The sequence below is a fragment of the Haliotis rufescens genome, unplaced genomic scaffold (genome assembly GCF_023055435.1).
Source record: "Haliotis rufescens isolate VD_foot unplaced genomic scaffold, xgHalRufe1.0.p SCAF_11, whole genome shotgun sequence".
NCBI lineage: Eukaryota > Metazoa > Mollusca > Gastropoda > Lepetellida > Haliotidae > Haliotis > Haliotis rufescens.
This window is the reverse complement of record NW_025963791.1, coordinates 10,894,439-11,038,617: the sequence shown is the minus strand read 5'-3', so window position 1 is coordinate 11,038,617 and position 144,179 is coordinate 10,894,439. Positions and strand designations below refer to the sequence as shown.

At 38.9% G+C, this 144,179-nt stretch overlaps 2 protein-coding genes across 4 annotated transcripts; one reads left to right on the top strand and one right to left on the bottom strand.

The window, feature by feature from the left end:
• Window positions 1–26,968: 26,968 nt before the first annotated feature.
• Window positions 26,969–122,397, top strand: LOC124141177 (rhomboid-related protein 2-like). Its single transcript, XM_046509111.2, has 9 exons — window positions 26,969–27,420; window positions 48,379–48,402; window positions 84,771–84,935; window positions 98,665–98,898; window positions 101,357–101,499; window positions 105,694–105,806; window positions 108,227–108,327; window positions 118,166–118,220; window positions 119,516–122,397. Exons 1-9 carry the CDS (start codon window positions 27,292–27,294, stop codon window positions 119,746–119,748), a joined length of 1,197 nt encoding a protein of 398 aa, XP_046365067.1. The 5' UTR covers window positions 26,969–27,291; the 3' UTR covers window positions 119,749–122,397.
• Window positions 122,398–128,383: 5,986 nt separating this feature from the next.
• LOC124141202 (protein jagged-1-like) lies at window positions 128,384–140,187 on the bottom strand. 3 transcript variants are annotated; one of them, XR_006862020.2, is made up of 11 exons: window positions 139,374–140,186; window positions 138,829–138,967; window positions 137,950–138,119; window positions 137,232–137,349; window positions 135,452–135,609; window positions 133,182–133,315; window positions 131,949–132,071; window positions 131,520–131,678; window positions 130,630–130,759; window positions 128,964–129,140; window positions 128,384–128,781 (listed from the first exon to the last, which is right to left on the bottom strand). XR_006862020.2 is itself a non-coding variant. In XM_048392902.1 (11 exons), the coding sequence occupies exons 3-11, from the start codon at window positions 138,883–138,885 to the stop codon at window positions 129,050–129,052; spliced, it is 1,140 nt and encodes a 379-aa protein (XP_048248859.1). In that variant the 5' UTR covers window positions 138,886–138,967; window positions 139,374–139,840; window positions 140,031–140,187; the 3' UTR covers window positions 128,384–129,049. The 3 variants fall into 3 exon arrangements, 2 of the variants coding, with proteins under 2 accessions (XP_048248859.1, XP_046365094.2); XM_048392902.1 differs by having other exon boundaries at window positions 128,384–129,140; window positions 139,374–139,840; window positions 140,031–140,187; XM_046509138.2 differs by having other exon boundaries at window positions 128,384–129,140; window positions 139,374–140,187.
• Window positions 140,188–144,179: the final 3,992 nt, after the last annotated feature.

The window sequence follows — 144,179 nt, the reverse complement described above, 5'->3', positions numbered from 1 at the left end:
GGGAAGGAAGGTCTAGATTTTCTTTCTTTCTTTTTTAAAAAGATTCTATTTATGGCCATTACTGATTCTTTTTATTCAAAATTTAATTCAGTTTGGTCCATGTGTAGCGAGTGGTGGGTCTCAAGATATATGTTTTTCTTGTTGCGATATTGTAAATTTTGACATTTAATTCACCTTTCACCTTGCTCCTACATTCTCTCAAATGCATTTACTAACACTGTGAACATGATGAAGCAAAGATCTGAGGACATCCCATTACAGGTCACGTCAGAACGACCCTTCATCCAACCAATCTCAGCGTCGCTTATCAGATCAGGAAAGTGACAGTCAGAATGTGTTTTCTAATCATGCAAACTCAAAATGGTTTCCAAACAACAGGCTGTACGACTGATTTCGTCAAAATCGTTGTCTCTCTCTCTCTCGCTTCAATGGGATAAACATTTGAATGGAAGAGACTTTGCATAGCCTGTGTGAAGTTCTGCCATACAATATCAGCCATCTATCAGACATTCCAGAATGTTCTTTCGTTAAGTTTTCAAATTTTGAATTGAGAAAAAATGTGTTTCAAAGTGTAGTTTGGAATGGAAGTCGCCAGTTTTAAACTTGTGCCATGTAGCTTGAGAAAGCTGCTTTCTGATTGGCTAATGTAGAGTTCTTGTTAGTCATTTCATTGGTTGGTCTAAGTTATCGTGACCAGTATGTGCTCAGATTTTTGTTTAGCAGTACTTAGCGAGAACTAAGATTGCAGAAACCACTGGACCAATGAAGCTGAAACTTCACATGTTTACCCCACTTCCCATGCCAAGCTGTTGCTGAGTAAATAACCCAGTCACTTCCTTACCGAGGCGACCCGTGAAGATCCGGGGTAGAATAGATCTGCAGCAACCCATGCTTGCCGTAAAACGCGACTATGCTCGCTGACTTGGTTGATGCATGCCAATTGCGTGGATCGATACTCATGATGTCAATCATAGACCTTTCCTAGTCTCTCATACTGACCTGTCATTGTCTCTCATACAGACCTGTCCTTGTCTCTCATACAGACCTATCTCAGTCTCTCATACAGTTTTGTCCTAGTCTCTCATACTGACCTGTCCTTGTCTCTCATACAGGCTTGTCTTTGTATCTCATACTGGCTTGTCCTTGTCTCTCATACAGGCTTGTCTTTGTCTCTGAGATATAGGCAATATCATACATAAAACTCACAAGTCCATGGTAATTTGTCAAGTCTAGATTTCTTCAGTTTCAAGTGGAAATGAAGCGATTCTGGTTGCTTCTCTTTATTATATATTAAAAGACAACTTTCCAAACCAGAAACATGATATTATTTCTTGTTCAGAGACTAAATGTTAGTCTAGGCTTGTCCACAAAACAAAGAATATAGGGGTTGGCCTGAATGGGTAATTTTTCAGTTGGAAAAAGTCCAGTTGGAACGCATTTCGCAACATGCAGCAGTAAAGGAATGACAACAGAGTGACATTTGTGTTTCCTTTTTTCCTCTGCGGGATTGCATCTGTAACACATTTATCAACTCAGCGCTGTTATGCTTAGGGGTTTCCGAAACCTTTTGTAATAATATTTCCTGTTTTTAACAATATCTGTCCAAAAAATACATAATACACATCTTTTCCTGACAGCAAAAAGCTATGATAGAAAAACAGGAAATTGATTTAGTTATTTTAATCATAGGAAGTATTTTTCAATTCACAAAAGCATTTTTTCCTGTATGCACAATTTAACAAGGCCGACCATGACACCAGTGGCACCCTGCAATGACGCCAGTGTATAATTACTGTCTCTGCACATCATTAGTGGAGTTAAACCGTCATCAATTATTTACCAACGTACCAGCCTTACCCTGCACGAGTATTGTGAATTCTGCCGATTCACGATGTGCAGCCCAGTCAAGCACAGCAAGTAGGGGTGTGTGGAACTAATTGTCTAAGTCAAGTATAGGCAAGATGTCTGGCCAACTCCCTGAAGGCGTACTTGGTTCAGATTAAGCCAACAAAAGAAGTAATCACAAGTGAAAATTATGATCATCAACGAAAGTAGCAACCTAGAAACTGAAACAATGATTTTTGAATTAACTTCAACCAGTAATTGTAGGTTCAGATGGAGAATCACCACGTCCCCCATCCATCTACTCTACAGCTGCTGGTTTGCTTGACTGCTGCACCGCCTCCGTGGTCTAGTGGTAAAGCGTCCGCCCGGAGAACAGAAGGTCCAAAGTTGATCCCCGGCCATGTCATACCAAAAAAGATGGTTCTAAGTCTCTGTTCAGGCCCCAAACACATAATATACCGTATTCGACGTAATAAGCGCCACGCTCTAATAAGCGCCCACGGAGATATTTGTTAATATATTGGCTAGTGAACAATCCCAAGTAGCACCCCTTCCGATTGAGCAATTAACACAAGACTTATTTATTTGTGTATAATACACACTCGTGTGTTATATGCACCCTTAATTATGGGCAATTAAATTCTGGAAAAATATATCTGTCGTATAGAAACATTTCAGGCTGTCAGCATAAACCACGAAATTTATCTTTCAACTCTGTTTTTTTCCACCAAAATACCATTCTAATAAGAGCCCCCTATTTCTAATTTTGAGAGCGCCCAGGGCGCTTATTACGTCGAATACAGTAATGCCCAAAAGGACAGATCTGTCATTTCCTGAAGCAACTATACCATGCCCATAGGGCTGGGATAACTCGGGTAACCGGGTTGGGTAGTTTCTGAGTAGGACCCGGGTACCCACAGGACTAACCAGACCTGCCGTTAGTCACGTGATATATTGTTTAATGAAGTTCATGGCTGCACTACAATGTTCACATTTCTTTCTGACTAAGCTCCCATTCCTTTGACTTTTATATGTTTGAATAAAGAAAAGCTTCAGTCAAATTTAGTGTATGCATGACCAGATCGCTCTATATGTGCATCTAAGTGCAATTTGCAAGGGCTATGGGCAACTAGTGCCAATCAGACATTTTGTACCCATCTCTTGATACTTACAGTTGGTAGGGTCAGGTAATAGGGGGCTGGGTACCCGGGTAGTAAATTTGGACTCGTCCCAGCCCTACATGCCAAGTTGTTAACAGTATTTCTAACAACATCTGCGAAATGAGATGTATTTAACTGACCGCATGACCAGAGGATGAAACAGGAGAATTCATCTACTGTAAATCATGAAATTAATGTGTCTCCAAAAGAATGCGGCCGCTGGCCCTTGCCAAAAATGAGACTCAATATGAATGCGACATGCCCCTCCTCTCAAGCATCAGTGGATTTATATCCAAAGAAAATGTCCTCTGTCAGGTTTACAGGAGAATCCTCCCCTTAATCCAACCTTACATTAATCCAATCACACACCAAATAGCATTGGTACTGCTTATTGGCGCCGGGTAGAGTACAACAATACATGAGCGCTGGCTTGTGTCGGCCTTAGACGCAGTCGCAAAGAACAAAGATATCAAAAATGTCTTAATGTTGATATCAATGCGATGTTTGATAATGCGAGCAAATACCACTCACATTTTTTGCATTTAATTCATGCTTGCGTTCATTTCAAGATTAACAGTGTATTTCAGAAGTCTTCAGGGAACGGTTAACAGAAGCTTAACATCTGACTGGTTATAGTCAAAGATGGCCTTGATCCTTGCACGATAAACAGAATAACCTGACCCTGTTTTATATGACCACATGAATGGTTGTTTTATATGCATGAGTGTCCGTAGGAATATTCTGATGATCTTAATCGTGTGGTTTTTTTTACCTTATAGTGATTGTGTACCAATTAATTTTTAACTAATGTATGTTTAGCTGTCTCTGAATACGCTCGAATAGCCTCAAGAGCTTTTATTTTAAGGGTTCACCAAATGTGGTATCAAAGTGTTTTGTGAACACACATTTCCCAAGGCTCTTGACAGTGATTATTGCATCCTTCTAGGAATGTTACAACTGCCAGGCACTGTTTTAAAGTTCTCATACAGACTGGCTCCTTGTGGCTCCATGAAATCATTATGATGCATATATACTACTCAAAATAAGTGAAAGAACATCCAATTCTGTCATGGCATCACACATTAACTATGGTAATATGAAAGAATCAGGAGTTCCTTAGCTTCTTTTGAGCAGTATAAAGACATATATGTAGATGTAAACAGTTTAGAATATGTTATACACGCTGATTGATTTATGAAATGGGATTCGTATCCAAAATATGTTTGTGAATTTTCTCTGCATATGAATGCTTTTCTTGACAAATATAAGAGTGAGTGAGGTTTATATTACGCCGCTTTAAGCAATATTCCAGCAATATCACGGTGGAGGACACCAGAAATGGACTTCACTCATACTCTGTGGAGACTCAAACCCAGATCTTTGGTGTGATGAGCGAACGCTTTTCACAAGTCTTCCCCACTGGTCTTAACAAATAGTAGAAACAGAACGGCATCGTGACAAAATATATTGTATTCATCATGTATTATGTTTGGAAAATATTTGTCAGAACATCTTAAATTTTGTTGGTTTTCTCTGCTTGCTTTCTTTCTTCTGACCAGCATGTTCAGTTGTCATGGAAACATATGACATCTTCCATTGTTTATGACATAGCATTCCCTTGACATCATGTGTGTCAGGTAGAACAAGTAGAAAGAGAAATCATCAATGAATCTTTACAATGTATTTACAGTGTGAAAAATCATGTACATCTGTTTTCAGATTTGTGGTTGTTCTTGAGTATTAATGGACAAAATCGTTATTTTACATTTGTACCTCACTGGCTAAAACAAACGCCTCCATGGTCTAGTGGATAGAGAGGCTGCCAAGATAGCATAAGTTTGGTGGTTTGATCCTTGATCAAAAGCTGTTAAAAGATGGAACTCTTTGTTTCCCTACCTGGAACTCGCCATTAAGGCGTTAAAACAAAGACTGGTTGACTTGAGTCAACATACTGTGTCTCTCACCTCACCTCACCTCACCTCATCTCACCTCACCTCACCTCACCTCACCTTAACTCCTGGCTAACACTGTCAGTTCTAATATATCACTCAATAACACCTCCAGTTGAGAAAACACATGTCTATCTCCTATTTGATTTATGAGCTGTATGAGTATATTGCGCACCCATGTATAATGCGCACCCCCCTCTAGCGGATTCAATATTTTTTTTGAAAAAAAAGAAAGGTATTTTTAGCATATCACCCTGTTGGGTTTCCCTTTTGTTTAGTGTCTTATTTCATTATTTTTCCACAGTACAAGGAAATATATGTCTTATCAGTGTTTGTGAAATAGATAACCCATGTCAAGAGGAACTCAGGAAAAGTTCAAATTACCATATGTGAAGAAGTTTCTTTAACACCTGTATCCCTAAAATGCACATGAAAAATAAGATTTTTTATGTCAGAATTTTTACAAAAAATTATGGAATATTTTTAATCAATATTGTTTACATACTTAACTTTTTATCATCCATGTAATTAGGACCATGATGTTTTGATCTGGAGTCTGACCTCCTGGCACTTACACATGTACATGGACCCAACCTTTGATCTCGGAGTATGTAAAACGCACATGTGTAAAAACATGCCAGATATATTTAATGCTTTGTGACTTTGTGAACTTCTGATGTCTTTTCTTGTCATTGTGACAGTGGAGTTCTCTTGGAAAAAAATGCCAGAGGGACTTTGAAATGAGTCGTAATTTTAGCCTTGTCATCATGTTTGCAAAACAAGTTTTACATGCGTTGCAACATCAGGGAATTGTAAGGGACTAAAAACACAATTTGATTTTCTGGCAAGTCATTTAATTTGGTAGTGTCTGTTTTTTCCTTCCTCCACTGAGAGATGTTGCCTTTGTAGATCTTCTCAGAACAGTTGAACAAACAGTGTGCTTAGCTTACATGTGGCATTAGTGATGTTGTTTGTCTTAATTTATTATTTCTTCATTTTACGCTCTAATTTAGAAGATTCTGCTGATCGAATACTCAACAGCGTCGGAGCAAATCTAAAAACAGTTCGAGTTTCTGAACATTGTAATTGAGAAAGATTATTGTAGATTTTCCGTAGCACTCTGCTTTTTCAAGTACAATGTTCCCTCGCTATTGCGCCCTTAATATAGTGCAATCTCAGTTGTAGCACTCTGTAACGCATGGCTCCCAAAATTTACTTACATTTTTTATAAACTCAAGTTTTACACTAACACGATGTTTTTCCCCCATCTCAAAAATCATCTGATCACTGTGAGCACTGGAAATAACAGTCAAGAAATATGAACTGAAATACGCAATTTAATCCCATTATTATACTATCTGGTTAAAAAAGGGTTCATTGTATATCTGAACTTATGTTTGTAATCAATTTTATGCATTTTATTCAAAATTTCATTCAATATTTTTTACATTTATTTCTGCGAAATCGTGTGAAGTGACCGCACGACTCACTGTCATTTGCGGAAACAACAGTCAGATTACCACTACTGATGCCTTGAAACAAACTTAAGTACAGAAAATGGATGCACAAATACTATGCTTTGACTCGTTAAAAGGCATATTTGTGACAATTTGACTTTAATATGTCAATGTTATGTTTTCGAAAACATGTATATACATATAGCGCGGGAAGTCCCTACGGTGGCTATAGCAATCACCTGTACCAAAGTGCTACGCTTAGGGTTCTTATCATTTTAAGCATATATAGTAAAAGCTGCAACTAAAATAACATGAAATTGGAATATATTATTCCTGATAAAATAAAAACAGATTAACTTTTTCATAAATGTTTATATATAATAAAAACAAACTACTTTGGTGAGATTGATGAAATTACATCCCAAGCCGTGGATATTTGGAACTTTTATCCGCTCATTTTGATTCGATCATTGTGACTACTCATTGATCTTGGAAGACACTCTGATGAGATTCTCCACATGACAGGTTGTCAGTGACACTTTTGGCTGCTGAGCCAAGGCCATCCTCGACATGAACCTACATTGTATAAACATTGTTTATTGATGAGAACAGCTCACCAGACATGCGAGCGAGGTGTATGAAAAGTTAATCCTGATTAGGAAGCGTCAGTGACAGTATGAAGTGGTCCTTTGTCACACAGTTTCAGGAGTCAGAAAGGACCGGATGAGACACATTTAACTTGGTGATAAACCCGTGAAGATCCGGGCTAGAATTGTTCTTCAGCAACCCCCGCTTGCTGTAAAAGGTGACTATGCTTGTCGTAAGAGGCGACTAACGGCATTGGGTGGTCAGGCTTGCTAACTTGGTTGATGCATGTCATCATATCGGAATTGCGTAGATCGATGCTCATGATGTCAATCACTAGATTGTCTGGTCCAGACTCGATTATTTACAGAATGCCGTCATTAACAGAGTGCAGCATTAACAACAAACAAACAAACAAAACTTGGTGTTAAATTAATGCTGTGAATTAAGGAACATATTTTTGGTCTGGTATTGACAGAGATCTGGAAGCAGGGGGTCCTGTGTACAGCGCACAGGTCACAAATCAGGTGAAGTTAAACAACGCTGGTCGCAGGGAGTAGCTGGATGGGTGATTGTATTCAGCAGTATGAGTCTTGAGACTTCCTGGGGCTTTGGTCCTGTCCAACACTGAAGCTCATGCAGTCCATGTGGCGTCCCCCTCAGACAAGTGACTTTTGTTCAAAATATGACTCTGTTCACCCAGAAGAGAATGGGTAACTGGAAGGGTGAGATGAGACTGTTAACCTTCATAAGCCCCTCACAGTCAGCGTGGGTTGTATTCTCCTCAGGGAGCTGAGAATTAAAATCGAGTACACACGATACATTGACAGGGTAATAATAATGTATAAGCACCTGTGTGCAGCCAGCTGGAAGTTGACGCCATACAAATAGATTATCATTGTTGTTGTTATTATTATTTTAGATTTAGATGAACCCAGTTTAGACTAAAAGTTTTGGGTTTCAAAATCCCATTACAATCTTTTTAACCAATTAGTATGAGGAACACACACATTTCACTTTACAATCTTTAAAAAAAACTAAAAAATTCTGTGAAATATTTGGCAAGCCATTACGTTATGAAGGAAATTTAAGGAGGCTTAAGTAATTAATCAATCTTTTTGTAGTTTAAAAGATTAGGTGATGTTTTGCAAGCTTACACAATCTGTCGTCAAATTATGATTAATTGCTGTATCACTGATGCAAGTGGTTTCAAGACTTAATTGAGAAGTGAAAGATGTATTATCTTTAGATAGTCTTTATGGGATTATAGCTCTTCTTTCCTTTTATGATTACAGAACACAAGAAGAATATCCATAATGTTGATATCACATTTTGAAAATAATTGTGAATGTTATTTGAACCGTAGTGATTGGGGGAGTTATCACAAAACTAAATGAGGACGAACTGAAGATGTCTTGTCATTTTTACACTGTCAGGATATATAACAGACCACAAAACATTGACCACAAAGATAAGCCAGGCAGACTTGCTTTATTGTTTGACAGATTTGCAGAAAAATCAATAATTTAAAAATGTTTAAAAATGTTGCTTAATTAAAATAATACTTCACAACAATATTATCTTTGGGTCTTTGTCACAAGTTATAGATGGTAATTCACATTTTACGACTGTAACAAATCTCGAAATTTTGAAATCAGTGCATAGTTTTTTTTATCTTCTTGCCAATTTAGATATTTGGTTGGAGTCTTTTTTTGAATGTTGAAGCTTTGCTATATGATACTGCGATGTTGTTGTGCTGGATGTATATAATAACGTAACTAGTTATGAAAGATAATCAAGTAATAAAAAAGTTACAGAACAATAATTATCTTTAATGTCAATTATATAATGTATGCTATTTCTCATGTCACTATCAATACATTGTAATTTGTATATGTATCATGTTCGGGAGAGGCATTCAGATAAGCAATTTGCTTGTTTGCCAATGCCTCCAATTTATGGAAATAAATATGTTTATATTAAATATGAATGGGTTTCACTAAAGATTAGGTGGCCACAATGGCTGCATTGTTTATACCTCGCAGGTTTGTAATGCTACGTTCCTCCATCCCTTATACAGCAACTTTGCTATGTAGGCGCTAGTTTTAACCAATGAATCAAGCCACAGCCAGAGTCCGGCTTGGGAAACTGACCAATGAGCACTCAGGTTTAGATCGCACACATGGCAATGTTAGTCGCCTGACTTTGTGTGCAACGTGTGCTCTAGCCTTGTAGTATCTGCTGCTTCAGTGTTTGGCAATGGTAGGGTTTGCACAATCCATGCACAGAGTAGCACCGTGCTACCTGTAGTGCAGGACTGGTGTCATCTATAATAGGCTATTTATATTGTGCATATTTCCACACCATTCAAGGGCATGCTATTATTACCCTGGTGACTGGATCAGTGTGTACTCAAGAATCATTCTCAGCTCCCTGGGGAGTATAAAACCCTAGAAGGTTAACAACCACATTACCATCTCATCCTACCAGGTACCCATTCACTGCTGGGTGAACAGAAGCACATTTCACACAAAGTCACTTGCCCAAGGAGACACCACATGTGGTACATGTGCTTCAGTGTGGGGCAGGACCGAAGCCCTAGAAACTCTCAAAGGCCAGGCTGCTGAAATGGGGTCACCCATCCAAGGACTCTACGCAACCGACCTTGCTTTACTTGACCTGATTTTGTGACCTGTGCGCTGTGCACAGGACCATGTGCCAGGATCTCTGATTTTCTCTGATCCATTCATATAATTGTCACCACTATTTTGCCATTTAATTCCACTGGAATTTGCTTCTTTGGGTAACAATACTGGTTAATATGTCGCATTGACGATGTATATATATTTTTTTACTTCCTTGAGTTATACAGGGTCTAATTTTTAATTACGTGACTAAAAATAGACAGACTCACAGATATCACTGCATTTCGGTTTAATAAAATCGCGCGTGATGGAGGAATGTACTGATGATGCAGTGGCTGCTTAGAGGAGGAAGGACTGTAAAGCAGGACCACCATCTTGGTCTGGCTGTTTTGGTGTGTCATCGTACTCCTTCCGTGCTCACATTATCATCTGTATGGCATCGTTCTGCTGTAGCAGGGTATGGAGTCACACATGACTTCCTTACTTTGTCACCTTGCTGGTGAGGTTAACCCCTTTGGTCAAGTTTACAAGTCATGCAACCTCAGGTGAAAAGGTTCGTAGTCAAATCCAAGCATACTTGGATGTTTAATAACAGCGACATCGGATCGTTTGGGATGAACATGTTCAAATTATATCGGTCCTAGCAAAATATTAATCCTTTGGCCAATTTTGGTAAATTCTGCAACCAAGTTTTGATAATTCTGCACAAAATTCTGCAAACTTTCGGGAATTTTTGCACCTGTTTTACTTGTGACACTCAATTTATGATAATCCACAGCTAGAATAGCCTATTAAAGTAAATCTGGAGATGACCAGTATAACCATATGGACATGCACTTTCGGTAGGCAATACTACAAAAGACAACAGAATTAAAGATGCATTTACATGCTTAAAACCAGCTTTCGACTCACGTTTTAAGGGTATAGATATTTAGAGACTAGATATTTTTATGAGGTTAAAATCATGAATACTTTTCATAAAAAACTCCTTGCAACAATGTAGTTTTTGTGGCAGACAATTACTTTTCAAAAGTCTGACATTCCCCCCCACCTGCCCTGCAGAATATCAAAAAGTCAATGCCTTATCTATTGGCAATTTAGTCAAAAAAAAGATATCATTTGAAACTAAATCACCAGTACACAATGACAGTCAAATGTTTACAAATAAAGTTACTGTTTGCATATGAACAATGAAACTCCAAATACAACTCTCACATATCATATTAATAGTGAAAAAATGATGTCATATAACACAATGTGTATCAAAGAATTTCAGTGTGCACAATAGGACACCAAATGTTAAAGGACAACATTCATTATGAAGAATGGCAGATGGCACTGCCTTTTGTACAAGACTCAGTTAATCAGCTTATTCCACTGTGTGTATGATACAAACATTCAATACGCAACCCAACCCTGAGGTGCACAAGTATTCAAACCAGCAGATCTCATTTCTGTATCTCAGAACTGAACTTAAATGAAAGTTCCAAATGTAACTAAATAAGACTACATCATTATATTGTTGTGGATATTATATTTTTCTGAGGGCCATGATATCTACACCCTTAAGGGAGTACCATCATATGAATATTTGTGCTCTGTGTAGGTTTTCATTTACACAAATTGTCATTTCCAAATGGAAATGGTGCGGAATTGAATCTGAATCGTTTGAAAAGCTGAGGTCTGATTGGCTCCAGAACTCACACATCCTTCATTTAGAGTGGCTGATCAAAATTTGCTCATGGCTTACATGATGTGACCTATTTGTTATGATCTTTATATAGAGTAAACGTTGTATTGGAGTAAATGATCTGATCGTTAGGACTCTTATCACAAACCATTCTACATATCAAAAATCTAAATTGGAAAACAGGTAGGTTTTTTCACTGTAGGTTTATTATTCATGCTCCCATGTCTCTCAAATTCTGACTCCAGTTCTGAATGCAGCTCCATGCGACTATTGAAATCTAAGGAAGTTAATTTAATATAAAATGTCAACAGCAGAGAACAACCAGCTTCGATTTGTGACAAAACAGACACCACTGGGCTTCAAAGGGAAAATAGCTGTAAAAATTCCATGAATGGATTACCGAAAACCAGCAAAGCTACTGGGAACACCCACCACTAACAACCTGCACAAAAATGTATGTGTTTGTTTCCTGACACTGCATGTCAGCACCCCTGATGTACTTTGAAGCACTCCTGCAGCACTTATGAAGCACTCTGGAAGCACTCCTGACACTTTCCTGAATCACACCTGAATCACACCTGAAGTGCTTCTGAAGCACTCCTGTAACACTCCTGAAGCACTCCTGAAGGCTCCTGAAGCACTCCTGAAACGCTCCTGAAGCACACCTGAAGCACTCCTGAAGCACTCCTGAAACGCTCCTGTGGCACTCCTGAAGTGCTCCTGAAGCACTCCTGGAGTACTCCTGAAGCACTCCTGGAACATTCCCAAAGCACTCCTGAAACACTCCTGAAGCTCACCTGAAGCACTCCTGAAACACTCCTGAAATGCTCCTGAAGCACTCCTGAAGCACTCCTGAAACGCCCCTGAAGCACTCCTGAAACACTGTTGCTAAACCAATGCCTACACAAATATACAAAAACTAAACTCTTTATAAGCAATATAAATTAGGATGAAGATGTATGCAGATTTACTGACTGGAACTGGTGCCATTTGGATGAATTAAAATCTCATTTATATATCAGTATGTACCGATTCTGCATGCTTAAGAATGTTTCAGGCCATAGAGTCAGTGCTGGGCTCTGTCATACAGATCATGTGATGCATAAGTATTCATTTTCATCTTTGTACATCTATCTGTTTGTGAAGTGGTTTATAAAGAGCACACTCATTATAAAGGAAACAAGCTTTGTGTTTACTGCTGTAGCTAGTTTGGGTTGCTGTGGTTCATTTGCTGTGGTTGTCATGGGCAGGGTTTCTGTAAGTTGTGATCACAGACAGGGTTTCTGTCAGTTGCTGTGATCACAGACAGGGTTTCTGTCAGTTGCTGTGATCACAGACAGGGTTTCTGTCAGTTGCTGTGATCACAGACAGGGTTTCTGTAGGTTGCTGTGATCACAGACAGGGTTTCTGTCAGTTGCTGTGATCACAGACAGGGTTTCTGTAGGTTGCTGTGATCACAGACAGGGTTTCTGTCAGTTGCTGTGATCACGGACAGGGTTTCTGTCAGTTGCTGTGATCACAGACAGGGTTTCTGTCAGTTGCTGTGATCATGGGCAGGGTTTCTGTAAGTTGTTATGATCACGGACAGGGTTTCTGTAAGTTGCTGTGATCATGGACAGGGTTTCTGTAAGTTGCTATGATCATGGACAGGGTTTCTGTCAGTTGCTGTGATCACAGACAGGGTTTCTGTAGGTTGCTGTGATCACAGACAGGGTTTCTGTCAGTTGCTGTGATCACAGACAGGGTTTCTGTCAGTTGCTGTGATCACAGACAGGGTTTCTGTCAGTTGCTTTGATCATGGGCAGGGTTTTTGTAAGTTGTGATCACAGATAGGGTTTCTGTAAGATGCTGTGATCACAGACAGGGTTTCCCTCAAGTTGTGATCACAGGCAGGGTTTCTGTAAGTTGTGATCACAGACAGGGTTTATGTAAGTTGCTATAATCAAAGACAGGGTTTCTGTAAATTGTGATCACAGACAAGGTTTCTGTTAGTTGCTGTAATCACAGGTAGGGTTTTTGTAAGTTGCTGAGGTCACAGACAGTGTTTGTGTAAGTTGCTATGAACACGGATAGGGTTTCTGTAAGTTGCTATGATCACCGACAAGGTTTTCTGTAAGTTGCTATGATCCCGGACAGGGATTCTGTAAGTTGCTGTGACCACGGACAGGGTTTCTGTAAGTTGCTGTGATCATGGACAGGGTTTCTGTAAGTTGCTGTGATCACAGACAGGGTTTCTGTCAGTTGCTGTGATCATGGGCAGGGTTTCTGTAAGTTGTTATGATCACGGACAGGGTTTCTGTAAGTTGCTGTGATCATGGACAGGGTTTCTGTAAGTTGCTATGATCACGGACAGGGTTTCTGTCAGTTGCTGTGATCACAGACAGGGTTTCTGTAGGTTGCTGTGATCACAGACAGGGTTTCTGTCAGTTGCTGTGATCACAGACAGGGTTTCTGTCAGTTGCTGTGATCACAGACAGGGTTTCTGTCAGTTGCTGTGATCATGGGCAGGGTTTCTGTAAGTTGTGATCACAGACAGGGTTTCTGTAAGTTGCTGTGATCACAGACAGGGTTTCCCTCAAGTTGTGATCACAGGCAGGGTTTCTGTAAGTTGTGATCACAGACAGGGTTTATGTAAGTTGCTATAATCAAAGACAGGGTTTCTGTAAGTTGTGATCACAGACAAGGTTTCTGTTAGTTGCTGTAATCACAGGTAGGGTTTTTGTAATTTGCTGAGGTCACAGACAGTGTTTGTGTAAGTTGCTATGAACACGGATAGGGTTTCTGTAAGTTGCTATGATCACCGACAAGGTTTTCTGTAAGTTGCTATGATCCCGGACAGGGATTCTGTAAGTTGCTGTGATCATGGACAGGGTTTCTGTAAGTTGCTGTGATCACAGACAGGGTTTCTGTAAGTTGCTTTGATCACGGACAGGGTTTCTGTAAGTTCCTGTGATCATGGACAGGGTTTCTGTAAGTTGCTGTGATCATGGACAGTGTTTCTGTAAGTTGCTATGATCACGGACAGGGTTTCTGTAAGTTGCTTTGATCACGGACAGGGTTTCTGTCAGTTGCTGTGATCATGGACAGGGTTTCTGTAAGTTGCTATGATCATGGACAGGGTTTCTGTAAGTTGCTTTGATCACGGACAGGGTTTCTGTAAGTTGCTGTGATCATGGACAGGGTTTCTGTAAGTTGCTGTGATCATGGACAGGGTTTCTGTAAGTTGCTTTGATCACGGACAGGGTTTCTGTAAGTTGTTATGATCACGGACAGGGTTTCTGTAAGTTGCTGTGATCATGGACAGGGTTTCTGTAAGTTGCTATGATCATGGACAGGGTTTCTGTAAGTTGCTTTGATCACGGACAGGGTTTCTGTAAGTTGCTGTGATCATGGACAGGGTTTCTGTAAGTTGCTGTGATCATGGACAGGGTTTCTGTAAGTTGCTTTGATCACGGACAGGGTTTCTGTAAGTTGTTATGATCACGGACAGGGTTTCTGTAAGTTGCTGTGATCATGGACAGGGTTTCTGTAAGTTGCTATGATCACGGACAGGGTTTCTGTAAGTTGCTGTGATCACGGACAGGGTTTCTGTAAGTTGCTTTGATCACGGACAGGGTTTCTGTAAGTTGCTATGATCACTGATAGCGTTCCTCTCACTAGGTCTATTTCATAATTGGTATTAGGACATGGATAAGAGATGTTGGTGTCGCAGGGAATGACAGAATTGGATTTCAAGCAGTAAAGCATCTTAGCTACCCTAACCTACATTACAACCTCAGGTGGTTTCACCAAGTCACAAGCCAAAGGGGCAATTATAATATAACTGTCTAGAATTTAGGGTGCTTAGTTATAACGGATAATACACCTTTATAGCAGCTTATTCCAGATTGTTAGACAAATGTTTCAGCTTTAGCCTCCATTGTAGCAGTTGTCTTGCAGCTCAATGGTAATGCCCCTCTCTTCTTCATTCAGATATTGCTGTAGGTCTGATTTGGGGGGGAATCAGTGCTAAAGCATTAAACTAAAATATAGTCTGAGAGTGATAGCTGCAAGAGCATAGGGGTCTGTGGGTGTAGGTTAGTTTTGAGGCAAATGAGGAGGGGAGGGATAAGGGTTTTCTTGTCATGTTTGGAAAGGATTAATTACAGATATTACGCCACTGGCTTGCATGGTGTATTTGGAAATGCTTGGAACTGGGATACCAGTGGTCCATGATCCATATGATCCATATTCAGCAGCCATTGTGACTTGATCCACATCTGAGATTGATGTGGAGACAATAGCATTCTGTAATAGAGTAAGTAAGGAGGGTTATATGCCACTTTTGGCAATAAAATATTTAAGCTACACCATGCTGGGGACAATAGAAATTGGCTTCACACTTTGTTGTTTAATGACACTCAGCAATATTCCAGCTATATGACAGAGGTCTGTAAATAATCAACTCTGGACCAGACAATCCCGTGATTGATATCATGAGCATTGATCAATTTGGATAGATGACATGCATCAACCAAGTCACCAATCCTGGCCATACACTGGCCATGTAGTTGCCTTTAATGACAAGCATTGGTTGCTGGGACCTATATTCTTACCTGTAATCCCCATGTCTATCAAACTTGTACCCATGAGTACATGGTGGGAATTGAGCCCAAGTCATTGGAGTGAAGAACATGTGGCTAACCCACCTGCCCTGCAATCTAGAATTGGTTTCAATTCCCCACATGGGTACAATGAATGAAGCCCTGTTCTGGTGTCCCATGCCGTGATTTTGCTTGAATATTGCTAAAAGCGGCATAAAACCATTCTCGCTCACTCTAGAACTGGGTACTTCATGACGTCATATACCACTGAGGGAGAGTCGTCATAATGGAGAAGTTCAGGAAATCTGTCAAACTGGCACCAGAGGAGATTCCATGTGCACTGTTACGCATATCATGTTGATCACAAATGAGAGTCGTAAGATGTTTTAAACTTTATGACATGCTGACCTTTCTATATTCTTGTCAATTGATAAATCTGTCAGAGGGAGTTAGGCAACCTAGGACTAACAATAACTATTTGATCCATAAATCTGAAAAGTAATGCTAAAATGATTGATCAAGACTTTCAGATGTTTTTGATCTAACTCGTTTTCGGTCAGATCTAAGTTTCTAGACAGACGACAAGCCAGAGCTGTCACCAACCCTCTCTGTAATCCTAATTACACCAAAAACATTCCCAAGAGATAGCGCCCATTTCTCAAAATCTTTCACTCCTGGTTGAACATGTGGCTTTCCATGATAAGGTGTTGTAAGTGACATGCTCACTGTTATCAGTGATTGATTTGTAATTGTTGAACAATTACGTCTGTCATTGCATTTCTTGTGCTGAATGCATGATTCACATTTCTGACGACTAAGCAAAAAGATAGCTGTCTTCTCAGCTTTGATGTTGTCAAGAGTTATTCGTATCAGCTGCATTAGATTCTTCCGGATAATAAGAGTTTTACTGTTGTGTGCTTCTGGTTTGTTTCTCTTCCAAGAATTTCATAAAGAATACTATTAAAATAGAAGCGTGGTAAATGAAAGGTTGGTTAATTGATCTGACGAAGCCTGAGAGGATCTCACTCTTTTATTAATATTCCTCTGCTTTCATCCCAGCCATTTTACCCATCAGTCCCTTGTCACTTGTGATCTTCTTCAGCCAAGTTATCTTGCACCAAAGTCTAATTCATATTTAACAATTTCGCAACGGTTGAGCCTTTTAAGTGAATAATGTTATTACAAACACGGTAATGAAAGGGCTTGAGGCTTTCGGCCCTCCTCGTCACGTCTTCTGTCAAGTCCGTTGACCTTGATGGAACAATGTTTTTCTGAAACTGAGCAACAACACATCCATTATGAAATAAGGACAAAGTGCTGTTTGTTTCATGAAAATTTGACAGCAAAGCCACAAAGCTGCCATGAAAATCCCAGTGCTTCAATGAAGGACGAGAATGCTTCAGTTGAGGAAGCCTGTGTTTCAATGAGGGATGCGAGTGCTTAAGTGAAGGATGCCAGTGCTTCTATGAAGGATGCTTTAGAAAGCAGCTTCTGGATTTGGATATAAAAATGATAATATGAAGTAAGCAGTTTTTCTGACAAATGTGAATGCTGTGTGTTTCATACAAGACAAAGGGAAGGCTATTGTGTATGTTGACATATATGATTTGTTATGTGTATTATGCTTGAAGAATTCTTGTATAAAGAAACACAGAGACACCAGATGAGGGTTCATCTTTCATCCCAGTGAAATGCCACTCAGTGACCTTTTCTACCGTGATTAACTCTATATTTAGTGATGACTGCTTCATGGCGACTAATGGAATAGGGTATTCAGGATTGCTGACTTGATTGATGCATGCCATCGAATCCCATGTGTGGATCAATGCTCATAATATCAATCACAGGATCATCACTATGACTGTTTTAGCATCTGTGCTCAAATACAGGCAAACCACAGCAGCATCACTAGGACTGTCTTAGTGGCTATGTACCCATGAAGATCCGGGGTAGACTAGGTCTTCAGCAACCCATGCTTGCCGTAAATGGCGACTATGCTTGTTGTAAGAGGCGACTAACAGGATCAGGTGGTCAGGCTCGCTGACTTGGTTGATACATGTCAACGTATCCCAATTGCATGGATCGATGCTCATGATGTCAATCGCTGGATCGTCTGGTCCAGACTTGATTATTTACAGACTGCTGTCACATTACTGAAATATTGCTGAGTGCGGCGTTAAACAACAAACAAACAAAGTGGCTATGCTTCAACATTGATGTATGAAGACATCTTGGTAATATTGTATTAATACTGTAATACACAACATGTACGACGGTCATGCACTAAGATATCATGGTAGAGCAGGATAGAGCTGGATATGTCTAAGTGTGTATTACAATGTACCTTGGATCAATATAACTGCCATCTTTCTACTTGGTTGGTGTCTAAAAGATAAATTCATCTGAAATATGATACACCATGAATCATGCACTCATACAAGCTACAGTACAGTAGCACCAAGATTATCAGTTTTGGTTCTTCCGATGCTGTTTACCTTGAGGGTTATATAAAGGACAGTCAACTGTGGCTTAATATTGGCAAAACTTCAGGAAAACAGGAACATTTTTAGTTATCCTATCAGAATGAAAATACGTCTCCAGGCGATGATGCTAAGAGGATGTGCTACACATGGGATTGACTTTTCATCAGATGGGGAGAGGCAACATATCTTTGTGTTAGTGCGACATCAATATGTCAGGGAACTGCAGAGAGCGGTGATAGTTCATCAAAGCTATGGCTGACCTGATATCATGGCCACATGCTCTTAGTTCTACATGCCTGTTGGCAGGCAACATGGTTAAGGAACACTATAAATGTTGAACTAAAAGTAATAAATCCAGGGGTATGTCAATTCTGTGTAGGGCTAACACATCAATATGATGGCCTTGTTATGGTTTGAGATCCAGAGGTAGCTGTACAATGTGCAGGGGGTGGTGATGCGCATGGGACGGGAGCAACGGGAGGAAATAGGAAGGGGGGGGGGGGGGGGGGGGGGGGGGGGTGGGGAGTAGAGGGGCAAGGGGAGAATACATGGGGTAATGGATGTATGGGAGGGGGAGAGGAGAATGAGTGGGGTAGGGATGTATATGGGAGGTGGCAGGAGAGAATGGGATGGGAAGGGAGAACTTGAGGGGGCAGGAGAAAAAATCAGAGGGAGGAATTGTAGGGGCAGGGGAAACTGGGTGGGGGCAGTGAGGAATGGGAGGAGGGCAGGGAAGGAGTGGGGTAGGGATGTATGGGAGAGGGGCAGGGGAAAATGGGAGGGGGCAGGGGAGAATGGAAAGGGACAGGATAATGGGGGGACAGGGGTGCGAGGTTAACTGCCCTAAAATGCTTTTTCCTTGTTATATTTCTTGAACAAGATATTACCCTATTCTCTATTTACATACAGACTTGGTACATGCAGTGGTCATCTAAGGCTTGTTAAAATGTGGCTCATGACCCACTAGGCTGCTTAAATGTAGGCTGTTCTAATATTCTTATTGAACCTCCCATAACAAAATATTTTGTTCTGTTCTTGTCAAATGTAAGCTAAAATGGTTTTCATTGCCAGACGTTCAAGTGTTTATGTTTTTACAGAGTGCAGGGTACAAGGATGTGTGCAAGGATGTGTGCAAGGATGTGTACAAGGATGTGTGCAGGGATGTGTGCAAGGATGTGTACATGGATGTGTGCAGGGATGTGTGCAAGGATGTGTACATGGATGTGTGCAGGGATGTGTGCAAGATGTGTACAAGGATGTGTACAAGGATGTGTGCAAGGATGTGTGCAGGGATGTGTGCAAGGATGTGTGCAGGGATGTGTGCAAGGATGTGTACAGGGATGTGTGCAAGGATGTGTACATGGATGTGTGCAAGGATGTGTGCAAGGATGTGTGCAGGGATGTGTGCAGGGATGTGTACATGGATGTGTGCAAGGATGTATGCAGGGAGTTGTACAGTGTCATAGACATTTTAAAAGTTTGTACATTTTTGTAACATCCTTAAAGAGGCTGTACATAATATTGACACCTCATATAAGAAAATGATGATGAGTGGGAGTTGTTTATCGTACAGTAAAACACTGCTGGGAGAATAAACCACTCTGGGCTGTGCACCTCATGCTTTATTCTCCCTGCAATGTTTTATTGTAAGATAGACAACTCCAACTCATCGTTTATTTCTTAAATGTTACAGGCATTGGAAGTGTGTAACATAGCTACTTCATAAGGTAATGTGAATTAGGCACCCCTAAAGTAACTATAGCAAGTCTCTTTAGTTCCACAACGCACATCACCATTATGACATCACACTGCTTCTTTGGTGCAAAAGATATGACGTCACAGTTAGCTACAGAAATGTACAAACTCTCAAGCTCTCTATTGTCTCTAAAACTTGAAGTCCACTTTTTTGTTTTCTGTCCCAAATTTATTGTCCCTCATACTTTGAGTGAGTGAGTGAGTATGGTTTTACACCACCTTTAGCAATATTCCAGCAATATCACGGCGGGGGACGCCAGAATTGGGCTTCACACATTGTACCCATGTCGGGAATCGAACCCAGGTCTTCGGCATGACGAGCGAACGCTTTAACCATTAGGCTACCCGACTGCCTCATACTTTGAATATGTTATGGCCTAAGTACATTTTCTAACCTATGATAATACAATACTTGAATACAAAGAGCTTTTCTTTAAGTGTTCGCTTCTTCAGTGATGAAGCTGTTAATCCATCTGTTTCAATGACAGTGGTTATTCTGATTTGAAACCTCTGAATGACCAATCAGAATTGAAAGTTTTCAATGATTTCTTGTGCAATAACAGGTAACTAATTTTTCTCATGCCATGGTGATTACCCCAGGTAAAATTATAACAGAAGCAAGTTCATGATGTTTGTTATCCATATCTTACTAACTGGTGCTTCCTATATCCATCTATGAGTTCTCCAGCTCTGAATAAGAAGGTTACTTGTCAATGGCTAGCATCCTCCCAGGTTGTTTCACCCATATGAGTGAGTGAGTGAGTGAGTGAGTGAGTGAGTGAGTATGGTTTTACGCCGCTTTTAGAAATATTTCAGCAATATCACGGCGGGGGACACCAGAAATGGGCTTCACACATTGTACCCATGTCGGGAATCGAACCCGGGTCTTCGGCGTGATGAGCGAACGCTTTAACCACTAGGCTACCCGACCGCCCTTCACCCGTATGACCAGCTGGTTTGAGAGTATAATGAAAATGCATACAAATAGTGACGATATCTAATACTTAGAAAATAGTGAGTGAGTTGGGTTTAATGCCGCTTTTAACATTATTCCAGTTATATCATGGCGTGTCAGCTTAATGTGGGAGGAAAGCCCGAAGTGATGCAGGTCTCAGACGTTTACGAGCATGGGTATGGTGCTGACAAACCTTGAAACATAATCAGGCCGAACTGGGATTCGAACCCACAATCATAGGTTTCTGGCATGCCCAAAGGATGCAACTCTGCACAGCGAATCGCAGGGCCTTAGACGACCGGGCCACCCGTGCCCCCACTTAGAGAATACCCAACAAGCTTCGAGGGATTACATATATGTCCTGAGTGAATGAATGGTGGTAATCCAGAGCCTTAAGCGAGGGACTTCAATCATTCCTTCACGATGGTAATATTCTAAATGTTTCTAAATTGTTGCAGAAGCAAAGAAAATCATCAATGATATAAAGATGTTATAATGTGTTAAATGTTTTTCTTATCCAGCAATTAGTATTTTGATATTTGGACAGGTGGAAATTAGCCAGGACTTGTATTGCTCATTATCAAGATTGTTGAGGATCGATTACAATTATATTTTGAAATCAGCTAAATGATGACTGTGTTAAGAAGCCAACAGGCAATAGCATCAATACCCTTTGTGTTGTAAACTTTGACACAAATCCTTTCTAAAACCACAAGACCTATCTTACTGCACACACACTGCATGGATTAGTTATTCCAGCGCTGGCTTCTCTAAAAGTTGTTAACTCAATTCCAATTAATATAAATACAGTCATATTGAAAACGACAATTTTGCACTTTACTGAATTGACCCGACCACCCCCCCATTATCTAGTATTTGTTCTATAGCTGTGCAAATCCAAAAAGGTGAGCAACAGAGCATCATGTCTAAATCATATATAACTTCATAAGGAAAGGAAAAGAAATCCTAAAGTATGTCATTCAATGTTATGTAACACAGTATGTTAAGATTGCAGTTTGGGGAAAAGGGTCATTCCCCAAAAGGATTTGTCAGGAGCCTTACAAGATGTCACTTCAGTGGCATAAGTCAATGATAAGGGTAGATTCAATAATTTAAAATGAAACATGTAAGTGTGTAGACAGAATAAGACTTTATCAGGATATGAAGATACCCAAGCATATTGTTTATTACATTATGTAGTCCATAAACAGGCTGGATAGACACCAAATCAACCAATAAGTCATGTTAAAGTTGCTCAAATACATAAATTGAGATTTTTTAAAACAAGGTAAATGATGTTAAACAAAATAAAATAGCTTAAACATGTTTTCAAAGTATATTCATGTACAAGAAAACTTTAATGCAAAACAGGAACATGACTACAAATTTACTCTTTATTCGTCATATTAAATTTACAATTAATTCCTTTTCATTACATGTTTAGTGAACACAGGTATGTTTAAAACAATATAAACTATATTGATTTCAATTCATTTCCTGTTTTACATCTAACTTCATGTTTTTGACTGCTATGCGATTACCTTCCTTACATATACTGAGGCCCGTGAAGATCTGGATTAGATTAGGTCTCCAGCAACCCATGCTTGGCGTAAAAGGCGACTAACGGGATCGGGTGGTGAGACTCGCTGACTTGGTTGATGCATGTCATCAATCCCAATTGCGTGGATCGATGCTCTTGATGTCAATCACTGGATTGTGTGGTCCGATTATTTACAGACTGCCGTCAAATAGCTGGAATATTGTTGAGTGCGGCGTTAAACAACAAACCAAAACAAACAAAAACCTTACATACTGAATTTGATAAACAGTAAATGAGTGCAGTAGTCTATTCAGGCCAGAACTAAGTCAAACTTGTGGTGAACCGACCTAATGCTACCATCACACCAAAGTAGTTCTATTCCGTTCTACCCCGTTCTGGACAAAATGCCAAAACGGGCTGTGATCACTGTAGAACGCGTAGTTTGGCGTAAAATACGATGCTAGTTCGTTCATAAGCAGTCCTCAATACGTCTATCGCGTTCTTATCTCGCTCTTAGCCAGTCTTCAGACCTCAACCCAACAATGTTTCGAAGCAGTTCGAGCACGTTCGTAGCCTTTCTCAACCAGTTTTTAACCAGTTCAACCTCGTTCTACCTAGTTCACAATACGTCCAAGCCAATTCTAAATAATTCTTAACCTGACCAACTCGTTTGCAGTACGTCCTCATCTCGTCCCAAGTGCGTATGTATTCGCGTCCTGGCCCGTACTGGCCTGTCTCCTATGGATACCGAGTGCATTATAGCCAGTCTTCATTCAAGTTCAGGGCTCCGAGCTGTACACATCAAACTAGTTTGGTGTGATGGGAGTATAAAGGCACTGTCTTCCTCTCATTATTGCAGTTAATGCGAATGTCATGCATTTCAGGGTTTAAATAAAAGTGAACAACAAACAATATAATTTTGCAAACTAGTAGACCAAATATGACATGTTCTAAACAATTGTTTAAAGAAACTGAAATGCAAGCACTCTCTATTCAGTTACCCATTATTCCCATTTATTTTTTTGAAATTATTATAAATAAACCATGGAGGCATGGAATAACATTGCCAGTAAAACTTCATGAATATTTAACTAATAGGGACATGGTTGGAGAACAAGACAGAAGGAGTTATGTGACAGACAGATACAGGAAATATTGTCTTGGAGTGGCCGTTCATGAAATAGCCCAGTGCATCATGTCACAGGAACAAGTTTTTAACCCTACAGAGGAAGAATCTGATTGTATTCAAAGACATGCTTTGCTACCGATAATGAAGAAAAGTACCCAACATCATTGCTCATGTCTTGTTTGTCCGAATTTGCCGCCATCTCACTATATTCTGCCAACTATATGGTCGCTGCATGTCAGGAGGGGTGCTTTTGATTGAATGGTGTTGAAGGTCAAGGTCAGTGATAGGCTGGAGTGTGGATATTGTTTAGGTGGGATGGAAGGAAGTGGCTATAAATCGTTTTTTGTTGTGCATATATATGTAATAATGTTGACATGATAATAATTTTAGATATGTTGATATACGTTCATATAATAATTAGATCCACAGCAAGTGCTTTTATAAGTTATCATGGTGTAACAGTTATGCATTTATAAAACAGCAAGAAATACATATTAATCAAGGAAAGAAGCAGATACAAAATATTAGTAGTTTCAGTTATAGCTTTTTAGATAGATGCTAGCCTAAGGTTACGAGAACCTATCTCCCAGACATATTCAATAAGACAAAAGATATATCAACATAGTCTTATAGATTGCCTTGAACTATTTGATTTAAGTAAATCTGTCATCACCTATATTAGAATAACATTCAGCAAATACTTCAATTTAGACTCATAAAGGATTCGCCCCCCATACAAGCTCGTCTATAAGTGATACCATAATCTCTTTACAAGCATCCAGTAAATATGTCAACAAGATTAGTGCCAGTCCAACAAGATTAACAAGATTGAGTATTCCCCTCCGTCTAGCCATTCATTAACCATAATGCACATCCCATTGTGTATCAACCAATCATATTCCTTTTTATTGTTCCAAAGTTTAGTTAAATAGATAGAGAAGCAAGATGTCAAGCAGAAGGGGTTTGTCGCTCTAACCAAGCAGACCTCTCTCCCACAGCCCAGAGGGTTGTACCGACTCTCTGTTGCACCCTCAGCTATATTTTAAGAGATTGTAAATTGTTCATGTTTCTTGTAAATAAAATTTTGATTAGACTCCGGTGACTCCGGCTGTCAAGCACGCCATTTGGAAGGTTTTGTACCTCAGAACAGAACCATTATAAAACCTACACTAAACCATGGATCCATCCCTGTGATCTCAAATTACCCACCTTTGATTTTCATTAGCCGATTTGATTAGCTTCTCTACTCAGTCTTGGACCAATCAGAATGCCAGTTACAAATCAATGTTAGTTGGCGATAATAACAACATGGCAGCCAGACTCATTGATTATGAGGGGCGGTCGAGTAGCCAAGTGGTTAAAGCGTTTGCTCGTCACGCCGAAGACCCGGATTCGATTCCCGACATGGGTACAATGTGTGAAGCCCATTTCTGGTGTCCCCTGCCGTGATATTGCTGGAATATTGCTAAAAGCGGCGTAAAACCATACTCACTCAGTCACTCATTGATTATGAAATTTAACATATAAAAACTGACTGACACACAAAAGAAAGCCCTAAAAAATCATATCTTCATATCTACCTCCCATTCCCCTTTCATTATCCCAACTTTTGATTGGTCAGTAAAACATTAATGAAAATCAAGGGCACATAATTTGCGATCGCGAGCACAATGGGAATGGATCCAGGTGTCAGTGTAGGTTACGGAAGTGTGACCCCGGACATACAGAGGATAGTAGGTGATCAGAAACTTGGAAATTAGGGTGGAAATATACAGTGAAACATTGATAGTCTTGTCTCTGTTAATCCAGAAAATGATGTCCAGTGAGACTGCCTATATACATTCCCCTGTCCATAGTTATTCCTTTATCCTGTAATATGCTAATCCGGGTTATTTCAAGGTACAATCTAGATTAGAGTTTGGCTGTCATATAGTAATACTGAAAATAAATACCCGGTACTAACTGAGATGAGATGAGATGAGATGAAGAAGTTTGGAAAAGACGGAGTGACTTAAAATACCAGAATGAACATGTACTTTGGAAAATAAGTCGCATTTGTTAGCCAAACATTTCTCATCTAATTGTTACTTTGGTTGAAAACAAGCCAGCAAATGATTTAGTTATATGTTTTTTACAGTATATACTAGAGAACAGAAATGCTGATAGTACCAATTTATATGACTACATGAGAACATTAACTTAAATGAGCTGAGACATAGTTTGTCAAACACTGATGTCCATTTCCTTTCCTCATGGTATCTGTTTTGGAGTGTGTTTGGTTTAATACCACTTTGAGTGAGTAAGTATGATTTTACGCCGCTTTTAGCAATATTCCAGCAATATCACGGCGGGGGACACCAGAAATGGTCTTCACACATTGTACCCATGTCGCGAATCGAACCAGGGTCTTCGGCGTGATGAGCGAACGCTTTAACCACTAGGCTACCCGACCGCTGTAATACCACTTTGAACAGCATGCCAGTTTAATGTAGGAGAAAAGCCCGAAGAGATGCAGGTTTCAGGAATTTTCTCTTTTGGTGAAATGATCTTGCATGGCGATGGTGCTGACAAACTAGAAATCATGACAGATCTGGGATTCAAACCCATAATCATAGGTTTGGGGCTTGTGAAAGGGATGTAACTCTGCACAGTGAATTGTGATGTCTTAGATGACTGGGCCACCCATGTCCCTGGTTAAAGTTTTTGACTTGTGAAACACCCAAAAAGTAAATGGAAATTCTCCAATATTGTGAGGTTACATTGATACTCTTTCCAAGTTTCAGATGAATCCCTGCTTCAAACACACATTCTAGAACAGCACTTTAAGTTATAGCTGGCATTGACCCTCAGCAAACAGGTCATCATAATTTACTCAACAAGTTTCTAAAACCAGGGTATTTGAAGCCAGTGCAATAATTGCTGTACACCACACTGACTAATATGTGATGCTTGAGTAAGTTTGTGTGATAGATTCTCGGGGTCCGTGATTCCAGCACCATTATAAACCTAGATGAGGTGTTACTAGGAGAATAATGATCCACCCTTGGCCCTGTGGCTGTTATGGACCAAAGAGGACCGGGGAGGGAGTGACTGTCATGTTTGTGTTTGATGTATTGCTGCAAGTAGCAGCATCGGTGATGAGGCTAATAGAGCTGTTGGTACTCTTAATTACACTGCACTGACTAACTCCCCTGTACGGAGTCCATCAGGACATGTTTGGAAAGTCTGAGAGGTGAGCTGTCGGTAATGGATAAAAAGATGCACAGAGAGACAGAAAGGAATGAGAGAGGGCCTGCACTGCCCTCTCTCTCCCTCTGGGTAAAGGCGAGTTGCACGCACGCTGACGACAATCGGAGATTTGCTGAGTCGCTTCAATGATATTGATCACACTATAGAACGATTCACTCAACTGAAAAATTGTACCAGCTTTTCAAAGCTGAGGAACCTGTCTGTTGCATCGGAATATTGTCTTGTTGCGTTAATGATACAGCTGAAGTGAAGTTGGGAGTTTGACGATGTACGGGGATTCGGACAGCGTGATGCCCCCTAGTGGCAGGGCATCAACCATGTCCTCGTCACTGTTTGTCTTCAACACAGAGCTGACGATATGTGGCGATACCCTTGGTACTCAGCTATTGGCACAGGTGAGATAATTACAGGTATTCCTACCTGGCAGGTAAAATGGCAGGTGTGTTTATGTTGTACTGTTAATTATTGATGCTAGATTGCTTTTAGCTGGAATTGTCGAGGTATTGTGTAAGACATTACACTAACATTTACTGTGGAACGGATACTCCAATGAATTGATATTTTCTATACACATTCCCACTTTTGACTTGTCAGCTTGCATATCGGTCTTTTAGTTAAGTCAACTGTCATGGACATTTTACAAAGAATTTGTACAATTACAAAGATACCGATAATGTAAATGATAATATTTTTTTCTAAAAGATGTCATTAATTACTCAGATTCCATTTTAGTTTAATAGTAAAGATATTTAAGTAAAGTTTTCCAAGTCTATAAATAAATTCCATTTTTCTGGCAATGTCTGCAAGGTTGTATTATGGAAATTATTCAACATTTTTATTGTCTTGAGATTGAAAATGACTATTTTGACTAATAGCTAGTTCCTGAAACATTATTTTTCTCCTATATAGTCATGTACCTGTTAATAGGTCTAGACTGCTAAATGGATTTTCGCCCAGCAATTACATGGTGATTAATAACCTTTGTATAGTTTCTACAATTGCCACGTGCATGAGCGCTGTTCTCTCCATCACTGACTGACAAAAGGGATAAGAGCTCCAAAATTTCTCCCCATTCAAGAAAATAATTAGTTTGAAATTAGGCATCTGCGGGGCCATCCATTGATCAGATCCCTCGTCTGTAGATCAAAAAGAAATTGCAATAAATCGTCATGTAGTGACTGTTACATAATGGCCCGATCAAGATATGTTTTTCTGTGGACAAGAAGTTAAAGGTCATTGATTGGCAACCCTCGTTTGCTGTCGTAATGCTGTGCTACAATTAAGTTCCTGTGTTGATATGGGGCTACATCATTCTACTTGCGTTCAGGATTAACATGGCGGTATGTAGGTTTGTTCTATATATATTTTAGAGGTATATTCAAGTGAATGTGCTTACTGTTAATCTAATACAGGATTTCATCCTTTTTGTCTTTCATTATGCATCGTTTTATTTTTTCTTTATGTCATCCTTTTAGTTTTCTTTATGTCATCCTTTTACCCTTTCATAATGTCATTCTTTTATTGTTCTTTTTGTCATCCGTTTAGTCTTCTTGATGTCATCCGTTTAGTCTTCTTGATGTCATCCGTTTAGTCTTCTTTGTGTCATCCGTTTAGTTTTCTTTGTGTCATCATTTCAGCCTTTCTTTGTGTCATCCGTTTAGTCTTCTTGATGTCATCCGTTTAGTCTTCTTGATGTCATCCGTTTAGTCTTCTTTGTGTCATCCTTTTAGTCTTCCTTATGTCATCATTTCAGCCTTTCTTCATGTCATCCTTTTAGTCTTCCTTATGTCATCATTTCACCCTTATTCATGTCATCCTTTTAGTCTTCTATTTGTCATCCTTGACTTTAAGTGCACAAATTGCATAATTTATTTTAATACACTGTATATGCCGACCTTAAGTAGGCAGAAAAACCTGTAAACCCATCCATCCAAAACTGCAAAACTTGCAAGATAACAAATATATGCACAAAAAAGTCATTATGAGGTAAAACTATAGATATAATATACACATTTAGGTCACAGTACATAACAGTACTGCTTAGAAGACAAAAATACATTTATATTCTTTGAAAGTTCAAGAAGTTGTAGAATTCTTAACTATTTTGAAATATCAATCCCTGTATGATTCCAGGGTGGAATAGGTTCCAGTACCTGTATTTGTTGCAAAAGTTTATCAGTGGGGATCCAGCCATCTTCCCGAGGCAAAAGAGTTAACTGACTTTAAAAAGTCCAGTTTCCACCCTTGCAGAACAAGGCTGGAATTCCTGGGCTCGATCATAGCGCCACCAGTGGCTGTTACGAGTTATGTCCCTTCTATGACTCTCCTATGGACCAATCAGATTCTACCTCTCGTATCACTTGCATTTGCTTAAAACAGAAGTCAAGACGATCTGATCGACAATCAGTATCTATATTGTGATAAAACGGGTCTTACATCGCGAAGCGCATCAAATCACGAAAGCACCTTGATTGAAAACATGAAAAGATTTGGAAAATATCTGTTGACAACGATTTGGCGATGCACATGCTTTGCAAATCCTGCAATCGACCTAACTCTGCATGACAGTTTACGAACCAGATTTCAATTTCATTGTGAGATTTTGATTGGACTATGCATAGACTCGTTAGTCCAGCCAAAATCTAACTCCATAATACCAACCTAGTTCGGGATGGGTGGAAACTGGACTTTTATAGTCAGTTAACTCCTTGCCTCGGGAAGATGAGATCCAGTGGTCACACGATGTGACCTGGGTGATTGTGTCTCCTCATGCTCATACTGTCAAGCACTGGTTTGCCTAGTTCAGATTAGAACTATATTTTCAGGCTGCTGTGATATAGATAGAATATAGACTCCAGCATGAAACAACACTCACTGGTATTAATGAAAATAAATATTGAAAAAGTAACCATTCTTGTTGAAAATTTAGTCAGATCCATTGCTCTTGTCAAACAAGTGTTAATCTATATGTTTACGTTATAGAACATCTTTATTAGCAAAAAATCGGTTTTGCATGAAATACTTGCCATCAGTTCCCACTTGAACTGACGGCATTAAGATCTTGTATGAGCGATGGCAATAAAGTACATTAATGCATGAAAAACATGTAATGCATTCCCTGATGCATGGCTGCAACTGCACATAAAAAAACAACATCCATTCATTGTCACTGTGGTAGTAATTGCGTCAGATCTGAGGCCGTGTGTTCTCATAATGCAGAACTTCTGCCACTCGCTGTGAGAGAATGACTATATCATAGACTTCCTGGTATTGCCATTCACCGGGACAAGGTAATGGAACGTTCAGGCATGATTGCAGCTGAACATGATGCGGCCATGTTGCAGGAAGTCCTGGCCTGTTTCAAGGTGGTGTTAGAAAACACCAGTCATGTTGGTTTAATTTTGTAATGTGAAGACTAGCTGTTGGTTGGTTCACCACTTGTTGATTTAAAAATGTGTGCAATATGATAGGATTTATTACAGATATGTTCATATTCATGTGAACATTAATGGATTAATGTCTCTATTTATCTTTTCTGGATTTGTTGTCAGATTAGAGAACAATATTATAAACTTAGTGTATTATTAATGAAGGAACTGATATGGAGGGTTTTATGATAACTGTTAATGTTTAGTGGGTATCAACGTTTGTTTTGTTTTTACTGAGATTACATCTTCTTATGAAGTCAGACTTGATTAAAGTAATTCAGCACAATTTTAACATGAATAGCCACTCTCACACAGTATTCTGACTCCAAGCTGACCAGCCCTTGTTTAATTACCTTAAGGGGCAGTGGGGTAGCCTTTTGATAAAAGCGTTCCAGCCGTGATATTGCTGGAATATTGCTAAAAGCGGCGTAAAGCCATACTCACTCTCTCACTTAATTACCTTAATACCAAGTGTGAGGCATCATAACAACAACTGCCATCTTTTAACATCTTTTGGGATGATGCGACCGGTATCAAACTCCCAGCTTTCCACTCTCCGGGCAGACACTCTATCCACTAGACCACTGAGGCAGTCAAACTATTGGGGGAATAAATAACGCAAGGTCTTTGTCTAGGCAAATCTCCATGGATGATACATGCACTGTCACATCCCTTGTGGCTTGTATTTTATTGTTTAAGTCAAATATATTACAAAATGTTCATTCCTTTTTCTATTATTTGAGTAATTGTTTTGAAAGCTTTTCTAAACTCTCAAGTAGTTTTGTTAAGTACTCAAAAGATTATTCATATTTACAAGTTTCTTACTTGAAGGTGATGTTTGAGTAGCTCACTAGTTTGCTTGTCAAGTTAGCTTGTCATGCCGAAAGATTGGGTTTGGTTCCTCATGTTTCCAACCTCATGTTTCCTTCCCGAGTTAACTGACTATAAAAGTCCATTTTCAACCATTGCCAAACAAGGCTGGTATTATGGAGTTACATTTTGGCTGGACTAACGAGTCAATGCATAGTCCAATCAAAATCGCGCAACGAAATTGAAATACGGTTCGTAAACTGTTTTGCAAATTTCTGTCGATTGCAGGATTTGCATAGGATGTGCACCACCAACTCAATATTTTCAAAATCTTTTCATGTTTTCAATCAAGGTGCTCACATGATTTGATGCACCTCACGATGTAAGACCCATTTGATCACAATATAGATCTTGATTACGGTCTTGCCTGGGCGCCGCCATTTTGTTTGAAGCAAATGCAAGTGATATGAGAGGTGGAATCTGACTGGTCCATAGGAGAGTCATAGAAGGGACATAACTTGTAATAGCCACTGGTGGCTTTATGATAGAGCTCAGAAATTCCAGCCTAAATCGGCAAGGGTGGAAACTGGACATTAAAAGTCAGTTAACTCTCTTGCCTCGGGAAGATGGTTTCCAACCCATTGGTGTCGGCTGATGTAAAAAGGCGCGAATGTAGTAGTATGTTATAGCTTCTGACCAGACCGAGAGGTTCAAATTAGATTAACACTCAAATACCTCCAAAATTGTTTGTTGAGGCAATGCTCGAGTGTTGATCTAATTTAACCTAAAAACTAAAGGGCAACTATTACGTACTGGCAGAGAAAAATATACTTTGAATTTTATTTTTGGAACACCTATGCACGTGCATTTGAATACCTGGACATGTGCAACTTCTATTGTAAGACAGGGGATTTATGGATATGAACACCTGTGACAAACAATAGAGAAACATGTAAATTGTCATAATCACACCTATCTCTTATGGACACAATTAATTACAAAATTTCCATTAGCTTCCAGTATTTTTTACCTTTTGACTTTGGAATTAAAATGGACAGGTTTGGTTAGAATTAGCAAACCATATCAACAAAACTAGCCACATGCATTAAAGAACACATTGAACATAAATCTATACGGTTGTTTATTCCACGTCAGACAGACAATGCCTTTGATTGTTCCATCAGTCAGCCAGGCAATCTTGGCGCCAGTTAGCTGTGATGTACATTCTCAGTCAGCCACGCGTGACCAGAGTCATGTTATCCCCAGGGGGTTGGATGGCATAAAGAATATTATTGATTAAATTAGTGTTGAACTAATTGTCTTACCCTCAAGTCTTTCATTAGCTAATCATGGACCCTGACATTGAGGTAGGTGTTTATTCGTTGGCTTGATCTGTGGGAGAGTGTTAATTTGAGAAATATGGAAAATTACGGTCTTTTACTTTGGTTTTCATTAAAAAAATAGTTGATCAGTCTAAATATAGGGAGTTGTTTCATATTACACAGGGATGGTGAACCAGAGCTTCTTGCGTAAGGGTTATTGTTCAATAATGATTTTGTAGTTAACCACAGCTAGGCAAAATATTTATTTGTCAGCTTTTATTGCAAATTAAAAGGACGGGAATGTTTACTGTCGGGATTCCTAGTCTTAATTGCCTTTTGAAGCCTCACATTGATTTTTTCTTTGGTCCTGTTTTTTTGTCTTTAAATTAAAAAAACTTGAGTCAGGGAATAATGCTGTTACATGGCTGTGTTAATGTAAGTCTATTTCCCTTGGAACTACATGTGATTGGTGTCAAGCTATATGTGGATGATAAATTCAGTACAACTCATGCTAGAGAGTCAGATGGAAATGAGATGATATATTCAGTACAACTCACTATTGCTAGAGAGTTATATGCAGAAAATATATTCAGTACAACTCACTATTGCTAGAGAGTCAAATAGAGATAAGGACGTGATATATTCAGTACAACTCACTATTGCTTGAGAGTCAGATGGAGATAGGATGATATATTCAGTACAACTCACTATTGCTAGAGAGTTATATGTATATAATATATTCAGTACAACTCACTATTACCAGAGAGTCAGATGTAGATAATATGTTAAGTACAACTCACTATTGCTTGAGAGTCAGATTGAGATAAGGAGATGATATGTTCAGTACAACTCCCTATTGCTAGAGAGTTATATGTAGATAATATATTCAGTACAACTCACTATTGCTAGAGAGTTATATGTAGATAATATATTCAGTACAACTCACTATTACTTGAGAGTTATATGTAGATAATATATTCAGTACAACTCACTATTGCTTGAGGGTCAGATGGAGATAATATATTCAGTACAACTCACTATTACTAGAGAGTCAGATGGAGATAATATGTTAAGTACAACTCACTATTGCTTGAGAGTCAGATGGAGATAATATTTTAAGTACAACTCACTATTGCTTGAGATTCAGATGGAGATAAGGAGATAATATGTTCAGAACAACTCACTATTGCTTGAGAGTCAGATGGAGATAATATGTTAAGTACAACTCACTATTGCTAGAGAGTCAGATGGAGATAATATGTTAAGTACAACTCACTATTGCTCGAGAGTCAAATGGAGATAATATGTTAAGAAAACTCACTATTGCTTGAGAGCCAGATTTTAGATAATAATAATAATAATCAGAAAACTCACTATTGCTTGAGAGCCAGATGTAGATAATATGTTCAGAACAACTCACTATAGCTTGAGAGTCAGATGGAGATAATATGTTCAGAACAACTCACTATTGCTTGAGAGTCAGATGGAGATAATATGTTCAGAAAACTCACTATTGCTTGAGAGTCAGATGGAGATAAGGAGATAATATGTTCAGAACAACTCACTTTTGCTTGAGAGTCAGATGGAGATAATATGTTCATAACAACTCACTATTGCTTGAGGGTTAGATTGAGATAATATGTTCAGAACAACTCACTATTGCTTGAGAGCCAGATTTTAGATAATAATAAAAATCAGAAAACTCACTATTGCTTGAGAGCCAGATGTAGATAATATGTTCAGAACAACTCACTAAAGCTTGAGAGTCAGATGGAGATAATATGTTCAGAACAACTCACTATTGCTTGAGAGTCAGATGGAGATAATATGTTCAGAAAACTCACTATTGCTTGAGAGCCAGATTTTAGATAATAATAATAATCAGAAAACTCACTATTGTTTGAGAGCCAGATGTAGAGAATATGTTCAGAACAACTCACTATAGCTTGAGAGTCAGATGGAGATAATATGTTCAGAAAACTCACTACTGCTTGAGAGTCAGATGGAGATAAGGAGATAATATGTTCAGAACAACTCACTTTTGCTTGAGAGTCAGATGGAGATAAGGAGATAATATGTTCAGAACAACTCACTTTTGCTTGAGAGTCAGATGGAGATAATATGTTCATAACAACTCACTATTGCTTGAGGGTTGGATTGAGATAATATGTTCAGAACAACTCACTATTGCTTGAGGGTTGGATTGAGATAATATGTTCAGAAAACTCACTATTGCTTGAGAGTCAAATGGAGATAATATGTTAAATAGCTCACTATTGCTTGAGAGCCAGATTTTAGATAATAATAATAATCAGAAAACTCACTATTGCTTGAGAGCCAGATGTAGAAAACATGTTCAGAACAACTCACTATAGCTTGAGAGTCAGATGGAGATAATATGTTCAGAACAACTCACTATTGCTTGAGAGTCAGATGGAGATAATATGTTCAGAAAACTCACTACTGCTTGAGAGTCAGATGGAGATAAGGAGATAATATGTTCAGAACAACTCACTTTTGCTTGAGAGTCAGATGGAGATAATATGTTCATAACAACTCACTATTGCTTGAGAGTCAGATGGAGATAATATGTTCAGAAAACTCACTATTGCTTGAGAGTCAGATGGAGATAAGGAGATAATATGTTCAGAACAACTCACTATTGCTTGAGAGTCAGATGGAGATAGGATGATATATTCAGTACAACTCACTATTGCTAGAGAGTTATATGTATATAATATATTCAGTACAACTCACTATTACCAGAGAGTCAGATGTAGATAATATGTTAAGTACAACTCTCTATTGCTTGAGAGTCAGATTGAGATAAGGAGATGATATGTTCAGTACAACTCCCTATTGCTAGAGAGTTATATGTAGATAATATATTCAGTACAACTCACTATTGCTAGAGAGTTATATGTAGATAATATATTCAGTACAACTCACTATTACTTGAGAGTTATATGTAGATAATATATTCAGTACAACTCACTATTGCTTGAGGGTCAGATGGAGATAATATATTCAGTACAACTCACTATTACTAGAGAGTCAGATGGAGATAATATGTTAAGTACAACTCACTATTGCTTGAGAGTCAGATGGAGATAATATGTTAAGTACAACTCACTATTGCTTGAGATTCAGATGGAGATAAGGAGATAATATGTTCAGAACAACTCACTATTGCTAGAGAGTCAGATGGAGATAATATGTTAAGTACAACTCACTATTGCTAGAGAGTCAGATGGAGATAATATGTTTAGTACAACTCACTATTGCTCGAGAGTCAAATGGAGATAATATGTAAAGAAAACTCACTATTGCTTGAGAGCCAGATTTTAGATAATAATAATAATCAGAAAACTCACTATTGCTTGAGAGCCAGATGTAGATAATATGTTCAGAACAACTCACTATAGCTTGAGAGTCAGATGGAGATAATATGTTCAGAACAACTCACTATTGCTTGAGGGTGGGATTGAGATAATATGTTCAGAAAACTCACTATTGCTTGAGAGTCAGATGGAGATAAGGAGATAATATGTTCAGAACAACTCACTATTGCTAGAGAGTCAGATGGAGATAATATGTTAAGTACAACTCACTATTGCTAGAGAGTCAGATGGAGATAATATGTTTAGTACAACTCACTATTGCTCGAGAGTCAAATGGAGATAATATGTAAAGAAAACTCACTATTGCTTGAGAGCCAGATTTTAGATAATAATAATAATCAGAAAACTCACTATTGCTTGAGAGCCAGATGTAGATAATATGTTCAGAACAACTCACTATAGCTTGAGAGTCAGATGGAGATAATATGTTCAGAACAACTCACTATTGCTTGAGGGTGGGATTGAGATAATATGTTCAGAAAACTCACTATTGCTTGAGAGTCAGATGGAGATAAGGAGATAATATGTTCAGAACAACTCACTTTTGCTTGAGAGTCAGATGGAGATAATATGTTCATAACAACTCACTATTGCTTGAGGGTTAGATTGAGATAATATGTTCAGAACAACTCACTATTGCTTGAGAGCCAGATTTTAGATAATAATAATAATCAGAAAACTCACTATTGCTTGAGAGCCAGATGTAGATAATATGTTCAGAACAACTCACTATAGCTTGAGAGTCAGATGGAGATAATATGTTCAGAACAACTCACTATTGCTTGAGAGTCAGATGGAGATAATATGTTCAGAAAACTCACTATTGCTTGAGAGCCAGATTTTAGATAATAATAATAATCAGAAAACTCACTATTGTTTGAGAGCCAGATGTAGAGAAGATGTTCAGAACAACTCACTATAGCTTGAGAGTCAGATGGAGATAATATGTTCAGAAAACTCACTACTGCTTGAGAGTCAGATGGAGATAAGGAGATAATATGTTCAGAACAACTCACTTTTGCTTGAGAGTCAGATGGAGATAAGGAGATAATATGTTCAGAACAACTCACTTTTGCTTGAGAGTCAGATGGAGATAATATGTTCATAACAACTCACTATTGCTTGAGGGTTGGATTGAGATAATATGTTCAGAACAACTCACTATTGCTTGAGAGCCAGATGAAGATAATATGTTCAGAAAACTCACTATTGCTTGAGAGTCAAATGGAGATAATATGTTAAATAGCTCACTATTGCTTGAGAGCCAGATTTTAGATAATAATAATAATCAGAAAACTCACTATTGCTTGAGAGCCAGATGTAGAAAACATGTTCAGAACAACTCACTATAGCTTGAGAGTCAGATGGAGATAATATGTTCAGAACAACTCACTATTGCTTGAGAGTCAGATGGAGATAATATGTTCAGAAAACTCACTACTGCTTGAGAGTCAGATGGAGATAAGGAGATAATATGTTCAGAACAACTCACTTTTGCTTGAGAGTCAGATGGAGATAATATGTTCATAACAACTCACTATTGCTTGAGGGTGGGATTGAGATAATATGTTCAGAACAACTCACTATTGCTTGAGAGTCAGATGGAGATAATATGTTCAGAAAACTCACTATTGCTTGAGAGTCAAATGGAGATAATATGTTAAGAAAACTCACTATTGCTTGAGAGCCAGATTTTAGATAATAATAATAATCAGAAAACTCACTATTGCTTGAGAGCCAGATGTAGATAATATGTTCAGAACAACTCACTATAGCTTGAGAGTCAGATGGAGATAATATGTTCAGAACAACTCACTATTGCTTGAGAGTCAGATGGAGATAATATGTTCAGAAAACTCACTACTGCTTGAGAGTCAGATGGGGATAAGGAGATAATATGTTCAGAACAACTCACTTTTGCTTGAGAGTCAGATGGAGATAATATGTTCATAACAACTCACTATTGCTTGAGGGTTGGATTGAGATAATATGTTCAGAACAACTCACTATTGCTTGAGAGCCAGATGAAGATAATATGTTCAGAAAACTCACTATTGCTTAATAGTCAGATGGATATAAGGAGATGAAATATTCAGTACAACCCACTATTGCTTGAGAGTCAGATGGAGATAATATGTTCAGAACAACTCATTATTGCTAGAGAGTCGGATGGAGATAAGGAGATAATATGTTCAGTACAACTCACTATTGCTTGAGTCAGATGGAGATGATATGTTCAGTACAGCTCACTACTGCTTGAGATTCAGATGGAGATGAGATGATATAGTCATTACAACTCACTATTACTGGAGTCAGATGGAGATAGGGAGACAATGAATTGTTCATTACAACTGCTTATTGTTAGAGACTTGAAATTACATATCAAACTAGACATATTTCTGAGTTTGTGATAATGGACACCTTCATTTAGTTATGCATGTTTTGCTATTGACTGAACATTCAGCTCAGGATGAAATTTCAATTTCCATGTAATCAAGCATTCAAATGAAAGACATTTATCAATAATGTTGGACTCCCAGTTGGGGGAATATCATTATTGTAAAGTACACAGTTTGATTTAATGAATATCCTTGTTTTTTTTCACATCATACTTATTTTTGTCTGTTGAATTATTGTTGTATCATGTCATTTACCGAGATGTGAATTACAGTTTTCTGTGTTCATGGTACAAGCTTTTGTCTGATCAGTTATTCTGCCTAATAGAAGGAATTCATGTAAACCGATATGGAAGATTATTGTTACAATGCCCATAGCAATCTGATATGAGAATTGAAATTCAGTGAAGTAGCAGTTAAGTTTAGAGTAATTTATTTCTCTGCAATGATTTGTCTTGCTCTTCTACCAGCTAACAGATTGTCCAGGTTGTGACAAAACTAACAGTGCAGTTCCTCTATTATGTTAAGGCTGAGTTCAATTTTCTGTAGACAGGTTGATTCCGATTGATTTTACAAGAATGGTTCAGTAATGGCCCTGCTAACACCTAAACTGTGAAAAGAGTGTGAAATCGTCGCTTTAGATTTTCCATTCCCAGAATATTTTAGTTGATGGAGAGCTATCCCTTTTAAGTCCTGCAGTGTGTGCTACATTAATGCTAGAAATTGTCTTGTGGCGGAAAGCCAACTCCCAAGACACTGCCTCAAAGAAGTACCTGTGTGACTGCGAACATTACACAAAAATCATTTTTGTCAAGATTAAACCTTATCAATTATAAAGCCCTGATTTATGTCACTGAGTTCACAGTGAAAAAGAAACATCTCAGCAGATTATTAATCAATAATTTTACATGGAGGGCCATCAATTACTGTTTGCATCCTATTTCCCTAAAGCTAAACATCCAAAGCTGTGATATGTCTGTCAAGCTTGAACAGAAACAACCTCCAATGTCACAATTTCTGTCAGACAAGTTTGCACACCCTAGGGACCAAACAGACCCTAGTTTCCTGCTGTATGGCGCCATATGGTGCCATTTAACAGAATGGTTAACGCAGTAGAATCTGGCTAAACCAGTCTTGTGTTGGATACAAGTATAGGCCAGTTTAGACATTTGTCCAGATTATAGAGACTTTAGCAGGAACTGCATTCCTTGATATCATGATATGAACACGCAATCAAAGACAATATGGTCTTTGGTTTCAATTAGTTGAAGAAGCTTTCATAAAAGTAACCTTTCATGAATGTAATCCATTTCTTAAAACTTGTTTTGTGTAAAATATAAGCTTTGACCTTGAGAAAGTGTCCAAGTCATTAACACAAAGTAAATCAATGACATGATAAATTGGTTCTTTGTCACACAGGTTTAGTCTGGAATCCATTGTGAACAAATGCTGAGTATATAGTTTTACTTGATAGATGAATGTAGTAAATTCAGGACAGTAAACTTGACAGGTATTGACGGAATCCGGATAAGTCAGTTCTGTAGTTTTGATAAAGAAAGTGGTATATTATTCTGAGGAAACTTGAATACCTCTGTGAATGATTGATGCCGCCAGACTGTAGATGTTCAGTGAGCTTATAAGTATTCTCCATATGTGTTTATTGTGTCTAATGTGTCTTGTCTGAAGAAGGGTAGGAGTAATAGTCTGATTCAATCTGCCTGGTGTGAGGTATGGTTTATTCATAGGGGTAGTGAACCTTGTGATAGGCTTGCTAGCTCCATGGAGCAATTTGTAGTTGATACACATTGTAATCATTTTATGTCCGACAAATTGAATCAATCCCTTGATTAACCTCTGTAATGCTCTCATTTCTACTAGAGTTTATTATTCAGAGTAAAGTGCTGTTGAGGAATTTATAATACTTAGGCAAGATGTCTGTTTTTTATCGGGGGGAGTATTTCAGTGTGAGGGAGTATTTCTGTCAGAGGGGTCATAGTTTTTCACACATAGATACAAGAGCGTAGGAGAGTGGGTTTGTATGGGAATTACGGAAATTTCCAAATGGAGGTGACAAATTGTTGAGGCTGCAGAGAAAGAGGAGCATCTGGCATTTGTCACGGTTCGGAGCCACAGACAGGGCAACATCACTGACCCTAGGTCAACAAAGGTCACAGCCTCTACCTGAGTAGGGGAGGTCCGTTGCAACAAGACAAGGGCTGACTTGGCAATATGAGGTATATCATCCTGGCTGGTGTATAACAGAGGTAGCATATTGACGCTTCCTGCTGTTGGTGCTGGGGGTGGCAGACCTAGGCGGCAGTGCCAAGAGGCAGTGTTTATTGAGATTGCCATACTGAGACGGGGCAGGAGATTTAGCTTGGTGGATTGATCACTTTGTTGTAATAACTGATGCAACAATCTAATACGGAATTGGTTTTGGGATTTATCAAAGAACTGTGCTTCCATTATTGTCTGGTCATTATTATCTACATTGTAACAGATGGTTACTATTCTGAAACAATTGTGACTTTCTTATGAATTATAAAACACAAAACAATTTATTGATTGTGAACTAAAATTAAAGAGAAATTAAGTTGAAATCAGAAATTTTATTTAGCTGATCTTGTGATAACCTTGGTGGGTGTTATGACTTTCTAAGTGAAAAATAACGCCAGAGACATTTAGCAGATTTGATATTAACCTGATGGGATTAGATTTAAATCTGATCTAAAGTGTGTAGGAAGTTTTAGGATCACAACCAATCTTTACCTGAATGTACAGATCACCTGGTTTGCTGAGTGAGTCAGAGTGGATGTTGTTGTAGACGACAGTGATGGAAATAGCGTGGTTGAAATCACAGCCTGTCATGTCAGGTGTTGCCTGCGTCAAGTGATTCCTCCGCTGGGAGATTTAGAGGAGAAGACCATGAAAACATCCAAAGCCAGTTGTAGCTTCGATCGTGGATTCCTCCAAGACTAATCATTCAAGATTTTTTTTCCCAACTTCTTTTGGGATCTTGTTATCGTTCCACCCATGAAGAACAGATGACCTCAGGACCTCGAGGTCTAAGGGAGGACGAGGCTGGCTGGAGTTGAAGCTGCATCCCTGACACCCACACTTCATGGAACATATCTTTATGGGGAATCACATGTGACTTCTGTCCTGGAGAATTATATGTGGTTTGACAGCACTGCTTGATGTCAAAATGTTCATGCAAAAACAGTTTGTGATTTTAATCTGGCAGTTTCAGGAATAGCATCAAAGCGTACAGACGGAGGCATTTTCAGTTTAAGCCTGCTTTTTACATAAAGTGGCTTAATTTGGAGACGTATGGAAGATATATTTGTGCATATACAGCCCAAACTGATCTGATAATCGAAGCAAGAAATTAAGCTGGGAAGTGTTTGGTATTGCCAGTAATCCAATCGTGATCTCACGGCACAGGGACTTAGGCTGACAGTCCACATCTTACTCAGCGCTATAAGAGGTGTCATTTTGAATGGCAGGAGGATTTTGTTGGTTTTCTCTTCAAGTTTTTACTCCTTATACATGTCTGCCAAATTTCCGCAAGCGTGACTCGTATGATCTGTCGTGTCAGTTGTGGCTGGAACAGTGATACTTGCACATCCACCATCGACATCTCACAGAAACAAAAAAGTCTAAATTCAGGATTTCTGATTTCAAGAGGCCTATCTGGTTCCATAGAACAAATTGAACTTGAATTCAGCTTTTGAGCTCTGCGAAGCATAGCAATTTTTCCAACACATTTGATCCAGCACATTTAGAATTTTTCTAGCATATGCAATCAAATGATTTTGTGCATATGTGTTGTTAATTTTAAGTGAAATTACATGTCCTAGCTCTTTGCAGAAGTTATGCGATGGAATCATATTGACAATTTTGGAATATTATTGTAAGGAAAGAGTCTCTTTGATAGTAAAAGTTTGTGAAATATGATGAAGGACGTGACGATTGAGCTGATGTCGGAGATTGAGGTCGTTTTGGTGAGTACGGTAGTTGATCTTCTTTCTTCGATTCCTTTTCATCTTTAAAATATTGAACTGAATTATTTTATTTCAACAGAATCAAAATCCTGTATTCTGGATTCTGATGAATCATTCTAATTTTTGGTTCATGAAGTAATTCTTTTGAAGCGTTTCCCTCCAACCCTTTACTGTTTGAATGACTACTAAGTAGTTGTCATAAGATGGTATTAGAACTTACATGCTTGAACAGATAGTGGTAATTAATGGCATCAAAATCCATAAATATATGTAAATATGGATCATACCCTGAAACTCTCATCAACTTTATGTGCTCTTTATTACAATGTCTGAAGATATTAACGTTGAGAGTTGGTTAGAATCGGAAAATCAATGATGAGTTCATCACGCTGGATCAGAGTTAATCTGAGTAGTTGTGTTACACTACGGGTAATAATTAGATTAACCTTTCAGTGTTTTTATGATCAATCTTGGAAATTAATCCCAGTAAACAAAGATAAAAATAAAACAGGGCTGTGATTGATTGAAAATATGCGTCTTTTAGCTTTTGTTCTTTTTTGTACGTTTGCTGAAAGGTTTATTTCCATTTATTTCAGGAAATTAATCTTTAAATAATCCAGGCAATATTTGTATTGTTTATATTTTTGCCTTGTGCTTCTTGCTGTTTTAATTAAGAAAATCTGTAAAACGAAACAAAATGAAAGATTTTTGCATGTTCAATTACTGATCACCTTGATGTTTCACAATTGCATTTAATGAAAGATAAGGTAAAAAACATATTTATCTTAAAAACCTTCTTGAAACATATACTATCTATGCAAATGATGTGTCATCCCCGTTATTCTATTAGTTGATGGCGTCAAACTCAAATGTAATCGATAAAGGAAACTTTTGTTTGATTGCTTGTTTGTCTGATGGTTCGACCAGTCTGTGATGATTTCAATTAGTCTTCACACTAATAGTATGTATACACTGACAATCTGTCTGTGTGTGTTGAGAGGCTAGCCAACTAATTGTGTGTCTGAAGGACGTTCTTGGTGTCATCCTCCATAACTGCTGAGAGGGATAAAACTCCCTTCATTGACTTGCTGACGTGACAAATATCAAAATATTAATTTGGCATTTGGCTAACAGTGGAAACTTTTGCCGTGAGTATATTTGGTTTAAGTTCAACTTCACTTCATCACATGGCTAGGATGTCAGTAACTCATTGTTATGGTATGAAATCAGTTTATAGTTATGTATATTGTCATGCTTTAAATGCCGACAGTGTTTCGGGTAAGCATGATGTTACCTAATAATGTCATTGAGCTTCAATGATGTTACTTGTTGTACATAAAGTTACGATGCTTCAATGATGTTACTTGGCCACACCAGCATGCTTCAATGATGTTACTTGGTCCACACTATCATGCTTCAGTGATGTTACTTGGCCCACACTACTATGCTTCAATGATGTTACTTGGCCCACACTATTATGTTTAAATTATGTCACTTTGCCCACTCTACCATGCTTCAAATATGTTACTTAGCCCACACCACCATCCTTCAGTGGTGTTACTTGACCCACACTACCATCCTTCAATGATGTTACTTGGCCACACCACCATGCTTCACTGATGTTACTTGGCTCAGACTAACATCCTTCAATGATGTTACTTTGCCCACACTACCATACTTCAATGATGTTACTTGGCCCACACTACCATCCTTCAATGATGTTACATGGCTCAGACTACCATCCTTTAATGATGTTACTTGGCCACACCACCATGCTTCAATTATGTTTCTTGACCCATACTACCATATATACTTCACTGATGTTACTTGGCCCACACTTCCATCCTTAAATGATTTTACCTGGCCACACCACCATCCCTCAATGATGCTACTTGGGCACACCACCATCCTTCAATGATGTTACTTGGCCATCACTTCCATCCTTCAATGATGTTACTTGGCCCACACTACCATACTTCAATGATGTCACTTGGCTTCCTTCACCATACTTCAATGATGTTACTTGGCCCACACTATCATGCTTCAATAATGTTACTTGGCCCACGCTACCAAAGTTCAATAATGTTACTTGGCCCACACTATCATACTTCAATGATGTTACTTGGCCCACGCTACCAAAGTTCAATTATGTTACTTGGCCCACACTATCATGCTTCAATGATGTTACTTGGTCACACTACCATACTTCAATGATGTCACTTGGCTTCCACTACCATACTTCAATGATGTCACTTGGCTTCCACTACCATATTTCAATGATGTTACTTGGCCCACACTATCATGCTTCAATGATGTTACTTGGCCCACGCTACCAAAGTTCAATAATGTTACTTGGCCCACACTACCATACTTCAATGATGTTACTTGGCCCACACTACCATACTTCAATGATGTTACTTGGCCCACACTACCATACTTCAATGATGTTACTTTGCCCACACTACAATACTTCATTGATGTCACTTGGCTTCCACTACCATACTTCAATGATGTTACTTGGCCCACACTATCATGCTTCAATGATGTTACTTGGCCCACACTACCAAAGTTCAATAATGTTACTTGGCCCACAGTATCATACTTCAATGATGTTATTTGGCCCATGCTACCAAAGTTCAATAATGTTACTTGGCCCACACTATCATGCTTCAATGATGTTACTTGGCCCACACTACCATACTTCAATGATGTCACTTGGCTTCCACTACCATACTTCAATAATGTTACTTGGCCCACACTATCATGCTTCAATGATGTTACTTGGCCCACACGATCATACTTCAATGATGTTACTTGGCCCACACTATCATGCTTCAATAATGATACTTTGCCCACACTACCAGTCAGTCTGGGAGGGAAGGAGGTCACAGTGATTAATCATTTATTTTATTACACCATTTTGAACAGTTTATCAGTTAAAATCACAGTTTGCAGATTGACATTAATTTGTCTCAGACATTTACCATATTGGTGACACCAACAACAAGTATATGGTGGTCAAACCCAATATCATAGGATTCTTGAATGCCCAACCTTGGATGACTAGCTCACTGCTTTTGTATCCAGGTTCACGTTCCACAAAACAAAAGTCTATGTGGAATTATGGGAGTTCTGCTTGTCTTAGGGCTAAGATCACTTTGTTGAAACAGGCCCAGGTGTCTCAATAGGGGATGTACATCACTAATACATCATGATCTTGGATTAACAGGAGAAGATTTAGAAGTTGGATGTTAACATGACAAAGAGTATTATTAGCAACATCCACTTTATTACACAAACACAACATTTCAACATTTCGGAATAACGTGTTAAGGAACGTGATCATGACCAGATCCGTGGTCAGTGCTGATGTGTGTTGAGAGAAGGTATTGACCCACCACACAATCCCCAGTGCAGCCATGTCTGTCACGCTATGTGATTTGGCCGTTATCGGTCACTCGGGCCACCTTCAGCAACGCCAGCCGTAACTTAATACTATCTCTGCTGAGACCACGAAAAGTTACGAGCACCCTGGGAGAAGGTTCTTGTAATAAACCCCCCATACTTCCCATTTCTCAAGCTTATCATAAATAAGCTGTAATTCTGTTGCATTATGGGCCAATCATATGGCTGTCCCTATCATTGATTAATCATTTCATTTCGGTGGTGGCCATAATGTCAATTATACCATGGCCTCTAGTTGCAGTAATTTGAATGTCAGATTAGGTTTCCTCCAGTGGCTTGCGAAGAAAGACGGCCATAGTTATGTCAGACATGGAATTTATGTCTTTCCTATCTCAACTATTTAGCTCTGAAATGTGTAAAATGATGATTCAAAAGATTAATGCCTGATTTACTGCTCTGCCTTTATTTGGGTCACAGTTTATTAGGAAGGAATTGTTCCATGGAGTGCCTCATGACTTTTTGAAGGCATCTTGCTTTTACCTTAATGTTATCCTTGAGTGAGTGAGTGAGTGAGTGAGTGCTGCATGACATTTTGAAGTCATCTTGCATTTACCTTAATGTTATTCTTGAGTGAGTGAGTGAGTGAGTGAGTGCTGCATGACTTTTTGAAGTCATTTTGCATTTATGTTAATGTTATCCTTGAATGAGTGAGTGCTGCATGACTTTTTGAAGTCATCTTGCATTTACGTTAATGTTATCCTTGAGTGAGTGAGTGTGTGCTGCATGACTTTTTGAAGTCATCTTGCATTTATGTTAATGTTATCCTTGAGTGAGTGAATGAGTGCTGCATACTTTTTGAAGTCATCTCGCATTTACCTTAATGTTATCCTTGAGTGATAGAGAGAGTGAGTGAGTGAGTGCTGCATACCTTTTGAAGTCATCTCGCATTTACCTTAATGTTAAGAGAAAGAAATGCATGCAGCATAGACAAAACAAAGTCATGACATCTAAAATTGAACATTCTCTCATTACCTGCCCCGGTGGCTCAGTGGGAAAAGAGTGGGTTTCAGAAACTTAACACGCTCTGTGAGGTTGCAGGTTCGAGTCTCGTCATCTATAATGAAAAAGTTTCATTTCTTGTCTTCGATTTTAGAACATTGGACGTTTAAAACACTAAGTCCAAATTCCATCTGCTACTCAAATCATCAGGTCTTTCAAGCAAAAAGTAAAACCTAAAACCAGGTCTTACTAGGAAAAAGTAAAACCTCATACCAGGGAAGAGGTCTTACTAGGAAAAAGTAAAACGTCCCAAGAGTTATTACGAGATAGAAAGAAACCTACAATACAATAGGCAAAAGTGGCAGTAGGTTTATAAGTTCATGGAAAATTTAAGTGGGAGTGAGTTTGTGTGACCAAAATTCCAACGTACCATATCATGGCAATAGATGCCAAGTATTTGCTTAAGGTTTTGTACCCATTTGGGAAAATATTGTCTGTGTAAACGGCAAACACTTTCGCCACTAGACTACTCAACTCCCAGGGGAAAGTTTAAGAAAAGCCGTTATTTTTAGAGGAATTATGTAACAAACTGTCGCCTAGAATTGAATAGTAATTTGGATTAGTAATCAGATACGGTCCTTGTTATCTTTAAGGTGTTGAATTACTGAGATGCTATAGTCGCAATGACTTTCTGTCATTCCAATTGGATGGTGTGCTGTTTGCATAAATGTCTAACATCCTCCCTGAAACCATTTGATTGCTGGAACTGAAAGTGTTTGGAGGATGCTTCGGAGTCTTCAAAGCAGAAAATCCCAGGTTCAACAAGACTGCCGCTCAACTGACTCAACCTTTAAAAAGCTCAAGACTTCTTTGATGATCAAACTGTTCAATTGATTGTGAACTTTCTGGATAATATGACTGTTATGTGTCGAGTACTTAAATTGATTAAAGTATCTTGTTTGCAAATCCAATAATACCACCAGTGGCTTTCTTGATACATAGCAAAATGGCTCAAATAGAGTTATACCATGCACCTTTTCTTTGACAAGATGATCTTAGTATGTGGCAAAAGAGGAAAAAACCTTATCTAATTTATGGTTTTTGCTCATTTTTTTTCTTCAGAAAGACATGTGTTTTTCTTTACCTTCTCATTACATGACATTGTGAAGGTCGAGAAGACAGCTTGGCTGTTTGCTTTCTCTGTACAGTGAACGTCTGTATCATGTTTATGGTGAGCTCTAATGGACGGTTTAGTTACCCCAGTGACGAGTTTAGGGTTGTGGATGCAGCTCCCTCTCTTCATCTTACCTTATCGTTGACAAAGTTTGTTTCCTGGACGGAAGTCATGCACATGTTTGTGTGTGTGTGGCTGCTTGCACTAGTGGAGACTAATTACAGTTTTATAGAGCTAGCTCATGAAGATACCATGCTACAGTTTGACATGGATACCCTACTGAGACACTGTATACTGACTCTGAGCCAACCAGGCCTTGTTTTATCACTTTAAATGCTGAACACCAGGCAGGGTAACAACAAGTTACACAGTGATTGAGCAAATATCCTAATGAACTGTTTTTTTATGTTTCAGAGGTGGAAGCCACTGTTTGACCAGGTGAGTAGATCACTTCTTTTCCTTGTAGCTCACCTTATGAATAAATTAATCTTTTCCTTTTAGCTCACCTGCCCTTTTAGAGTCAGTTATGTCTACATTACAGTACATTGTGTCATGTTAATGTATAGGTTATTCTGATGTTGGTAGCTTTGCTTCATTCACTTTCAGTGTTGTTTACAATAAGTCACAGTCTCACATTCCGATCTTAGCGCTACGACTATCGTAAGCCAATGTTAAAGTATGGGAGTTACGATCACCTTAGCGCTAAGATGGCTTTGTGGAATAGGGCCCTGATGTATGGCAGAGCATTCATGTCAAACTCAATCATCTTTTTGTTCTGATATTTTTATGAAAGTCACTGGAAACCCTGACTTTGACATTAAGGGATTCAAATCCCAAAGATGAACATGATGCCTTTACCATTTATTGAAGCGAGATTTATCTGAATTGTCAGTGTTATTATGATTTAGTTTTGCTGAAATGTAAGCCGTGGTGGGGGAGTAGGGAACAGAGTTCGTCCATCCGATATTTGTTATTAGATATTTAGATATATTTATGAGTTTCATAGTTTCAAAACATGCCCTGTCTGTTTTTGAATAAAATCAAGATTGATTGTCTTGTACCTTGTGGACTCCCAGCTGAACACCCATTCTGGTACGCGAGAGATTTGGAGGTCTATTTTTAGTTGGTAGTCAGGACTATTCAGCAGTGAAGTATGTGGGATGCAAATATTATTATATTTGGTTCACGAATTCTACATTTAAAAAACATATACCGTATTCGACGTAATAAACGCCCAGGGGGCTCTCAACATTAGAAATAGGGGGCTCTTATTAGAATATAATTTTGGTGAGATTAAAAACGATTGTAAATTTTGTGGTTTATGCCGACAGCCTGATATGATATGAAAGAAGAATATGTGTGTATTATACACGATAGATATATTTTCGAGAATTAAATTGCCGATAATTAAGGGTGCATATATATAACAAACGAGTGCGTATTATACACAAATAAATAAGTCTTGTGTACATTGATCAATCGGAAAGGGTGCTAACTTGGATTGTTCACTAACCATTATATTAGCAAATAACGCAGTGGGCGCTTATTAGAGCGGGGCGCTTATTATGTCGAATGCGGTATAATGGTTTATGTATATATTTCATTTTTTAAATATTTTTGCAGTAATTTTAAATCTCCTTTTCTCAACCCTTTAAAGATTTGTATAAGTAGTACCAGGGTATTTGGGATTCAAGAGAGAGCAGTGAGAAAAGTGAGATGATAAGCAGGATTCAGGGAAGGGGCGGTTGGCTTACTCACTACACACATGTACAGTCAAGTCCCGTTAATCCCACATGGTTGGTTACATATGATAATGTCGGATTAACAAGTTTGTCGGATAAACAAAATTAAATAGTACCAACGTTCGTCAGTCATAGTTCACAAAAGGGTCTTCTGACGTGACCTGTAATGGGATGTCCTCGGCGATAGTGAGAACTTGCATCTGATTTTAACGGGTTTGTCGGATAAACGAAATTAAGTAGTACCAACGTTCGTCGGTCATAGTTCGCGAAAGGTTCTTCTGACATGACCTGTAATGGGATGTCCTCGGCGATAGTGAGAACTTGCATCTGATTTTAACGAGTTTGTTGGATAAACAAAATTAAGTAGTACCAACGTTCGTTGGTCATAGTTCGCGAAAGGTTCTTCTGACATGACCTGTAATGGGATGTCCTCGGCGATAGTGAGAACTTGCATCTGATTTTAACAAGTTTGTCGGATAAACGAAATTAAGTAGTACCAACGTTCGTCGGTCATAGTTCGCGAAAGGTTCTTCTGACATGACCTGTAATGGGATGTCCTCGGCGATAGTGAGAACTTGCATCTGATTTTAACGAGTTTGTCGGATAAACGAAATTAAGTAGTACCAACGTTCGTCGGTCATAGTTCGCGAAAGGTTCTTCTGACATGACCTGTAATGGGATGTCCTCGGCGATAGTGAGAACTTGCATCTGATTTTAACGAGTTTGTCGGATAAACGAAATTAAGTAGTACCAACGTTCGTCGGTCATAGTTCGCGAAAGGTTCTTCTGACATGACCTGTAATGGGATGTCCTCGGCGATAGTGAGAACTTGCATCTGATTTTCATGAGATTGAGCTAATCTAAGCATATGATAAATACTGTATGCTTTATTTAAAGCATTAATAGTTTATTGTTAAGCAAAGTTTATCTCTGCAGCTTTGTAATATGCAGCTACCAGCTGACTCGTCTCGAATCAAAACACTATCTGTGTACTCGTGGGCAGATGACGACAGAGTACCTACGCTAATCACTGTGTCAGATTAACGAGACTGATTAATGAGTGATTTCCATAATTCGTTGCAAATAAGGTGTGTTGGAGTCAAAGTGAGAGACTGTCGGATTAACAGGTCTAAATAGCACTGATTTAATCAGTTCCCATCATTAGTGTCGTATAAAGCCAATTGTCGGATTAACGAGACTTGGCTGTATGTTGTAGAACAGTTGTGGTCGTGATCACCTATAGCATCTCTGTGAGAGATAAACAGTTAAGAGGCACTACACAAATTGCAGTGTCCAACAAGCGATCTTAGTGCCATGACTGTTTTAAGACTGTGTTAAAGTAAGGAAGTTACGGCCACCTTGGCACTAAGATCGCTCTGTAAAATGGTGCCCTGATTTGCAATATGAATCAGGTCATTCCAGCAACATTTTTTTATTATCAATATAAAACTAGTGAAATAAGATTGACCTAATTATTCAGAGACCAGTGGACTCTAGCAGCTCTTAGACGTCTTTGTGGTCAGAGTTCCCTTTCTCTACGCAACAAACACAGCCTTCATAATTCACACTTGTCCGCAAGTCTGAGACTACTAAACTAGGTGGAGGACAATTAAACATCCATAGATGGTAGTCCTCAATGACATTTGAGGGCTATAAGTTTTTCCAGCTCTCAACTCTTTGATTTTACTACTCATCAGTCAAGCAGGACTAGCTACAAATTCCAAAGACTAATGAAATAATGTTTGCACAGTTCTCCTATCTAGCTTTCCGAATCAAATGTTTCTAAGGCTGCAGAAACATGTTATGGACAATATGGAATTGAAAGCTATATGTGATGTGGGGATCAGCTTCAGACTTTTCACAGATGAAAAAAGGTCTGTTGGGCATTCTGAATGGGTGACAATACTGGTTGAGGGCAAAATAGGAATGATCTGGAAACTTTTGTGTTTGTTAACACAGAGAGGTTTGACAATGGATCAGTTCAGGTTTAGATTGCCTCATTTTGTGTGATTCCCCATAGATTGGTCTCTGTCCAATGTTAGGTAATGAGGTGAAGTCCTTCGTTCCATTGTTAAATGTTTTGTCTTTACTGTTGGTCCCAATGGACATCAATGCCAGACCTCACTGTGCAGGAATAGTCAATGAAATCATGCAAAGTCGGCCCATCTGCAGAACTGCTTGTCAACATACTTTCAGAGCCTATCAGACATGCTAAGGCCCTTCTAAAACACCTCAATGTATTTGTTGTCTTACCACCAAAGCAGGAGCCTGCTAATGCCAGGTTGAGGAATAGTGCCAAATATCTTTCACAGTGGTCGGATGTTTAGGCTTTTTTTTAAGTCCATTGAGATGATATGCATGCATGTGGTGCTGCCCATAGCATATAGGCATATACCATATATAGTATATAGGTAATATCAGGCTGGAGTCAATTTGCTGAAGAGATGATTTTAATTACCTTTCCTTTGCATGTGTTTGCGATGGGTGCCATCACAGGAGCAGGATATGCTCACCTTTTTTCAAACACAAGGTATCATCACCATTTGATGGTGATTCATAAATAGATGCTTCTGAAATAGTCAGAATCAAACAATGGTTTTAGCAGAGGTTTCTGATGATTATGGAAAGGGTTGCTTTTTCTTAATTCAGGCTGGCAGTTGATAACCACACTTATTACACTCTACAAGCTTGGCTCCTGAGAGTTCTAGGACTTCCAAACTGCAGGCCTCAAACTCAGCATGTTTTGCCCCTGAGAGTTCTAGGGCTTCCAAACTGCAGGCCCCACTCAAAAGTACAGTTTATGAAATGTGGTGACTCATTAAGCATGTGACTTTGTTCGAAATTTAGCCCCAGGTCACCCAGCAATGGATGGGTACCTGGTAGGATGTGATGGAAATAAGAAATGCAGAACATTTCAGAGCCTAATGGGCTGCTTGGGTTTTAGGCTGAGTCAGGAGTTGAGAATGCAAGGTAATAACGTTGTGCCCTGTACAGGCTGCAGTTGGACATCACATACATTGTGGACCCCCTCCGTGGTCTCACTAAGTGTTAGAGCATCCGCCCGGAGAGCGGAAGGTCCGGGGTTCGATCCCTGACCGCGTCAAAAGACGTTAAAAGATGATACTTGTTGTTACCCTGTCTAGCGCTCGGCATTAAGGGGCTAAAAAAAGGACTGGTCGGCTCGGAGTCAGTATACTGTGTCTGAGTGGGGTATTCATGTTAAACTGCGGCATGGTATCTCAGTGAGCTAGCACTATAAATCGGCATCATCTGGACTAGTACAAGCAGCAACACAAACACACACACGTGCATGCACGTCGCCTCATAAGTGCAACAATCTTGTAGGCGACGTAAAACCCCATTTCACTTCACCTATGTACCTTTAATAATGGTTTTGGTGAATGTGTTTCTCTCCATGCATATTTCAGTTATTTGGACCACAGTAGTAAAATTTTGAACCAGAGAATACTTGGCCCAGTTTAATGAAAGAACCAGTTTCTGTACTATGAATGCCTTTCCATCTGGGGTAGAACAGGTCTTCAGCAACCCACGCTTGCTGTAAAAGCGACTATGCTTGTCGTAAGAGGCGATTAACATGATTGGGTGGTCAAGCTCACCAACTCGGTTGATGTGTGTCATCGTATCCCAATTGCTTGGATCAGTGCTCATGATGTCAATCACTGGATTGTCTGGTTCAGACTGGATTATTTCCAGACTGCCATCACATAGCTGGAATATTGCTGAGTGCGGCGTTAAACAACAAACAACAACAACACACCACCCTCCATTTTTCATAACCATTTTGTGATTGCAACAAGATGCGTCTTGAATATTTTCGACATATTTATCTTGATTGAACTCTTACCTTCTTCATGCACTTTGTTTTTTATCTCACACGATCAATCTCTTCCTCAGTCTATGACAGAGGCAGGTTTCTAGCATGTCAGAAGACAGTTTTGCTGTGGCTGTTCATCAAAGATTGATGACACAGGAAGCAGCAGCTTACGTGACTGATGGCAGAATAACAAATCCTGAAACAGAGATACACATCTTGATAGTAGAGACAGGTTTCCACAGTCATGGTTTGGTATTGACAGGTTCTGATAGTCATAGTCTGGTATAGGGAGGTTTGGAGTGTCATGCTTTGGTGTAGGCAGATTCAAGCATCATGTCAGGTTTAGAATTTTCTCGACTTGGTTTTGGAAGGTTCAGTGTGTGAGTATGTTCAGTATAATGTAAATTATAGTTATTTTCAGTATCATGTAAAGTATAGCTGGTGAGTATCATTGTATAATGTAAAGTATAGTTATCTTCAGTATATGTAAAGTATAGTTATGTTCAGTATGGTGTAAAGTATAGTTATCTTCAGTATATGTAAAGTATAGTTATGTTCAGTATGGCATAAAGTATAGTTATGTTCAGGGTTAATGTAAAGTATAGTTATGTTCAGTATGGTGTAAAGTATAGTTATGTTCAGGGTTAATGTAAAGTATAGTTATGTTCAGGGTTAATGTAAAGTATAGTTATGTTCAGGGTTAATGTTTGGTGTGACATATGTTCAGGTTATGTATTCTGGTGGGGTTTCCACTGTTCCAAGAGTCAGTATATATAGTTTGAGTTGGGCTAGATATTGCAGGTTGGTGCTTGTCTCCCTGAAGCTGATCAATCATCAATACCCATTGCTCACTGTCAACAAAACGGATGACTTATAATTTTCAGGCAATTCAGATTAAATGAAGGGAAGGAAGGAAATTGAAAAAAAACCAAGTTCTTCTAAAACCAATTCAAATTTTGTCAAATTTTCAGAAAAAGAACTTTTTTAATGGTTTATGGAAAGTTATGAGATTTAGAACTTATGATGGTGTCCGACCAATCCAGAGTTGCTCTATCAGGCGACATGATGCAAGACAACCGTTGAATCTATGCTAAAGGAGGTGTTGGGTTGAGTAATTGAGTAGACCAATCATTAAGGCACTCTCTGTATGGCTGACAGAAAGACGGAGTGTTCCGGGGTGGAAAGTGACTCGTGTATTGCAGGAGACTTCCTCCCTGGTCACCGGGTACAGCAGCGGGAGGGAGTCTTAAACAACCTGCACTATAGTGGTCAACTGGGACTTGATGATGAAGTACTTTCATCAAAGAGAACACTAGGTGAATAGGTTTGAGGGAGCGACAACAGCTCCTGTGTGGGTTAAGGAGTAAATAATAGATGGATTGGGGCCATATTACCATACCTACCCTAATTGTTGGTCATGGGGCACGACACTTTTTTGCCCTTGTCAATTAATACCAGAAATGATCCATCGTTAATTCTTCAACAAATTGATTACCGGAATTTGTTCTTCGGAATCATGGCCAATTCTTCCAAAATATATTTGGGGAGGGAATGTTGATTTTATGAAAAGAGACTACAAAAGCATCTTTCCGGGGATCCTAATATTTTATAAAAGAAAGCTGGGCTACATATATTCGTTGTTATTGCATTGTAAAACTCTGCCTGTGACTATAACTATAAAAATGCATTCTTCAACCAGTAAATGTTTTCACATTTACTGTTGTCTGCCTTTGTTTGGGCCATTCGAAGGTGATCAAATAGTTAATAGAGCCCTATGTCTTTCCTGGAAAGATTTGTGTAATTTTAATATGTTTTAATTTGGGGGATAGATATTTCTCTTCAACAAAGTGTTTCAAATCACAGTAACATATCTCTGATCACTGTTCTAGCTATTTTTGACTTTACTTTGCTTTGGTTCACATTTGTCTTACACATTCAAGAGCATTATAAATAAATTCAAATCCTTTGTGAAGTCATTTAATTTATTTGTTTGTTTTGAGTGATATTATCTTTCGATGTTTTTGTATAACCTAGCTCAACACAGCAATATTTTTTTCTGATTTCATGATTCTGGTGATCTATTTTTAGCTGAGACATATACTGAGAGTGCCCTTTAACACAGTGTAGGGTAATAAATGTCACACTTTCCCCCATCTCTAAACAACTCTGGACCTTTTTTGGATATTTTCAAAATAAGTAAACTGGAGCACTCTAATATGAATAAAACTAAGCACTCAAGAAGCATGTAGCATTATCTTTCTCCTACACTACTGCATTAATGAGTGAGGTGTTAAACCCCACTTTGAACAGTATTTCATTCATAACATGAGTTGTCACCTATGTATTGAGGAAAGCCTAAAGTGATGGTTATACATGTTACTGACAAACTAAGCATTATCGAGGCAAATCATTGGGTTCTGGCACACATAAGGGATGCAACTCTGCATGATGAATTGAATGACCTTAGATGACCTGGCCACCTGTGCACAAAATTTCGATATTTTTTTGTGCCAACACACAAATTATTAGAAATGTATGGGTTTCTAAAGGAATAGAAGAAATATCTCTTAATAAAAGTTGTGAAGTATAGCCACAGCACTTAAGCTAGGGCCATTTCCTGCAAACCAATCTTCATCTAGTCATGTTGGAACTATTTCTGTTAGACATGAACTATGCAAACCTGGGACTATGCGTACATAACCATTCCTGAAGAACAGATTGATTCGGCATTTTTCACAAAACTTTCACTTTGAAAGCGTATCATATTTCAGCAATTTGTTCATAGTGTGGCAGCATGAAATATTTAATATGATCAATAAAATCCCCATCTTCAACAATCATTTTCCCTTCAAGAAGAGTTCCCTAAACACCGAGCGTAGACATGGCACGCATGTTTCCAATAGAATTGCCTTTGCAATTCCTAATGTAATTCTGCCAGTCTCCCTCTCAGGACAACCGCAATGGCTCAGGCTGACTGTGCCTCGTCCACACTTACCATGCGTCTGAATACACCATTGTAATGTTTCTCACCTACTGTATAATAACGCCTTTACCTTCAGAAGCCTCTCATGAGTTCAGAATCAAGTGAATTTCACTCCTAGTCATATGTAGTTTTCATTATAATGGCTTTTCCCTGAGAGAGCTTGTAATGTTTTGGTATCAAGTATTTTCTACTCTTTGTCATATGTAGTTTCTTTATGATGGCTTTTCCTTTGGGAGATGATCATACCCTTATAGTCAAGTCTTTTTGATTCTAAGTCATGTGTAGTTCTGTTATAATGGCTCTTCCTAAGGGAGTTTATAATGTTTTATAAATCAATTTTTTTATTCTCAGTCATATATAATTTAATCTTTACTGTTCCTGATACCAGAGAGTCCTTTTCATCAACGTGGATATCGGTTTCTGTGATTTTTTTTAAACTTAAAAAATGTAATCCTGTGAGGGAAGTAAAATATGGCTTTCTTAAAGTTCACATGAAATATTAATCATCATTTGCTTTTTTAACTGTCTTCCGTCACATGTGAATTGTTACTGTCTTGGTTATTGTGAGCATGGGCTTAAAATGGAATGAAAATTAGACAGAATATGCATAATTGCAGGGGCTATTTTTGGATTGAAAGTTCATATGGTCTTCAGCGTGCTTCCTAGGATTCTGTTATTTAGTGGAGTGATCACAGAGCTTTATTTATAATCTTTGAATGCCTGCCAAAGATGAAATACTGCTGCCATCGAAAGTTTGATCAGAAGCCATTTTACCTGCTTCATATGGCTGATCATTTACATTTTCATTTCTGTGTGTGTAAAAATTCTTTTGTGCTGGGTTGTGAAAGAAGACCACTCACATCCTAAACATTCTTTTTAATTTCTATTCTTTCGCAAGAATATTGGTAAAAGAATTTAGATGGAAAGATTTTTGAGTTTCTGATAATGAAAACTGCTTTTATAGCCTGTTTGATTGGCATTCTTGAAGTTGGTGAGTAAGTAAGAAAACGTACATTTTAATGGATAACAACTTCTGTTTTATTGCATGTAGTGACGTTTGACTACATTTGGCTTCATATAATCATCTGTGTGATAGGTTATCTCCCAAAACCCCTACATCCCATTTCCCCTACAACCCAGTTCCCCTACAATCAGTTAAAACAACACGCGGCATTTACCTGTCTGGTATTATGAACTCACCTAAAGGAGAGATTAAGGTCTGGAGTAGAGGTAGTAGAAATGAAAGGGGTAGAGCTTTAGGGGACTAGGGGAATTTTTTTTTTTTTTAAATAATGTAAGTGTAATGAAAGATGCCTATATGATGAGAAGACAATTTTTAAAAATTACAAAAATAACAATAGGAAGAAACAATTATTACACTGAGAAACTGAGATGGACGACTTACAGTTGAGATGGCTAGGTTTAGTATATAGATACTTGAAACTGACTAACATGACATCAACATGTCTGGGCTTCGCTATGTTGAGTTTGTTATGTCATGTCACAGAGAGGAAAGCCCCAAGTCCTATTTGATGGTTATCTTCACACTAAGAACGTCGAGAGACTGACTTGCGTACACTATTATTTTGTTATAATGTATTATGAATTTTGAAAAATGAACATTTTATTATAATGTATTATGAAATTTGAATAATATCGTAATCGTAATTTAATATTTATCTCAATCTATTCGTGTTTCTTGGGTTGTTCCATTGTATGAAATAGGTAATAGACTAGGGATTAGCAGTGCCATGGACCGTGAACTTTGTTGTCTTAAGCTGTAGGGGAAATGGGATGTAGGGGTTTTGGGAGGTTACCGTGTGATACTTGTTATCTTTTACCTGTTGTTGATGTTAATCTGCTGCTTATCACAACATATCATGCATATACAGTGAACTACGTTTATAATGAACACACCTAAAATGAACTGACCGATATAACGAACCTATTTCTGAGTTTTGGCCATTTGTTGTATATATGCAGTACATATGCTTGTAATGAACTACGGTTATTACGAACTATATATTTCTATATGCAAGAAACCAGAAGATGTTATCCATAAAGGTGTACGTTTTTGCTCTTATCATCTTAAACTGGCTTCCATAAGAGATATCTTGGACGTGACGTTAAACCTAATTTTACCTCTCCTCTTTAAGAGATATCGCTTGGACGAGATCTTACAGTGAAATTTCATCACAATGAATTTGAGACCATTGTGGCATTATTTATCACCATAATGTCACAATCAAATGACATTACTAATCTGTCTGCCAGTGAAGCTGGTTAGCTGTGCTTTGTACACTCAAGACACTGGCTATTACTGCTACAAACTGAAAGAGTTGGAAAAATGATTTTGGATGATAAATCTCATCCTCATGTCTTATGATATCAAATATTCCAACACTTGTAGACCCTTAAACTTTTATAGAAATATTTGATATCAACAGACACTTGGGAGAGATTCTCGACGTACAATCAAACATCTGTCAGTATATCTGATGGCTTGACATATTGGGCACAATGGAGTTAGGAAACAGTGTACAGTATCTATATACCTGCAATTTAGCCAATCTCATTAAAATCAGAACTAAGTTCTTGCTGCCTCCAAACAAAAATCTGAGGACATCCATTACGGGTCACGTCAGAACAACCTTTCGTGAACTTTGACCGAGCACTGAAACAATGAACAAGAAGTTGACTTCAGCCAATTAGAGAGCAGCTCTCTTGAGCTTAAAAGCACTCGTTTCAACCTGGCGAAAAATATGTTGACAGAGTTCAGGATTAAAATTTTGAAAACTGAACAAATGAACATTCGGGAATGTGTAATATATGGTTCAAATTGTATGGCAGTGCTTTCCACATACTGTGCAACACCTCCTCCGTTCAAATGTTTATCCCACGGAAGCGAGAGTCAGTCGTATGGGCCGTAACTGTCATTTGGAATATCCTGTGTTAACTTTTTTGAGGTTGCATGATTAGAAAACACATTCTGACTGTCACTTTCATGGTCTGGTGAGCGATGCTTTGATTGGTCAGATGAAAGGTCGTTCTGACGTGACCCGTAATGGGATGTCCTCAGATTTTTGTTCAGCAATAGCGAGAACTAAGATCTGATTTTACTGAGATTGGAATTTAGCAGGAATTTACTGTCCCATGTGCTGCCAATTGTGTATTACCAGAAGGTCATGTTCAAGGTCAACTAATCCTGATGGACATGCAACACAATGTCTGTCAATTGTACTTGCTACCGTCCGCAAACCCACTTCCTTGATAATCATTGTCTGAACTTTATCTTGTGCTGCAACCCACTGCCTAGTAATTGTTTTGTCTTCAGAATATTGTGTGCCACACAGATCAATGCCCATCAAGCAGTACTGTTTTCAGTGTATTTGTCAAGGGGTGGGTGAGTGCATATTGTTTGTGGTAGCACAGTGTACTGCACAGGTGAAGTCGAGTTTGATGGCCAATGGGTGACCTTGTTCACCTTAAGGCTTTCTGGCGCCTCGGTCCTACCCAACACTGAAACACATGTTACTTGTGGTGTTTCCTTAGGCTAGTGACTTTGTGTGAATTGTGAATCTGTACATTCAGCAGTGAATGGTTACCCAGTAGGATGAGATGTTTATGCGACTGTAAACCTTGTAGTGATTCTAGCTTGAGTTGTATACTCTCCAGGGAGTTGAGAATGAAATTTGTGTGCACACTGATCCATAGACTGGAGTATAAAGAATGTAGTACCACAAGCATTTGAGACATTACAAGTGGTCTCAACCAAATTTACTTACTGCTTATAACCAGCAATGGGCTGCTATTTGTGATCCTTCCATTTTTAGCTCACTTGACTGATAGTCAAATGAGCTTATTTCATGCATTGTCCATCTGTAGGTCCTTCTGTCATAACTTATAAATTTTTGACAGCCCTACTGAAACTCATGGCCTATTGTAAGAGTGAGTGAGTTTGGTTTTACGCCGCTTTTAGCAATATTCCAGCAATATCACGGCGGGGGACACCGGAAATGGGCTTCACACATTGTACCCATGTCGGGAATCGAACCCGGATGTTCGGCGTGATGAGCGAACGCTTTAACCACTAGGCTACCCGACCGTCCGCTTATTGTAAGAGGATCCCCGCAATGATGTCTCACCTTGCTTGCAGAATTCCAATCCAATTTTTAATATGGCCACCGTTAAGGCAATATTGAAAATGTCATTTTTAGCCATTACACAGCCATTTCTACAAGTACAAGTACATATGTAAAAATATGAGTGTGTGGTTAGACATGGCCACCACGGCAGCCATATTTAGAAACCCATTAATGGCTATTAATTAACCATTTTTTTCAGAAAGTGTTGAAATTTGGCAAAGGTATAGTTAGTTGTAGGGTCCAACATATGTGTTTGTGATACTGTGAATTTTGACCTTCATTCAGTCATAATAGTTGGTGCCCTCAAACAGAAAAAGCTGTAATGGGAAATCAAAATCAAAGTACTTGTAGGTGCTAAATTGGCAAAACTCAGGCCCCAACTCACACTAGCTTCCCATCATGTTATAATCAACTTATCTGCATATATTTGGGAGCAATGACAAAAAAAGTAGGTTGCCATGGAAACCAAACTTTACTTGGAAAACAAATGGTGCAATCAACATTGGGAGAGACTCTTGGTAGGATGCTCCAGGCAACGTTCCACCACGCCATACCTTGTGATTTAGGAGAAAAAAAGCGATATAATTTCAAGCAGGCCTTATATGTTCAAGGCCAGTGGGCCATCATTTTGGCCCCCTGACTACTATTACTCCAGGCTTGTTGAAATCCAAAACAGCTATTGCTTGAGATGATGGGACCTCCAGCACTCCTTCTAGGGATGAGTAACATGACCCCCATTATCCCAGACACTGACTTCAGCAGGTGAAAGACTTTTGCATTATCGTCTCCTCTGATAATCTTATCTTGTTCAAATTAAAGTGAATTCGATTGTAGGAACTTTTGTTAAGAATATATAAAAATCAAATTTTACTTATGACTTAGATCTCCTTATCTTCATTACCAATAAGGAGATCTAAGTCATGGTACACTGTTTGCACTCTTAACATCTTCAGTGTTATAAAAGATGTTGCCAAGATTTATTTCATCATAAGTCAGGTGATCAGCAGAGCCTTGTTATATTTTTCAAAATATAGTTTATACTGCAAAAATAATTCTGAAAACTTTGGCAAGTTGGACTTGAACGTTGTATTAATTATGAATTCAATTTGATTAATTTGTAAAAAATACAGTGTGGCTTCCGTTAATTTTTCTTGCACTGTACTAACAAACTAGGCATTCTGTGATGTCAGCCGAAGTCGTGTCAACATGTTTGGGTCATGCAGGTGGTTTGGTTGTTTAATGTCATGCTTTGGTTCATGACAATGCCTTATCTGTTCGCAGATGTTTGAGTTCACATCGAAAGAGAGTGGTGATGACATTTCCTGGAAGTATTTGTTAATTTGATTGGTTTCAAAAGATATTCCCACACATCAAAGGAATCAATAACACCTGCACATTGTATCATCTTCGTAGATAAAGCTATCAACAAATGTTGATGTCTTGTTGAAGGTCCTTTAAAGTACATTATCATCCATCCCTGCTCATCTTTAGATACAGCCCTACAAACAACAATGTTCTATGAACCTTCCTCCCTATAAACAACAATGTTCTGTGAACCTTCCACCCTACAAACAACAATGTTCTGTGAACCTTCCTCCCTATAAACAACAATGTTTCACCCTACAAACAACAATTCTATGAACCTTCCTCCCTATAAACAACAATGTTCTGTGACCTTCCACCCTACAAACAACAGTGTTCTGTGACCTTCCACTCTACAAACAACAGTGTTCTGTGAACCTGCCACCCTACAAACAACAGTGTTCTGTGAAACTTCCTCCCTATAAACAACAATGTTCTGTGACCTTCCACCCTACAAACAACAGTGTTCTGTGACCTGCCACTCTACAAACAACAGTGTTCTGTGAACCTGCCACCCTACAAACAATGTTCTGTGAAACTTCCTCCCTATAAACAACACTGTTCTATGAACCTTCCTCCCTATAAACAACAATGTTCTGTGACCTTCCACCCTACAAACAACAATTTTCTGTGAACATTCCTCCCTATAAACAACAATGTTTCACCCTACAAACAACAATGTTCTTTGACCTTCAAACCCTACAAACAACAATGTTTTGTGAACCATCCACCCTACAAACAACAGTGTTCTGTGAACCTTACTTCCGGTATATCCACAAGACTGTATGATAAGACTGTATGACAAGAGTGATGACGACAACTTTCCAAAAGTCAGCTTTCCTTTTAAGTTGAGCATTATTCCAGCAGTTCCAGCCTTGGTGTGTACATTTCACAACTTTTGAGGTACAATCAAGCATGCTCTTTCTACAAAGATTTCAAAGACCTTCATACCACCTTTGCCTAAACGTTATTTGATTCAGCATTCAAGGCCTTTTTAAATCTTTCAAAAGTCATATGGTAGACATGGGAAGGACATTTGCAAATTTACCATGTTAGAAATTCTCCATTTTGACTTTACCATGTTCCCATGTTTTTTTCTGGTGAACAATTGTCTTGCCTGCATGTGTTTGTGATGGGTGCCACTGGTGGGGCAGGATACGCTTACCTTTTTGTGAACACCTGCATTATCACAATTTGATAGAGATGCATAAACACATGCTGATGATATAGCCCAAATCGTACAATGGCCTCTACTTTTAGCAGATTTTCTTATGATTATCGAAATGGTTTTGTCAACCATGCTAAAAGGTTTTCTGTTTTTCTGATATAGTCTTTATCACTGAAAAGAACACCAAGTGTTTTATGTTTCAAATCAGGACTAAAGATTCAACTTTTTTGGTCAATATAACAAATATATACAGAGCTCCAGATAAGCATTTGGTGTTGTGGGTATTTTACCCATGCATTTTAAAATCATTGGGTATCAGTAATTCTATCTGCTTATTCAAATTTCTGTTACCCACCAGTTTTTACACATGTGGGTATTTAAGTTAAATATTTAAAAACACTATTCATCTAGTCCCTGCAAACTGTTGTCATGTGGGTTCGAGAGCTTTATAGGACTAAAAAATACCACGATACTTCCACAAGAAAGTGTGATGGCAAATGATCATGATGTAACTGTCATCGTGGAGTTTGGCAAGGTTGACGGAATGCCCGTTCATAATTTCAAAATAAGTTGCTGATTTGCTAATCGAATACGCAGGGTTACTTCACAATATTTTGATGATACACACAAGTTTTATTTTTGTAGCGTATCTGTAATGTTCGTTGCGTATTTGATACGCTTGGGTTATATTTCTGCATTTCTGATGCGTATTTCACGTAGATACGCAGCTTATCTGGAGCTCTGTATATATATTAAAATATTGTCAACCATTTGAACATACTTAAGTTTGTTTGTTTGTTGTTTAACGTCGCACTCAGCAATATTCCAGCTATACGATGACGGTCTGTAAATAATCAAGTCTGGACCAGACAATCAAGTGATTGACATCATGAGCATCGCCCCACGCAATAGGAATACAATGACTTGCATGAACCAAGTCAGCAAGCCTGACCACCTGATCCCGTTAGTTGCCTCTTACGACAAGCATAGTCCCTTTTTGCGGCAAGCATGGATTGCTGAAGACCTATTTTAGCCTGGATCTTCACAGGCTGAACATACTTAAGTGTTCAGAGAGATAATTTGAAAACACATCACAATGTTTATGTTCTAATTAAAAATAGGTTGTGATTGTAAGACAACATAAAGTATATGCAAAATTTAGCATGACAACATGTTTTATCCTTAAATCTTTAAGCCGTATAGGAAACAAATATAAATCTGATCTAAAACTAATACATCTTCCCACATGACTTCTTGATATGATGATAAATAAAGAAGAATTCAGTGGGGGACCTGGAGGTAGCATGTCTGAAGCGATGTCAAATTTATGATTTTGGCGTATTAGAATTTATCGCTCCTGTGTAATTGGACCTTTTGTTTAAATTTCCATTTGACTGAGATATAACAGCATTAAATCAATACAGTGTTTTAATTACATGAGTCATTGACATATTTGTTGAAATCATTGTTTTTTGCTCAATAATGATTCTCATCAGTTTAAAAATTCAGGGAACCGAATACTGAAAAATGCCTGCTATTGTGTAAGGAAATAATCTCTATGAACTTAAAACTGTTTACTGTTTGCAGTAATTTCCTGTAGCACTCTCACCCCATGTGAGACAGACGTGACATGACACTGTCACGCCATGATACACTGGATGGTGTCATGCTGGAGTAATGTTATGTCATGATACAATGGATGATGTCATGATACAATGGATGATGTCATGATACAATGGATGATGTCGTGATACAATGGATGATGTCGTGATACAATGGATGATGTCATGACACAATGGATGATGTCGTGATACAATGGATGACATCACACTGGAATACTATTAAGTCATGATACAATGGATGATGTCATGATACAATTGATCATGTCATGATTCAATGGATGACAACATGATACATTGGATGATGTCATGATACAATGGATGATGTCATGGTACAGTGGATGATGTCATGATACAATGGATGATGTCATGATACAATGGATGATGTCGTGATACAATGGATGATGTCATGATACAATGGATGATGTCATGACACAATGGATGATGTCGTGATACAATGGATGACATCACACTGGAATACTATTAAGTCATGATACAATGGATGATGTCATGATACAATTGATCATGTCATGATTCAATGGATGACATCATGATACATTGGATGATGTCATGATACAATGGATGATGTCATGCTCCAATGGATGATGTCATGATACAATGGATGACATCATGATACAATGGATGATGTCATGATACAATGGATGATGTCATGATACAATGGACAATGGGGTGATACATTGGAAGATGTCATGATACAATTGATGATGTAGTGATACAATGGATGATGTCATGCTACAATGGATGATGTCGTGATACAATGGATGATATCATGATACAATGGATGATGTCATGATACAATGGATGATGTCATGGTACTTTGGGTGATGTCATGATACAATGGATAATGGGGTGATACATTGGAAGATGTCATGATACAATGGATGATGTCATGATACAATGGATGACGTCACAATGCAATATTATATCATACAATGATTTCTACACTTCCATGACAACTGACCATTCCTTTTAAGCAGTTGTTCTGATAAATATATTGATCCAAATAAATATTGTATTGTAGTATCCATTTGGCCAAATGGAACAGGTTTTTTCAAATTTACAATTGAGAAATATAAGATATACGTCATAAAATGTATTCATACACAATAAAAAGTGCAAATGATTTCTAGGACCCAATCCCATTTGGAGAATGTATTTCAACCAATCAGATGGTAGCACATACTCCCATTGATTCATTCGTGACCAACTCGTGTTATTCAGGGAAAAGCCGATTAGCGACTCGTGCCCCTCTCGTTGCCATTTTTGCGACTGGGTTCAGTCTAAGCGCAAACAGGCATAAGTAAAAGAATTGACAACTTGTTGTGTAATGATTCACGTATATATTTCCCCCGTGTCATATATATTAAAGATGTTATTTAAAACACATCGGGACTTATGGTATTTTTTACAGTATGACTGAACACATTTAACTGTACCTAGGGTATATTTTCAAATAAAAAATAAAAAATAAAAATTTATTCCTGAGGGATTCTTTGATCAAAGTACTTGAATGTCATACATGCATTCTGATTGGTTTGACATATTTTTGCACATAACTTAGGTATATAGGGGGACGAGACTTCTTGAAGGTTACGGAAAGGGGCAAGTGGTGACGAATGCAATTGATTTTACAATGAGTAATGATTTCAAGTTTTTTTCGACAAGGTACATTTTAGGGGCGTTGGATGACCTTGTTAAGTTAAAGCATTTGCTTGCCACTCTAACTGAGTTCTATTCCCACCTTGGTAAAAATTGTGAAACCACTTCTAGGTGTCCATGGACATAGTATTGCTGGAATATTGCTAAAACGATGTAAACATTACACACTGTCACAGTATAATCTTTCACAATCAAATTAACAAGCCTTTGCAAAGCTAGCAGAAGAAACAGACATGAAATAATGAGACAAGAATGCTCAGAATAGATTTAGTTGAATTGAAAGGTTAATGACAGACGGTTATAGTGATTGGCTTTCAGCAGCAAGGTGGATCCCGAGTGAGCGTGGCAAGGTGGATGTAGGCATCTTGAGATTATATCAACCAATGCTTGGTCAGCAGTTAATCAAGGATTAGATTCAATGTGCCGATAGGAAGAACTATCACAGTCAGTCACACTAGATGAAGGCTTGATACCTGATAAGGCCTCCTGTTGATATGCATCTTGGAGATGCTGGGAAGTATCTGCTGAATCGATAGATGATGACATAGCTTAGAGCGATGTGGCACAGGATATGGATGTAATTGAGTGAGTGAGTGAATATTGTTTATTCTTTCCCATAAGGGAAGCTGGATAGAGGGTATTAAATGTTCTTTAGTGATTTTAGGAATTACAGTTTTTCTTGAAATAACTCAATTTTTCATCCATCCATCCATCCATCCATCCTTCCTTCCTTCCATCCTTCCTTCCTTCAATCCATCCATCCATCCATCCATCCATCCATCCTTCCTTCCTTCCTTCCATTTATCCATCCATCCTTCCTTCCATCCATCCATCCATCCATCCGTCCATCAAATGGAGTTGGCTTCATCTCTGGCTTCAACTAGTTCTTGTTCGGAAACTTTATTCTTGGCTTACCGAGCCACTGTAACATTATGTCAACATATGTAACCCACGTCAACTGACATTTCTGCATTTGCCAAGGTTGACATATAAACTTGTTAATTTGGAGTTAAGTTTAATCAATACCATGTTTCTTTTGTTTCGCATGTTGTTTTGTATGAATGAAAGTGACACAAATTTACTAAATTTGAATGGTAATAGCGAGCTTTTTAACAAAATCCAATATGTTGTGAAAAGGTCGCCTGTTAAAAGTTGCATAGGAATACATTTGTTTTTGGGTTGCTGCTGCTAGACATTTTGATGGTGGTTAGGGATGGGATGTTGAGATATTTGCAGACAACGCTTTCTCGGGATCTATGACATTACTCCCTTTGGGAAAGATAAACCGTAATTCCTTGTAGCTCTTTAGTTATTAACTTTGAATGAAAAGTGGAGAAAAAATAACGTGAAAAGCACATTTTAGGTCACCTGACTGAAAGCCAAGTGAACTCATGTCACGACATGTTGTCTGTTGTGTGGTTGTCTGTTCATCTTTAACTTTTACATTTTGACATCTCCTCTGAAACTACAAGGCCTGTGGAAATGATTTGTTTGGGGATTACTCCTGCTAGACATTTTGACATGGTTAGGGCTGGGATGTTGAGACGTTTGCAGTAAACGCTCACTCGGGAAAAATAAACTGTACTTGCTTGGAGCTTGTTGGTTATTCCCATGCAGTCAGCAATATCAGGTTACATCTCAGCAGCTTGTAAGGGAGTAGGGCTGGAACGAGTCCAAATTTACTACCCGGGTACCCACCACACTAGTACCCGACTCTACCCGGATACCCGCTATAGGTCTCAAGACTTAGATGTAAAATGTCCGATTGGGAATAGTTTGACCATAGCCCTGGTAAAATGTTTTTAGATACATGTATAAAACGATTTGGTCATGCATACACTGAAGTTGACTGAAGTTTTACCTTTATTCAAACCTATAAATGTCAGAAGGAATGGGTGCATAGTCAGAAAGAAATGCGAACATAAGTGACTTGAGTGAGTGAGTGAGTGAGTGAGTATGGTTTTACGCCGCTTTTAGCAATATTCCAGCAATATCACGGCAGGGGACACCAGAAATGGGCTTCACATAAGTGACTCGAAGTGTAACCATAGAGTTTAAGATTTTTTTTGTCATTAACCAATATATCACATGACTTACCACGTGTCCGGGTAGTCCTGTGGGTACCTGGGTCCTACTCAGTACCCACCCGACCCGAGTACCCAAGTTACCCTTCCCAGCCCTATAAGGGAGACACACCATTTAATATTCTGCTGTGAGGGGGAAGGATCATTGTGGTTTTTGTCAAAGAGAGGATATTCTTTTTCAGTTGCTGTTTCAAAACATGCAATTATTTTCTGCCGAAAATGATAATTTTTTTCACAGATCATTTTTTGTCAGGACATGTGTCATACCCAGCAGACAAGTTAATTTTTGTGGTACAACCTGAGGACTAAATATTTTTTCAATATATTTGGGAAGAGATTATTTAAAAAACAAAATCCCAGCTCTGGAATCTTCTTTGTTGTTGAGTGTATGGTGAATGTCAATAGAGATATTTGGATGTGGATGTGGTTGGTGGATAACAACAGAATGTGGATGTAAATAGACATTGGGCAGGGAAATAAAACAGATGTAGGTGTGGATATAGGCTTGTGCTTGTGAAGGTATGGTTTGGATTGATGTGGTGTTGTTGGATGTAAGGGTTACATCAATGCATATTCGTTGGTTGGTTGGTTTGTTGTTTTTCAGCCGCACTCAGCAATATTCCAGCTATATGACGGCGGTCTGTAAATAATCGAGTCTGGACCAGACAATCCAGTGATTAATATCATGAGCATCGATCCACGCAATTGGGATCGATGACATGCATCAACCAAGTCAGCGAGTCTGACCACCCGATCCCGTTAGTCGCCTTTTACGACAAGCATAGTTGCCTTTTACGGCAAGCGTTGGTTGCTGAAGACCTATACTACCCTGGAATCTTCACGGGCATCAGTGGGTAAGAAATGACACAGGGGCAACCAGGACATGACAGTAATTGGTCCATTGCATCATTGCCATACTACGTTTTGTTTGTTGGTTGGTTGTTTACCACCACACTCAGCAATATTCCAGCTATATGGTGCAGTTTGTAAATAATCGAGTCTGGACCAGACAATCCAGTGATTGACATCATGAGCATCGATCCACGCAATTGGAATTTGATAACTTGCTTCAACCAAGTCAGTGAGCCTGACCATCCGATCCCGTTAGTCGCCTCTTACGACAAGCACAGTTGCCTTTTATGGCAAGCATTGTTTGCTGAAGACCTATGCTAGCCCAGATCTTCTAGGTAGTTGTATTGATCTTTGTGGTATATACTGGAGAGAAGCTACCAGTACATTAATGTCCCCTCTGACTTAGACTACTCACGTTATCAGACAATCGCGTGGGTTCATGGATCAATTTAGTTAAATATTTATATATCTCAACTGCATCACAGTTTGCACCTGTGAAGATCCGGGTTAGAATAGGTCTTCAGCAACCCATGCTTGCCGCAAAAGGCGACTATGCTTGTCTTAAGAGGCGACTAATGGGATCGGGTGGTCAGGCTGCTGACTTGGTTGATGCATGTCATCGATCTCAATCGCGTGGATCGATACTTATGATATGAATCACTGAATTGTCTGGTCCAGATTCGATTATTTACAGACCGCCATCATATAGCTAGAATATTGGCGTTAAACAACAAACAAACAAAACATGGCATATCAGATCGTATATATTAACCTATATGATATCACAGATTGTTCTGAGTTGCTCTACCTACATCATATCCCATCATGTACATCACTGGATTGATGTGTCATGTTAGAAAACTTACTCCAGTTCATCATGTAGGAAGGGGCGGTTGGGTAGCCTAGTGGTTAAAGCGTTCGCTCGTCACGCCGAAGACCCGGGTTCGAATCCTGACATGGGTACAATATGTGAAGCCCATTTCTGGTGTCCCCTGCAGTGATATTGCTGGAATATTGCTAAAAGCGGCGTAAAACTCACTCACTCACTCATCATGTAGGCATAAAGTTTGAAAGCTCACAGTGTAATTATTTCAATGATTGATTCCTGCTATTTACCATCATCCACATTTATTTACCAGTAACTGTATAAGTTTGTTTTTCACTGACAAGATATGTTTACTTGAAAGACTTTTTTGTTTGTGCAATCCGAGCAACCTCAATATTGGCGTACATTCATTCTCATCTCCTAAAGTGCCATCCAATCTCATGGTTAAAAAACCTATTTCTTGACCTTCATGTTTGAGAAGAATATTGTACTTTGCAGCAAATCCTGTAAACTACGAACACTCTTTTTTATATAAAAAGAAAACGAGACCCATTCATGAATTGAGCCTTCTTAATACTATATGGAACTTCATCAATATGTTTTTTAGGCTAACAAACCATGTAGTAATGTACTGCTTCTTAAACATCAATTTCCACATCACATTTACTCAGGGTTTTGAATATAGGACAAACAAGCCGGACTCAGGGAAATTCTGTGTTGGGCCATCATAAACTCAACTGTACTGATTGTCATCGGTGGCAGTGATCAGGCTTTTTCGGCCAATTCTGAATTTGATTCGGACTATTTCTTTGAAGTGGAAGCAAGTTCTCTTGTCTGAGTTTGGTGTCTCGAGCAAAAATCAATGGGAGGTTTGTTATAGGACCGTCAGTTGTAATCTGCTGAAATTACAATGCAACATTCGTAATCAAATAAATACAATTTTCTGGCAAATAGACAGTTCGTCAACCAACTTGGAAACTTGGGCATTGCTTTCGTGAGGTGGTGTTTGTTTTGGCAAGAAGATTTAATAAGTGACAGCATCACGCTATGGTTTATTGAAAACTTTTCACACATCCCCTGCAGGAATTGTAATAAACAAATCAAGATGGAAAATACCAATTTTAATCTTCACCATAATCTTTCTTTTTTTGTGACATTTAGATTTGTGCTGAGATTATTGATTGTGTTAAGTGCAGTTCCATATTTTCTTACAAAATCAATATATTTTAGATCCATAACTGTTTCTTCTTGTCAATATTTTATTGCTTAATGTATCACATGCTGAAATGGAAATGTGCTTACAAATTTAAGTCACAAATTTCCGAGCAATGTGTCAGTTTGAAAGGCAAGTCGTGATATGAGGGGATTTTTGTGCTCTTGCCAAAGTTATTGCTGTTTTCAGACGAGAGTTTTATGACACAGAGGAATACATTTCGTGCAACAATGTTATCAGATAAACTGTTTCAATGAAAAATCGATGAATAGAACATTAACACATCAGAAGTTGTGGAGTTGATGTCATTGTTTTGAAAATTGTAATCTTACGCAATGAGCACAAACAGAAGGACATGTGCCTTTGGAAGACAGGTTTTATCCCAAAGGACTTATAAAACTCCACATTCTGGTTTCTCTATATAACCATGTTCATCGACATTAGAATTGTTTGCAGACTCTTTCCATCTTTCCACTAAATCTGAAAAGTGGAGAAAATATAATGTGGAAAAGCACTTTTTAGCTCACCTGACAGAAAGCCAAGTTAGCTCATGTCACGGCATGTTGTCCATGGAGTGGTTGTCAACCGTCAATAACTTTTACATTTTGACGTCTCCTCTGAAAATACAAGGCCTGTGGAAATGATTTTTTGTTGTTGAAAAATCCCAGCTGTAGTGTCTCTGAAATGTCATTTTGACTTCCAGCCAGATTTGACCCCTTTGTTTCTTCATTATTCAGGTGAGCTACTGTCTCATGGCTCTATGTTTGTTATCCTGCTGGATGTCAATATAAATGTTCATCAGTAAATAGATTATGCATGCAATAGGTTAAACAACTAGTTAATTGTTTAAAGTGCCAGTCAATAGATTAATGAGCGAGTCAATAGGTGAAACAGTACGAGGAGCTTAACTAACACTAACACATGGCAGTATATTTAGATAACTCCAGATAATGTTATTTGTAGTTTAGTTATTTATTTAGTGTGGCTAAAGAGTCACAGAAAAATGCTGTTATCTTGAGAGGCCTCCAAGTCAAAAACAATTTTCAAGGAGACATTTTAGAATTTTGGTCCAGGAACCCATTAGAGAACGCTTTTGTTGAACCACATTGAACATTTAAAAAATACAATATGTAGAAACTAATGAAGAATTTCACGAGACAAAGAAGAAATGCAGTTACCGAAACCATGTAAAATTGCTCAATTCTAAAATCATCCAACTTGCGAATTTTTTTTATATCCAATTGGTTTGGCAATTAGGGGAGAGCTATTTTGTTATTGAAAGGGGCTCTCTTGCAGTTACAGACACTTAATGGTTCAGAGCTCTGCTTAGGGTACCGTTTGCAATTCTGCAACTTAGTTTTCAAATTATGCACATTAAAACTACGAACAGATCATGATCGGACTCATGGGCGGTCGGGTAGCCTAGTGGTTAAAGCGGTCGCTTGTCAGGCCGAAAGACCCTGGTTCGATTCCCCACATGGGTACAATGTGTGAAGCCCATTTCTGTTGTCCCCCGCCCTGAAATTGCTGGAATATTGCTAAAAGTGGCGTAAAACCATACTCACTCACTCACTCTGGTGCTTCTAACTGAAGTCTCTCATTGAATGAAACAGACAGCATGTGTGTATGTAAATGGAATGTATGACGGGTTCGAAACCACACAATCGCCACATTCATAATGTTTGTAAGGATTAACAGTGCCGCCAGAAACTGATAAATTTTGTTCATCATCATTAGTTTCTTGTTGCGAAACATAATATAAATGTTACCAGAGTTATAATAGTGACCGGGTGGTCGGGTAGCCTAGTGGTTAAAGCGTTCACTCGTCACTCTGAGGACCCAGGTTCGATTCCAGACATGGGTACATTGTGTGAAGCCCATTTCTGGTGTCCCCCGCCGTGATATTGCTGTAATATTGCTAAAAACGGCGTAAAATCAAACTCACTCACTCACTACAATAGTGACCCCTGTGGGTTCTGGGTCGAAAAAGGCCTCAAGCAACCTTTGCAGCTGGTTGTAAAGAGGCGTGTAAATGGATCAGGTGATCAGGCTCGGTGACTTGGTTGATAGCGTGTCCTCAAACCCTGACAATATCAATCACTGGATTGCTTGGTCCAGGCTCGATTATTTACAGGCTGCTGGAATATTGCTGAGTGCAGCATTATACAACAAACTGAGAAAATATCTACAATAAACACTGATGGCGCTTTAACAGATGGTCTTTTTATTTTTATGCTTAGTGCATGAAAATATGAAATATTGCAAGATATATGCCCACTTCTCACACTGCATACAACATGGTGCTTTCTATGAGTGGTGAGTCCTACTTTGGCTGCAAGGAGCTGGCGGCTTCATTCAGACAGGCTCTTCAAATCTGTGAAAATGAGTCCAAACCTTGCAGTATGTTGATTGTCTTTTATTGACCAGACGAAAGGTGTCAGACTTCTTTCCAATCCTAACATGATTTATGTCTTCGTTCCGAATCTACATGACAATAAAATACAAATATTATTAACTGAGATATTTTGGTTATGGCGCCACAATGAAGCTGGTGTTTATTATAGATGCCAGATTTAAGATTAAGTCATGTTTGTAACCAAATATGTTCCAACCTGAAGCCCATTTTTAGCTAAATATAATGAGCAAACGTTAAAAATGCTTTAAATTTGATATGCAGTTTTGAAATGTATATATATGAACAATATGGTTTACCAGTTGTTCCAGTAGCAATAGCAATGTCATCTAGACCAGACTCAATCTTTGTGTCTGTGTCGCGATTATGACACTTATGTTGTGGATGGCATTGTGTGGCTAGAGTGTTGCAGCATTAATGCTTTCAAATAATTGATATGTGCATACGGCAGATATCGCATGAAGTTCAGAGATTCCCTGTGGAGATCCTGGGTTGGAATACGTGGCTTAGTGACCTGGTTGCGTGTCGTCTTACCCTGATATTGGAAAATTTGCTGACGAAATGTATCACTGGTTTGGCTGGTCCAGAGGTGTTCATGTCGTCATAGAGCTGGAATATTGCTAAAAGCTCATTTACTCACTTCATATCACCACACTCAGCAATATTCCAGCTCATATTGCTGAGTGTGGTGATATTAGTGAGTAAATGAGCTTTTAGCAATATTCCAGCAATATCGTGATGGTGGACACCAGAAATGGGCTTCACACATTGTACCCAAGGAATTGAACCCGGTTCTTCGACATGATGAGTGAACGCCTTAACCACTAGGTTTAACCCCACATGGCATGACAGTTAACTATAGTAATATGAAAGTGAGTGAGTGAGTGAGTATGGTTTTACGCCGCTTTTAGGAATATTCCAGCAATATCACTGCAGGGGACACCAAAAATGGGCTTCACACATTGTACCCATGTGTGGAATAGAACCTGGGTCTTTGGTGTGACGAGCGAATGCTTTAACTACTAGCTTACCCCACCGCCCCTAATGTGAAAAATTCGGGTGTCATGTCATGACAGATTACTACAGTTATAAGAAAGAATAGGGGGTCATGGCATGACAGATTACTACAGTTATAAAAAAGAATCAGGTGTCATGGCATGACAGATTACTACAGTTATAAAAAAGAATAGGGGGTCATGGCATGACAGATTACTACAGTTATAAAAAAGAATCAGGTGTCATGGCATGACAGATTACTATAGTTATAAAAAAGAATCAGGTCTCATGGCATGACAGATTACTACAGTTATAAAAAAGAATCAGGTGTCATGGCATGACAGATTACTACAGTTATAAAAAAAAATAGGGTGTCATGGCATGACAGATTACTACAGTTATAAAAAAGAATCAGGTGTCATGGCATGACAGATTACTACTGTTATAAAAAAGAATCAGGTGTCATGGCATGACAGATTACTACAGTTATAAAAAAGAATCAGGTGTCATGGCATGACAGATTACTATTGTTATAAGAAAGAATAGGGTGGTCCTTAACCTTTTTGAGTGGTATATTATAAAAAGAAGCCTCATGACGACTACCAAGTAAGTAGAATCAGTGTATCAAATCTCCACATCTGATGCCGAGGAGCCATTCCCAGAGACTAATGTGATTGACTTATCAGTTTCTGCTGGGTGGTTCGTGTTCCATCTACTTCAAACCGTTGTCTAGAAGTCTACAAAGCTGGAGGTTGTGTGACCAAAACTATCAAATATGTCTTCTCTTCCTGCTTGTAAGACAACTGCAAATTAGGCAGAGTCTCATCACAGTGTCATTTTATGATGGCCGATGAATGGACAATGTCTTTGCTTGCTACACTGAACACAATGAGATGTCAAAGCAGTTCTAAGTGCCATGAATAACACATTGTTTCTCTCACAACCTCATTGATGTGTCCGTCTGCTCTTCTTGTTGGGAGCAGACGTCACAAGTGTCCGATGAAGGAGCTAGTACATTTACAGCAGGCACTTCTTGTCTTCCATGAATCTGTGGATTGAGACACTCAGTGATGTGGAGTGACCATGACAGGGTCACAACACAAGATGGTAGTGGATGGGAGTAGGCATGACAGGGTCAGAATAATAGATGGTGTGACCACTCATCGATTCTGAAACTGACAAATATGGCGTGACAGGTTGAGGAGAGGACCAGACATAGGTCTGAGATCACAGATCACAGATTACAGATCACACATTGCATCCTGTCCTATCTGTGTACTGGGTAATTATTATACATGTAGATTAAACCCAGCTCCTAATACTCTCAACAGTATAGAAAGCAATCAGACAGTAGGGCCAGACCGACTTAATTACATATATTTAAATTAAGTTACTTATTTTGGAAAATTTAATTACAAAATTTAATTTTAATCACTTTTTATTTTAATTTACATAGCTTTCAAATTTAATTAATTGTTAGAAAATGTAATTACTTGTTTTACAACTTGAATTATTTATTTTACATTTACATTTTTTATTTTTTTTACTGATATGAAAACAAGTAATTCAGTGACTTGATTTGATACTACATAGTGCATTAATATTAATTACTTTCCTGTGTACAGGGATGTATCTTCCAAAAGACGTTAAAAGATGGTACTTGTTGTTACCCTGTCTGGCGCTCGGCATTAAGGGGATAAAACAAGGACTTGTCGGCTTGGAGTCAGTATACTATGTCTGAGTGTGCTAGCACTATAAATCGGCATCAGTCCAGACTAGTACAAGCAGACACACACACACACGTGCACGCACGTCGCTATATAAGTTCAATAATCTTGGACGTGACGTTAAACCTCATTTCACCTCACCTCACATGTATCGAGGATTTCAAACCAAGTGCCAAAAATGTAATTTTCTTAAAACTCATTGTTTCTGAAAACTAAACAACATAGCTTATTGTTGTATATTGGTATTGTATCAGTGAAATACAAGTCACCTTTCAGAACCATCATACTAGTTAAAACTATAATAACATGACTTGACAAATATATAATTCCAGTTTGGGAATATTTACTGAAATTTCTGACACTGGGTCCAAATATGGGCCCTGAACAGGTCTAGATAAATATCTGGTGGATGGTAAAACATGACAGGCAGATCTCTGTAACAAGTAATTAGACTGGTCTGGCCTGAAGTGGCATATTAAAAGCAAAGATATGTGGAGGGATATTATTTTTTTTCAACATCTTGTTATTTATAGTACGTTATAGACATGAAGCTTAGGTCACAAGCATTACTATAGTCAGTGAGAGACTCCCTCATTGCAATGGTAACTGGATGGCATTGTTGGTTAAGGTGACAGATTCAAAGGGTCAGAAATGAAGCAGTATATATAAAATGTGTGAGTATAGTCCAGTGTTCAGAAAAAAATGGAAATTTGTAAATATATGTATTTATTGAAAATGTAAGACAAAATTCAAACAGAAAAATATAGAACCAAGATGTTCGATTGGCGGCCATCTTGAAATGCCAGGACAAGTTCCTGGTTGCAGAATATCTGGTTGTATGAAGAAGCAGAATTTGCTCAAACATCAATAAAACTTGAGACTGTGGAATTTCCAGCAGCTTCAACCTTTGGTGTCTACATTTCACAACTTTTGAGGTACAATCGAGCATGCTCTTTCTAGAAAGATTTCAAAGAACATCATACGACTCTCGTATAAAAGTTGTTTGATCAGGGTTACAACATTCAAGGCCTTAAAGGGCAAGTAAACTGAAAAAAAATTGCGATTTTGTTGTGAATATCAATTTTCCTAGACACATTTTAGTCAATTTCCACTAGAAAAAATATCATGATATTTGTATAAAATATTTAAATATCCATGCAATTGAAAGTACATGTATACATTGTTGAAGGTATGACACTTCACCTTTGAAAAATTAAAATAACAATTAACAATCTGTAACTAGCATTTTATTACAAACATCCTATTGGGTTCCATGAACAGTGATTTCCAGTAGCTGGTCAAGGGATAATCCCTATCATGTTTGTTAAGCTTGGGGGTCATATCAAACACTGTCTGGGACTGGCAGATTCTTGAAGCACGTAGACAGCGATTTGTGACCCGACAATACACAATAGATACGTTTTTTCCATCACATCTCAAATTTACATTATTCATAGTCCAACTAAGAGTGAAACAGCATTTTGATAATCATTAGCTGAAAGAAACTGAAAGAACTTGTCTCTTCTCCATCTCAAGAGCAGGGGCGGTCGGGTAGCTTAAGGGTTAAAGCATTCGCTCATCACGCCAAAGACCCGGGTTCCATTCCCGACATGGATACAATGTGTGAAGCCCATTTCTGGTGTCCCCCGCCATGATATTGCTGGAATGTTGCTAAAAACAGCGTAAAACCATACTCACTCACTCTCAAGAACAAGGCATAGGTTTTGAAACTTCTTGGGTATCATTAACATTACTAGATTGTGGTTGCAGTATTTTCCTGCTCAACCAACAGAATTCAATGAATTTGTACAGATTTGGGTGCCATCCCTCGAGATGATTTGTTGGTGTCGACCCACTGCTCAGTGACATGTTATTGTCCTTCGTGACAAAGTCATCTTAGGTGTTAATAGTGGTCGGGCCTCTTCTTTGGGAACATTTCCAAAGATTATTTGTTGGTGTCGACCCACTGCTCAGTGACATGTTATTGTCCTTCATGACAAAGTCATCTTAGGTGTTAATAGTGGTCGGGCCTCTTCTTTGGGAACATTTCCAAGGAATGGAAGAATGACGTCTAGTTTTAATCATGAACTTGTATCCGGCAAGAACCAAATGCCGACCCATCCTAGAATTGGGAATATACTTAAATCAAGCTGTGCATTTTCCACAGTGGAATACTGTTTCTTGTCTGCAATGCCTTTTATAAATGATTAATATGTTCACTCACTCATTGATATATATTTGAAAGGTTTTCACTCAGTACGGTGTATGTGAATTTAGTTCATCGATTAGTTGTGTTATATGTGAGATGCCCCACTTAATCCCCTATTGTCTTACTAATCACCATGATGGGTGAATCTGTATCCATAACAACAGGTGCTGGGCAAGAAGAAAGACCCCAAATAAACCATCATTCAGACTGGGCTCCAGCTCATTTGAGGAAATTGAACAGCGTTTCAAACACTGTGAACATTGTTTTTAACCCAGTAAGGAAAAGGGAGTGTCGGAATGTTTTGTTCGGGGGACGATTCCTTGTGTCGTTTTTTGTTGTCTGTTTTACGCTATAATCTATTTCCAAATTTAATTTTGGTCATGCATGTGTGATCAAGTATGTCCAAAAGTAGTAAAATCTGCAAATATGCTATGTTGTGTTTACTTGCTCTTTAATAAATCTTTTGAAAGTGTTATGGCAGACATGTGGAGGACATTTCCAAATGAGACGCATCAGTGACAAAAATTATGTTTGATGCAATTCCATATTTTGACTTGTACCATATGTTCCCAGTTTTTTTTTCAGGTGAACAATTGGCTTGCATTTGCATGTGTTTGTGATGGGTTCCATCCGTGGGGCAGGATACGTTTACCTTATAATGAGCTCATGCCTACTTGGAATCGTATGACAGACTCTGCTTATATTGTTTGTTTGTTGTTCAACACTGCACTCAACAATTTTCCAGCTTTATGACAGTGTCCTGTAAATAATCAAATCTGGACCAGACAATCCAGTGATTGACATCATGAGCATCAATCTATGCAATTGGAATACGATGACATGCATCAACCAACTCAGCCAGCCTGACCACCCGATCCCGTTAGTCGCCTCTTACCACAAGCATGGGTTGCTGAAGACCAACACTATCCCGGATCTTTACAGGGAAATATATCGACACATAATGATTTTTTCATAACGATAGTGTACATTGTGCCTACTTTTGACATACCGCAGTTCAAGAACATTTGATGAAGTGAATAGATCACCTTCAAGCCTGTACATACTGATCCTCTCACCTTACTTTATGACATCCTTGGCATTTGTAGGAGAGACCCAATCAGTTGCATAAAAACGTTTCCAAGACACGGTATCCACTTCTTCTTTCCAATATCACTATCAGCTTACATGATTTTATGTCAATAAACAGAAAACGTATTGAGTGACCTGATACAAGTTTGATCCACAAGGAGATTTCATGGAGGAACACAACGTGTATATACCAGAGTGTGACACACTGTATCCACTTGTACTTTCCAATATCACTCAGCTTACATGAATTTTGATAAAAGAAAATAAAGATGCTTATTTGAGTGACTTGGTACAAGTCTGTCCTCCCCAAAGGTGACCAACTCACTCAGTCACTCAGTCACTCACTCACTCACTCACTCACTCACTCACTCGTCCACCCACTCGTCTACTCACTCACTCGTCTTCTCACTCACTCGTCCACTCACTCGTCCACTCATTCGTCAACTCACTCACTCACTCACTCACTCACTCACTCACTCACTCACTCACTCGTCCACTCACTCACTCACTCACTCACTCACTCACTCACTCTATACAATATGTTTTGACCAGCCAGCACGACCTGCTATGACTTCTGACAATATGTTGTGCAATTGGCTGTATAGTACTCTGATCCACCAATCAAATGTAAAATGTACAAACAAACAAAACACTGCCGTCAGTTGGATTGTCATACTGGCAATGTTTCCACTTTTCAAAGCTATATTTTGTACTTGTGAATATTTAATCAACACTGACTAATATCTTCTAGGTTTAAAGGCTGTCTGCAGACAACTGAAGATGATTTTTCTTTGTCCACTGACCTCACATAACGATTCAGGCATTGATTTTTGACACCTATGTAAATCTTGTTTTTGCAATATACTATTACCCAAACACAGAATGTCTAAAATCACTCAGCCAGTAGGAACACAAATATTAGGCTTGGATGTCCATAACCAGTTTGTAATTTTTGAAAACCACTAAATGAAAATGAAATAAAAATGATTTAATCTATTTCTTTTTGCCTGATTTTTCTGTCTCTGATGGATGTTTTCATTTTTCTCAGTTTTGATAGAAGAATATATGCTGTGTAAGCGATTTATGCTGACCGAAGAGGTTTTTTTCCAAGTATTGATCCCTGAAAGCTAGAATAAAGTTAATTTAGTAAGAGCCACCATGACAGTAAACATGACAGTGAGATTGAAATTTAACATTTTAGAAAAGTTCCAATGTCTTTTTCAGATTGCTTTTTTAAGTTTAATGAAGAGTCATGAGAGGTAAAAGGTTTCAGCGTTTCTGTAATATAGTTTCGAGGTGGGAATGTTGAGGCTCACAATAGAAACTTAGTTGAAGCATTTTCACGCTTTTTTTAACTTCTCTTAAGACCCATGTGTAAAAGATACACAAAAGAAAAGTTTTGTATATGTGTTCCCAGAATGTTATCTTTCACACTACCTTGTTTTCTTATGGTATTTCTTGACAAATTACTTAGGGATATTTCAAATGTTTGATTTATACTAATGTTTTCTTTGATATTTTTGTGCACATACTAACGTGCCATGGTGCCATAGGACACCTCGGACAGGTTTGTATGCACTACGTTCTTCCTTCACCCGTGAATATCGTATTTGACGTAATAAGCGCCCAGCTCTAATAAGCGCCCACGGCAACATTTGCTAATATATTGGCTAGTGAACAATCCAATTAGCACCCCTTCCAATTGATCAAAGTACACAAGACTTATTATTTCGCATATAATACGCACTCGTGTGATATGCACCCTTAATTATGGGCAATTAAATTCTGGAAAAAATATATCTGTCGTACATAAACATTTCAGGCTGTCAGAATAAAGCACGAAATTTATCTTTCAACTCTGTTTTTCCCCCCAAAATAATATTCTAATATGAGCCCCCTATTCCTAATTTTGAGAGCGCCCTGGGCGCTTATTACGTCGAATACGGTAGCTACAGCCACTTTGTGAGGTTGCTATTTTTAACCAACGAATCAAATCACTGCGTTGTTCCTGTGCGGAGGAAGCCTGGGAGTGCTCTGACCAATGAGTGTTGGATTACATCTAACACACAACAATATGTCTCGTGCACCATGTGCCACAATTTTGGGATTGTCTACAACATTTGGTTTTCAAAAGATGGGGATCCGGACCCCCTGGACCCTCCCTCTGGATCCGCCTCTGGATCCGCCTATGGCTGTGTGTATTACACGGATAAAGGAGGAACATAGTGTATATGTAAGGGTGAATATCATCCTACCCTATTTTTTATCCCGGGGATGAAATTCTCTATTGGCAGGATGATTCTCCCTAGTGAATTTGAACCCATACCAGTGTGTTTAATCCTATACTATACTCTTAGAGTAAAACTTCCCCCGAGATAATATTTAGGTAGGATATAATCCTTGCTTACATATACACACCTATGAAGTAGAAGTATTGACAATGCATAGGGCAGAGATACCTGCTGAGCCTTCTGAGACGTAATCTTTATCACTAATTGGTTAATAATATTCAAACATGTGATGTCATTCCAACAATAATTTGACTGTGCTGTTCTTGTTGTGCAGTCAGGATCCACATTTTCTTACAGTGAGTGAGTGAGTAGAGTTCGGTGCCACTTTGAACAGTATTTTCACAGCATATCAGCTTAATGTGTGAGGAAAGCCTAGGTAATGCATGTTTCAGATGTTTACCATTTAGCAGAAACCCACAAGCACGGGTATGGTGCTGGCAAACCTAGAAACATAATCAGGGGAACTCTGATTCGAACCCACGGTCACAGGTTTCTGGTGTGTCCAAGAGACACAACTCACACAGCAAATTACTTCACCCAAGACAACTAGACCCGATGTACCCCCCCCACCCCCCCCCCCCCCCCCACACACACACACCTTCTTCCCAAAAAGACTGTGTAATATATAGATTTACGACTCCCAACACAGAATTCCAGATTATCTGTCTGTCATGAAAAGATCTGTGAAAAAATGTGCAAGTGTGAAAAAAATGACCTACCAAGGCTCTCTTGGGTCACGTCATCAGTGATACATTGTAAGATATTCTCTACAGTAAATAGCATAAGAATCTGTTATGAGCCCCAGGAGATAAAACATGGGGGATTCAAGTCTGGTGTTTGCTGTTTCCTTAGATGCAAGGAGACGTTTAGTTGAGAAGTTAGCTTATATATATTGATCATGTCCCGGCATCCGTTTCAGACTTAGCACTGAAATCCCAGATGACACGTATAATACAAGGTTGATGATGCAACCCTAATTCATCCATGGACGATGTTACTCTATTATTGATGTTTAAGAGAACTCACCCAACCAGTACGTCATATATATGAATTAAAGGGACACTTCACTTGGGCCAATTGGCAGGCCTAGCAAATTTGATCAAATCATATTTTGTTTGTCTATCTCATTTGTTATGGTGCATATCGATCCAGTTATTGATGAATGCCCAAATTAGACAAAGAAAAGTCACAAATTACAATATCTAGACCAAAACTGAAAGCCTGTTGCCCCTGTAACCATGATTTGTACAGTGCAATGTACGTATGTACAAGGCGATTTAGTATGTAAAAGAGTGTTGCATTTAATACCCAAGTCGTGAATGAAGTGACTTGGCCGAAGTGGTCGTTAACATGTTAGGTGTCTGATCTCCGTCCCTTCCCCCATTTATGCTTTTCATCAGCTCAACTGATGGGTTTGAAAGTAGACAATCACGTACTGCCTAGGGCCAACGACCTTATGCGCCCCTGTATCTTGTCTTTATTCACAGTATTTAACTTTTTCCAAGGTATTTTTAAAATATAGACTATTAATCTAACTTTTCAATTGAAAAAGAAAGGTTTCAGTGTGAATTGAATTGCGCTGCGCACACGTGAATGACTGCACCATATTCACACTTTACTATAGAGGCGACTATGCTTGTCGTAAGAGGCGACTAACGGAATCAGGTGGTCAGGCTCGCTGACTCGGATGATGCCTGTCATCGTATCCCATTCTCTACATTAACAGTTGGTCATAAAAGTACATTCATTATTTTTAATTTTTACAATCATTTTGTCCTCATATCGATAAAATTGTTCTTCAATAAGTAAACACCATGATGTCAGTGTGCTGATGGTTTTGCAGATGGATAAAAACGTGCCAAATTTACCTTCAATTTACCTTCAATTTCCCTGTCATGTCATTCATATAATAATCAAAGCACGTGACAAATTTTCATTCACATGAAAAAATTTAGAGATTGGAAATGAATACAGTGCCAGAGTACCTGTGCCCATTTATTATATAACCAAATGATTTGCAGCCATGTTTGTTTATACAAACAGATCAGAAAGTCCTTATCTAAACTTACTAGGAAAGTTAAAAGTTTTTTGAACAAACATAGAGTTTATTGAAAGTAATTCGTACTAGGTGACCTCAGTTACGTCTTATTGGATCATGATACCAAGTTGGATCCTAGATTGGTTACCGATAACACTGGCCTTTGAACGTTAAGTGTTCCTTTTCCTGTGTTGAATAATCTGTGTTTCCTCACAGAGCTACCAAACAAATGCATCCCATTTTAAGCTGATCCCTTACTTCTTACCATCAGTATATCTTTAAAACAATGAATTGACTGATAGCAGGGTCCTCACTTCTTGTCCTGAGTTCTTATCTGTTGAATATCCTCAAGGCCATAAGATGCTGAGAGTGGTCTCCCTTTGAGAAACTTGCAACATGGCTGCTCATTGAACATGAATAAAAAAGATAAATATTTCAGTATGGGTCTTCAGTCTTTGTTTCGCAACTTGCATTTTTATTGATGTAAAATATGTCCTATTGGACATGATGTTGACTCGTTGCCCTTTGTTTTAGTATGACCGGGGTCATCATGGGGAAATCGATGTGGAGGATTTCCGTCGTCTCCTCCAACATCCACAGATACAAGCAGAGATGGACAGGCACACACTGGAAGTGTTGGAGGTCAAGGCCACCGACCCAACACGCAAGATGATCAGTTACCAGGAGTTTGTCAACATTGTAAGTATATAGCAGGAACAGTTGCCAGGAATTGTCAACATTGTGAATATATAGTAGGAACAGTTGCCAGGAATTGTCAACATTGTAAGTTTATAGAGGAAGTTACCAGGAATTGTCAACATTGTAAGCATATAGCGGGAACAGTTGTCAGGAATTGTCGACATTGTAAGTATATAGAGGAAGTTACCAGGAATTGTCAACATTGTATGTTTATGGCAGGAACAGTTGTCAGGAATTGTCAACATTGTAAGCATATAGCAGGAACAGTTGCCAGGAATTGTCAACATTGTAAGTTTATAGCAGGAACAGTTGCCAGGAATTGTCAACATTGTAAGTATATAGCAGGAACAGTTCCCAGGAATTGTCAACATTGTAAGTTTATAGAGGAAGTTACCAGGAATTGTCAACATTGTAAGCATATAGCAGGAACAGTTGCCAGGAATTGTCAACATTGTAAGCATATAGCAGGAACAGTTGCCAGGAATTGTCAACATTGTAGGTATATAGCAGGAACAGTTGCCAGGAATTGTCAACACTGTAAGTATATAGAGGAAGTTACCAGGAATTGTCAACATTGTAAGTTTATAGCAGGAACAGCTGTCAGCAATTGTCAAAACTGTAAGTATATAGAGAAAGTTCCCAGGAAATGTCAACATTGTATGTTTATGGCAGGAACAGTTGCCAGGAATTGTCAACATTGTAAGTATATAGCAGGAACAGTTGTCAGGAATTGTCGACATTGTAAGTATATAGAGAAAGTTCCCAGGAAATGTCAACATTGTATGTTTATGGCAGGAACAGTTGCCAGGAATTGTCAACATTGTAAGTATATAGCAGGAACAGTTGCCAGGAATTGTCAACATTGTAAGTATATAGCAGGAACAGTTGCCAGGAATTGTCAACATTGTAAGTATATAGCAGGAACAGTTGCCAGGAATTGTCAACATTGTAAGTATATAGCAGGAACAGTTGCCAGGAATTGTCAACATTGTAAGTATTTAGCAGGAACAGCTTCCAGGAATTGTCAACACTGTAAGTATATAGCAGGAAAACGTAACAGGAATTGTCAACATTATGTGTTTATGGCAGGATCATCCATTTTGTGAACACCAGGCGGCATCACTGTATGACTGTTAGTTTTGAAAGAAGGTTGGTAAATTTGTTCTGTTGAGGGTTGTTTCTTTGATTTGTTTTATTACTCTGCTTGAAATGTTAATGCAGTTTTGTTGTATCTAATCTTCTGATATTCATGTTTGCGTATTCTTGTTTACCCTTTAAAAATGACTTTTAAAACTTAAAGGGCAAGTTCACACGGAAATTAACCTATTTTTCTTGTACTTTTTCCACTTTAAAAGTGTTAACCTAGAAGTGTCATAGACAAAAATATAAAAATATCACAATTAATTAACATATTTTTCGCATTAAAACGATTTATATTTTTCACATTTACCAAGTGTTCTATTTCCACAACAAAAACACCATGGCTTATGCCCCTTGCAATATGACGTCATTGGTGCCAATTGATAAACATTATGACGTCATCATGCTTTGTTAGAGCCGCTTCACGTGGTGTAGGTCTAGGTGTGTGATTCTAGCGTCTCAGATGCCAGCCAGCATAGTGTTATGCTGAGTCACCACTGCGCCGGAGTGTGTCGTAGGCCATGTTGTTTTACCGCAAACTGGTACTTGATATCTTTTGCGTTGAGAATAGACAGGGACCCAGTTGAATTGGCACCAATTACGTCATAATCTAAGGGGGATAACTCAGGCCTGTTTAGCTCGAAAAGCGAAGGCCTCATAACGGCATATCATTTTCACACTATTGTGAGCTTCCTACTTTCACTGTGAAAAAAATGAGTGTATATTTTCAAACACAGATACTAATTAATTCTAAAATTGCGTTTTGTTTTGAAAAAGAAAGAAAGTGATTTTTGCGTGTACACTTCCCCTTTAAGGTTGCAATTCCAGAAGAAATCAGGTGAGCTACAGCGTATGTAGCCCTATGTGTATCTTGTGACAAAGACATGACCATGACTTGCCCCAAGGACTTCACCATTTAGAAATTTCAATTTCAATTTCTTTATTCAGTATAAAGGCCACAGGCCCATGTACAGATAAATATTGACATATATAGAATATACATATTGGTGCAACATTAAACAAGTATTACAAATGGGATGAACGTAATACAATAGCCTCTTTAATATATTTACATCATTGAAGTAAATCAGTTAGCTTGACTGAGCTTATATGCTTAAAAAACTTAGATTTACAATATATATTTGGAATGTGTTTCTGTCTGATATCATCATATAATGGACATGATAGCATAAAATGTAATTCAGTTTCAATGATGTTCTTACAAAAAGGACAAAATCTAAAATTAAAATCAATATTACTTTTTCTTCCAATATTCACCATGACATTTAATTCTCCAATTCTTAATACTGATAACATTTTTTTAGTTCTTTACAAGTGATTTTTAAAATATATGGTTCAATAACAAATGCTGTTTTGAGTGACGAATAAAATTCTAAATGTTTATAATCATTAACTTGTGAATGCCATGTTTGTATATAACTGCTAGAAATGTAGCAGTGTTAAGAATTCACAAAAATTCCACCTGGACAACCAAACTCAATAAATTGCAAACCTGGTTTAAAAGTTTCCAATCCAGGGTTTTGTTACGTTAGACTGAACAATAATAGCTCAAGTCGATAACACTAAGTTTCATGAGCTGATCTTCATTGATCTATGTGGAATAATTATTGCAACTCTTCTGTGACATATTAATATCAGGTCATTATTTAAATGCCACTCATGAAAGTTGATATATTTACATTATTAACTAAATCTACAAAAAATATAATCAGCGAGACCATCAGACATGCATATTTCAAAAGATGTCCATCCATGACGAAAACAGCCTATCTTGGACAATCAGGCTTCATAAAGTACCAACCGGGCCATTGAAAGCCAACTGCCAACTTGTGAATTTGCCTGCTTGCCTACATTCCTACTTAACTACTTGCCTATCTGCCTACTTGCCTGCAGACCGCCTCCGTGGTCTTGTGGTAGAGCGTCCGCCCGGAGAGCGGAAGGTCCAGGGTTCAATCCCGGGCCGCGTCATACAAAAAGACGTTAAAAGATTGTACTTGTTGTTACCCTGTCTGGTGCTCGGCATTAAGGGGCTAAAACAAGGACTGGTCGGCTCGGAGTCAGTATACTGTGTCTGAGTGGGGTATTCATGTTAAACTGCGGCATGGTATCTCAGTGAGCTAGCACTATAAATCGGCATCAGTCCGGACTAGTACAAGCAGCCACACACACAAATACACGTGCACGCACGTCGCTATATAAGTGCATAAACTTGGACGCGACGTTAAACCCTATTTCACCTCACCTACTTGCCTACATGCCATGTCATGGCTACTTGCCTACTTGCTCGCCTACACCTGACCTGACTGTAATAATAGGCTGTTGCACTCAACTTGCATTCAATCATCAATTTATTTTATTTCTTTCAAGACCATATACATAAATACACTTATATAAAAGTATGAATCTAAAAGCTTTTTGATAATTTGTACATAAAACAACTATTGATATCCTGTGTGCAAATAGCTAGCTTCAGACACAAAACTCATTGCATTAAAAGGGTAGACATTTGTAGTACACATCGCAATCACTTGATCCTCGTTAGTCGTACAGGGGACCCATTCTACTTGGGAATCCCAACGGGGGTTAACCAACTGAAATGACAGATAGTTCCCCGAAATAGAAGTCCCAGAGACAGATGATGCAGATAGGGCAGATAGGGCAGATGCCAGTTCGAGCCATGTCGTTTTCGTTTTGTTAGCCCTCCTGGTCAAAGGCTGAACGTTATTGTGACATGTGAACATTATTTTGACATGTCTTCCCAAACCCCTAAATCATAGGGAGTGAGTTGGGTTTAACGCCACTTTTAACAATATTCCAGTTATATCACGGCATGTCAGGTTAAAGTAGGAGGAAAGCCTGAAGTGATGCAGGCCTACGACGTTTACCACTTCGGTGAAACCCACGAGCACGGGTATGGTGCTGACAAACCTAGAAACATAATCGGGGCGAACCGGGATTTGAACCCACAATCATAGGTTTCTGGCATGCCCAAGGGACGCAACTCTGCACAGCGAATCACGGCGCCTTAGACGACGGCCACCCATGCCCCCTCATGGGGAGTGAAAGTTTGCATTATTAATGTAGTCAAACATGTCTCTAACAGGGGTTCAAACTCTTCCAACCTGAAACTCTAAATGATTGCAATGATAGCCATGTTGGAAATGAATCCTTTGACACCTCACAGACATAAGGCATGTATCGTAGCCCTCATTTCAGTATAATTATTTAAAAAATGCACTATGATAATATTATTGAATATTCTTGAGCAAGATTTGTATGGCACTCTTTGAAATCTTTGTAGAAAGAGCATGCTCGATTGCACCTCAAAAGTTATGAAATGTAGACACCGTTTTGAGTTTCAAACATTGTCTAGCTTCTTCAATGTAATAATACAGCTCCTAACAGTGAAAAAGACTGAACATATATCCTACAGCCAGTGGAGAAATGGACTGATATCAGATTGCAGACACTTATTATCCATGTTGAAAGGTTAATAACTTAGGAGTAACCATCTTCCTGAGGCCAGGGAGTTAACTTACTTTAAAAGTCCAGTTTTCACCCTTGCTGAGCTAGGCTGGTATTATGGAGTTACATTTTGGCTGGACTAATGAGTCTATGCATGGTCCAATCAAAATCGGGGATCGATGTTAGTTGGTGGAATTACAGAATATTAGGTGTGGAAGGGGTATACCCTCTGTATGCCCTCTTGAAGTGTCAGTGGGCATGTCCTATAGTATACTTAGTGAGGGTTGTGTGTCTGTCTGTGGTTGTGTGTCTCGCTGTGGTTGTGTCTGACTGTGTTTGTGTGTCTCGATGTGGTTGTGTGTCTGTGGTAGTGTGTGTGACTGTGGTTGTGTGTCTGTGGTAGTGTGTGACTGTGGTTGTGTGTGTGACTGTGGTTGTGTGTGTGACTGTGGTTGTGTGTCAGACTGTGGTTGTGTGTCTGTGGTAGTGTGTGACTGTGGTTGTGTGTGTGACTGTGGCTGTGTGGCTGTGGTTGTGTGTCTGTGGTAGTGTGTGTGACTGGTTGTGTGTCAGACTGTGGTTGTGTCTGTGGTAGTGTGTGACTGTGGTTGTGTGTGTGACTGTGGCTGTGTGTCTGTGGTAGTGTGTGACTATGGTTGTGTGTGTGACTGGTTGTGTGTCAGACTGTGGTTGTGTGTCTGTTGTAGTGTGTGACTGTGGTTGTGTGTCTGTTGTAGTGTGTGACTGTGGCTGTGTGTCTGTGGTAGTGTGTGACTATGGTTGTGTGTGTGACTGGTTGTGTGTCAGACTGTGGTTGTGTGTCTGTTGTAGTGTGTGACTGTGGTTGTGTGTCTGTTGTAGTGTGTGACTGTGGCTGTGTGTCTGTGGTAGTGTGTGACTATGGTTGTGTGTGTGACTGGTTGTGTGTCAGACTGTGGTTGTGTGTCTGTTGTAGTGTGTGACTGTGGTTGTGTGTTTGTCTGTGGTTGTGTGTCTGACTGTGGTTGTTTCTGACTATTGTTTTATATTTCGCTGCGGATGTGTGTCTGACTGAATGTGTGTCTAACTGGATGTGTATCTGACTGGTAGTGTGGCTGACTGTGGTTGTGTATCTGACTGTGGATGTTTGTCTGACAGTATCATGTCTCCTCATGGAGATTATAACTTGTCAAGTATTACAAGTAAAGCACAATTCCTACAGGAATTCTGGTTTGATAATTGCAGAAATTCTGCCGGTAATCAGACGCATTTCATGTGTTATATTGAGAGAACCTATGATGTGTTTTTGTGTGTGTTTGTTTTTGTGCATGTATACGGTGAATGCATGTGCATGTGTGTGGTGTGCGCATTTGCATGTGCATGTGCATGTGTAGAGGGGAGGGAGGGTAGGATGGTAGGGCATGTACATGGAGTCAGTCTGATTCTCTCGACTGTATCAATCAATTTTTCTTCCAAAATGATTCCCCTCTGTGTGAAGAACGGGCGACACATCCATAGGTCACGTAAGGTGAACCCGGAGTCAACTTTGACCGGCCAATCAATATGAAGGAAGCGTGGGCTCTTGGGACAATCAGCCTTGCTTCGCAAATTTCGATCATATAATAAAAAGCCCACAAAAATAGAAAATTTAGTGTTACATATATCACCATTTTTACAGAGCAAGTATCCAAATGTTAAGCTACATACTGCCAGTTTCATCAGTTTGTTCAGTTAATGAAATGAATAAGGAGACTGGGTGTCATATTTTCAACTCAAGTCAGAACGGCATGACTTTTAGAGATACTGGTCCTGATATTTGCCAGCACTGATCTGGTGGACCAGGGTACTTGTTGAACCATTGTGAATCCTTCTGTTCCCTGGGTTTAAGGAACTGAGAATACTGCACGAAGCAGTCATATAATCTCCACCCTTCTACCCAGTACACCTGTGATTGGTGTTGTCATGGTGAAACACCTGTGCTTACCATGCAGTACCTGTCACCAATGATGACAATATTTAAGCTAAGGTGATGAGTCTGTGTGTGTGTCTGTGTGTGTGTGATTGTGCAGTTGCCTGTTTTATAGATCTAGCCCACTAAGATAACATGCCACAGTTTGGCATGGATACCCCACTCAGGCACAGTATATTGACTTCGAACCCTTGTTTTGACCCCTTAATCCTCTTAATGCCAAGCTACCCTTGACGATCTGAGTTAGAATAGGTCTTCAGGTACCCATGCTTGCAGTAAAAGGCGACTATGCTTGTCGTAAGAGGCGACTAACAGCATTGCTGACTTGGTTGATGCATGTCATCGTATCCCAATTGTGTGGATCGATTCTCATGATGTCAATCACAGGATGTCTGGTCCAGACTCAGTTATTTACAGACCGTTGTCATATAGCTGGAATATTGCTGAATGCGGCGTTAAACAACAAAACAAACAAACAAACAAGACATGATGCCTAGCTTCAGGCAGTATAACAAGTACCATCTTTTAACATCGATTGGAATGACAGGGCCAAGATCGAACCACTAACCTGCTCCCTTGGCAGATGCTCTATCCCCACTACACCACAGAGGCGATCACAATATTTAAGATCGATGAATTTAATTAATGCTGTACAGGGGAGTGATATTCTTTCCAGTGTTATCTGTAACTCTCTGGTATGTATATATTTGTATATCAAATTAAGAGAAATAAGATTTATCTGAGGTTTTAGCAAAATAATAGTTTTTCTTAATACTCAATGAATACTCATGAAAACTAGTGTATTTCTGTCTCTAGTTTGGATCCCGGATCTGAATTGTTTGCCTGAGTTGTTGATATTCTGAATAAAGGAATTGAAATCAATAAAGATCATGAAAAGAAAAAAACACTTTCTTCTGGGCTTGGACTCGACATATAAAGCTTTACTGCCAGTCATATTTTTCTATAAATTAGTCCAAGTTTCAGCTGGGAATCCTGAAATTCAATATTTTATTAATTTCTGTCACTCAGTACACAGATTTTATCCATTTCTTGCAAAAACTCCTTCCTGAAGAGGGATCACGACAATAACACCCGGCAGCAAATTGCATGAATTTCCTTGCTAAGGAAATCGACGACATGAAAGCGACTTAAACCGTTTCCATCCTTGCACCCCCTCACTTATCCTCGAACATGACAGAAATTAAAACAAATGATATAAAGTCATTTTCTCGGATTATCTTATTGTGGTTTGGTGCAAACTAATTGAACAGCCGAGCTGTGGCTACGTGTGGTCCGAGTTTAAGTGCTCAGCCAATCTCGTCCTACTTCCCCAGGCTTCATGATGTCTTTCTCGGATAAAGTCTACATGGATTTGTTCCCTGGAATTCGAAAGCCGCAATCAGTTTTGAGTGCCCCCTTCAGATACAGTGGTGTGATGGCTTTTCTCATATCAGCTCAGCCCACAGACGTTTGAATTACGCTCCATTAAGAAATGAACACTTGCGCAATTGCTCACCAAGTGGCGTTAGATATCTACCCAGTGTAAAATTGGATAAACCGCGACAGCTCGTCAAACTAGACGCATTTATCAACACATAACACATATTGTCATTCATTTGTAAATAATTGATAACGGAAAAGGCACCTTGACATTTTGAAAGAAAGCCCCTGGATTCATTGTCGGGACAAAAGGACGGAGACTGTTATCCAGCTGATGCTTAATGTGTCGTGCAGCTGATAGCTAATTTGTCATGCATGACCTGGCGACAGTCTTAACAGTATTGGTAACACCTGAATGACTCTCACGAGGAACCCACTTTGTCACCTGTTGTGTAAACAGTCACAGAAGGAAAGTAGGCCAGGGGATGAATTATATATGGCTGATCAGCTTCTAAACACCACTTACAATGTGATGCAGAGTGTTCAGTGGCCCTGCCTTTGATAGTACAACTTTACAATTCATCAGTGATGGAATTTGCAAACAGTGCAGTAAGGGCTGGGACGGGTAACACAAGTACTCGGGTCCAATGGGTACTGAGTAGGACCCAGGTACCCACAGGCCTACCCGGACCCGTGGTTAGTCACGTGATTATATATATTTTTTAATGGCAAAAATTATCTAAAACTCTTTGGTTACACTATAAGTGACAACTATTAACATTTCTTTCTGACTATATATGTACACATTCCTTCTGACTTTATATCTTTGCATAAAGATAAAACTTCAGTCAACTTTAGTGTTGCATGACCTGATTGGTTTTTATGTGTATCTAAATACATTGTGACAGGAGTACGGTCAAACCTGAGTACTGTCCCAATTGGATATTTTGTACCCATCTCTTGAGACCTACAGCAGGTACACGGGTAGGGTCGGGTAGTAGGGGGGTGGGTACCCGGTAGATTATTGCACTTATGTAGCGATGTATGTGCATGCATGTGTGCGTGCGTGTGTGCAAGCGTGCGTGCAAGCAAGAGAGAGAGAGAGGAGAGAGAGAGAGAGAGAGAGAGAGCAGACAGGTTACCATCTGTTAACGTCTTTTGGTATAATGCGGCCGGGGATCAAACCCCAGCCCTTGCACTCTCTGGGCGGACGCTCTACCACTAGACCCCGGAGGCGGTTGAATTACAGGTTATCTGTCCTGACTGAATGAATGGTATTAATCCCAAGCCTTTACTTACAGCATTCAGATAATCCATAATTCCAGTTTCGAGTAGGCTGTTTTATATATTACTCATTGCCATTTTACGAGAGAAAATGAAGAAAAAGTATGAACTGTTAAACCTACCGAGAAACTTCACTGAAGGCAGCCTATTGTTCAGATGACGTCATATACCGTATTCGACGTAATAAGTGCGCTCTCAAAATTAGAAATAAGGGGCTCTTATTAGATTATTATTTTGGTGGAAAAAACAGAGTTGAAAGATAAATTTCGCGGTTTATGCTGACAGCCAGAAATGTTTATGTATGACAGATATATTTTTCCAGAATTTAATTGCCCATAATTAAGGGTGCATTTAACACACGAGTACGTGTTATACATGAATAAATAAGTCTTGTGTACATTGATCAATAGGAAGGGGTGCTAATTGGGATTGTTCACTAGCCAATATATTAGCAAATGTCGCCGGGGCGCTTATTAGAGCGGGGCGCTTATTACATCGAATATGGTAATCAGTTTGGGACGTCATAAACAATGGATGACCACATACCATGTTTTTCTCAACAGTGAAGCACTGTGACATTATAAGGCTTCAGACCAATCAGCATTGAGAATCGCAAAATGCACATGTGCTAATATTGGAGAGTTGTTACACACGTTAATGTTTGAAGTCTCTACACTGGCTGCAAGTTCGCGAGAGAACTGATTTCAAGCTCCTATCTTTGGTATATGAAGCAGTGCACGGAACAGCCCCTCCACAACTTCAAGAACTCACATGGCACTATGTCCCTCCAAGAACTCACATGGCACTATGTCCCTCCAAGAACTCTCAGGTCAAATCAACAATTACAGCCGCAAGTACCAACATTGAAATAAAAGACTTTTGGATCCAGATCTTTCAGTGTGGCTGTGTGTTGTTTGTGGAATCCCCTCCCTCTCACACTGAAATCATAACCAACTCTCCAGTCTTACAAATCCGGACTTAAAACTTATCTTTTCCTACCCTACTCCCAGTGACATTCTTTCAGACTCTTGTATATATGTATATATGCTGCTCGAGCTTTGAGCATGTCCCTTAGTGATGTTGATTTCAGAGCTACACAAATGTCATCATCATCATCATCATCATCATCATCAATCATCATCATCATCATCATCATCATCATCAATCATCATCAATCATCATCGATCATCATCATCAATCATCATCATCATCATCATCATCATCAATAATCATCATCGATCATCATCATCAATCATCATCATCATCATCATCATCATCATCAATCATCATCAATCATCATCGATCATCATCATCAATCATCATCATCATCATCATCATCATCAATAATCATCATCAATCATCATCATCATCATCATCAATAATCATCATCAATCATCATCATCATCAATCATCATCATCATCATCAATCATCATCATCATCATCAATCATCATCATCATCATCATCATCATTCTACTGTCCTCTTTGGTAGTATTAACATTTACATCATTATATTCTGTACGCCCCAATCTTGGATAGTAATGATGAAAATACCACCTAAAAGCTGGAGAGATTTTGAATTTCATTGTTTGATTGTTTGCCAGCCATATAAAACTTTTCAAAGTATATCCTCAAGATATGTAGATCACCCTGAATTTGACAGATACATCTATTTCAATTTTCGAGAACAAATATCCATTCCTTCCCTTCCTGGTCAAATGATAGATTACGTTACCGTCAGAAATGAAAGATAATATTTATTATCCCCAGTTTGACAAATTTCAAACACACTTGTTAGATTTCAGTGCAGATGTAAGTTTGACTGGAGTAATTCTGGTTGGACATTGAACCTTGATCTCTGTGTAGGAAAACACTGCAGTAATGTGCCATTGGTCCTCAATCAAGGGATAATTGGGAAGGTTGCGTGTCACTGAGGAGGGGTCGGTTTACTGTTTCTAAGGGCAACAGTATAATTTGCAAGACGATGAATGTTTGCAGCAGGATCGGTTTAGTCAGAAGCATGTTATGTGAAGATGAGCAAGATGTTTTCTGTAGTGGGTTTTACTAATGGTGAAATATTCATATAAGTTCTGGAATAATGGAAGCCTAAATTATTTAAGTTTTGAAAGAAACAATCATCGGTGACTTTTAAATATTTTATGTTTTTCAAATAAATGAAACTGTTTGTGTAACTTATTATTTTATCGGAAGATTTTTGCATGACAGTTTCATCAAAGGGTTTACAGGTGAATTTCAGTTATATCTTGAAACCATTATTTTTTTAACATGATGGTGGTTTGGCAATATATGTATGTAAAGAAATCTGGATACGAGAGTAAGTTTTCTATGAATCTGAATTTCTGTTGTCTCCTGCTGTGACATTGCAGGAATATTGATAAGAACAGCATAAAACCACACTCACTCACTCACTCACTCACTCACTCACTCACTCACCCGCTCACTCAACCACTCACTCACTCAACCACTCAACCACTCACTTAACCACTCACTCAACCACCTACTCAATCACCCACTGTCGTACTTATTTTACAAAATGTCATCATTCTTCCACACAATCCTATAGGTACATCCCGAGAAGAGAACAGATTGTATAGGTAATCAGGATTTCTCATTTTGCACTGTATTTTGGGGTTTTACAAATAGGACCAGATATATTCAACTGCATCAATTGTTTTTAGATCCTGTAGATCAGGTGACTGTGAAATGAAGTTTTCCAAGTCAATTAAAAAAAGTGAAAAACAAAACTAAATGTTGCAGGTTTGATTTAAAATTAATTTCTTTAAATTATTTCTTGAAATAAAAGTGTTCACAAAAAAAATAAAAAATGAAGTTTTAACAAAAATAATCAATAAACACACTTTTAGGTTCATTAATTTTACATTTGTAAAACTAAGACATCTGATCTTTAAATAAGAAAATAATTTACTCTGGCCTTATAATAGAATATTCATAAACCATTCCTGCATTACTGTGTCACTACGTACACCAAGGGTTAACAATGTACATTACCAGCTTGTTTGACTGCATCAATGTGTGATTTGTCTTAATATGTACATCTTTAAACTAAAGCCCAGCAAGGTCAGAACGACATCAGTCCCGCACAATATCAACACTGAGTTTGTAAAGACCTTGCAAGACTGAGGAAGACAATAGCTTGAGCTCCAGCTCGGTGGATAGGACAGATAGTATTCGTGTACTGTGACAGCCGTGGTCACATGAATAATTAAGTATGTCATCGTGGTGTGTCGGGTGTATTGTTGGAGCTTGCAACCAGGCACCAACCTCAACTGCTGAATTTTTTATGTGTGATTTCAGAAAACATATTCTTCTCAATATTCTTCATTTGATATACTACATTCGACAGCAGACTACAAATAGAAATAAATTACTGCAATTTTAATGAAGTTGCTAGCACACAGTAACAGATTGCAGTTGAGATTTCAGGGTATATATAAGGATAAGAGCTATGGACGTAGGGGCATCATTGCATCCTGGTTGTCAAACTTGTGAGAAAATTGGCGAACAAAAATTGGGAGGATTTGGGTAGTTGTCGACAAGCTGTATTCTTTTTTTGACATTGTTGGATTATCGGACTTGTGGATTTAAAAATCTTGACCTTTTATGATGGGTAAGCATTGATTTAATTGGTGTTAGTTTGTATTAATTTTTTGTTTGTTTGTAGTTATCGTTGCTTTTTCTTTAAAAAATGAAATACATACATTTTTGTGTTTTTTATATTGAATACGATATAGTTGTAAGAAAGCAGCATCTTAAAGATACTACTGTCTTTCTTCCAGGTTTTAATGTCTTTCTGATTAAGTGAATATGGATATCAGGAGAAATATTCAAATATATCCAAAATTTCAAAAGTTGATTAATGATTTCTTTGTTCAACGTTCTGTGTTTTGTTTTATGAGCAGTTTTAAGGGGAAGATGTTTGGTTTATCTTGACAATATCAGTGGTAAAAGCTTCATTACATGAAAATATTTTAGTTGAACTATCAGCATTGATTTTTTATTAAATAATAAATACTTTGATTCAAATTAAATACATATTTACAGATATTGTTATTTGAAGTGGTTGTTTTTGTTTGTTGTTCATACAATGCGATCTCATTACCATGTCGCCTTTTTATCCAACATGTCTTAGATCTCTTTTATTCAAATATCCTGACGGAGTTAACATTTTCACAACAAGAGATAAAAAATGAGGAGAGAGGTAAATTGCATGTAATCCTTGAGATGAGTTTGTTTAGGTTGTGTTTGTGGGTTATCGACTTAACAGGTGATGTTGTCCGTCGGCTGTATCCATTCCTTGCTTGTTTGTTATCGATGACTTAACATGGCTGTTTGTTTGCTTCGCAGGTGGTGTTTTTGTGATGAGGCTTCCAAATCACATATTTGCACCCACTTTCCAAACACATATGATCCTTTTCAAATTTAATCGCCACACGTTATTCTCTGTCGCCAGATGAGCAACCGACGAAACCCCAGTTTCCGCCTTGCGGTAGAAAGTCGTGAGAAGGATGGGTGGACCAGTGGCCGCTGCCTCCAGGTTCAGCCGCCGCCCACCACCTGTTACGACAAGATGGTGCATAAAGTAGCCAGAGAGTTCCTCACGGATGAGCTTGACCGCCAGTATTATGCTGACCGCTACAAATGCTGCCCCCCTCCTCTTCTTATACCTGCAATCACTCTCATAGAGGTAGGTCAGGAGCCAATGCTTAACTATAGGATGGCTATGCTTAACTATAGGATGGCTATGCTTAACTATAGGATGGCTATGCTTAACTATAGGATGGCTATGCTTAACGATAGGATGGCTATGCTTAACTGTAGGATGTTTATGCATAACTATAGGATGGCTATGCTTAGCTATAGGATTGCTATGCTTAACTATAGGATGTTTATGCATAACTATAGGATGGCTATGCTTAACTATAGGATGGTTATGCTTAGCTATAGGATGTTTATGCTTAACTATAGGATGGCTATGCTTAACTATAGGATAGTTAACCAACGTATAGAGAAACAGGTATTTTTTTTGTTTATTATTTGGTTGTATGAACTAATGTATAATTCACATTGAGAATAAACAAAATGGAGATTTTGAAATAAACAAAAAAAAGTTTGAATTTTTTTTTATTTAAATGATTAACTATATGATGTCAATGACCAATGAAAACAGTGGTTTTTAAAGAAAAATATATTTGCTGTTTGTTTTTGTTTGATTGGACCCATGAATGATTTACCACAAGAATAAATAAAATTAAGCTAAAAAACTGAACATTATTTGATTGAAATGATTAACAATACAATGTCATTAGCACAATGAAAAATTTATTTTTATGAAAGAACTATTTGTATCATTTTGTTCCTAATTTTGATTGTTTTACTAATGAATGATTCATGTTGAAAGTAAACAATATCATACTTGTGAGCAATACAAAATATCACTGAGAGTTATTTGATCCAAGTGATTATAATTATACACTGTCCATACGATGATTATACTGTTTTTTTGTGAAGAAATATGTTTCTTGTTTGAACCAATGCATGATTCACATCAAGAATAAACAAAATCGATCATGTGAAAAAATTTAAACATCGAAAAGTGTTTGATCCAAATGACAAGAAAATAAGGTTATCAAATAATGCTGGAACTAAAAGAAGCACAATGACTAGCATAGGAATCAATTAATTTCTATTCAAAACTTGCCTCCTCTATTATGTGAGAACAAAGTCATTCAGAGTAGTAGGTCTTTGTGTTACTTTAAAGCAAAGAGATAAAAGACAAGATAATCAAATCCCCCAAGCCATGTGGGGCTTTCCAGTTGATCCTTTATGAAATGTCAATCGCCAGCCAATCACTTGTCAATCAGTCATCAAACACCTTCAAGCATCGTTATCATATAAAAGTGTATGAGGTCATATTTTGCTGTGTTTGTATTCATTCAGACTGAATATGAGAAATGAGTTACGGTCTTCCCGGGTCTTCGGCGTGACAAGCGAACGCTTTAACCACTAGGCTACCCGACTGCCCCTTCTAACATGAAGAAGAGCTGTGTTTCTTGTCTGTGTTTCCTGAGAGATACTATTTATATGGTTGGGATTCATATAGCACTAACCTCAGCCTTTTAACTCTGAACAGTTATTTTGTGGGGTAATCATATTTATCTTTCTTGATATAAGCTTGGATTTTTCTGGACCTGCCTCCAGAAATACCTCCGAAATTAAGAAAATAAGAACGTTTTAAATCCCATTTTTGAACTAAATAACTATTTATAGCAATTTTGATTCCGAGGGCATTTTGTTTGAAATCCTAGTTATAAACCTACTGCCACTATTGCCTAGAGTATTGTCTGTATCTAGCTATCGCATAATAACCTTGTGAGAGGTACTACTTTCAAGTGAGGCCTGCTGAGATGTTTTACATTTGAATTGTAAGACCTAGGTTTTACATGTAATTGCATTACAGACTTTTAATGATTTTTGATTGGTTAAAGTCACAATGTTTTTCTCATGAAAATTCCATGGCTTGAATCAAACCTGCAACCCCACATATCATGTTTAGTATTGTGACCCACTGTTTTCCCACTGAGCCACTGGCTCAGGGGATGAAAGGTGCTCAATCTTAAATGTCAGGACTTCAGTTGTGTGAATGCTGCACATGGTCTTTCTTTTGCATGCTTTCATCAAATTTGTTTTATACCATGACCACTGTATTGTTTCACTATAGGGTATTCCAATGTTTTTTATTCTTCTGGTATTTCTTATAGTGGTTCGTAACTTTGTTAAAAGACTCCTTCACGTTTTTTGTTAAAAATGTAAAACCTCAGAGTCATGTTTTAACTATGACATAAATCCCCAGTAAAGAAATTCAGTGTATCAATGGCATGATAAACTACAAACAGCAAACCAGAGCACACTTTGTGAACTAGTGGTTGATAGCCTAAACACTTAACCAAACCAATGACTTATACTGACCCAATAATTCAGCCCGGCGACATCTAAGAGGACGGCTGCCCTAGTGGCACCCCATCAATGTACTCATCCTTTGATCCCCATCCCAATCTTTCCCATGGAGCGGTGGGATTTGTCCACTGAATCCCACGGGTGTGTTAGGGTCGTGTCTGAGTTGACGGGGTGTGTTTGTGTTTCAGATTGGTTGTTTTATCTACTACTGTCTCGAGTCCGGCAGTATCGAGCCCAACGGCCCAGTGCCCGTCAACTCTGTGTTTATATACCGTCCAGACCGCAGACTCGAGCTATGGCGCTTCCTCTTTTACACACTGCTGCATGCTGGGTAAGATTTTCAACTTTATTGCTGTGTCTATGATTATCGTGGTTCTTTTTAGATGACATGTAGTACTGATCATGATAATGATAAAATTACGCTCCCATGAAGACCATGGTTAGAACTGGTCTTCAATAACCAATGTCGTAAGAGGCAACTAATGGGATCGGTTGGTCAGGCTCACTGTCTTGGTTGATGCATGTCATCGTATCCCAATTGCATAGATCGATGCTCATGATATCAATCTCTGGATTGTTTGGTTCAGACTAGATTATTAAGAGACTGCTGTCATTCAGCTTGAATATTACTGAATTAGGCATTGTACATCCAACAAACAAACTAGTATAAAATAACATAATTGAACAAAGTGCAAAAGTAATTTGGTTTAACATGTCTATGAACGATATTTTAGCTATATCATGGCATGTCAGCTTCATGTGGGTGAAAATTATCTAAAGAAAAGTTATGATAGCTCCTAAATTGAAATTATGCATGCAAGAATATCAGAACACACTGAACTTCACGGACATGCCGATAGACTGACCATTTAGATTTGCAATCAAAGTATTCTGATTGAAATTCTTTTTGTTATCATTGCAAAATAAGTCTCTGCTATTTTGTATAACACTAGCACCAGTCCAAGAAGCATTCAAAAATAATTAAAAACTCACAGGAAAATAAATTTCATCATTTTCAACTAAGGTGGCGTAAACCTAACGTACTCACTTATGCACTCTAGACAATCATATGCCTCATATTGGTTTGACTTTTTCACCAGTCATGTATTAGCTGCATCTAAACCAACTTCATTCACATTCTTATCAAATGCATGACACACTGACCTGTTATGACAGGTATACTTGTAAAGTGCATATAGTGAAAGTCTTTACATGTTATACCAACCAACAGGATCTGCTAGTCAGGCTTGCTGACTTTGTTGATGCATTTTATCGTATCCCAATTGCATAATCAATGCACATGATGTCAAAAACTGTATTGTCTGGTCCAGACTTGATTATTTACAGACCGCCATCATACAGTTGCAATAGTGGTGAGTGTGTCTTTAAACAACAAACAACTGTTATACCAGTTAGATTTTCCAAATAAAATATTTAAAAAAATGCTAATTAAAATATTCCTGTAGTAGCATAGACACTTTAATGAGGCAATTATTGGCGACACGAAAGCATTTCAGCATGGCTGCACAATGATCTTGTCACAGACCTGCATCAGGAAATAGATACTATTTTCTCATCTACTATTCTTCAGTCTGATAACTGTATAAAACCTCAGATGACCCTATCTAATTGTGGTAAGAGAATCCAGTGTTTCAGTTGAAGAAGCATGGAGATAATGTGTGCTGTTATTGATTTTCTACCACTGATGTTTCTTCTGATTGAGAGAGCGAGCCACCATTAATCAACTGTTAATAATATATACGTCTATTCAGCTGTCTTCAACCGCTTGACACTGTCGCCATGTTACTCATTGACTCCACCACGGATACTATTTGCTTTCAATATTCAGACTAATTTGTGGGATTTGAGGTCAATAAAAAATTTATGCTGGCAGTTTTATTGTTTTCTGAGTGAATGCCATCATTAACTTTGACATGCAAAGCAGAATATAGAATCATGAGGTTTTTAGTGTTTTATCTGTCACTGAAGATTGACATTTGTTTCTTAAAAATTATGGAAGTTGTTTTTTCTTGTTCAATATACGTGTACAACTATGACAGAACAGTCTCCTAAATAATATTGTGATTCCATGATGCATCTGATGCCATGACACTGATATATTCTATAGTTATATACAGCTAGTTTGACCATAGTTTTACCATCAGTGCCGGAGATGCAGACAGAGTGCTATCTCGTAAAGTCATGCTCAAGTGGTGATGCCTTTACGATAGAGTTACATCAGTGTTCGCAGATTTCATTTCTTTGAACAAACAACTTTTATTCTTACGAATCCTCTTCTTCTATTACATCATTGCCATAATCCTGTATTTTGGCTGCAATCACACTATTAAATTAAATTAAATTTTCAGATTTTCAACAGAGGTCCTGTTCACTGTCATCTATATGTAACTACTTGTTCCCATAGTAGCTCCAAATAGCATACAGCTGTTCCGTGTGCAAAGGCATCAGTGTTCCCAGACTTTTTCACCAGTCATATATTAGCTGCATCTAAACCAACTTCATTCACATTCTTATCAAATGCATGACACACTGACCTGTTATGACAGGTATACTTGTAAAGTGCATATAGTGAAAGTCTTTACATGTAATACCAACCAACAGGATCTGCTAGTCAGGCTTGCTGACTTTGTTGATGCATTTTATCGTATCCCAATTGCATAATCAATGCACATGATGTCAAAAACTGTATTGTCTGGTCCAGACTTGATTATTTACAGACCGCCATCATACAGTTGCAATAGTGGTGAGTGTGTCTTTAAACAACAAACAACTGTTATACCAGTTAGATTTTCCAAATAAAATATTTAAAAAAATGCTAATTAAAATATTCCTGTAGTAGCATAGACACTTTAATGAGGCAATTATTGGCGACACGAAAGCATTTCAGCATGGCTGCACAATGATCTTGTCACAGACCTGCATCAGGAAATAGATACTATTTTCTCATCTACTATTCTTCAGTCTGATAACTGTATAAAACCTCAGATGACCCTTCATGAACAAACAAAAACAAAAACTTTATCTGATATTACGTCTTCATGGTCTGTTTTTCTTTTTTTTAACAGAATGAGAAATTAGGCATATTTTTATGTGTTATGTTTTTCACAGACCCATATAAGAATAAGAGGTAGGGTGATTATACTGAAACTTTGGAAAAATAAAATAGATTACTTTTATTGTGGCTCACTAATTGCATTTTCACAAGCAGAGGAACAGAATTTCGTTTTTTAGGGATGCTAAATTGAATTTTCTTGATTTTTAGTTTTCATAATTAATGATTTTCCAGCTTATTGTTTCTACCTGCAAAATTTTATTTTTGCCACATGAAATGTTACCATGTCACTAACATGTCACTAATGTGTAATGTAACCACATGGAGAATTAACAGCTATATTAACGTTATGTTACTGTGTGCAGTTTGTCTATAATGATTACTGGAATGTAACCACATGCAATTTATCCACGTTGCCATGGCCGTTATGTCATGTTCAACTTGTTACCATTGCTGTTGTGTTACCGCATGCAAAGTTACCATGCTCCCACATGCAGTACGTGTTACCATGTTAGCATAGCGAACACTGATAGAGCGAACAAACGGATACGACCTGTCGCAAACCCCCCGTTTTATCTCCAATATATTATCATATAAAACTTACGTACTTAACAAACTCTCCACAGCGAACTAAAGTATATAGCGAACTGATATTTGAAAAAAAATAATAGTCTTGGTTATCAGGCACTGCCAACATCATCATAAAGTTCATTGCATGTGTCATTTTTGTTTCCATTTTCAATTTTTCTTGTGCATTGTGTTTAAGTATTAGGATTTCTATATTTTTTTGAAAATGGAAATAAAAACAAAATGTGCGGCAGACTTTATGATGATGCGGATTGTGCCTGATAACCAAAACTACTATTTATTTTAGCCTTAGTGACGTGTATACTGAACTGAGAAATCTCACTCAGTGTCAAGTGTCACTGACAATTGGCTGTACGCAATCAACGGCGAATCAACACAATCAGCGGTGATTTTTTAACCTTGTTAAACTTGCTTTATGTTAACCTTACCCATACATGTTATTGGACTTATTTTGTCTGTAAAACAAACAATAAACCTTTTCAGTTTCACAAATGCAGTCAGCAAAATGAGGCCAGAGCAATTAAAATCACTGATTACACATCTCCCCATATGTAAATTGTGAAATGCTAAATACATATTTGATGAGCAAAAATGTTATGAATCTAATGTTATTAAATGAATGTTATGAAATGTTATCAATTGAGTGCTATGAAGTGATCACTGCTAATACAATTCAATGCTGCAACTACATGTATTGTGTTTTGTTTTATCCAAGATGGCGGACATTTCAGAGCAAAAACGTACATAACAAACAACGTATATAACAAACTGATTTCTCCGGTCCCTTGTAGTTTGTTATATCCATGTTCTACTGTATATATATTTAGTGTTAACAGAGTCTATATGTGTGTGTCTGTCCGACAGGTACATACATCTGTTCTTCAACATGGCGGTACAGATCTGTGTTGGGATACCGCTGGAGATGGTGCATGGGTCATGTCGGATACTGATTGTGTACCTGGCAGGTGTGCTGGCAGGTCAGTCATCATCAGATACATAGCATCACTACCTTCAAACCTCAAACTTCAAACATATATTCCTCCATGATACCGACCCGTGAAGATTCCGGGGTAGAATAGGTCTTTAGCAACCCATGCTTGCCGTAAAAGGTGACTATGCTTGTCTTAAAAGGCGACTAATGGTATCGGGTGGTCAGGCTCGCTGACTTGGTTGATGCATGTCATCAATCCCAATTGCGTGGATCGATGCTCATGATATCAATCACTGGATTGTCTGGTCCAGACTCGATTATTTACAGACCGCCGTCATATAGCTGAAATATTGCTGAGCGGGCGTTAAACAACAAACCAACCAACCAGCCTCCATAATACCACCACTGTGATACAAGAGAACATGAACCAAATAATGCACAGTGAGTGAGTTTTATGCCGCTTTTAGCAATATTCCAGCAATATTCCAGCAATAGTCCAGCAATATCACAGCGGGGGACACCAGAAATAGGCTTCACACATTGTATCGAACCCGGGTCTTCTGTGTGATGAGCGAACGCTTTAACCACTAGGCTACCCGACCGCCCCAAATAATGCACAAAGGTCATTAAGATGGCCATCATGTGGCTGTTCTTTAATTGGAATTTGTCTAAGTTTTGTGAATACAATAGTTACGAATTTGAAGTTTTTAATTTTTTTAAAGTTTAGTGAATTGAAGAGGTGTTGAAATGACATCATATCAGGCCAAATGAAATATTTATTTGGGATGTATAGTTATTGTATTCTTTGAGAGCTTATAAGGCATCAAAAAATGAAGTGAAATTCATCTGCTATTGCTGGGGAATTACTTAATTTACATGTTCTGTCCTCTCTTCCCTAACATCTCATACAGTCACATGATTGTATGAGATCATGGATAGTGCTGAGGCGACATTTTTTTTCTTTCTTGGTTTACGGATTTCAGACTCATTTCAAAAGTGAGGCAGGCCAATTTAAAAAAAATGCAAAAAAAAAGCCTCTCACATTTTTTTACTTGAATTTTGTGCTCAAAAGTTAGGTAGGTATGAAAAAAAATATCCTGGCGTAATAAAAGTAAAATAACTCAATTTTTCAAGAACATTTTATTATATCCCTGGCACTCAGCTTGTGCACAGATGGCAACATAACAATATTCATGTAATGGGTGGAAATGCGTGAAAGAAGCTGCTATTTTGGCATCATGGACAACGTTTAACTCTTTCAACACCAGCCAACCAGAAGATTACTGCTGTGACACCAAGTTCCCAGAGACTCTTGTGTGATAGATGAAACCAACATTTATCAAGGAATTATCTGCTGAAATTAACATCTTTGCTACTACATGTTTGGCCATACACTATTTGAAAGGTCTAATTAAACCTATTGTTTATAAATATGAAAGTTATGTGTATTACATTATTTAAATAATTCATTAACAACTAAATAAAGTTCGTTTTAAATTTAAAAAATGTAAGCTAAAACATTCATAACGTCCAGATTTAAAGGACCAGTGAAGCGCAAATTTAACGATTTTTCGGCAAATAGGCCTATAAGAATTAATAAAATCCACTTTAAAGGACTCACTGGTCATTTGTAATGAAGAGATGGGAGGAGAGGGGGAGAGGCTTGGTCTTGGAACTGAATCATATTTTGCTGTCCTGCCCCCATTTTCGTAACAATTTTTCATGGTCCCCCCAAATACTTGCAATATTTGTTCACGCCCCCGTCCTTAAAATAAATGACCAGACTCTAAAAAATCTTTGAATTTATTACTTTTTTATTTGATAAAATAGAACTGTGTCCCCTGCCTCAATATAGTTGTGATACATTTTGGCGATCCCTCTTTCGCTGTGTTTTCTTTTTAATAACTCCCTTAATCTCACCAGCCCCACCTCCGATATATTAAATGACCAGTCCCTTATCGAAGTGATAATCCAATTGACAAAATTGGTATCACGATATGTGATGTTATGCAAATGAGGTCACGAAGCAGGGACTATTTTTCATAAGCTAAATAAACCGATTTGACGTTATTTTCAGATAAGGGGTTTGCTGATGTGTGGAACTTTCTCTATACAAATATGGCTTTTAATTTTTTTACCACTGTATGATAAATGGGAAGGTTTACTTACTCTATCATTAATACAAGGTACCTAACGTTTCTTCAGTGAGTGTAAATATCTTTAAGCTTCATATATTTTAAAAATGAAATGATGTGATAAAGATATTATTGCTCTTGCACAATAATAATCTCAAATAAAAAGTTAAATATACCTCTGTATATCTGTTTCTCTTTTCAGAAATCGAATTCTGTGTAACTTGATGTACAAAAAGTGAACCAAGTTTAATTTTACCAAATGTGATGGCTTTGTATTGCTTACAGCACATGGTGTATCACTCCCATGTAACACACTCTGTTGTTGTGGCAGGTTCCCTGGGAACGTCAGTGTTCGACATGGACGCCTTCCTGGTGGGTGCGTCGGGTGGAGTCTACGCCTTGTTAGCAGCTCATCTAGCTAATATACTGTTGGTAAGCAGAACTTCCTTTTTACCATTCACTTAGCTAATATACCATTGGTACCCACCACCTAGTTAATATACCATTGGTACCCACCACCTAGTTAATATACCATTGGTACCCACCACCTAGTTAATATACCATTGGTACCCACCACCTAGTTAATATACCATTGGTACCCACCACCTAGTTAATATACCATTGGTACCCACCACCTAGTTAATATACCATTGGTACCCACCACCTAGTTAACATACCATGGGTACCCACCACCTAGTTAACATACCATTGGTACCCGTCACCTAGTTAACGTACCATGGGTACCCACCACCTAGTTAACATACCATTGGTACCCGTCACCCATCACAGATTCCACTGCATGATGTTGAGGTAAGAATGAGACATACAAATGCTGAATAACTCAAGTGTTTCAATCAAAATGTACAAGGCCATTGACATTTATAAAATGTAAGAAAACTCTCAATCAAATGATTAGTTTACATGTTTGGTGTATTTTATCAAAGGACAACTTCAAAAATGTTTACATCGAGTTGTAATTGCAATAGAACACCCACCTGCGCCTTTTTGGTCTAAGAGCCATGACAATTATTTTTAGCAGATAAAATTCTTCCAGTTCTGGAACCTCTTTTATACATGTAGACATTCTCAACTCATGAAGGGATTGCTTAAAAAAATATCTTATCCGCATGAAAATGTTTTATAAATGTCAGGGCTGTTAACATTTAAACGTTCAATAAACTGAGTTTAAAACCAGTCTCATCTATCTTTTATGGAAACAATAAACACTGAACTGTAGGTTTTCGGAATCGGATAACGAACCATTATGACAATTATTGTTTTTAGGTATTGTCTATATGCCATCATCACCTTATTTGAGGTAGTTGATGTTTACTCATACAATATAATTCTGCTGGTATCTTATACTTTCAATAACAAACTGGTATTTATTTACATGAATTATGCTATAGTTAAAACATGACACTAAGGTTTTACATTTTCAACAATAATTCCGACAAGGAGTGTTATGAACCTTCTTAATGCAGAAAGAAGAAAACAAATAGGATACCATATAGTAAATATAAATGTAAAACCTCCAAGCAGGTCTTACAATACAAATGTAAAACCTCCAAGGAGGTCTTACAATACAAATGTAAATTCCCCCAGGAGGTCTTACAATACAAATGTAAATTCCCCTAGGAGGTCTTGCTATACAAATGTAAATTCCCCAAGGAGGTCTTACAATACAAATGTAAATTCCCCAAGGAGGTCTTACAATACAAATGTAAATTCCCCAAGGAGGTCTTACAATACAAATGTAAATTCCCCAAGGAGGTCTTACAATACAAATGTAAATTCCCCAAGGAGGTCTTACAATACAAATGTAAATTCCCCAAGGAGGTCTTGCTATACAAAAATAAAACCTCGCAGCAGGTCTCTCTTGATAGTAGTACCTCTCACAAGTTTACTGTTTGATAGTAAGATGCATACCATACAATATAGGCAAAGGTGGCAGTAGGTTTATAAGATACAAGGTTTATTTGCAAATACTGACACACAAATCAAATTAAATTACTTATTTTACAGATTTCTGTCCCCAAAATACATGACAACAGAAAAGATAAAACTAAAAATGTCTTTTAAGTTTAAAAAAAAAATCAATTAAGAAAAAAATCATGGTACTTATGTTTGATAGTGTCTTCTGTTTAATACACAGCCAAAACTCTTTGGCATGTATGTTTTGGAAATAAAGCCATCCTTTGAGTGAGTGAGTGAGTGAGTGAGTGAGTGTGTGAGTGAGTGTGTGAGTGTGTGTGAGCAATATGAAGGCAGGGGACACCAGATATGGGCATCACACATTGTTCACACTCAGACCCCGGTCTGACTTACTTCAAATGAGGATGCAGATGAAAAGTTACTAATTATCATTTTAACTCATGGAATTTTGTGGGTTTTTTTTAAACAAGTAATTAAATTGGTATGACTTAATAAATTGATAATGTATGTCAAATATACTAAGATATTCTGGGTTTATTTTTACAAAGTATATGTTGGGAAGAGGAATACGTTTTTAATTTCATCATCCTGAACATTCTTGTGTGAACATGTGTTCACTCATCCTTGTCAAAATAAATTGGTGAAACCCTTGACATCTACCCCAGCCAGAAATAGTCCGCCAATCTAGTCTGCCAATCTAGTCCGCCTACTGTTAATGTCGAAAGTGATCAAAGATTTTTTCTTCAATCAATTGCTTTTGAGACTTGAAAGAAGGGCTGCAGCCTACAAATTAAATCTGCTGAAAGTTTTTACCATTTTCTTGAAGTCGTGGTTAACTGAAATTGGAGACTGGGTTCTTGATAGCAGCATGACCCTCTTAATGGAGGTATAGTTTCTTTTAAACACTTTTTTTAGGTATTATACAGTTACTTTAAACATGTGATAAGATAAATTTCCTGTTAGTTACAATTTCTTATGACTACGTTAGAGACATAACACAACCAATGTTTCAATTGTGAGGGTTTTAGAATGCTCCTGTGTGAATTCATGTGGCAATACAATACCTAGTGTAGGTGAGTGGTCGAAGTGTGTGCTCGTCATGCCGAACATTCTGGTTCGATTCTGCACATGGGTACAATGTGTGAAGCACATGTTTGGTTTGTTTTGTTTTGTTTGTTTGGTTGTTGTTTAATGCCACACTCAGCAATATTCCAGCTATATGATGGCGGTCTGTAAATAATCGAGCCTGGACCAGACAACCAGTGATTGACATCATGAGTATCGATCCACGCAATTGGGATACAATGACATGTATCAACCAAGTCAGCGAGCCTGACCACCCGATCCCGTTAGTCGCCTCCTCCTCCTTATTTACAGACTGCCGTCATATAACTGGAATATTGCTGAGTGCAGCATTCAACAACAAACAAACATTGAACATTATTGCTTTGAAGACATTATCAGGTAGCCTCCAGTGTTAACAGATCTAGTTTGATTAAGTGATAAATTTATTTTCATTGAATAATTTTCGTCTCCCTATATGAAGGTGCCTTGTATTTTGGTGATGATGGTTGTCAATAATTGAGTAGGGTGATAATGAGACGTGTATCAACACTTCTGGGTATCTATTCTGGATGGACTTCATGTATGTTTGATTATGTTGGCCACCAAGTCGCGGAAATCTTTAATTGAAACTTCCACATTTGAAGAAAATTTCAATTACGGTGCTCAATTAGTCTTTAGTCTGCACACCTGTGTCTAATTGCAGTTCAAATAGCATCAGAATTAAACTAGCTCAAGCATACATTGTGATGCAGTATTTATAAGTTAACATTGGTTAAATATTAGAGGTGTAACGAAATGGTGGGGTTGTGATACGATACATGTCCCGATACTATGGGTGTGATACGGTTTATATCCCAATACAGTACTTTTATTTCACGGGTTGATATTCTTTCATTTTGCAGGTGAATCACAACCCTGAATCATTCAATATCAAATTTCAGAGGTCAAACTGGGATATTCTAGGGCAGAATCATATTGGTAGAGGGCACTGTGACCGTTGTGATATTTTTGTCCAACCATGAAATATTAGAGAATCTACGAAAGATGGTAGTTGGACTGTTTTTGTTACTATTCACATGTTTTTACACCAATACAAATTGTAATGAGATGTATTGTATGTATCATGAGACAAGGGTCATCAATCGATGTATTGTATCGAGGGCCTCGTAGCATGTACCACTGTACCGTTACACCACAATTAGATATAGAAATCTATAAAGCTCCTCCAACCTCAGAGTTATGTCAATTTTGCTTGATTCCATGCCATATAAGGATATAATTTAATGTTTTAAATGGTAGCTAGCCAGTGATTGGATGAGAACCTGTTGAACAATTAGGTACTAAAAATACAGTAGCAGAGTGTCATTGTTTTCATGTCCTGTTTTCAACGTAATTTGGGAAAAATTTAAACTTGTACTGGAATGCTGTAAAACTAGTCTGATTAAAGGAAAATTTGTTCCTACAGACAATTAATGGTAGCCTTCAAGATTAACAAGGAATCAAGGTAAACACTTTTTTAAAGAAAAATAGAAAGTATGGCAGCCCGAACTTCTATTCCTCAGACCATATGTGACCATAGATAAGCCGATCTCATAGATAAGCCGAAGTATTAACTTGGTTCTTGAAATCTGTATCAAAATGTTATGTGCAGTAGTTAAGCCTGGCCTCCAACCTAAAACTACGTCTCGTCATGGTCTGTCATCAGAAGTAGAATATCAACAAGTCCGTATTGAATTACACAAGTTAATCGTGTGAAAGTATAAACCATATATAAGCCGACCCCTTTCTACAGAATCTTTTTTCTGGTCCTCAAAATTTGGCTTATCTATGGTCATATACGGTACATCATTTCCCTATCTCATGCATCTATGAGAATATGTAATTTCTACAACTCCACACAGCAACATCTCCTTCCTAAACAGACTTTAACTAAGGTGTTGAACACTGTGATGGAGCTTTCACATGTAAATGGTTTCCAACACCCATGACACTATTTCAGATTTATGACATTTGGAGATGCAATTTTTGCAATTTTTCCAATTAATATATTTTTGTGCCCTCCTGATTTTGTTCCAGTGTGGGTTAATAATGTCACATTTTGTTTTTTGTTTCCTACATCGAATGAAGTCAGAATAAAACAAGCATAAACTTTACAAGACCCACAAAGAAAAGAACTTAACTATGTAAATGGCAAAACGATTCTGTTTGTTGACTCACTTGTAACAAGCTCCATCAAATGTTGAAATATTGGCATACCAAATAGCGTCACTCACTTTAATGTGAAGTAATTCAACACACGCTGAATGGGAAAATAGACAAATGAGACTTGGTATTAACCAGCACCGATCCTTCACCCAAGTCAGACATCAACTGTATTAGTTAAAAGGCAATGAAAACCGTCATTAGCGTTGACTGGAATAGGAAATGAAAGCCAGTATTGATCCGACGTGAGTGTATAACACAATGTATTTGTACTTAAAGCCAACTCCTGAATAATTCTATACGGCTTTTATTGCAGCACAAAAATAGGTTACACCAAGAGCCCTTTGTATGCTTTACCAAGGTGAAGTGGCCACGATGGCAGTATTTCTTCGAAACATTATTTTTGTTTGGGACACAGTTTCAGCTTAATGAGAACCTGGGTTGAAGCTGTTTCCCCACTGGATTCTGGGTAATTTCCAGTGCAGTAGAGATGAGTTCCGCGATTCCATTCTTGGAGTGTTGTAGCCATATTAGCACTGGTTAGGATTTAGCATGGATACATATCAATAATTTTCCCTTCCGCAACTATTATATCAATATTGATCCAAGAATGTGTCAGACATAAAATATGGAGCTTATTTACTTCACTGTAGTTTAAAAACACAAGTTAAACAGCAGTATGACCTCTTTTAGTAGAGAAGGAAATAATAGTGCCCATTTTATGTAGCATATACTTTGAAGTGGAATAAAGTTGTAAGGTTTGTATATAAACGTGTAAAATGAAACGCTGGGAGTAAATGCTTTGTGGGATATTGTTATGTCATTTATTTGTGGATACCAGATCAATTTTAGATGATAAGGGCAAGAGGGTAGCCTAGTGGTTATAGCATTGATCATCACACCGAAGGTCCGGGTTCTATTCCCCTCTTGGTACAAAGAAACCCCTTGCAGTGATATTGCTGGGATATGGATAACAGCAGTGTACAACCACTATTTGTATTATATTTGATGGAGGCCTGATTGAGACTTGACGAGTGAATGTTGTTTTATGGTGCAGATGGCAATAGTCAAGGAATATAAAAAAAGTCAATGGCAGAGAATAGCGTGTCTTGATTATCCGTTGAAACCGATTCCAATGGGGGTAAAAGGCAAAATAGTTATGTTTGTTTGTTTGTTTGTTGTTTAACGCCGCACTCAGCCATATTCCAGCTATATGACGGCGGTCTGTAAATAATCAGATCTTGAACAGACAGTCCAGTGATTGATATCATGAGCATCGATCTACGCAATTGGGACACAATGACAAGCATCAACCAAGTCAGCAAACCTGACCACCTGATCCCGATAGTCACCTCTAACGACAGGCATAGTCTCCTTTTAAGGCAAGCATGAGCTACTGAACACCTCTTCTAACCCGGATCTTCACGGGTTATGAAAATTATATGAATAGATCATGGATCAGTGATGACACTATGTGTTTTTGAAAAGGGTAAACATGTTTTGCGCTAGTACACCACGATATCCTGTACATGATTGAGTCTGGTGAACCAGTGGTTGATAGCATGAGCTCTGATCCATGATCTTGGGTAGGATGACACACAATCAACCAGTTTATAGTTCCTACCAGTAAGCTCCTATGACTTACAAGATATTGAGGACCTCTTCTTTCCCAGATTCCCCACAGATAGTCATCTGTAACTATTACACACCGCCTCCGTGGTCTAGTGGTAGAGCATCCGCCCGGAGAGCGGAAGGTCCGGGGTTCGATCCCCGACCGCGTCATACCAAAAGACGTTAAAAGATGGTACTTGTTGTTACCCTCTCTGGTGCTCGGCATTAAGGGGCTAAAACAAGGACTGGTCGGCTCGGAGTCAGTATACTGTGTCTGAGTGGGATATTCATGTTAAACTGCGGCATGGTATCTCAGTGAGCTAGCACTATAAATCGGCATCAGTCCAGACTAGCACAAGCAGCCACACAAACACACACATGTGCATGCACGTTGCTATATAAGTGCAATAATCTTGGACGCGACGTTAAACCCCATTTCACCTCACTGTAACTATTACAACAAATAGTCATTCACAAGAGACCACCTCTGTCGCCTCGTTGATAGAGCATCTACCCAGAGAACGTAAGATCGGTGGTTCAATTCCTGGGCATGTCACACCCAAAGACGTTAAAAGTTGGTACTTGTTGTGTCCCTGCCTGGTGCTCTGCATTTGGAGGCCCAAACAGACTAATACAAGCAAAGGACAGTTGACATCTGTGTCATCTAACTTGACATGAAAATTTGGACATACTGCCATGTAGATAAAATAAGGCTCTTTAAGACGCTAATTAGGAGAATACATTCTGTCATATTTATTATTGTCTGGAAAAGAAAGATTGGCAATGAACCCACATCTCCTTCATATTGTATGACAAGCAATATTCCCATACAGGGTGTCATGTGTGATTGCCACAGTGGTTCTGTTGGACAAGTGAATTGGTTTTTATGCTGAAGTCAGCAACATTACAAATATTTTGGGACATGCTGTAAAGTAATCAAGTCTTGCCCTGACAAACAAGCACTTGATGCCTGATCCATATTTAGTCATCTCTTCCATCAAGCAATGCCTACTGGGAACTCCTCTGCCCCCAAACCTCCTGTCCGGTTACACCAATTATTTTAAAACTTGGATCATGGATTCATTTTCTCAACTTTTTGAAAGAGCAGAAAAATACAAAACTAGAAATTGGCCTTTAAGTATCTGATGGCATTTGCTGTGTTCTCACCCAAGGGCCAGATAATGCAAAGTCCATTTGAAACATCTGCAAATAGTGTAAGGTTTAGAGGAAATGAAAGGGATAAGAAGTTGTGTCTGAAAATAACCTTTTGAGTTATTTCTTGCCTGTCTATGAATGTTACAATTGACGTGTGAACAGCTGCTTCAGTTGGGATTTTGTTTTGTTATCGGTTGTTATCCACACGCAGAGCACAAACAAGATAACTTTGTGAACCATGTGATATGAAATGTTGGCCTTGGTTGTGTGAAGGTAAGCCAGTGTTTGGCCTTGGTTGTGTGAGGGTAAGCCCGTGTTTGGCCTTGGTTGTGTGAAGATAAGCCCGTGTTTGGCCTTGGTTGTGTGAAGATAAGCCAGGTTTGGGCCTTGGTTGTGTGAAGATAAGCCAGGATTTGGCCTTGGTTGTGTGAAGATAAGCCAGGATTTGGCCTTGGTTGTGTGAAGATAAGCCAAGAATTGGCTTTAGTTGTGTGAGGGTAAGCCAGTGTTAGGCCTTGGTTGTGTGAAGGTAAGTCAGGATGTGGCCTTGGTTGTATGAAGGTAAGCCAGGATGTGGCCTTGGTTGTGTAAAGGTAAGCCAGGATTTGGCCTTGGTTGTGTGAAGGTAAGCCAGTGTTTGGCCTTGGTTGTGTGAAGATAAGCCAGGTTTTGGCCTTGGTTGTGTGAAGATAAGCCAGGATTTGGCCTTGGTTGTGTGAAGATAAGCCAGGATTTGGCCTTGGTTGTGTGAAGGTAAGCCAAGAATTGGCTTTAGTTGTGTGAGGGTAAGCCAGTGTTAGGCCTTGGTTGTGTGAAGGTAAGTCAGGATGTGGCCTTGGTTGTATGAAGGTAAGCCAGGATGTGGCCTTGGTTGTGTAAAGGTAAGCCAGGATTTGGCCTTGGTTGTGTGAAGGTAAGCCAGTGTTTGGCCTTGGTTGTGTGAAGATAAGCCAGGATTTGGCCTTGATTGTGTAAGATAAGCCAGTGTTAGGTCTTGGTTGTGTGAAGATAAGCCAGGTTTTGGCCTTGGTTGTGTAAGATAAGCCAGGATTTGGCCTTGGTTGTGTGAAGATAAGCCAGGATTTGGCCTTGGTTGTGTGAAGATAAGCCATGATATGGCTTTGGTTGTGTGAAGATAAGCCAGGATATGGCTTTGGTTGTGTGGAGGTAAGCGAGGATGTGGCCTTGGTTGTGTTAAGATAAGCCATGATTTGGCCTTGGTTGTGTGAAGGTAAGCCATGATATGGCTTTGGTTGTGTGAAGATAAGCCATGATATGGCTTTGGTTGTGTAAAGATAAGCCATGATATGGCTTTGGTTGTGTGGAGGTAAGCGAGGATGTGGCCTTGGTTGGGGGAAGATAAGCCATGATATGGCTTTGGTTGTGAGAAGGTAAGCCTGGATGTGGCCTTGGATGTGTGAAGATAAGCCAGGATTTGGCCTTGGTTGTTTGAAGGTAAGCCAGTGATGGGCTTGCTTGAGGATAGGACATTTAGGCAAGAACTAGGCATCCCCATGGGCACCAACTGTCCTCCTCTCCTTGCTGACCTGTTTCTTTTATGCATACAAGACTGAATTTCTGCTCAGATTAGCAAAATCAAAATACAGGCACTTGCCCCCCTAAGTTTCCGATATATTGATCATCTGATATATTTCAATAATGATCAAATAACCAATTTTCAAAACTCAACTAGAAATAAAATGGACCAGTGAGACCACCTCATCTGTTTCACATTTTATCGATGTATTATAATTCAGCATGACAAAAAACTAACCACCAGACTGATGAAGACAAGATGAAGGATTTCAACGTTCCAATAGTCAATTTTCCCTTTATGTCGAGCAAAATTCAATCAGCTCTAGCCTTTGGTGCCTCCATTTCATTAATTTTGAGGTACAATCGAGTATGCTCTTTCTATGAAGATTTCAAAGGGCATCATGCGACTATTTCAAAAGTTCTTTTATCAGAGGGAAAACATTCAAGGCCTTAGTTAATCTTTCAAATTGTTTTATGGTAGATTTGTGGAGGAAGATGTCTGATGCAATTCCCTATTTTAACTTGTACCATATGTGTCCCTGTTTGGTTCAGGTGAACAGTTGACTTGCCTTTGCATGTGTTTGTGCCTGGTGCTATGCGAACACCTGGCCTTTATCATCAGTATTTGATAGTTATTCATAAACACATGTTTAGTATATAATCAAAATCATACAATGGACTCGGATTTCTTCTGATTATGGAAAGGGTTTAGAAGCTTTTGTTTCTTATTGTTGTGTGAAGGTAACACAGTACTTTTGTATTTCAGAACTACACCCACATGGAACTTGGCATTCTGAAACTGGCAGCTATTCTCATTATAGGTGAGTGTTTGGGTTGTACATATGTTACATCTGTTCTTGCTAAAAACAAACTGCCCGGGGCAAAAGAAAGTATAGACTTGGAAAAAATGAAACATTATCAAAACGTTACTAGACTGAAAACAGTCACTGAAACACTGCAAAATGACACCCGTATCAAATACATCACCACTTCCATGGTCTAGAGGTAGAGCATCCGCCCGGAGAGCAGAAGGTCCGGGCTTCGATCCCCGACCGCATCATACCAAAAGATGTTAATGGATGGTACTCGGTTACTGGCGCTCGGCATTAAGGGGCTAAAACAAGGACTGGTCGGCTCAGAGTCAGTATACTGTGTCTGAGTGGGGTATTCATGTCAAACTGCAGCATGGTATCTCAGTGGGCTTGCACTATAAATCGGCATCACTCTGGACTTGTACAAGCAACCACACACACACACGTGCATGCACGTCGTTATATAAGTACAATAATCTTGGACGCTACGTTAAACCCAATTTCACCTCACCTAGAACCATAGAGAGAAATATGTATGATATATTAATGTATTGGTTATTTGCAATACATTTTGTCGGATACAATCCATATTGGTACATTCACAATCTTGTCAGCTTTATTTTGACAAAGGTATTTTTCAAATAAAAAGAAAGTACAATACCAACAAGATACAAAACTGTAATGCAGTTGTGTCACAAATAAGTGATACTGACCATATATATCTTCTTTGAGAGGCAGTTAGAAGTTGGAGTACTAAGTAAGGATAAGCTATATGGAAGAACAACTTCTTTATTACAATTAGGGAACTTGCTTGATAATCGTGTTAGAACCTACATCGAAACCTTGTTCCTAATTGTAGTAAAGAAATTGTTCATCCATATATCTTATCCTTACGTAAACATATATCCTGAAAAAAATTCAAATAAGAAAACATACCCTCTTTAAAAGTTACAGTTATTAAATATTAATTTGTTGTTTGTTGTTTAACGCCACACTCAACAACATTCTAGCAAAATGAAGGCAGTCTGTAAATAATCAAATCTGGACAAGACAATCCAGTGATTGACATCATGAATATCGATCCACGGAATTGGGATGCGATATGACATGCATCAACCAAGTCAGTGAGCCTGACCACCCGTTAGTCGCCATTTACGACAAGCATAGTCGCTTTTTACAGCAAGCATGGATTACTGAAGACCTATTCTATCCCGGATCTTCATGGGTCTACCGGTATATAACATAAAATTTTGTGAGCCTTAGATATATAAGTATTGCTAATATTTATATTGATTTTCTTTCAGCAAGTGCAGATGTCGGCTTTGCAATATGGGACCGCTATGTTCATAAGGAGGTTGTCCCCCCTGTTGGGTATGTGGCCCACCTGATGGGGGCGCTAGCAGGACTCACTATAGGCTTGGTGGTGCTGAAGAACTTTGAGCAGAAGTTACATGAACAGTATGTATGGTGGATAGCACTAGCTGTGTACCTCGGTTGTGTGGTGTTCGCCATCTTCTGGAATATTTTCTACTACTGACTGTGTCTACAGGAAGTGACTGTTGTAGAGTGCGATGAATCAAGATACGGAGCTTGGAGGTTGGAATCATCACTTCATTATGCGGACAATCATGAGATGGTTTATAGTTTTTGTGTTATTTATTTATTACTTTTGATTGCACGTCTTTGCAAGCATTCTTTCAAATGAACTTCTGTGGATTATGTTCATGAAGGATGTTTTCAATCTGATTAAAATCAGATCTTTTACTGCATACAATACCTCGATCTCTGTGTGAAGATCTGAGTACACCTGCATAGGTTGTGTCGGTTGAACTTTCTGATCAACTGATCGGCATTAAGGCTTCTAAATTCTCGGTACGAGACAGACATATCTGAATTATGGGTCTCAAAAATGAATATGATCGAGGAGTTATAGATAAAACAAAGCTGCAAAATTATATTGTTGAAGATCTGTTGCACATCCTGTCTTTTGTGAGCACCACGGCATCTGCAGCCAACAGGGTTTACTATCAAGGGTATAATTGTGTTCTGTGGCAGTGTTCTTTTGCTGACTTTGAAACTTCCAAATTGAGTAATGAAGACAAATAGCTTTTGAAAACTGACATCTGATTAGCTCCAGAACCCACACCTCCTTCGTTTTGATTGGGCAGTCAAAGTTTGCACAGGATCACCTGATGAGGCTTCCTAGAGGTGTCCTGAGATCTTTACTCAGAGACGTATCATATCAGTTTAAAAGATCTGAGTTTAGTAAGACTGGAATGTGTTGCTCATATTGGCTGTTCATAGTGATGACTATTGTCTTGTACAGAGTTCCGAGTCTCCACGGTGTAGTGGTATGTATGAGTATAAGTAATGCTTGGAGAATTTTCCATCCCTGAGACTTAAAGTGTTTTACCTCCTTACCACTTGACTAACATTTAGTCTAAGATATAAGTTATGTTATTTATAATTTATATACCCACAATATATAATAAAATCCAAATGGAGCCCTGATCCATGCTTAATTCCAGACTAGAGCTGGGGCAATCTTGACTTGCCGAATCATTCTAGAATGAAGTTGGATTCATTTTTGAATTTCGTCTCTTGGGTCAGAGAGACAGACTATCTTACCACCAACAATGCTGGCCTGAAATCTAGTCAAAGTGGGTATTACTAGACACACAGTTACTTGAAACTATTGTCTAGTCAGAAAGACTTTCTTTGCCTCTGGACCAGTATTTGCTTTAATGAAGACATGAGTGATGATGTTTTTATATTCTTTATCGTCATGAATCTGATGCATTAAGCTGCTTGTGTTGCCATTAATTCAGCTTCAAGATAATATCTGACTTTCAGTACAAGAGGAATCCTTGCTTAGCTTCAGTTGATGGGGGAGTGATACAGAGTGGGACCACTGACGAGTCCTCCGCTGGATGCTTGCATAGAGTGAAACACTGAAACTAGCTCTCTATTAACTTGACAATGTGGGGATTCCAGGTTAGAACTGGTCCCCACCAACCTGTGCCTGTTGTAGGAGGCAACTATTGGGATTGGGTGGTCTGGCTCGCTGACTTGGTTGATGCATGTCATCGTATCCCATTTGCATAGACCGATGCTCATGATGTCAATTACCGGATTATCTGGTCCAGATTTGATTATTTACAAACCATATAGCTGGAATATTGCTGAATGTGGCATTAAACAACAAACAAACACTCCAACTAACCCTATGTAATAGAGAGATATGTCACAAAGTAATCATTGACATTTCTTCATTACATTTTACAGTTACATTTTCTTCCAAAACCATATCAGCCGCCAATATCAATATTCAATTAAGCTTGTGAACATTTCTAGAGGCAACAAAGGACATCTTAGTATATAAGTATCATTGATGGGATGAGTCGAACAGCTGTAATGCAACTAACATGCTTCTTTGGGGATTTCTTAGGCCAGACATAGGATTGCATCTATTCCCAGATCAATCTTCTATTCAGTTTTTTTTTCTTGCTACAATTTCTTAACAGACTTCAAACAGAAACAGACATTTGTAAAATTTGAGTTGGGGGATCAATGAACCAAGTACATGTAATTAAAAAAAATATTTGGAAGTGTTTCTTTCTTGGTCTATTTATAACAGCATCCATTTACACGGCAGGCTGCAGCCCCAGAACCACTTTGTGGGGTTAGGTTCCTCGTTAACACCTGACATGTCCACCATTACACGAACAGTACATAATGTAGGCAGCATCTACTTGTTCTGTAATACTGTTATGACAATATGGATAGTTGGATTATCTGAGGAAATATACTTGCTTAGATTTTAATGTGTATCCTTTAAATATGATTATAATTATTGCTTGATGTTCATAATTAATACAACTCTGTTAAAATATGAAGTTAGGATAGGGGTCCTTTTTAGTGCACTGGAAATGTCAGATTTGCAGAAATGTTTTAAATAAGGTATGAAAATTATCAGACATGTTCAACCAGCCATTTTTCATGGACATTACATGATTTAATACACAAGTAAACCTAAATGAGTAAAAAGGGCTCTTTTTTAAAAACTTTTAAAGAACATCCAAGTCCATGACCAAGATGACTTCCATCCCAAATGTTTGTACTGTTTTTATCTATGGTTCCTCAGAAAATCAGCTGGGGTCAAATACTTGCTCATGTCCATATTTTACATCTTCCCGAGGCAAGAGAGTTAACTGGCTTTAAAAGTCCAGTTTCCACCCTTGCCGAACTAGGCTGGAATATCTGGGTTCAATCGTAGCGCCACCAGTGGCTATCACCAGTTATGTCCCTTCTAAGCCTCTCCTAAGGACCAATCAAATTCCACCTCTCGTATCACTTGCGTTTGCTTCACACAAAATGGTTGCGCCCGGGCAGGACGATCAGACGATAATCAAGATCTATATTGTGATAAAACGGGTCTTACATCGCGAAATGCATCAAATCGCTTGAGCACCTTGATTAAAAACATGAGAAGATTTGGAAAATATCTGCTGACAACAAGTTGGTGGTGCACATGCTTTGCAAATCCTGCAATCGACCGAAATCTGCACTACAGTTTACGAACCGGATTTCAATTTCGGTGCGCGATTTTGATTGGACTATGCATAGACTCGTTAGCCCAGCCAAAACGTAACTCCATAATACCAGCCTAGTTCGGCAAGGGTGGAAACTGGACTTTTAAAGTCAGTTAACTCTCTTGCCTCGGGAAGATGATATTTTAAAACAAACACGTCTTCTAATGCATGTCAGCCTGATGTAGGCTCCTTGTCAGACATTGGTGTAATGAACAAGTGTAATGCCCATGAGAACATCTAATATCCTTCTTATGACTTGTAAACATTTTCTTCAGTTCTTAAATTGTGGATATCTTGTGGATCAAGTGCAGCTCTCATCTCACCATGGTCTTTTGATAGAACTCTGCATCTATCACTGATGATGCTGACTGCAACCCGCACACATATATACCACTCAACATTTGACAGGGATACACCCATCAGTCCATGACATGCCACACTTATTCCTGATATGTGTGTGTTTATGGCATGGAATATTAAGTATCCTTATCCCAAATGCATAGTATATTTAAGACTATTACCTAGGGGCCCATAAAGGGGCACAATGGTAATTTCAGATTTTAAATGCAACGAGATGTAAAAATGTTTTTTGGAAGTCTGTCACCATTAGAACAGAAAACGTTATTTTAATGATTAAAATCAATACTTTTGGGACACTTCTTGGCTCAGTGCTTAATAACTGTTCTTTGAAAACCTGCTCAAATACTGTGATGTCATCTTGGTTGAGTGGAAATTAATATCCAGTTATCCTCATGCTATCAAACTGGTGAATGTAATTTCAGCTGTAATGTGTCTCAATAGAGTTATTAATTTACGTTTATTTTTATTTTTATTAACATTAGCTAAATTAATCATTTTCTGTAAGCATGGATGTGATTTGCGTGGTCTTGTTTGTTTCTGAAAGTTCATGATGGCTGCTTGGCTTATTGTGTGACTTGACTTATAACCAGTTGTCACACTAGGGTATCCTGTCTCAGTTATTGATTTTAAAAACTGCCAATTATGAATATTTCATTTTTCAAATTAAAAACAAATGAGGTCATATCGCATCTGGCAGATAAGAGATATTTGAGACTCATTGCTTGAGAACAAAACCACATTTAAAGGCACCGTCTGTGTGATACATTATAAACCTGTTTTATGGTTACAAGTCAAATAACACCATGATAATTAACATATAAACCTTAAAAGACCATTTTGGGCAGAGGTTACATTGTCCCATCATGCGACAATTTATAAATAGGTCCTCAAAGTGAAAAGAAACATATTCTGTAGTTTACTGATATTTGCAAACCGATTATGAGTATGATATGGATATTATACCTTTACAGACAGATCAATATTCTGTGTACACAGCAAATCATCTTCAAAGCATGCAGAGGAGCTTGGTGATGCTTCATAGCATATTAAGGTCAAAAGGAGAGTCCATCCTCAAAGTTCATTCTCTTTAAAACGGCTTTACATCTCTAATGGGGAATGAAAATATCCAGACGTTTTACAATTTCTTGTGTAAAAAAACATTTAAGATGAATTTAATAAACGATGTTTTAGAAAGCCTGGTAAGTCCATCTTCAGTTCAGTTTAACACCACAACACTTTAATCTTCAAAGGGAAAAAGGAGTTTTCAGTTATGCTTCTAAAGATCACAATATTGACAATAACATAAACACTGTTACCATTTCTTTTGATCTTGAGTGTCATTTTTTATGAAGTGGATATATGGGAAATGGCAAGAGATGTGATATGGGCCTAACATTTTGTCTTATGTTCTCTTATATGTTTTATTTGTTGTTTTGGCAAACATTTTACACATAGGTAGTTGCCATGTTAATAGTCTGTTTTTTTCTGTGGCATTCTTGATGTCCAGGCCACTGTATATGAATTATTATATTCTCGTCAAAATAGTTTGGAAAATAGGCATATTTGTTTATTGCAATTGTTATTTTTTTGCAAGGCATTTTGTATATCACACAATTTGCACTTATTTCTTCCTCTTACTTTTAACTGAAGGTTCTTCTTGTAGGTTTAGAGAGTGAGTGAGGGAGTTGAGTTTAATGCTGCTTTGAACATTATTCCAGTTATATCACAGCGTGCTAGCTTAATGTTGGAGGAAAGCCCAAAGTGATGCAAGTCTTCGACATTTGTGTCTGTGGTAAAACCCTCGAGCATGGGTATTGTGCTGAAAAACCTAGATACATAATTGAGGCAAACCGGGATACGAACCCACAATCATAGGTTTCTGGTGTGCCCAAGGGACACAACTCTGCACACTGTATTGCAGCACCTTGGGTTGAGCGTATGAGTGAAAATGTCATAATTAATTATTATGGCCTTATGAACATGAAATATTTGAGAAAGAAATATTATTACTCAGGGATTTTTCTAGTTTTGCTATTTACATTTAGATTGGTAGTCGAGACGTGTTTGGCATCATGTTGTACAACCACACATAAATGTGTTCCCTTGTGTGTGATAGAAGTGTGTGATTCCTATAAACATGTAAAGTAGTATGTTTATTCCTTTGTAGAATACGTTTTCCATCAGGAATTAATAGTCATTATCATGCATTGACATTTCACTTCCTTGTGATGAAATAACTAATCCTCCATCATGACATATTAACATGTGGAACTTTATACTTTGTTTGTTGTTTAACGCCGGACGCAGCAATATTCCAGCTATGTGACGGCAGTCTGTAAATAATAGAATCTGGACCAGACAATCCAGTGACTGACATCATGAACATCGATCCATGCTATTGGGATATGATGACATGCATCAACCAAGTCAGCGAGCCTGACCATCCGAACCCATTAGTCGTCTCAAGCAGTCGCCTACTTCATCATGTACTTACATAGTCATCTGTCATCGTATCCCATTTGCTTGTAACAATGCTGCTCATGATGTCAATCACTGGATTGTCTGGTCCAGACTCAGTCAATCTCATTAAATCTAGATCTTAGTTCTTGCTACCACTAAACAAAGATCTGAGGACATCCCATTACGGGTCAGGTCAGACAGACCTTGTGCGAACTTTGACGGAGCTTTTGAAGGACTGGCAAGAAGTCAACATTAGCCAATGAGAATGTAGCTTTCTCATGCTTTACGGCACTAATTTCAAATTGGCGACTATGCTTCGAAACATATTTTGACAGATTCTCGATTAAAAATTTGAAACCTGAACAAATGAACATTCTGGAATGGCTATTAAACACGTAACTATCGTTCGGAATAGTTTTCAAGGTTGCAAGATTGAAAATCCTATTCCGACTGTCACTTTCAGGAAGGAAATGGTAAGCGACGCTCTGATGGTCGGATGAAAGGTCATTCTGACGTGACCCCTAATTGGATGTCCTCAGATCTTTGTTTAGCAGTAGCGAGAACTAAGATCTGATTTTAATGAGATTGAGACTCAATTATTTACAGACCGCCGTCATAAAGCTGGAATATGGCTGAGTGTGGCGTTAAGCAAAGAACAAACTAGCAAAACATCTTCCAGAGGCAAGGGAGTAAACTGAAAATAAAAGTCCAGTTTCCACCCTTTCTGAACTAGGCTGGAATTTCAAGGCCCGAACGTAGCGCCCCAAGTGGTTATTATGAGTTATGCCCCTTCTATGTCCCTCCTATTGACCAATCCGATTCCACCTCTCATATCACTTGCATTTGCATCAAACAAAATGGTGGCGCCCAGTCAAGATGATCTGATCGATAATCAAGATCTATTTTGAAATAAAACGGGTCTTACCCCGCATAATGCATCACAATTACCTGAGCACCTTGAATAAAAACATGAAAAGATTTGCAACATATCTGTCAACACCCATTTCAGGGTACACATGCTTTGCAAATTCTCCAGTTGACCGAAATCTGCTCATTGAAATCCACGTTGTTTACAAACTGGATGTCGAGTTCGTTACGCGATTTTGATTGGACTAAGCATGGATCGTTAGTCTGGCCAAAGTGTAACTCCGGAATTCCAGCCTAGTTCGGCAAGGGTGGAAACTGGACTTTTATAGTCAGTTGCCCTTGCCTCCGGAAGATGTTACGTAGTTTGTCTCAAAGCAATTTAAGCAGAGTTTCATTCATTATACTGACTGAAAATTTAACAAATTGAGAATAAAATTAATATTATGAGAAACAACATTCCTACCGAATATGTTAGCTAATTAAGGAATAAAAAAACTAAAGGTATACATGTGAATGAGAATGTGGTACACTTTTCTTTTTGTTTATTTTCTCTTTGTTTTGACACTACTTTTAAATAATAAAATATTAAAGAAAAATAAATTAAATAGAAAGTATGCTTTAGGAACCTTTTTTTTTTTTTGACTTCCGGCCGTACAGAAAATAATATAAAGTGAAATCCTGAAGTGTAATGTAAGGCTGTGCTGAGCTCCAGCGACTGCTGGGATCATGGACACGAAGATGGATCAGATGTTTTGGGTCTGTCCGACCCTTGTATATGATTTTAATAATTACATTATGCACATATATTCAACAAAATACACTCATTTACCATTGTCTTAAGTGGTCATTGTAAATATCATATTGTTCTTCCTGTCATTTTGTAATAAATGATCAATTCTCACAGTTTTTCTTTGTTATGTAACTGCATTATTCATGGATGAACTTAACAGGGGTAAATTGATACTGTCACTGGGTGAATGTGTCCTCATCAGTCAGCAGGACATTCCATTATAAAGGAGAAACAGGTCGACATGTGAGTGAGTGAGGATGGTTTTCTGCTGCTTTTAGCTATATTCCAGCAATATCACGGCAGAAATGGGTTTCGCACATTGTACCCATGTCGGGAATCGAACCCGGGTCTTCAGCATGACAAGCGAACACTTTAACCACTAGGCTACCCGACCCCCCCCGCCCTCTGTCGACATGTGATGTCACAACTAGGTGAGAAGAGTTGTGTCCCTTACTTGCCAGGATCCAGGAGAGGTGGGTTTGAATCCCAGATTTTGCCTGATTATGATCCTTGGTTTGTCAGCACCTTACCTGAATTTTGTTGACTCACAAAAAAGTATTTTAGCTGTTCTTACAAATAAGATTGACACAACTCTTCACTCACTCACAATGCTGAATATGTATGGTGTTTATGGACCACTGCCAAGGCCTAGTGATAGAGCAGAAGGTCGGCGGTAAAATCCTCATCACTGTCCGTGGTTAATAGAGGGCATAAAAGAAGCCCTGGTCAGCTCAGAGTCAGTATACTGTGTCTGAGTGGAGTAGCCTTGTTAAACTGCAGAATGGGACCCATGATCGGGGGTAGAATAGGTCTTCAGCAACCCATGCTTGCTGTAAAAGGTGACAATGCTTGTCGTAAGAGGCGACTAACAGGATCAGGTGGTCAGGCTCGCTGACTTGGTTGATGCATGTCATCGATCCCAATTGCGTGGATTGATGCTCATGATATTAATCACTGGATTGTCTTGTCCAGACTCGATTATTTACAGACCGCCGTCACATAGCTGGAATATTGCTGAGTGTGGCATCAAACAACAGACAAACAAACCTTGTTTTAATAATAAAATCATATATTTTCAGCAAATCATGAGTTTAAATGGGAGTTTATTATGTTTGGCACTGATATTAAATTCAAAGTCAATAACAGCCATTTGTGAGATATTTAAGCAAATACAACTGTTGCTGGTCTGTTAAAGCACTAGTTTGGTGGTATTCCTCTGGTGCCATTATACAAAACAACCGTTACCAAGGTTAATCTTAGCGCTAAGGTTGTAAAGAGATGCGACTTAGCCAGAATTTAGCAAAGCTGTAGCCATGTAGTAGTGGCACCAGGAGTCAAATTCACACATTACCCAAGTGGGATTCGAACCAACCATGATGGGATGAGTGAACACACGGTCCACTTGACTACCCTACACCGGTACAAAATGAATTCTCTGAGATTGTAAGATGCTGAATCAAGTCCAGTGCGATGGTTAATCTTCATTTGAAGGTGATGACACCAGAGTGAGTGAGTGAGTGAGTATGGTTTTACGCCGCTTTTAGCAATATTCCAGCAATATCACGGGGGGGGACACCAGAAATAGGCTTCACACATTGTACCCATGTCGGGAATCGAACCCGGGTCTTCAGCGTGATGAGCGAACGCTTTAACCACTAGGCTACCCGACCGCCCCTATGACACCAGAGTGGATCAGATACATCACAAAGCTGGACTGTGGTCTCAAAGCCACCTTCTATGGTGGCCAGTCCAAGAAAAGGGGCCTGTTGTTACATGTGGTTTTGTTTCCGATTCACTTTAAAACTTGACCTGCCAGGATGCACTTTGTTGAATGATGTTTTCTTTGTTGAAACATATTTCCTGAAAAAATTGAGAATGTTCATTAAAAAAGTTGGCCACAATTAAGGAACATTGTTTACAAAATACAGTGAAAAAGTCAACCCCTGAAACAATATCCAGTATCTGTAGTGGGAGATGGGTATATACTTATCTAGTTCATCATGCTGATGAAGATTCTGATGCATCCTTAGAAACAGGCACTAGTTGTGTGGTCCTTGCCAAACTACCCAGTATTAAAGGTACATAGGTGAAGTGAAATGGGGTTTAACGTCGCCCACAAGATTGTTGCACTTATGAGGCGACGTGCATGCACGTGTGTGTGTGCATCTTGCTGCTAGTTCTAGTCCGGACTGATGCCGATTCATAGTGCTAGCACACTGAAATACCATGCTGCAGTTTAACATGAATACCCCACTCAGACACAGTATACTGACTCTGAGCCGACCAGTCCTTGTTTTAGCCCCTTAATGACAAGCACCAGACAGGGTAACAACAAGTACCATCTAACGTCTTTTGGTATTAAAGGTATCATAACGACTAGTAGAAATTTGTCCTTTGGGGGTTTTGCTATGTGTTATCATTATAAGGACTAGTAGACTTAACATATTAGCTTCTAACGCTGCTGATGAGAAGTTATGTTGTTTCAAATAGTAACTATAGTTCAATGAGTCTGAGTTCACATCGTGTTACTCATCCTCGGTTGTCCAGGGTATTATATTATATCGTTGTTATTCTGTTATGATAAATACCCTTGACCATTTGCTGCCATACTTTCATTCACTATCTACACTGCTCATATCACTAACTGGGCACAGAATTTCTCTTGTTGGAGGTGAGGTGAGGTGAGGTGAAATTGGGTTTAACGTCAGGTCCAAGATTATTGCACTTATATAGCGACATGCATGTATGTGTGTGTGTTTGTGTGACTGCTTGTACTAGTCCGGACTGATGCCGATTTATAGTGCTAGCCCACTGAGATACCATGCCGCAGTTTTAACATGAATACCCCACTCAGACACAGTATACTAACTCCGAGCCGACCAGTCCTTGTTTTAGCCCCTTAATGCCGAGCGCCAGACAGGGTAACAACAAGTACCATCTTTTAACGTCTTTTGGTATGACGCGTCCGGGGATCAAACCCCGGACCTTCCACTCTCCGGGCGGACGCTCTACCACTAGACCAAGGAGGAGGTCCTCTTGCTGGAGAGAGTTATTTGATTACATGGTGTAATTCAAATCAGGCTCAATAGAAGTGGCAGATGGGTCAGAGTATTTATTATAAAGAATCGAAATATGATACACTGGATATTTGAGTATTGGTCTCACTGTTGCCAATACAGATTTATGGAAAAATGGTTAATACAAATTTGGTGATTTATTCAAGTCATATGGCTACCATCAAAGTGTGTTTTGTACAACTGCCTTGAAGTCTGAATGTTATCTCAGCTAAAGGTTGTCACAAACATTAAAGAAGTTGTTATCCCTGTTTCATAGCTTCATGTTATCTCACCTGTATAATATTGCAGTGGTCACACCCATGATGAACATCAACAGGAGTGCAGCACCAACAGCTGCAACAATTATCACCACCTCTACAACAGGTGGGCTTGTCTGTGTGGGTACCACAGTGGTTGTTGCACCTGTATAAACATGTATCTGTTAGTGATTGTTATTTTTATCATTTCATTACTGTTAAAAACAGCCTTTAATATATCATGGACGTTCCCAACAAGATTACCTGGAAGAAGGGGGTTAGTAATTAATAGGGTTCGGTCTAACCAGGTTTCACTGAATGTATTGTCTGAAAGTATTGTCAATAGGTCTTGTCAATAAATTTCATTTTAAAAATCTTTACAATGTGCCACTGGTTGAAATACTGTGGTGTTAGATGTCAAACCAAAATAAAAAATGGATTTCTTTGCCACATTTTCAAATATTACAATCTTAGGAAAATTAAAGTTCACTTTCGAAAAGAATTTTCTTTGCAGCCTCATAGTATTACTATGCTATGTATAATAGGTTGTCAGGCTCGCTGACTTGGTTGATGCATGTCCACGATCCCAATTACGTGGATTGATGCTCATGATGTCGATCACTGGATTGTCGGGTCCAGACTCGAATATTTGCAGACCCACGTCATATAGCTGGAATATTGCTGAGTGCGGCGTTAAACAACAAACAACAAACAAACAACACAAAAATAACAATACATTTCCTACACTAAATTATTGCTCCACGAAGTACAGATCTCAAAGACCACGTGGTTTATTCCCAAGTAAACTAAGAATGACAGGCAACAAAAATCTCCCAACTACAAAAGTGTATAATACATGTAATACATAACAAGTAAACAAATGTCGTTAGTTGTTGACTTGAACACTTCAAACAATAAGTCCATACCTGCAACAGATTCCTTCCTTTGAGGCAAGACTGCAACACTCTCGATTGTCACTGCCTTTGTTGTTGTAAATTGTGTTGTTGGTGGGGTTGTAGTAGTAGGAGTTGGAGTAGTAGTTGTAGTTGTTGAAGGTGTAGTGACAGGAAACTCGCAAAGGTTACCTTTGATGCCAAAACTATTTGAATTGGATTATACGATATTTTACTGCCGCTTTCAACATCTCCCTTATTAACGCTTTGCTCACATCTATCATGAAGACGTTTCTCTTTACCCAGACTAGAATATGTAGCGGGCGTCGCGACACCGGCGTAAAACAACTTCCAAAAATCATCAATAATACAAAAACAACAACGTTGCAATACGAAATAACTGAAAAACAAAACTGTTCGCCATTGTTGTGCCCAATAGAGTGGCGACTGTTTAGGCCTTACCCCTGTACTCTTGCCGACATGCGCAAACAGCTACACCGTGTTTGTCCAGGCAGGTCCCTGCGTTCTGGCAAGGGTTGGGGGTACAGGCAGCCGACACCAGGGTACACATCGACCCTGCCCAACCTGAGGGCAAATGTACACAGACAACAAATTGGATGGACAGACAGATAGCACGTGCACATGTACGTTCGCTTTCAAATATGTCTAGAGAACCTGGCCTAGGCTATGCACAATAACCGGTATATTTCTTTCCATTAGCTGCGGAAACACGTTTTTTTTTCTAGCGTAGCAAAACTGATCATCACATTCATATTTTTGGATGTACTTATGTCATATTTCACCTATCTGTACACAATTTCAATTTGTTGATTTCATATTAAGTTTGATGAGTAGAGGAATGGACCAACACACTCCAAGATATGTTGGCAAAGAAACCACCAGAAGGAACTCAAAGTGAGGTGAAATGGGGTTTAACGTCTCGTCCAAGATTATTGCACTTCTATTGCGACATGCATGCTCCTGTGTGGCTGCTTGTACAAGTCCGGACTGATGCTGATTTATAGTGTTAGCTCACTGAGATACCATGCCGCAGTTTAACAGGAATAACCCACTCAGAAACAGTATACTGACTCCGAGTTGATCAGTCCTTGTTTTAGCCCCTTATTGCCGAGCGCCGGACAGGGTAACAACAAGTACCATCTTTTAACGTCTATTGGCATGACGCGGCCGGGGATCGAACTCCGGACCTTCCACTCTCCGGGCGGACGCTCTAACACTAGGCCACGGAGGCGGCCAGAAGGACCTTAAGGTATAATGTGATAACAATGCATTGAGACGTTGATCTGTCGAACACTATGTGACATATATATATCATAGTGGACGACAGTTTGAAGGGCCAACACACGTTGTACCATGCGGGCGGTCATTATTTACATTCGAATAAAAAAACCTCAAAATACAAAACGATGCCATTGAGTAACTCGCTAACAAAAGACGTGAACTTTAAGACCAATGTGTGCTAAAGAACGTCAGTGCACAAAAAGGACACTAAGCTGCAAAAGAACAATCTTGACAATGAAGAACGCCAGATGGCGCTGCAACTTGTGAAACATTCCAATTTAATCGGCTCGTTCCGCCGTGTATATGATAATTGCATTCCGAAGTTCTCAATGTATTACGTCATTCCTCGTCATTTATCAACCAGCAAACGAAACTATTATTGTTACCCTATACCTGACATGCATACAACCTTGCCCTTGTCGTCACACGTAAAGTGGCCGAAGGCGTTGTCACGGTCGATGCAGTACTTTAGACAGTAGTTGCCGAAGTAATTCTTCAAACATCTCGCCCGTACTTCAACGTCCAAGCTGGAAAATGAGACAGCTGTCATGCAATAAAACACCTCGGGATCATACAAATACATCGACTCACTGCTAGTTCGAGATAAGAGGAACTGTGTTTGCTTGTTGGTTTTTTTAACGCCGCACTCGGCAACATTCCAGCTATATGACGGCGGTCTGTAAATAATCGAGTCTGGACCAGACAATCCAATGATTGACATCAAGAGCATCGAACCACACAATTGAGATACGATGACATGCATCAGCCAAGTCACCAAGCCTGACCACCCTATCCCGTTAGTCGCATCTTACGACAAGCATAGTCGCCTTTTACGGCAAACATGGGTTGAGGAAGACCAATTCTACCCCGGATCTTCACGGGTCGTCAGGCTCTGTGACTTGGCTGAGTGTGTTGTAAAGACCGATTCTAACCTTCACGGAGGTGTGCTTTGTCGATGCTTTAGCAATATTTCAGACTATCACGGCGGGAACACCGAGAACGGACTTCACACACTGTAGCAATATGAATGATAGGACCCACGTCCTCTGCGTGACGGACGCTTTAAGCACTCGGTCCATCGTCCTTCACACTGCACAGGAAAACAAACAACCACGCGTGATACAGATGCTCTTCTCAACGACCCCGGACATTTTAATTGGAATCGATGTTATATGTACATGCGTGATATTTGTATACATGAGCGTTAGACAACTTAAATGGTTTCCATCGTATCCTAATTACGTAGATCGATGCTCATGATGTCTATCACTGGATTGTCTGGTCCAGACTCGCTGACTGACAGGCTGTCGTCATATAGCTTGAATATTGCTGAGTTGGGCGTTGAACAACAAATAAGCATACAAACAAACAATAATTGGGTTCACGCAATGCCACGAAGTGTAAATAGGTGAAGCGCGTATAAAATATCACTGACTTTAGACACAACTCGGATTTTCGCTTGGTACATCACCCTCGAGTATCAATATCACTCTACAATGATACATATTACTATCACGATCCGATAAATATGTAAATTAGATCATCTGGATGGAACAATCACATTCAGTACATAGATGCGATGCCAGCACGCTCAATCGTTACACAAAAGTCAATCTAGGTTTCCCTGATGTGAAAGTGTAGAGTAAACAAATATGGCATTTGACGCCGTACAGTAAATGGCGCGGTTCACTCAGGCATAGTATTCCTACACTATTTCTAAGGTTCTGAGACCATCTCCGTGTCTGGTGGAAGAGCGCTCAGTAAGCGGAAAGTCGTGGGTTCGATCCCCGGTCGCTTCACACCAAAATATGTTAAAAGATGATATTTGTTATTACCTTGCCTCGGCATTAAAGGGCTAAAACAAGGATTGATCGACTCGGAGTCAGTACACTGTGTCTGAGTAGGGTACGCCTGTTAAACCGCGGCATGGTATCTCAGTGGGCTAGCACTATGAATTGGCATTAATCCGGACAAGTACAAGCAGCTACACACACAAACACACGTGCATGCACATCGCTATATAAGTGCAATAATTTTGAACCCGACGTTAAACCCCATTTCACCTAACCTCACCTCACCAGAAAGTTCTGAGAAAACGTGTCCCTATTTTTCGCAGTATGCATTAAGTTAAAGAGAATGGAGCAAGGGCCTAAACTCTTTGAATTTGAATTGAATTTATGACACCAATTTTCGAACTCGTAACCATTAAGATCAATGTGTAAAATTTCATTTCTCTAACTTAAATAGTGTTCGGGAAAATTTGTTCCCACTAGGGTACGGACGTACGGACTCCGATCCTACATGACCTGCCCCACTTCGTGGCGGTGCGGGGGCACGGATGGCCCAGTCGTCTAAGGCGCCGCGATTCGCTGTGCAGAGTTGCGTCCCTTGGGCACGCCAGAAACCTATGATTGTGGGTTCGAATCCCGGGTCGCCCCAATTATCTTTCTAGGTTTGTCAGCACCATACCCGTGCTCGTGGGTTTCACCGAAGTGGTAAACGTCTGAAACCTGCATCACTTCGGGCTTTCCTCCCACATTAAGCTCACACACCGCGATATGACTGGAATACTGTTAAAAGCGGCGTTAAACACAACTTACTCACTCACTCGTGGCGGTGCATAGTTATCACATTTTCAACAGACAGGCGCTTTCCAAACTTACATGGAGTCACCAGCCGTCAGACGTATTGACGTAGCCTGAGTTGACGTACTGGAGACTGGTGTACCTACGTAGCGGTAGGAGAACCCACCCATGTAGTCGTCGCTAGTCGTGACGTCGGTGTTGTTGTCGTTCACATCCACTTCCAGCAGAAAGGAGCCCTGCCGACAAAATAAGATATCAGCCAACGCATTCACGTCTGTAGAAACAATGTGTTAGTTCTGAACGCGAATCAGTCAGATATATACATCAATGCATCTCGGGTTTGTATACACTATGTTCCATCGTCACCCCTGGATACATACTAAATGTTTTTTTGTTTGTTTGTTTGTTGTTTAATGCCATACTCAGCAATATTCCAGCTATATGACGGCGGTCTGTAAATAATCGAGTCTGGACCAGACAATCCAGTGATTGATATCATCAGCATCATTCCACGCAGTTGGGATAAGATGATATGCATCAACCAAGTCAGCGAGTCTGACCACCCGATCCCGTTAGTCGCCTTTTACGACAAGCATAGTCGCCATTTACGGCAAGTATGGGTTGCTGAAGACTTATTCAAACCGGATCTTCACGGGTGGGATAGCCCGGATACATACTATACCAGTTGTGTAATAGTGACGAGTCTCTCAGATTCACGGAGTTCATATGAGCCTGAATTTTGTGTCAGAACATTGTGTCTAATCTTTGTGCATGTGTAGAGTGGATGCCCCCAAGACTATGGCATGTATTCCACGAGAAATATTGCCGAGCTCTCATTGAAGTGAACACTTGCTGGTAACCTTCTCGATGGGACCTGTCCATGGCTTGATTCGTTGGTTTAGAAAAGCGGCAACGCTGTGAAGCTGACGTTTGTATTCACTACTGATGGAGAAAGGAAGTGTTTCCCAAACCGTGATGTATTGACGATGGTTGTTACTTTTTCTCATTATTTCCCTAGCACAGACGTGTCGTTGCTGACATATTTACGCTAGTCAAGGCAACAAGTTGTCAGAAATACAGAAAACCCTTCTTCACGTGATGGTGTCGTGCCCCATGAACTTGTCCGGATTACAACAACTAGTATTAACGTAGGCGGATTATTTTACGGCTGCTGTGATACAATTGGACTATTGAAGTATGGCGCAAAACCTTGTTTACTCACTTTCACTACCATGTTGCCGCGACATAAAATAACATTCATTCCTTCAGTCATTGTTCGTTTATGTGGATTAATTAAAACCATCTTGTCCTCTGAATGATTTCAAGAGGTGCGATGGGGTGGTATAGGGGTTAAAGCGTTCGCTCGTCACTCTGAGACCCGGGTTCGTTTCCCTACTTGGTACAAAGTGTACATGTCAAGCCTTTTCTCTATGTGCTTCGACGTATTATGGGTTGTTGGTTAGTTGGTTTGTTGTTTAACGCCGCACTCAGCAATATTCCAGCTATATGACGGCGGTCTGTAAATAATCGAGTCTGGACCAGGCAATCCAGTGATTGATATCATGAGCATCGATCCACGCAATTGGGATCGATGTCATGCATCAACCAAATCAGCGAGTCTGACCACCGATCCCGTTAGTCGCCTTTTACGACAAGCATAGTCGCCATTTACGGCAAGTATGGGTTGCTGAAGACCTAATCTAGCCCGGATCTTCACGGGTCGTAATATGGGTGGAATATTGCTGTATACGCTGTTCATCAATAAGCAATGTTGGAGAGGAATTTGGAAGGAAGAAAATGGAACCTGGCAATTGGTCTATTAGCAGCTGGTAATTATAAATATGATCAACCTGCTTACCTGCCAGTAGGTAAACTCTGCCGACAGCGGGTTAGTTTTGTCTGCCACTGTCGTCGTGAACGTCGCTGTGTTCTGGTTGGTTAACGACGACGTCACTTCCTTGGCGTACGAGCAGCCCCTGTCAATATTGTTGGTGAGGTGACATGGGGTTTAACGTTTAACGTTGCGTTCAGATTATTTCAGTTATATAGTAACGTGTGTGTGTGTGTGTGTGTGTGTGTGTGTGTGTGTGACGGTGCTTGTACAAGTCCGGACCATTGCCGACCGACCGGCAGACGCTCTACTACTAGACATCGGAGGCGGTCGACCAAATTTAGAAAAACCTGTTTGTGCAGTATCACTGAACAAGAAATGGCACTAATAGGTCATAGTCTAGAACGTTAATAACCGAGTTGATTTTTCTGCCGCTTTTAACATTATTTCAAATGTGGCACTAAAGCCTAGAATGACGCAAATTATAGAAGATAACCATGTTTGGTGAAGCTCGCGAGTGCGGGCATGGTTCCAACAAACCAATGATAATATTCGGGATGCATGTGGGATTCGACCCCCGACGATCGGATCCTGCAAGCGAGGGACGTAACTCTGCCAATCGAATTGCGGACTGCCCTCTACAAGCAATGTAAACGAGAGAACGCTTGAACCAATTGGCTATCCTACCGTCCCTGCCATTGCCTCCGATGACCGTCGTAAATTTACTCGTGTGGTAGTTCCTTACCCTCCATTGTTGGTTTCTGAGATGCAAATGATGAAGTAGGGATCACATCGGTTGGTTGGACAGGGGGGTGGCGACTGAACGCGGTCACAGCATCTCCCTGCCGCCGTCACCCCACGGGGGTTGGAGTAGTGGGTGAGTTTCACCTCGATCAGCCCCAAACCGTGGACGGACTGTGGGTAGAAAAAATGCCAAAATCGTTTCCCAACGGAAATTACCAGGGTTAAATATCTAGAAAATGATACAAAATTATCTATTTTCTCTAAATGTTAAATGTAAAGTTTGAAAGAGAGATACAGAGTTGAATGAGTTTGAGTTAATGCCGATTCGACCAGTATTTCAAATATATCCCGGCGTCTCAGCTTGTTGTGGCAATAAACTCGAACGAACGTAGGTTTTAGACGTTGACGACTTTTCTGAAACCCATGAACACAGGTGGTTAAAAACATAATCGAACAGAACTGGGATTCGAACCTCGGTTCATAGGGCCGATAATTATCACAATGAAAAGCAGCGCCTAAGACGACTGGGCCACCCGTGTCCCCAGATGGAGAAATACATGGTACTAGTCATGTGAATGGTTGAAGTGACGCTACGCTTCTCTTCCAGAATTGTTTTCCACCCAACCTGGTGTGCAAGTACATGTGTATATCTGGCGTTCACGGTTTTCTAGTATAGCACCCTCGTTTGCAGCTTTAATTTACTTATTGAAATACAGGACACTTCTTTTCTCAGTTCCCCAGCAACGATTCCGTGGTAGAAGTGGTTACAAATACCTCTTCTTGTCGTAAAATCAAACCGTCAACCAATTATTGAATTAAACTTTGCATTGCAAGTCAGCCAATCAAGATATATTCAATATGACAGATAACATTGACTTACCTCAAGAAACACTACCACAGTTAGAAGACAGATTGGTATGATCGGGAACGGTGTCATTGTTCTCTAAGGCCTCATTCCGTGCCGCCCCAGGAACATGCCAACGTCTACTACAGCACAGCTAGCATGGCCGCGGAGACATCTTAAACAAAGGAAGGCCTACTTGACAAGACATATTAGTTTGTGTATGTGATACGTGTGAATTATTTTAAATCTGGATTAAAATCAACATTTACACATGTGCCTTATCTTATCGCCAGAGGTTAAATTGGCTTTAGATCGCCGGACACTCGCACCTGAACTCTCAGAATATCGGAAGATTGGAAACATAAATCAGCCTGGGTGCACTCCGTTTTGATCTGCCCTTGCCCGTGTTTGATAAAATGCCCTCTGATTAAATCCATGTTTGTACATTGTAAATTGTCCTCAGGATCTACTCGGCTAACCCCGTGCCCTAAATATACTCTCCAAAACAGTAGGGTATGTTAAAAAATCATGGGAATTACAAAGAGGTCATTATCTGGTCTTGCTCCCACTATTGGTCAAACCTTTATTTTTTCGGCGTGAATGGGTCCGAATCGATCTCCAAATGACACTTTGACGGAGTCTTGTCCATTCCTCTTGCAACGCCTAGCCCAGTTCGACTGACGTAGCGGGTGATCTTTGACGTCGGCGTACAAGTCTCCCGATCCCTGACGTGCTCTATGTTTCGGGGAAAGGTCAGGATTCACGGCTGGCCATTACATTCTGGTGATGTCTTTAAGGACAAAACGTGCACCAGCATGGCACAACTATTGGCGCCAGTATTTTGTCTCGGTAGTAATGTCCAGTGACTTCCATGGACATATCAGTCATGTTGCCTTACGTTGAAGTTGAGCGATTTGATTGGCTGTTTGGGCTTGGTTTCTTAAAACCTGGTTTCTGATTAATCGATCCTGGACTTGCATTGCTTACCATGGGCGCCCTGCGGGACCGACGATTAGCATAAGTGTATCTGTAGAAGCCTGTTCCAAGTCTGCAAATCACAGCCTGAGATACAGTCTACCAGTTTGAATCTTGCCAATAACCCTTTCCAATTTGATCTCAAATACTGCATTAACGCAAGAGCAGAGAGCTCACGAGTTACTGTGAATAATGAAAAGCAACATTAGTATTGGCTCAGAGCGATTTGATGACTTTCAACGGAAGGTTTACCCTCTACCTACGTGCACGGAGGAATTGCATTGTACAGTATTTCGGGTCAGGTGAGCGTCCATTATTTCACTTACATAGCGACGCGCATGCACGTGTGTGTGTGTGTGTGTGTGTGTGTGTGGCCGCTTGAACTAATCCTGACTAATGCCGATTTTATAGTGCTAGCCCACTGAGGTCCCATGTCGCAGTTGAACGAGAATACCCCACTCAGATACAGTATACTCTGAGCTGACCAGTTCTTGTTTTTGCCCAATACTGCCGAGCGCCAGGCAGGGTAATAACAAGTACCACATTTGAACATAGTTTGGTATGACGCGGCCGGGGATCGAACCCCCGACCTTCCGCTATCCGGACGGACGGACGCTCTACCACTAGACCACGGAGGCGGCGCATTGTTCTGGTGTGTTTGGACATTTGGTTTTGGTTCTGGCAGCCATTTTTCAAAGCTGATCTTTCTTCGGGCAACCGACCATAACATTCATATTTCAAGACACTCGTGAAGATAGATCTTCAGCAAATCACGAATGCCTTAAAAGGCGACTAACAGTGTATCGGGTGGTCAGGCTCTTGGTTGATGCATGTCATCGTATCCCAGTTGTGTGGATTGATGCTCACGATGCCAATCACTGGATTGTCTGGTCGATTATTTACAGATTGCCGTCATATAGCTGGAATGTTGCTGAGTGCGGCGTTAAACAACAAACAAACATATTTCAAGATCCCCTCCTTTTTTTGGAGAGTATATACCGAATATGACTTTTCAGATCGAAGTGAACTGGGTGGTTTCAGGTTACGGAAAGGGTCGAGTGGTGACAAATGGTCATATTTAATTGAAATTGGCGTAGGCTTATAGTGTGTTTAACACAATGTTGTCTTATTGAGTGTTTAACACAGTGTCAACTATTGCGTGTATAACACAGTGTTGACTTATTGGGTGTTTAGCACAGTGTTGGCTTATAGAGTGTTTAACACAGTGTTGTCTTATTGAGTGTTTAACACCGTGTCAACTGTTGGTGTATAACACAGTGTTGACTTGTTGGGTGTTTAACACACTGTTGTCTTATAGTGTGTATAACACAGTGCTGTCTTATTGAGTGTTTAACACAGTGTCAACTATTGCGTGTATAACACAGTGTTGACTTATTGGGTGTATAACACAGTGTTGACTTATAGTGTGTTAAACACAGTGTTGTCTTATTAAGTGTTTAAAACAGTGTTGATTTATTAAGTGTTTAACACAGTGTTGACTTATTGAGTGTTTAACACAGTGTCAACTGTTGCGTGTTTAACACAGTGTTGTCTTATTGTGTGTTTAACACAGTGTCAACTATTGAGTGTATAACACAGTGTTGACTTATTGGGTGTATAACACAGTGTTAACTTATTAAGTGTTTAACACAGTGTTGATTTATTAAGTGTTTAACACAGTGTTGACTTATTGAGTGTTTAACACAGTGTTGATTTATTAAGTGTTTAACACAGTGTTGACTTAGTGTTTAACACAGGGTTGACTTATTGAGTGTTTAACAAATACAAGGGGTGGTGAACCGTTCCTGTGTGTTAGGTAGGGAAAATTCACGTTTCAAGGTTTGGCATTCGTAATGAAATAAATAAATTTCCGGTAGAGAACTTCACAAAAAGTAGTATAATAAATAAGATAATCCATGTGTCTCGTGAAATATCATGTTTCTCTCGACACATGGAATATCCTCTATATGTTTGTGTATCATGGAAAGTTAGAAATATCAAAATTCGAGTAGCATGTACAGTAGACTACGGTTATAACGAACTCGAGGGGACCACTAATTTAAAATTCGTAATAACCGTAGTTCGTTATAAGCATACATTCAGCATATGTACAACAAATGGTCGGGACTAAAAATATGTTCGTTATATCCGTCAGTTCGTTATAAGCGTGTTCGTTATAAAACATTGTTTACTTATAGTAAATAAAGTTTACATATCTGAATTGATAGCTCTGTTTATGGTAAAAGTTAAATGGACATCAATGTTACAAATTAAGAAAGTCTCTTATTTAAATTATAAATTTTTAGAATCTAATTACTGACACGACATCTGTCAGTTTCCGTAGAATGGTGGTCCCGCAGGTGTTGGGGCAACTTAGGATCGGACAACTTGGGATCGGGCAACTTTGGATCGGGCAACTTTGGATCGGACAACTTGGGGTCGGGCAACTTGGGATCGGGCAACATGGGATCATTTTACAGCTGCTTCACTCACTACCAAACATTTTTCATTCATAACTATTGATAAGGGTATTGTTTTTCGGATACGACGTGTCTCAGTTGAAATAAAGCGCCCATCAAGAACACAAGGCATTTTATTGCAATACAGAACGGACTCTAAAGCATACAGATTGCTGTAAAATGTTGCGGGTTAAATGTGACATGTTTATATGTGAAAAGCAATTTCACAAAACATGACGGTATTCATGCTGTTCTCAAAATGTACACACAAGAACAAATACTTTCCAATTTCACACATTCTGCAAAGAAACATGTTTTAAAGAAATAATTGATTTTGTTATGGTTGTAAAAATATAACCAAAATATACACATAGAAAAGAACGAAACACGCTGTCTCCGTCATGAAATGAAAAATACAACTAAAAATTGCCTCACCATTTAATTGCTTCAATTTTTTTTATGAACGTTAATTTAATCTAATGCTGATACATTTTATCATCAAATGTGGTTTTCAAGAGGAATCTTTCGATCAAGCGTCATTGCAATGTCATCCGCACCAGCTGAACGATTGATAACATCAATACACAAGTCTGCACAATATCGTGACGAACTATTATGTTTATATTGCTTATCGTATGACAAGCCACGTGTGTCTCAGGGAGCGGGTTACCTGTATCTACCTGTACACACCTGAACACAGGTGCTAGCTTGTTCCAGGCCCGGGGTAAATAGATAAAACACTCACTGTAGTATCTAAGATGGAGGCCGGATGGCTTCGGATAAGGTTTATTAAATGAATTACCCGAGGCGGCCGTGTTCTTGTCTAGAGACCATCCTGATCATGACGTCATCATGACATCATCACTCTTTTAGTGACGTCATCAGTCCATGAGTACTATGATGACTGTTGATACTACACTCACAAGGGAATTATATTTTGTTTAAAGGGGAAGTGTACACGCAAAAATCACTTTCTTTCTTTTTTGTGATATTTTTATATTTTTGTCTATGACACTTCTAGGTTAACACTTTTATTGTGGAAAAAGTACAAGAAAATTAGGTTCATTTCCGTGTGAACTTGCCCTTTAAGTACTCAAGGGTAACTTGAAATATTTTAGCACCTGGTATTATTGAATACAGTTCTGATAAATGCATGTCTATTCACAATGTTAGCTGAAGCCATAGCACGACAAATCTGGACAATAGTTTCCCCATTTTGAATAGAATCACGAAATAACGAGAGTATTAATCTACGTATATAGCAGCATGTGTTCAAATGCTTATAGAGTAATAACAAGCGAAAATGTGCTTTTCAAGAAATATCCATTTGCCTAGCGATAAATATCCTCATTAAGGTTTGATCAGTGATTTCAATCGGGTTAAGGATCGACAGTCAGGTGACTGCGAGCAGCTCTAGTTAGCAGCGTGTTAAGCCTACATACATTACCAACACGAACTGAAAGAAACACACGTGCATAGGTAGTAATTACAGGGCTATTGACCCGGCTCGAAACGCACACACTGCTAAATATAATCGCCCCCAATCACCTAACTGCCGACATAACCCAGACTGAAACCAAGTGATCAGATCTCAATGATGGACGCAAATTTGCTTGAATGTTGCATCAACGCGTAACCTTCTCACTCACTACAGCTACTACAACTACTACAACTACTTCAACTGCTACAAAACTACTACTCCTACTTCCACCTATTCTATTTTTATGGGTTTTTTTGTTGTTTAACGCCGCACTCAGCAATATTCCAGCTATATGACGGCGTTCTGTAAAAAAATCGAGTCTGGACCGGACAATCCAGTGATTGACAACATGAGCATCGATCCACGCCTGACCACCCGATCCCGTTAGTCGCCTTTTACGACAAGCATAGTCGACTTTTACGGCAAGTATCCACACAATTGAAATACGATGACATGCATCAACCAAGTCAGAG

Coding starts and splice junctions, on each gene's coding strand:
- LOC124141202 (XM_046509138.2), bottom strand. CDS start 138,885: ATGACACCGTTCCCGATCATACCAATCTGTCTTCTAACTGTGGTAGTG. Junction 135,610..137,231: donor CAGAGTTTACCTACTGGCAG/GTAAGCAGGTTG, acceptor TTTTGTCGGCAG/GGCTCCTTTCTGCTGGAAGT. Junction 133,316..135,451: donor CTGACGGCTGGTGACTCCAT/GTAAGTTTGGAA, acceptor CTCATTTTCCAG/CTTGGACGTTGAAGTACGGG.
- LOC124141177 (XM_046509111.2), top strand. CDS start 27,292: ATGTACGGGGATTCGGACAGCGTGATGCCCCCTAGTGGCAGGGCATCA. Junction 108,328..118,165: donor ATCTAGCTAATATACTGTTG/GTAAGCAGAACT, acceptor TTTGTATTTCAG/AACTACACCCACATGGAACT. Junction 118,221..119,515: donor GGCAGCTATTCTCATTATAG/GTGAGTGTTTGG, acceptor ATTTTCTTTCAG/CAAGTGCAGATGTCGGCTTT.